The 144179-nt window shown below is 38.4% G+C and overlaps 1 protein-coding gene and 2 long non-coding RNA genes across 5 annotated transcripts; 2 read left to right on the top strand and 1 right to left on the bottom strand.

Annotated features, from left to right (window-relative positions):
* Positions 1 to 29532: 29532 nt before the first annotated feature.
* Positions 29533 to 60315, bottom strand: LYPLAL1 (lysophospholipase like 1). Its single transcript, XM_027976276.3, has 5 exons — positions 60200 to 60315; positions 55279 to 55378; positions 41040 to 41209; positions 32399 to 32514; positions 29533 to 31606 (listed from the first exon to the last, which is right to left on the bottom strand). The coding sequence occupies exons 1-5, from the start codon at positions 60291 to 60293 to the stop codon at positions 31388 to 31390; spliced, it is 699 nt and encodes a 232-aa protein (XP_027832077.2). The 5' UTR covers positions 60294 to 60315; the 3' UTR covers positions 29533 to 31387.
* Positions 60316 to 60379: 64 nt separating this feature from the next.
* LOC132657500 (uncharacterized) lies at positions 60380 to 118465 on the top strand. 2 transcript variants are annotated; one of them, XR_009595801.1, is made up of 4 exons: positions 60380 to 60498; positions 61580 to 61669; positions 77362 to 77483; positions 109441 to 118465. It is a non-coding gene; the product is annotated as an uncharacterized LOC132657500 (long non-coding RNA). The 2 variants fall into 2 exon arrangements; XR_009595800.1 differs by lacking the exon at positions 61580 to 61669.
* Positions 118466 to 124871: 6406 nt separating this feature from the next.
* On the top strand, positions 124872 to 141059 carry LOC132657501 (uncharacterized). Of its 2 annotated transcripts, XR_009595804.1 has the most exons (4): positions 124872 to 125650; positions 126544 to 126635; positions 128470 to 128554; positions 139650 to 141059. It is a non-coding gene; the product is annotated as an uncharacterized LOC132657501 (long non-coding RNA). The 2 variants fall into 2 exon arrangements; XR_009595802.1 differs by having other exon boundaries at positions 124872 to 126635; positions 128475 to 128554.
* The last annotated feature ends 3120 nt before the right edge of the window (positions 141060 to 144179 follow it).

The raw sequence follows: 144179 nt of genomic DNA, 5'->3' as shown, positions 1-144179 counted from the left end.
AATTTCACTTGACAGATGTTTCTTTATAAGATTTTTACATTGCACTTTTCTATGTAAAAATAAACCAATACTTCTTTAGTTTGGAATCTATTCCTCATTCTTCAGGGGCAAAGCCTGAACTAAAAGGAATTAATACTAACCACCCAGACAGAAGAAGAGAGATACTGTAAGATATCACTTATAGGTAGAATCTAAGAAGTACAACAAACCAGTGAATATAACAAAAAAGAAGCAGATTCACAGATACAGAGAACAAACTTCAGAAGTTACCAGTGGAGAGAGGGAAGAGGGCAGAGCAATATAGGGCAGTAAGAGGCACACACAATTGTCCACTGATAAAGGAGCACAATTTGAGTTAAGTTTTATTGGGGGCAAATGATGGCAGCCTTTCAGATAGCTCTGAGAACCTACTCCCAGGAGATGGAGGGTTGGTCAGTATATATGTGATTTTGGTGAAGGGGGAGTACATGAAATCTAGCACTTATTTTTTGCAGAGGTCTCTGCGAATCTCGTGACGTGTTCTGCCAGTCATGAGGAGCAGATGTCTATGAAGGATTTTAGTGCTTTTTTGAGATGTGAAGAGATACAAAAATTGGGCTCATAAAGTCTTCTCCTGAAAATATCTAATGATTTGAAAACCTGCACTGCCCGTTTTTCCCAGAATACAGGGTGCCTCATTCTTGACCTCCATCCTGAGCTTCTTTCAGGGGGTGTTGAAGGTCAGCAGCTGCAGCAGCACATGATTTAATCTTTATAGAGGTAGATGGCAAGTGGCGATATGTCACTGACACTGTTAGGTATAAAATAAGCTCCAAGGATATGTTGTACAACAGGGGGAATATAGCCACTATTTTATAGTAACTATAAAAAGAATATGGGCTGTCCGGGTGGCTCAGTAGTAAAGAATCTGCCTGTCAGTGCAGGAGACCCAGGTTCAATCCCTGAGTCAGGAAGATCCCCTGGAGAAGGAAATGGCAACACACTCCAGTTTTCTTCCTGGGAAACTCATGGACAGAGGAGCCCAGCGGGCTACTGTCCCTGGGGTCACAAAGAGACAGACACAACTTAGCAACTAAAACAACATAAATGGAATATAACCTTTAAAAACTGTGAATAACTATATCTTACACCTGCTGCTGCCGCTGCTTGGTCACTTCGGTTGTGCTCGACTCTGTGTGACCCTACGGACTGCAGCCTGCCAGGCTTCTCTGTCCATGGGGTTCTCTAGGCAAGGGTACTAGAGTGGGTTACCATGCCCTCCTCCAGGAGATCTTCTCAACCCAGGGATCGAATTCAGGTCTCCTGCATTGCAGGCAGATTCTTTACCACTAGCCACCAGGGGAGTCCACATAATACAGCTATCACTTATATAATGTACAGTAACTGTATTTTAATAAAAATATTCACTGACTTTCATGTGACATGTTATCTCAAAAATCTGCTTTTCCTTAACAAGCCATTACCAATATTAGCAAAAACAATTATTGAATATCAATCTTATACCTGACATAGTTTTAGGTGTTTTTTTAAATATGTCTCATTTAATACACAGGGTAGTCCTGCCAGAGAAAAAGCAGGCTCAGAGAAAATGATTTCCTGTGCTGACACTCAGGACATGATGGACCTAGGGTTCTAAACTTAAGTTTTTGGATTTTCTATTAACCCTAAACACTAATCCTTTATTTTTATGGAAAATTAAATATACTGATAAACTAGGCATTTGTTTGTCATAAAGGGAGGGAGTTCTAGAGTCTGGCAATCCAAGCTGTGGCAACCACACAGGATGCATTGGTGTAAAGAGTTCTCTGCAGGAGAATCCTTTTGTTCTTGTCACTTTAGCAAAGTTATATTCTACCTCCAGCTCACACCTTTCAAATCTTTGGATCACACAAAGCCTTGCCTAACCTACTGATTCTTTCCTTAGATTACTTTACCAAAGAAATAGAAATGGAGAATAAGTAATTAACAGTTGATCAGATCTCTCCCCAAGCTTTAGCTTCAGGAATCTTGTCTGCAAACAGTGTGAACAAGGGATCTAAAGAAAGATCCCTCCAAACTGGGGTAACAATGCAGGATGCGTGGGGAGATGTGCTGATGTTCAGGAAGCAGTAAATAATATCCTTTGCCTCCCTTTTCATGTTCAGATACATTTGAGAAATCAGACCCAGATGGAGATGAAAAGGTCAACTGTATTGTTGATAAAGACAATTGGGTAACATGACTTTAGGTCAATTGATGAAAGGGTCTTCCTTATTCATTTCAAGTCTGAACCTTGGGCCAGCCTACAGGAACATTTGGACCTAGAGAATAGGATTCCTGCCTCTCATTCACTTCTCATTGCAGCCTTTGGATAGTTCTACTTAATTGAGAGTAGGGACCACAGGCTCTATCTGCCAATTCTCTCTCAAGGATAAGTAAGAGATGAGGCAAGCAGCCAGGCCTGCTATTGTAGTGGAAGTTTTAGAGAATGGGTTGCTGGTAATCAGTTGTGTCTAACTCTTTGCCACTCCATGAACTGAAGGAGATCAGCCCTGGGATTTCTTTGGAAGCAATGATGCTAAAGCTGAAACTCCAGTACTTTGGCCACCTCATGTGAAGAGTTGACTCATTGGAAAAGACTCTGATGCTGGGAGGGATTGGGGGCAGGAGGAGAAGGGGACGACAGAGGATGAGATGGCTGGATGGCATCACTGGCTCGATGGACGTGAGTCTGAGTGAACTCCGGGAGCTGGTGATGGACAGGGAGGCCTGGTGTGCTGCGAGTCATGGGGTCACAAAGAGTCGGACACGACTGAGCGACTGAACTGAACTGAACTGAACTATAGCCTGTTAGGCTCCTCTGTTCATGGGATTTCCCAGGCAAGAATACTGGAGTGGGTTGCCTTTCCCTCCTCCAGGGGGTCTTCCTGACCCAGGGATCAAACTCAAGTCTGGCATCTCCTGCAACAGCAGGTTGATTCTTCACCACTGCACCACGTGGGGAGCCTAAAGAACAAGGATGCAGGGGGGAAAACAGTTTTCTACTAACATTCTTCAGCAGCTTCACTTCTTACCCATCAAACCTAAAATAAACCAGAGGTATGGCTTGCTGCTCACCCTCACCCCCAGTTGCCTGGAACTCCACACCGTGCACACACAGAGGAGAGTCCCTCATGGTAGTCCAGTTTCTACCCTCATCAAGCCCTAATTCCTCTTTTGTTTATCCACCTCAGCCCAGAGTGTGCAGTTTAGATTCTGTCATGGTAAGGTGCTGAAATGGGTCAAACATTATGCTAATCAAATCAACTCTAAGCCTGGTTCTATCCTAGGACACAAATTCCTTACTCTTTTTCCTATTTCACATTGACACAGGTAGCTCAACACAGCTTACAAGAACAAAGGCACAATCCAGAAACTCCAGTTATAAGTAATGATTCACCATAGAGATGCCTCCAATTTGATTAAAATCATTGTCAAATTCAGTGAAAAATTAAGGCAAAAATTCCCTTGCTCTGAGTTAAAATGCAATAAAATGCGAGTTCACAGTCATCAAAATCTGAAAACCGTCCTTCCCAAATTTATCATTGTCTACTCCATGCCTCAGTAGAGCTGTGATTCTTTCAACTGTGGCTCTGAATGGCTGAAGTTCCTTTAGGACTCCAGAAGCTGAGCAGCCTAAAATATCCTGAGATGCTGATTTTCTCTACCGGATGTCTTCAAATGCTTCCAAGTTGTAACTTGATCTGTCCTTTTCACCCTGTAATTCTGCAACTGTAATGTGATATTAAAGATCAGCTCTCTTTAAACATCTGAATCTAAATGAATGAATGAATGAAATGAAGTTCTATTTTTTAGTCTATTTCTAAAGTACAATTCACTCATTTAATCATGTTGCTGATCTTATGGTCCAGAAAGACATATAAGATATACATCTGTGTGTAAATGTCTTCCAGCAGTGATTCTTTCACAACTGCATCATGAAAACCACACAAACATATAACTGCCAGTGTAGTATGCTACAGAATCTAGTTTTTATTTTTCCATATATTTTTTAACTAGGACCTCCATATTTCAGATTATATTAATTGTCTTTTCCCCTTTGGAGTCATTGTTTGACAAATATCTAATAGTGGAAATGTTGTGGTCCTTTTTTTGTCCCAGTTAATGGGTCATTTTCAAATCCATTGTTCAGTGTCTGATGAGTAGGGAAAATTCCAGTAGTCACTTCAAAGTGAGCAAATAAACAGACTCAATTATAAAGACTGGATTAAATGTCTGTAGAGAAAATGCTGTAACTTAACTTCATTCCAGGCCTAAATATGAAGAGTTAAAATATTATGATGCATTCTAGAGGCATACTTGAGGAACTGCCAAGATTTCCATTATAATCCTTCCTTGTCAGGAGTTTATATTCTGTCACATTATAGTATGGCTATAAATTGGAATATAATGCCTAAATCTCACTTTTAAGTTTAGACCTTATCATTTTAAAAGTATTATATATGCTAACACAAGTAAACACACATCCACATACACACACACATATTGTGAATCACACATATATTTTGGGGACAAAATTCTTTCTCTGTATCCCAGGATAGTGCTTTTCTTTTTTCCTTTTTTTTTGACACACCTCAGGGCACGTGGAACTTCCCTGACCATGGATCACACCCATGCCCCCTAGTGTAAAGCACAGAGTCTTCACCATTGGACCTCCAGGGAAGCCCCAGTGCTCCTTTAATAAAGGGAATTCCACTGCCATCGTGACCAACTCCCCAAGTTAGCTTCACATTCTGATTTCCCCAGATACTTCTGGACCTCTATCTATTCAATCTTTTACTCACATTAATTCAGCAAACATAAACTGAGCAATTACTATGTGCCAGGAAGTAGGTTCTATGCTGGAAATATCAGCAGACCAAGCAGGTCACAGAGACAATACATAGTAACAACATGTTTGGTCTTCATTCCTGTAGCCCATATTCAAATCTCAGTACTCCCATTTATTTTCTAATTACTTAACCTGTAAACATTTTTACCTAGTCTATTACCTGGACCTAACCTGTGCACTATCACAGTGCCTACACATAGCAAACTCTGAATGAGTGCTAGCTATTATTATCTGACAGTCTCTTTGGCTGGGCCAAGCCCAGAGAAGTTAAGACAGAAAAATAAAAAAGATCATTAAAGAAATTTCTCTTGATGTACAGATTTCCTGGGACAATCCTTGTCTGTATATCATCTACAGAGATTTGAACATCTCCAGGTCATTCACTCTCCCCAACATAATGTCTGCCATGTTCTTCTCTTCTTTCTCTTCTCTGGCTAGTTTCTGGTTGAATTCATACAGAAAATAGTCAAAACATTTATCTAAATAGTGGTAGCAAGATTATATGTTTATTTTCATACTTTGTCTTATTTCATATTAAGCTTATTGTTTAAATGGCTAAATGAAAAATTTAAAGACTATAAGCTTTATATTGTTCCTTGTGCTGATGTAGGTAAAATAAGGCCTTATTTTACTTTTATGGTCTCCCATTTGATTTTCTATGATAGTCTGAACGCTATATAACAGATGGTATGTACAAAGTCTGTGACAATTCAAGATTTTCTCAAAGGCTAAACAAATGCTCTGTATTTAGGTTATTACAATTTGCTCATGGAAGCAATTCTTCCTTAGCATGGCTTATGAAGTATTTTTGGGTTTTACTCAGGCAAATGAAATGGTACTCTGAGGAAATGATTATTATGAAGGGTTCATCATAGAACCATATACACTGAGATCCATAAGGTTTTTAGAAGTCATCTCGCCCACACCTACATCTCTCATTCTGACCTTGTGGAAAGTAAGACAGAGAGATGTGATTGCTCTGCCCTAAACTGTACAGTTAATGGCAAGCTCAGAAGCCAGGTCTTCAAATTATTATTCATCTACTTATTCATTGATTTTTCATTCACTCATTATTTCATTTATTCAATACATATATGTTGGACAATTGTTATTTGCCAGGGACTCTGCTAGATGCTGGGGCACACACACATACGTAGTTGCTCAGTTGTATCCGACTCTTTGCAACCTTGTAGACTGTAGCACACCAGACCCCTCTGTCCATGGAATTCTCCAGGCAACAGTACTAGAGTGGGTGGCCATTTCTTGCATCACAGGGAGATTCTTTACCACTGAGCCACAAGGGAAGCACAGATGCTGAGGATAAGGTGGTAAATGAGATAGCTCTGTCCTAGTAGCGTATACACTGGGAAGGGAGTGGCCAAGCAGGTGGGCAGACTATTATACAAGGAGTTATAATACAGGGGAAACCAAAGAGCCGTAATATAGGGAGTCAGGAGGAAAACCAGGGGAGGTCCAGCTCAGCCCTGATGCTCCCAGAAAGCTTCCTGGAGAAAGAGAAGTCTAAATTGAAAACTGAAGAAAAGAACAGACAAAAACCAGACAGAAGAGAGAAAACCGAGATAAGAATAGTAGAAAGTATGATCAAACTGGACCCAGCAGTAAGATAACTGATATAACTCTTTATTCAAAATGAAGACATCGCTGCTGCTCTGACATAATGCCACATGTTGTAATTACTAATACTGCCTCTGTCATGAGGCTTAATATCATATTACCCAATAAAATGTGTTGACAAAATCTTTGTTAACCATTGGAAATGTCTCCCTACCACTTTTATCCTCCCACACAGAGGTTCTGAACCTTTGTTAAGGGCCATTGGTTAGTCAACGTGAAAGTGAAAAATGAAAGTTTTAGTCGCTTAGTCATGTCTGACTCTGCGACCCCATGGATTGTAGCCTGCCAGGCTCCTCTGTCCATGGAATTCTCTGGGCAAGATACTGGAGTGGATTGCCATTTCCTTCTCCCAACCCAGGGATCGAACCCTGGTCTCCTGCTTTGCAGGTGGATTCTTTACTGTCTGAGCCACCAGGGAAGCCCAGTTTGGTCAATATGATCCAGCAAATAATGTTACCTGAAAAAAAAGGTAATTTTCTGTTGTACTGAAAAGAAAGTAGAAAACATTTAAACAATGAAATTTGAAGAATATGGAATCCATATTTTATTCTGCTGATGACTGAGTTAGTGCAATAGTGTACTCAAAGATTTCTCAATCTCAGTATGTAGTAGGAAATTTTCAACAAGTGTGCATATTCGTTTGTGCTGATCTGACTTTTTATGTTGTTCTAGGCTTTAATTTCCTTGATTATCAAAGTACTTAGTTAACAGCTTTAGTTTCTTGTTGGCATTTTCTCTGAACCCATACAGTCTTAAGGTGTTAAAATTTAAAATTTTTTTCTCTTACATTCAACTGGCATTTAACTGACCTTAAAATTCATAAAAAGTTCGAATGGATTATTTGACTGAAATAAAGTTCATTATTTTAGTACTTTACACTTTCACAGAAGATTAGGGATGCTCTGGGGTACAGAAAAAAAGGATCTTTACTAGGATTATATGAAAGAATGGACTGTTTTAATAGAGATACATAAAGTGATACATTTTTGTTTATTAGCAGACTTTTATTGATGGGTGTTTGATAGAGGTTTTAGGTGAATGAATGAAATTATATGTGAATGTATGACATTAACATGAAGTCTGATGCCGACAACTAAAACCATGAAGGTTTTTGTATGATAACTTCATACCTAATAGAGGCACCTTTTGAGTTACTTTGAGATAACTGAATGCTATAATTGCTAATACTGTCTATTCCATGAATCTTAGTATGCCATTATCCAATAAAATGTGTTAAACAAAATTGTTGTAACTGCTGAAATCTTTGTCCCACCCTTTTTGTTCCCCACAGGAAACTATATCTTCTCACTTGTAACACCCCCAGACAGTAAGAGCTGTCCCCTGCCTGAAAGGATCTTATGCTCCTAAATGGATGGAATCCAGACATGTTAGTGGATGACTTCAATCATCCCACATGGGACTCATATCATGCACATTTTCCTTTTTTAATTTTTAATGTCCATATGTTTGTTTGGCTGGAAATCACATTTTATTACATGCTCCTATTATTCCACTGTATAACAATTTTATTTATAGGCCATTCACATGAGGACTAATTTCTTTGATAGAAAGACCGCTAATACTTAGTTAAGCTAACTGTAATGAAAACAATATTGTTGGAACTCTGAACATATGTCAAATCTTGCCCTTGGTCTTTTCCCTAAAAATGGAACTTCACAATGTCAACCTATTTTCTTGGCTCCCTACACAAATGTGCCCAAGGTAGACAAGAACTTTATGAAATGATGGTGATTTGTATACAATTCATATAAAACAAGCACGGTGTACTTAATCTTCATACTGGCTTTGAGAAGTCTTCCTGATGCCAAGACTATGCTAGAATTCAGAGGCTCACATACATAATGAATATGTCTTAGAAAACCATGTGGGAAGTAGCAATTTTATTTTTGAATACACCCTGTATGTATACACATACTTCGTAGAAGGGGCAAGCTCGATTTCTGTGCTACTCTGCAAAAACATTTTTGGTCAAGTCATACACTTGAAGGCTGAATGTAAAAGAGATTGTCTGAAATACTAAAAGAGCATTGATGTCAAGTCAGTTTCTGGCCTATTTTCCCACCCTGATCCTTAGGTAATTAGATTATGCTCTGTAAACAAAGGCTTGGTTTGACAACCTCACTTTCTCCTGCAACATGGTCTGGTAGTAATCAAAGATGCCTCAGTATTAACCTTAGAAAATGTATGTTCTCCGTGAAAGAAGTTTTCTGTTTCAAGAATGTCACCTTTATGTTTCAGATGTTTACATTTTTGCTTACAGATGTGGCCGTGAGCAAGTACACCAGTTACTCAGTGATTTAAAGGTGTGGCTGTTTCAACCTCTGTAAAGTGTCTTGTCATCTTGTCAGCCATCTAAAACCATATGTTCAGCATTCAAAGCCAAATAACATGTTAATTAAATTAATTTTTTTTTTTTTTGCTCAAGGCATCTTGGTCAAAATGAATTATGATGTACACAGAGGAGAGATCTTATATGATATAAGCACTACATAGAAAGCCAGTGTGGGAAAAGTAATATTTTTAAATAGTATTGCTTTTAAATCATTTTGAGTGATTTTGATCTTTTTCACATTCTTATTTTCATCAGTTAGAAGGATAAAGAAATGAGCAATCTTTGACATTTAAAGGAAAGATATAACCCTTATCCTACTTCCAACCTAGAGGATGCATGTACATTACCCATTATCTGTTTGCAGATACAACTTGTCTTAGGGACTCCACAGTGTAGAACCAATAAATATTTCTAAGTGATAAAAATACCATATCAGCAGTAATTAAATACTATGTTTTATAAGAGAACCAAATAAAAGCTATTCCAAAAATTAGTGAGAATTCTACAGGAAGAGGATGACTGCTGTTCCCAGTTGTTTTACAGCAGTAGGGAGGAAAGAAAGCCCAAGGAGATATGAACATTTGCTAACATGGAAGCAACTTTTTTTTCTTGTTCAATGTGTAGATTATCATTACCATTTTTATAATTTAAAATATGCTTTAGCTTTACACTTATAACATTTCCAATTATCTTTAGTTAATTCTTTGTGCATAACTAAATGTGAAACTCTTTACACTTTGAATTCTACAAGTCTTGTTGATTTGATTATAGAGAAAGAAACTCTTATTTAAGGAAGTTATCTAATACTTTAGACCATTTGAGACTCATTAGTAATTTATCAGTTTAATAACTTAGCCTTAAAATTCTATCTATTAAATATAAGCTCTGGCATGTTAACTATTTTCCAAAGTTCAAAATAATTTTGACTTGAAGCAAAAGCATTTCTATTTGAAGAACAGTGATAATGATAGTTAAACAACAATATATTAGTATTTTCTTTGTTCCAGACTGGAACAAACACACATATATCAACTGATCTTCAAAAAATCATATAAAGCTTGTTATATTTGTCATATACATATAAGAGAACTCAGGACCAGGACACTTAACGATCTTGGCCCAACATAATAATACTTAACATGGTCAAACTCTAGTTTGACTAACCTTAGGTGTGACAGTCTTTCCCCACAAATATGTCATACCTCTTCTTCAAAATGCCTAGCACAGCTTGTCCCCTTTCTATACGGCAGTGATTATAGCCAGAGGTTATCACTGGCTTGGAAAGCATTTTGCATCGGTATATCTGATTGTGTTTTGTTATTCCGTGTATTTTCTTTTAAGATGATGGTAAAATAACAGAATGACTACCATCTTATCTATTTTTATAGTTCAGTTGCTGCTGCTGCTGCTAAGTCGCTTCAGTCGTGTCTGACTCTGTGTGACCCTATAGACGGCAGCCCACCAGGCTCCTCTGTCTCTGGGATTCTCCAGGCAAGAATACTGGAGTGGGTTGCCATTTTATAGTTCAGTAGAGTTAACTATATTCATTCTTGTGAAACATATTTCCAAAACTTCTTCATCTTGCAAAAGTGAAAATATATATCCTTTAAACAACAACTCCTCTATCCCCTCTCTCATTCTTGGTTAAACCACCATCCTATTTTCTGTTTGGGTCGGACACGACTGAGCGACTTCCCCTTCACTTTTCACTTTCATGCACTGGAGAAGGAAATGGCAACCCACTCCAGTGTTCTTGCCTGGAGAATCCCAGGGACAGGAGAGCCTGGTGGGCTGCCGTCTGTGGGGTCACACAGAGTCGGACACGACTGAAGCGACTTAGCAGCAGCAGCAGGAGTTTGACTGCCCTAGGTTCTTCACTTAAGAGGAATCCTACAGTATTGACTGCTTTGTGACTGACGTTTCCTTAGTATAATGTCTTCAAGGTTCATTCATGTTGTAGCATATGTTAGAATTTCCTTCCTTTCCAATGATGAATAATATTCCATTGTACATATACATACCATATTTTATTCATCCATCAGTGGACAACTGATTGCTTCACCTTTTTGGCTATTGTGAATAACGCTGCTATGAACATGAACACACAAATACCTCTTTGAGATTCTGCTTTTAGTTCTTTTGGCTAAATACCCAGAAGGGAAATTGCTGGATCATAAAGTAATTCTATTTTTTATTTTCAGAGGAACTGTCATACTGTTTTCCATAGCAGCTGTACCATTTTACATTTACACCAAGAGTACAACAGCTTCCAGTTTCTTCACATCCTTCCCAACACTTGCCTCCCTTTTGTGTTTGTGTCTGTGATAGCAGCCATTCTAATGGGTGTGAGGTGATCTCTCATTATGGTTTTGATTTGCATTTTCCTAACGACTGACAATGTTGAGCATCTTTCATATGCTTGTTGGACATTTCTATATCTTCCCTGGAGAAATGTCTACTTAAGTAAGTCCTTTACCCATTATTAAATCATTTTATTATTGTTGTTGAGTTGTTGCTCTTTATATATAATCTGAATATTAACCCCTTATCAGATATATAATTTGCAAATATTTTCGCCCATTCTATACATTGCATTTTCAGTCTGTTGATTGTGTCCTTTAGTGTACAGAAGATTTTAATTTTGATACAGTCCAATTTTCTAAATTTACTTTTCCCCTCTGCCTTTGGTGTCATATTCAAGAAATCGCTGCCACATGGAATGTCATGAAGCTTTCCTCCATGTTTCCTTCCAAGAATTTTATAGTTCAGCTCTTCGATCCATTTTGAGTTAATTTTTGTATATGACATAAGATAAAAGTTCAACTTTATGCTATACTTTTTTTTTAAGTGTGTGTATATGTGTAAATGAATTGTAGTCAGGTTATCTGAGCTTGGGCATTCCTATTAAGTTAGTGAAGAGCTAACTCATCTGAAGTAAAAAATACCACTCTATTCCAAATCAATGTAATAAATATTTCCTTAAAAACCTCACACAGATTTTAGGTGATATTTCTAAAAGGGAAAGTTTCATTTCTGAATAAAAAGGTATCATTACAGAAGAAATGAAATTTCACGAGAAAACTTGTCTCCTGAAAGCTGACAGCCAGTTTTATGAAAATAACTGTGGTAGAGACATATAGAATTTCAATTATGTATATGGACAAATTCTACAGTGCCATGAAAAGTCTATATTAAGTATTCTCTATGCATGGGGCATCAAAAGAATCTGTATTTCTGAGACAGCTTAGTATTTAGTGAAAATAAGGCAGCTGGTATATAGCACATAGAAATAATTACATACACATATTTATTGGCGATTGTTTGACATAGCCTTTACCCTTATGAGAATATATATGCAGTTGCCCATAGATATTGATGTTCAACAAGTAAGGGAAGTGTGCCAAGCTTGTCAAGGAATGCCAGATAGTCTGCAGAGAAGTTGATGCAGACAAAACATCAGTCTGGCTGCACTTCCCCAGAGAGTGTTTTTCCCATCTGTTTTAAAAATGAAGATCCTTTTTAATTTTATATTTTCTCACTTTGGTGTTGTTGTTAAGAAAATAAGAAAATAAAGTGTGATAATGAACATTTTCCATCAATTACCAGTGCCATACATCCTCTAAAAAACCTACATACATATGAATACATACAAGCACATATATATACACATATATATGACATATGATACATGTAACACATTGCATAAAATTTTATGTGTATTAACATACGTTTGTCTGAATATACTTATATATTCAAGCTTAACCTCTTCTTGAAAGAAAACACAAATATTTTTAGATCAGGGAAAGAATGAATGAAGACGCCACAGGTTTTGATAGCTTCGTATTCCTGCATTATTTCAGACAGCATTAGGACAGTTATTTCCATTGCTTATAATCACACTGCTTGATGTTTTCAGTGTTCTCTCCTAAAATGTATTAAACAACCCTTTCTACATTCTCGTCATCTGGATCTCATCCCCATGCATGCAAGATATTCACCCACGTGGCCCTCCATCTGTACAAAATTGTTAAGGGAACTTAAGGATGATTTACTTAAAATTCCAAGCATTTCAATATACTGGCAAGAGGGACTAATTTAAAAGTAGAATTATATTTCTTTCAAAATGCCTTTCTACAAGTTAGCTGTCATTGTTAGTAGTTTTATGAGCTATTTTCAGGGATTTATATAAGTAAATTTTGACAAGTAAATTTTTTTTAAAGGACCTTTAAAGTGACTTCTGAATCAGAATAATATCTGTTTGGGTGGGTGGCCAAGTGGGATTCTGCGACTCTGCCATGAAGATTGGACAGACTTGCCTTGGCACAGTTTGCCCACAAATTAAGCTTTTCCTCTAGAGCTGCCTGAGTGAAAACAACCTCCCACCAGCACCCTAGAAAGCTTCTTTGCACCGATTAGGGGGGATTTAAACTGGACAAATGTGGATGTCAGCTGAACATTTAGAGAACACTTCAGGCATTAAAACCAACAGATGTAATAGAATAAGGTGAAAGGAGCCACAGATGGAGACAGAGTATTACATTTGGGGATTAGAGGTTGTCTGCTAAACTTTAATTACAACGGCACCTAAGATTTTTTAATGATATGAGATTAACTTCATACATGTTTCACTTGTATGTTGCTTTTAGACACTATTGAAAACATCTAGTCAGGACAATAAAATCCTATCTAAACTAATTTTCTTTTGACCAATGTATTGATGCTGCTAAACTGGGCAAATAGCAAAAATCTACTTGTGGGTGCACGTTCAGTCAAGTTTAACTCTTTGCAACCCCATGGACTGTAGCCCACCAGGCTTCTCTGTCCATGAGATTCTCTAGGCAAGAATACTGGAGTATATTGCCATGCCCTCCTTCATGGATCTTCCTGATCCAGGGACGGAACCCATGTTTCCTGTGGCTGCTTCAATGCAGGCGGATTCTTTACTGCTGAGCCACCGGGAAAGCCCGTAAGAACCTACTTGGCAGTTATTTAGTGGTTGCTTCTTCAGCATCCATTTCCTCTCCTTCCAGCTTCTTCTTTCCTAGCAGAATCCAACTGAGTTTAGATATCTGCTTTCCATACAGCGTATCATGAGAAAGTGCTCCTATCCGCAGCTCTACAGAATGGACCTTGACTTAAGCAAATCCTGACAACCCCACTTCTCTTCTCTTGCCAGCAACTGGTTTAGAAATGGGCACGTGACCCAAATCTAGTCAGTAACACATGAAAGAGAGCCTTCCGGCATGGGGGGAGGGGAGGACCTTTAGGAAGGTTTCGCACTCAAGAAAAAAAGATGGCTTTTCTTCTTCCACTTGATGACGTTGTGTCTGAATGGAATGCCTGGCACTTCTGAGGCCGATACTCAGTCAGAGTGGAGTTGGCCTGAGGGCACAGTCAGCCCTTTTAGGGTAGTAGGGCCATGGGTTGGAATGAGCCTGAGTCCGTAACAGCTTAGCTGTGTGGTGGAGGAGCCAGTGCAACCTCTGGACTTCTTATTATGTGAGATCACACGTGTATTTATTTACTCAGTTTGTAAGTCTACATGTATGGGGGCTTCCCTGGCGGTCCAGTGGTTAAGAATCCACCTTGCAATGCAGGGGACTTGTGTTCAATCCCTGGATGGGGAACTAAAATCCCACATGCTGCAGGGCAACTAAGTCAGAGCACCATAACTTAAAGAGTTCTTGCGCCTTAAGGAGACTTCGCATGATGCACCAAAGATCCCATGTGCTGCAACTAAGACTCTACACAGCCACTGAAAGAAAATTTTAAAACATCTTCTTAAAAAAGTCTATGTACATCAGGCTAAATGTTTGCACTAACCCCACCCCCAGCCACAAACAAACTCCTAATGCCCTGTGTGATGCTATGAAGAAACCGGGCCTTTGGGGGTGATTAGGTCATGAGGGAGGAACCTTCATGAATGGGAATGACGACCTTATAAAAGGCCCTAGAGAGCTCCCTTGACCTTTCTGTCATGTGAGGACATAGTGAAAAGTCATCACAACGCAGAAGAGGACCTCCACCAAAAGGCTGGCCCCTTGATCTTGGACTTCTAGGCTTTAGAACTATGAAAAATAAATTTCTGTTCTTTATAAGCCACCCAGTCTGTGGTGTTTTGTTATAACAGCCCAAGTGGACAAAGACAGAGTCAGTATTTTCTATTACATGCTGTTCCAAAGCATCTAAACTGATAAAATGTCCTCTTAAAATAGACATCAAGCAGTAAGTTATTATTTAGTTAAATATACACTGTTCCTTTGTAAAAAAAGCATATCATAGAGAAAGAGTGATATAATAACATTCCCTCTTTTCTTCTCCAAGGTGTCAAAATCCAAGGATTATTTTTTAATGTACTTCTTTAACCAATTATTTTCATTGCCAAGTCCTATACAATCAAAAAACATTCCTGTGGCGATTTCCCAAAGCCATATCGTACAGCCAAAGTTTCCATTTAAAGTATAAGTTCCGTCCCCAGTGGGACATACTAAATTTGAGGAAGGGTGGCTGTTCAAAGTGCAAGACTACACAATTCTCAACAAACACCCTAAATGACCAAAAGGAAGAAAAAGATGCAAAAATAGCACTGCAAATGTTAGTACTTAAAAGTAGGAAGAAGCCCAAATTCACTTCACAAACTAAGAAATATTAGCCAGGAAAAACATAATTTCGGTCAGAGTCAAATATACAAATTTAGGTCAGAGCTGACTTCTGGTTTTGAAAGAGTAAAGTTGAGTGATAGGAAGTAAGAAAAGGAAATTCTGAGAAATCTTCTAATCTACTATCATCTGGGTTCAGATTTCCTCTATTGAAGCACAGATTGGTCACTAGAATGCAAGCTCCTTCAGGGCAGGAATTTTTGTCTGCAATGTTAACCACCATATCCTAGCATTTACAATAATATACAATGAATGCTCTTTGAACTAATAAACACGTATTCTGTCATCTTGGTGGAACTGGACCCCTGCAATAGATGGAGAAACAGTGGAAACAGTGTCAGACTTTATTTTTGGGGGCTCAAAAATCACTGCAGATGGTGACTGCAGCCATGAAATTAAAAGATGCTTACTCCTTGGAAGAAAAGTTATGACCAACCTAGATAGCATATTCAGAAGCAGAGACATTACTTTGCCGACTAAGGTCCGTCTAGTCAAAGCTATGGTTTTCCCAGTAGTCATGTATGGATGTGAGAGTTGGACTGTGAAGAAGGCTGAGCGCTGAAGAATTAATGCTTTTGAACTGTGGTGTTGGAGAAGACTCTTGAGAGTCCCTTGGACTGCAAGTAGATCCAACCAGTCCATTCTGAAGATCAACCCTGGGATTTCTTTGGAAGGAATGATGCTAAAGCTGAAACTCCAGTACTTTGGCCACCTCATGAGAAGAGTTGACTCATTGGAAAAGACTTTGATGCTGGGAGGGATTGGGGGCAGGAGGAGAAGGGGACGACCAAGGATGAGATGGCTGGATGGCATCACTGACTCGATGGACACGAGTCTGAGTGAACTCTGGGGGTTGGTGATGGACAGGGAGGCCTGGTGTGCTGCGATTCATGGGGTCGCAAAGAGTCAGACACGACTGAGCGACTGAATTGAACTGAACTGAACTGAAAAGGGTGTCAACAAGTTTAGAAAAAACAGATGTGGTTTTCTCTACATATTTACCCAACAGAAAGAGTTGCTGTAAACTTCAAATTAAAAGTATATATATTGTTAACAAAGTCAGAGAACTTTGACTAAGTATGACTTTATTTCTAAGGGAGCTGGGTCCATGTAGCATAGTTGTGAAAACTCCTATGGAAGGAGGAGACTGTTGGGAGACTTCTGGGAGAGATTACATTGATTGTAAAAAGACAAGTGATGAAGTCTTTCTTGTGCTGTGCCTTCTCTTTCTTCTTGCACATATTGCTGTGGTGTGAGGATGAACTATGTTGTTCTCTGGCAGTCACTTTGTGACTATAGGGTGACAAGTGTCAGGAAAAAGGCCAACATTCCTAGCGGAATGACAGAGTGAACAAATAGAGAAGGCTAGATCCTTAATGACAGCATTGGACAGCTATACCAAACCAGCGAGCACTTTTCCAACTTTTCTTTGTGAGATTTATAACTGTTTTAAAAGTCATAGTTGATCAGGATTTCTGCAGCTAAAGTCACTCTGTACTGATAATTCTAAACTTTAACACATTTCAGAAAAAAGTCAGAGGGTATTCCATTATCATACATTATCTCTCATTCAAGGTAACAAGTTTATGAATTCAGCTGACCATGCAAGAAAAAAGCAAAGACCCAAAATAACGCTGTGCTTATGATGACAGGGGCTAATAAAGAGGGACATATAAGAAATGTTTCAGAGATGGACTCAACAGAATTTGAGGACTAGATTTAAGAAGGTTTAGATTAAGAAGTGAATGAAAATGATTCTATTGTTTCTTGTTTATGGGGTTGGGAGAAAGCTGTCTTCTTAGCTATAAGGTGAACATCAGGAGTAGAAGCAGAATTGGGGGGAAAGGATGATTAGACTTCTAAACCTGGAGTTGATGCTCACGAGAGGAAGTCAATGAACTGATAGATATCTGGCAAGGAAATTTTGGTCTGGTGTTCAGAAGCAAGATGGGTGTTTCAGTCACAAATTATAAATCAGACACATAGAGGGGAGTGTTTGACAGCTTCCATGGTGTAAAGACTCCAACCATGACCAATGTCAAACTATCAGCTTGCAAAATTTCAGTAAAATTCACAGTTGGGAGATGGTAAAATTTGGCTCTAATACAACTCAGGAGTAGAATAATCACTTTTATTGGAATTAGAGGTACATGTATGAACTCATCCCATATATGCATATATGTATTTATCTAATGTAAATATATGCAAATATATGTATTAATATATTGTATAATACTTATATGTATATATAGATAATATAGAATATACATAAGTATATATACATATACTTAAATACAGTCATTAATGTGTGTATGTATATCCATAAATTCATCCACAGTTCTTTCCACTAGGTCCTGGAAACAAATATCCTAAAGAATGAGTCTCCTCAGTGTCCAGATGGTTTCTGAATTTTATGTTACACTAAATTAGAACCAGGAATCTTTGGAGAAATAATTGATTTGGTGGCTTGGGCAAGAAAAATACAGGATGTGCCTGATACATCTTTTGTGAGCTGTAAAATAACACAATGTTCAAAGAAGGAAAGGAACTTGTGAAAAGAACATTGAATTCAACTCAAAAAGGCATTCACTGGCCAATTCTGGGAAAATTTTCAGTATCCAAAGGAAATGACAGCATCGTATTACAACCCACTGAATAATATAGGAAGCCATGAGTTGATTTTGATATAAGCAAATAAACAAATTAAAACTTTGATGAAGAATAATACATTGCCATGGTTTCATATTACTTCTTCCACAAAATACTTATTAATTGCAAAATGTACAGAAGTAACCTTACAGTGAATAATACTTAAGTCACCCTATGGATAAAATGATCAAAGTAAACATATCTAAATATGGGCTATATTGAAACCATGAGCCATTTGATAAGATACAATGAGGAGTAAACATTGTCAATTGTATATTTCTGCAGAAGAGTAATTAGCCCAAATGTTATTGTGAGGAAACATCAGAATAACTCAATTTAGAAGAATGACTGGCCTATGGCAACCCAGCAGGAAATGGTAATTATGTTATCAGCCATTCATTGCTTTCCTATTGTCTGTTCTTTTTCTACTGCCAGTCACTTTACTAGGTGTGAAAGTCACTCAGTTGTGTCTGACTCATTGCGACCCCACAGACTGCAGCCCATCAGGCTCCTCTGTCCCATGGGATTTCCCAGGTGAGAATACTAGAATGGCTTGCCATTTCCTTCTCCAAGGGCTCTTCCTGACCTAGGGATTAAACTTAGGTCTACTGCACTGTAGGCAGATTCTTTACTCTGAGCCACCAGGGAAGTACTGAAGAGGAAAAAAAAAAAAAATACCCCTTGCCTTTGAGTTCAAAATTCACAGTTGGTGGGACCAACATATAACAAATAAATACAGAAACATGGAGAACACAACACATTCTTCTGTCAAAGACAACTGGGCAAGGATTGGGTCACTCAAAATCTGTGTCTTAAGTGTTAAGAGTTTGTCAGTTGAAGGAGGAGAGAGTATTCCAAGGGGAGGTAAGAATATGCTGAAGGAAAATATGTGTTAAGGTAATAGGTAAAGGCAAAGTTGAGCTGTGGTGCTGGAGAAGACTCCTGAGAGTCCCTTGGACAGTAAGGAGATCCAACCAGTCCATCCTAAAGGAAACCAGTCCTGAATATTCATTGAAGGACTGATGCTGAAGCTGAAGCTCCAATACTTTGGCCACCTGATGTGAAGAACTGACTTATTTGAAAAGACCCTGATGCTGGGAAAGACTGAAGACAGGAGGAGAAGGGGATGACAGAAGATAAGATGGTTGGATGGCATCGCCGACTCAATGGACATGAGTTTGACTAAACTCCGGGAGTTGGTGACAAACAGGGAGCCTTGGCATGCTGCAGTCCATGGGGTCACAAAGAGTCGAACACGACTGAGCGAATGAACTGAACCGAAAATTGTGAAAATGTTTGGTGTGTTTAAGGAAAATCGTGTGTGTGTGTGTGTGTGTGTGTGTCTGTGTCTGTGTCTGTGTATTCACATGCACTGTGACTTGGGAGAAAGGAAGGGCAGGAGATAACACTGAAATAGTAGCTAGGTACTATGTTGTAAAGGGATTTACTGCTTAGATAAAAAAAAAAACTTTAATTTTTCTCTAAAGACAGTGGGAAGCCTGCCCAAACAGCAGGGTTGTTAGGTAGAAGAGGTGGCCATTAACTCTGACGGCATGCTGGAGAATGAACAGACCAAAGAGACCAGAGGCAGACTGATCACCAGAACTAAGGCAGAGATGATGATGAGGCTGGTTTAGAGGCCAAAACGGAAACATCTCTCATTGATATAACATCAGAAGGCTTTGTTAACTGACTTGATGAAAAGATGAGAGAGGGGGAAGAGTAGGGTATGACACAAAGATATTATTATGCAGAAGGAAGGTCATGGAAACCAGATCACAACAGAAGTAGGTTCTGGAGTGGACAACAAAGTAATAATTCTCCACTTGCCTTGCTGGGCTCTTTACATATAATCTCCTAACAAATCTATTTACAGATGAGGGAACAGAAACTTGGAGAGATTTTTTTTTTTTTAATTCAAATCACATTTGGGAAGTGTGAACATTTTGCAATGTTTTGAAAATACAAGATGTATCTTGGCTGTCTGACAACCAGGTGGGAAACTCGAGCAGGAAGTGAAAAACACAGATGTGGAGTGACAGTGAGAGCCTGGGACCAGCAGTGTAGCTCTGGAGCCAGCTTTTCAAAGCCATGAAAGTAGAAGATCACCCAGAGAGAGGCTACAGTCTTCAGGCTGGAAGACTTGAGCCACCAGAATCAGGGGTTGATCAAGGCGTCACGTTCTATAAAGGTATCAAATAAGATAAAGACTGGAATAGGTTATGGGATTCAGAAATTAGAACTCGGATAGCAATGGTTCTGATGTAAACATAGAAGTCATTACGAAGTCCTAAATCTGTGCCAGTACTTAAAAATGAGGCTGGGTCTGCCACTATGCTGAGGCAGAGACCACTGCATTCATTTGGCAAAATGGTAGAAATGGGGCCAAAAGGAGCCTGGATAGGAAATGTCTACAAAGGAAGCGAAATGACTCTGAACCTAAAATGGGAATATTCAGCTCTACCTTCTGGATATAATGTGGCATAATGAAAGTTTTGGTCCTGCTTATCCAGGACTATGCATACATCACTGACTGTCTCTGGATCTCAGTTTCAGTATGTGTAAAACCATCATCTCTGAATTCCCTCCAGCAGTAAAAACTCTTTGATTCTATGGCAGAACTAAGACAACGTTAACTGGCTACCTTAAAACTCACTTGGTGTTTCACAGGATAATTAAGAAATGTTTTTTTTAAAAAAAGAATTCTAGCTACTATTTGAAATCAGTATATTTTTTCATTTGCCATTTAAACATTCTGGTTTGAAATTTAACTAGAGGTTTATTGCTGTTGAAGTGAAATTTTTAAAGAGAACCGTTTATTTGCTTCTGCCAATTGCATGCTGTGAACTTAGGTTTTAAAACTTCTTTCTTGCTATATGATAGAGAAAATGGCTTAATACTTAATGCCCAAGGGAAAGACTTCCGTTGCTCAGAAACACCCCCACCCAATTTTTAAATAATTTCATTGGCAAAAGAAAGCATACCAGAAGTGGCCAAAATTAATATGTCAAGTAACTAATATGTCAAATGTTTCTATAATTTCTATTGGACAAACCATCAACTGACTAGAAAAAAATTCAGGTGGGAAGAAAGAAACAGAAAATGAAAACAGAGTGAATTTTTAGTAAAAATAATTCTATGGCCTTAAGAGTAGGTAGTGAAATGCCAAAATAAAACAAACAAATAAGCATGAGTTTTTTATAATAACAAAAACTGAAATAACAAGCTGTTTTGAAATCAGCTCTAAAGTGAATTCAAAATAGAATAAAAAAGCGTCAAACTTTCTCATCACTTCTTAAAAAAAAAAAAAAAAAGGAAAGAAAGATCCCAGAGGCTCTGAACTAAACTATTGGCAAAAACATGTCTCTTATGGGCATTTTGCCCAAAATATGATTTCTTCAAAACAGGATGTCCACTATTCATCATAGACCCATTAATTCTATTCCCAATATAAAAATCACATATGGCTTTTGCAACCAATCCAGGACCAAAAGGTCGAAATAATATCACAAAGGTAATGTATATAAGTACAAAGAAAGTGCATTGTAAAATAATATTTTACATTTTAGTAAAATATCCTCCCAATCTTTCAAATTAAATTTCACACTCATTTTCTAGAAAGGAAAGAACAAAGCTTTGCAGGGTGGTGAGCAGAATTTGAGGGAAGTCCAAGGGAAATGGCAGCAAACACACTGAACAAATTGTATGGTCAAATGGTCTTCCAGTTTAGTTGCTCCTCACAAGGAGAAATTATGTAATAGAGAGGAACAAATCTGACTCCATATTAGATCTAGTCTTCTTCCTGTGCTGAGTCATGCGGGCTCTGTACCACTGTTGCCTATACCCTGAACTATAGAGGACAGTCTATTCTCTCAGGGCTCTGACCTCCATTTACATAGAGATAAAAAAAAGTTGCAGAGCAGAGAAAAACAGTTGTCTTGTTGGAGATTTATAGGAACATATTGACCTGACCTACATGGGCAGCTGCAAGAACAGAGGATTCCTACACCAAGAAGTTTGCCACAACTAACCACACCCCTCCCTCACCTTGCCTTTAAAAGTGTTTTGCTGAAACCCTTCAAGGAGTTCAGAGTTCTTTGGCGACGAGCCACCTGTCTCCTTGCATGGCTCTGCAATAAACCTTTCTCTGCTCCAGACTCTGAGTTTTTGTTTAGTTTGGCCTCACTGTGCATCGGGCATACACACTTGTGTTCAGTTACAATCAGGGAGGGCTAACGAATGGGATCCAGACAACTATCCAATTGGTACCCTGTTCATCACTAATTCTCCTCCAGTAGAAGGACCTTGGTCAATCTCAGTCGTGGGCCCACCCCTTTAGAATAACTGATACTAACATTCATTCTGGATGAGCAGAAGGGTCTTTTCTCTTGCAGACAACAGTTACAGAGACAAGTACCTGCCTTGAATAGGAAAGGAGTGAAATTCACAGTTCCTTTGAGGAAATTTCAGGCAAGTCTTTGGAATATTCTCTGGTTCCTCTGGTAGATGGGGAGGATCCTGTACAGATGCTCCCTAGGGAGGAACAGAACAGCTGGGCTGGCTTATGGCTCAGAACCTCTTGCCGTCTCTTAGGCCAAACTTACATCTATTTGAAGAAAGAAGTAAAAGGCCTTGGAGCTTTGTTTTACTTTTTTGCAGTGGGCCCTGCCTGCTTTCGGGGAGCTTTGGCCCTCTGGGAAAATTTCTCTGAGACAATTTCCCATGGGAAACCACAGACAGGCCACTGACTGCTATTCAGGCTTCTATTGTCTTACATTTGGTTGACAGTGCTGATGAGGTTGATCCCCTAAAGACCGAGAAATTGACTCCAAGAATCTAAATAAATTATTGCACCCTCCCAAAACTGAAACGTGACTTCTTGACTGCTACTGCGTGGTCACTCTCCCTCATCATGCCCCTGTGACCCTCCTGTCTCTTTTCACTCAGCTGGTTTAAGGAGCAAGACCACTAGGGGCTAGGTAATATTGCTGTGTTCCCAAAAGGGATGAGAAGTCACAATCTATCAAATAGGTTAGGGAGTGTCGGGAAGAGAAGTGATTCAAACTTTTGTGGCTCTAGTAGATACTGGCAACTACGTTACCATCCAACTGGGTCCCACTAGTGAGTGAATAGCCAAATTCAACTGCTGGGATTTGGACAGAGTTCACAGTAACAAAGGAAAAGTTAATATGACCCATAGAGTGGAGTCCTCTGTGTTGATTCAGTGTATTATTCTTCTGGCTTCCACTGCTGAATGTGTAACTGATATTTATGTTTTACGTGCTTTATATTGTAAATGCCGATAAGATCCAGAAGGGATTCTTCCTGTTTGGGAAGAGCTGCATGTAGAGAAGTGCTGATACTTCTAGGGCCCTACATCTTCAATGATCCCTTTGAGCTACAAGTCTCTGTGACTGATGATGCTGCTAACAGGAGCTTCCAGCAAAGGGAGGTGGCCTCCACTTGGAGGTGCCCCTTAGGGTTTAGACTCATTGCCTCCTCGACACAACTACCAGTTTTATCTCTTCTGAAAGCAACTGTCAGCTTACTATTGAGCTCTTATTGAAACTGAGTGCCTGACCCCTGGAGGAACTGTGATTCTCTGTCCTGGTATTTCCATTTTGGGATAGATCGACAGACTCGGTGACTAACAAAGGGAAAAGGATCCAGTAATGGAAATGGTACCTTCGAACATGCAGCCAGCCTGGCCCCAGAAGCATCTTGGCACTACATGAAAAAATGGCAGCTATTCCACTGCCCACCTGTAGCAAAGCTGCTGGCTCAACGGCGCCCTTGATTCACAGAGGTTCCCCATAATGTCTGGGCCTGCTTCACTGATGGTTTGGCTAAGCTGACATCTGGTGATGTCCACTGGGCAGCTGCAAACAGTCAGGCTCAGGGCCAGCTTATTCAGAATTCAAAGTGGACAGGGTCATTCTGCTCAAGAAACTCAAGGTCATTATTATAGCTCTGGTAAGTATGACACTTGATAAATCTCATTATATTTTTACTGATTCTTGGGTTGTGGCCATGGCCTGATTATTTGGACTGTCACTTGGAAAAACCACAGACTGGAAGATTCAAGACAACCCCCTTTGGCACTGCTAACCTAGGAAACAAATAGTGCCTGCTGATTGAACCGTCTGAGTCATGCATGTAAGGGGACCCATTTGCTGCTGAAACTGACTGGAATCAAGCTGCTGGTTGAGCCTGTCCTGCCAGACTGTCAGCGTTGCTTACTTGAACCGTCATTAGACTAGACAGGTGACACATCAACCATTATGCTGGACACAAAGTAAAAGAACTTATGGTTTTGATCCACAGGCTACCCTTGCATGCCAAACTTCTGAGTCCTGACTAAAGCTGACCTAGTTGTCTGACAGCAAAGGCAACCACATGGCTGGGGCATTGCCCAAACTTGGTCCTGACGCATTGATTACAGCTGACCTTTGACCTCTTCTTGGGGTTATCGGTAGTGCCTCACTGCTTATTAATACTTGTTTAGCCTATGTGTTGCCGTTTCAGTGGATCATGAAACTAATCTGTTTTATTTTTGGCTTGTATTTCTGGATGACTTTCAGTCTGGCAATGGGGTGCCTTTTGTTGCAAAACAATTCAACAATGGGCTGGTAGTCAGGTATTCGGCAGGCTTTGAACACTCCTTGCAGTTTACTGGGATTTGGTATTGTTGAGAATTCAGGGATTCTTTCTTGTCAAAAACTGACTCAAAAGATGTCTGGCTCTGCCTCCTTCACTTTCTTCTGCTCCACACACCTTGGTAAGGCAGTCTGGTCAAGGAACATAGCTGTCCTCAAAAAGGGACCACCTCCTCTCAGCTGTTTCCTGGGTAAAGAATAAAGGGTCAGAAGTGCTGGGGGATCACACAAAGCTCTTTCGAGATTCTGAAGTTCTCGACCTCTGAATGTGGTGCTTCCTCTTTTCCCTATTGGCAATCGGGCAAGCCTGGTCGGTAAGCCTCCTGGAGGCAGCATGTAAAAGCAGACAGAGGATTCAAATTACTCTGGTTTACAAATACGGGTTTATTTTGATGACATAATCTTAGATAAATATGACTAATTGGCTGAGCACAGGGTTTGCTGAGTCCGTCTGTAGTGGGGAGCCAATGTGGGGGGCATGACGGGTCTCCATAGGTTTTATAAAAATACCTTTGTCCTGCTTGTACCCAACCTGCCTAGATGAAAGGTCTGGGTTCAAGTAATGGTCAACTAGAGAAAAGATGAAGTTACAGTGGCTGGAATAGGATATATATTATGAATAAATGGAGAGACAGCAACAGGAAAGAGCATGTTTAACTCTAGGAACTTATGGGGATAAGAGGGACATTGATTGTTGTCTTTCAGGACTACCCCTGGAGCTTTCCTCAAGCTTAAAAACACCCTGGTGAGGTTTCCCAAACTGTTATAAGCATCTTAAATTTAATTGGCTGCTGGGCCTGCCACCTGTCTACCTCCTGCCACCTTCTTGAACCTCACAGAAGATTCAAGACTTGCTTACCAGTCTTCTTTGCCAGTTAATGCTAACGGAAATCAACCCTGAATATTCACTGGAAGGACTGATGTTCAAACTCCAATACTTTGGGCACCTGATGCAAAGAGCCAATTCATTAAAAAAGACCCTGATACTGGGTAAGCCTGAAGGCAAAAGGAGAAAGGGGCAGCAGAGGATTAGATGGTTAGACAGCATCACTGACTCAGTGGTCATGAATCTGAGCAAACTCTGGGAGACAGTGAAGGAGAGAGAGGCCTGGCATGCTGCAGTCCATGGGGTCACAAAGAGCTGGACATGACTCAGCGACTGAACAACTTCTTAACCTTACCAAGTCTGTGGAAACAGCAAAGGATGGCTCCAAGCTCCTGAAGAAACCCTTCCCTAACAAAAAACACCTGTCAGCATACCCCACTCTTCGAGTTCTCTCTCCTACACCCCTTCTCCTAACTGTCCCTTTTTCATTCTGTGGTATGGACAAATGCCACACACCTGGTGGTGTGGATAAAGGGCACAGGCCGGGTGACTTCCCTCGGGGCATTTTCTGCAAAAACAAGGACTAAACTCAATTGTTAAACTGAACTGAGAACTCAGGCTTCTCAGCTGGCCAGAAGGTCATGCTGGAGACACTGTTCAATCTGTGCCCTTGGCTGATGGAGGTCCCATTTGAAGGGCCTGATAATTGTAATGTAGGTATTAACCTGTATCACTGGAAAACAGAGTGACTTTCACCTACCATAACAGACTTTCAAGTGTGGTAGGAAATACCACAAATAGCTCATGGAGGTCTAGGATGATTGGAGATTGCTCCAAGATGAAGCTACCGTGATTATTTGGGTGAGCTTACTAGAGAGATGATAACCAATTTGTTATTTACATACAGCCTAAGGGATGTGATCTTACCATGGAAACCATCCATTTGTGCCTATCTTGAGCTAAAATGATCAATGATACTATTTCTTTCCTGGAAGTGTTCAGGTCCACTTAAATTCATGGCTGTGGTTGTTGTGGAGGACACACTGTCCAAGACTGTGGCCTCACAGGCCAAGGTGGAGTCTGTGCAATTGCTCCTGCAATGCCTGGGTGAATGCTTCGGTCTGGGTAGGAGGGTTAATGCAGAGCCATTAGGACAGCTGGCCTCCTGAGGCACATCCTTTCTAGGTCACATGATTTGTCTGGCTGGACTGGACCACAGCCCTGGGATCCACAGCTGAAAGCAGCGCTGCAGGTTGACTTCATTCTGGCATTTGGAATCCTGTTTACAGTAGTCTGAATGCAATGCTGTATGAAACCCACTGAGCTGATCTGGTTGCAGCTAAGTGGCAGAATTTAACAAATATGACACAGATAACACATGTGGAGGTGTGCATCTTATCCTCAGTGTAGGAATATGCTGAGGCTACATTTCCCTTCAGAAGACTATACCTGTGTATACCCACAGAAACTATTTCTAAAGGGTAAATTATAAAGTAGAACCAAAATATATATTACAGTACATTTGTTCTCTGTAAATAGAATTCTAGCTTTTCTCGTGTTAAAATTATATACAAAATTTTGTGAAGCAGCTGTCTTTGTGTATCATATACACTGAGTTTTCTTGAAATGTTTGGATGGCTATGGTAATTCTGTTCTCTTATTGTGTATCAAGAAATTCCTTTTATATGATAAAGACTTATGGTTTACGCATATTCTGGCTGAGTGATATCTGGATATTTTATTTTACATATCAAAGTACCATAAATTGTCAACAGCCAAATTGCTGGTATGCTTCATGCTTCATATTTTGTTCTTAGTACATTTGCCATATTTTAACTGAAGTAATCAACTTCCTATAAAGAAAATATTTAATTTTCTAACCACTGATGGCGAGCCTTCCTGTTCAGTCTTTAGTTGAGGAAAAATGCCATTAATAAACATTTCACTTCACTTTAAGGGTACAAAACCAATAAAGCCCATTATAAAAATTCAAACATTAGAAGTATAAAGTGAATGTCTTCCTTCACTTATATACTAGCTTTCTCTCTCTTTTGCAAAATTCCAATCTCTCCAACAGATAAACACATATAATTTACTGTGATACTGATTTATGCTTTCCTCTTGTTGCCATTCTTCCTCTCCCAGGTAAGAAAGTATCAAGACTATTTCAACTCTCCTGCCTTAGGAAATGTTCATGTGGGTGAAGCAACAGAGCAGGAAGGAAATGGCAGGGTGGTTTTAAGAGACCACTTGGCTTTAAGAGACCACCATATGGGTAATAGTTATCTCAAGGTGAGTGAGCACTGGATATTGGAGGGACTCCCCTGAAGATACTGCTCTGTGCAAAGGGGCCCCAGACTGGCATAATTTGGGATGAGGTAAAACAGTAAAAGATAACTAAGGCTGAATATCCTATCAGCCTAATGGGTAGGGGACTAGAACTGGACGGAAGATTATCTATATAAAATATTTAAATATATCTTCTATGTGTAGATCAAACTGTGAAGACAGACCCATAACCATTACATGCACACACCCCTCTACCTCTGGTAAAACAAGTCTAGCAATACCTTCTTTCTGTAACTCTATTTTAAAGGTTTTTACATATGCTGTAAAACTTGATCCTCAAACACTTTTACAAAGGAGTATACTGTGGCAGAGGCTGAGATTTATTCCAGAATACATAATTATTAAGGGCTTCCCAGATGGTGCTAGAGGTAAAGAATTCGCCTGCCAATGCAGGAGACGTAAAGATACGTGGGCTCAGTACCTGAGTCAGGAAGATCCTCTGGAGGCGGGCACAGCAACCCACTCCAGTATTCTTGCCTGAAGAATCCCTTGGACAGAAGAACCTGGTGGGCTATATAGTTCATAGGGTTGCAAAGAGTCAACACAACTGAAGCCACTAAGTATACATGCACATAATTAAGTTCTAGAATAAACATTCACCAAAAAAAAAATCTAGATTCCTTTCTTTTATACTGTATTTGGTATGTATATACTCAACATACATAAGCCTGACACCCTTATCTATGACATGTACATATGTTACTCTTAGGGCAAACTGCAGCCATAAGGGCTTTCAACATGAGAACATGAGTGACACCATGTATATTCAAGGCAGAGCATTTAAAATTTCAAGAAGTTGAAGTTCATTAAAGGCTTAAGATAATTAAACCACTGCAGAGTCTCCTCTGAGGGAATTTTGGACTTCTCAGTCTCAGTCTTTCTCCCTCCTTCCGTTTCTTCCTCAATCCCCCCCTCTTCAAATTTACAGTTTATAGTTTCAAATAAAAGGAGAATAAGGGACTTCTGCTTATAATTGATAGCCAAGATGGAATAAGAGGGACCAGGTTTAGTTTTTGACCTGAAACAACTAAGAAGCTGGGCCACATTTGTATTTTCAGATACTGGGCACTGGTACTACAGGACAGTCATCTTTTAGGAAGGATTAAGTGCCCAGCTTATTGTGTGAAGAGTTTTTTAGGCCACAGCGTGGAGAGGAGACTCAGAGGGAGCTGAGGGAGTCCAGAAGATTGAGAGGCTTAGAGTTACAGGACAGAGTATTAGAGAGTTGCAAGATTGCCAGGGCTCTGCAGAAGGCCCTCTCAAATCTTCAGCAGAGTGTTCACCATCAGATATGTGTAGGGAAAGTAAGAGCCACCTAAAAGGAACAATCACTGAGGCTCAGAGAGGGCTGGGAAAAGTCTGAGTTCCCACTAGTCAGTGTGTACAACCTCACAATCCAGTATCAGCTAGGGTCTAAAGGAAGCTAGAGGGGCTATAACAGTATCACACAATAAATATTTCAGAGCCCCCTCCCCCTCAAAAAAATCTACCAGGGATAAAGATTATCATTTCACAAAGAAAAAGAGGCCAATTCATCAGAGGAACATAAACATTACATGTTTATGCATTTAATAACACAGTCTCAAAATACATAGAGCAAAACCTGAAGCAACTGCCAAGTGAAACAAATTCACAGTTACAGTAGGAACTTTCAACCCTCCTCTCTCAATAATTTATAAAATAAAGAGGCAGAAAATAGGTAAGGATACAGTATATTTGAACAAAAATATCAACCAACTTGACCTGACTGACAGGTATAGAACATGCCACCTAACCTGAGCAGCATGTACTGCTTTCAGGGGTACACAAAACATTACCAAGGCAGACCACATTCTCGGCTATAAAAAAAGGCACAATGAATTTAAAAGGTTTCAATTCATATAAAGAATACTTTCTTAACCATACATTAGAAATGAACAGCAAAGATCTTTAGAAAATTCCCAGTATATTGAGACAAAATAACACAATATTAAACAACCCAAAGGTCAAAGAAGAAATCAAAAGGGAATTTAGAAAGATTTGACCTGAATGAAAGTGAAAACACAAAATATAAAAATTGTGGGATGCTTCTAATATTAAACTTGGAAGATTTATAGCACTAAAGGAGTGTTTTAGTTGAAGAAAATAAGAGAAAATTTTAGTGACCTTGGCTTTCCTAAGATTGCTTAAATATGACTTCAAAAGCACAGAGTATAAATTTTAAAAAATGAATAAACTGGACTTCATCAAATTAAAAACTTCTGCTCTTTGAATTACACTCTAAATAAGGCAAGCCATGAATTAAGAAAATATTGGTAAAACATCTATCTAACAAAGGATTTTTATCCAGCATATATAAACAGCTCTTACAATGCAATAAGAAAAACAGCCTAATAGAACTCACATGAAATATTTGAACAAAGATATCATCACACAATTTATATAGATTGCAAATGAGCATATAAAAATTGCTTTAAGAAAAAGCAAATTAGAAACACAAAGTGTTATACTATATACCCACTAGAATGGACAAAATCTTTGAAAAGGACTGGCCATACTGAGTGCTGACTAGGATCTGGAGAGCGACTGGAACCCTAGGCCTGGAGCAGAGCAGCAGTCTGGGTTCACAGAAGGGGAGCTCTGCTGAGACCAGACAGCCTGGATTTTAGTCTTCGCTCTTGAGACTTTGGGAAAGTCTGTATTCCTTCTATCACTATTATCAAATACCAGTAACAACTGGTTCTGTTTACTTCATCAAGTTCTAGCGATGATCAGGTGAGATAATGGCAAACCACTTTGTAAACATGGGGTACAATGTTATTTGGGCTTCCCTGTTGGCTCAGTGGTAAAAAATCTGCCTACCAATGCAGGAGCTACGGGTTCGATCCCTGGGTTGGGAAGATCCCCTGGAGGAAAAAATGGCAACTCGCTTCAGTATTCTTGCCTGGAGAATCCCATAAGCATGACAAAGAGCTGGACACAACTGATCGACTGAGCGCACACACACTGTTAATTCTTTCAAAAATAAAATTAATGTGAATACATACATAAATATATTTTTAAAAAGGCAATTTAAAGAAAATGATGAAAATAATATCATGCTAAAATCTTTTCGTGATTTCGCATTGCTGTTAAGCTAGTTTAATTATTGTAAAACTTCAATATTCAATTACTTACAAGGCCTCCAAATATTTACAAAGAATTTGACAAATAATACACAGATGTTTGCCTAAATTAATATTGACCATTAATAAGATCGCACTCTATCTATGGTACTCAGTATGTCAAAAACAAGTAAGTAAACTGTTGATATTTCTTAATATTTTAATAATTATTCATCAAATCAGAATTAGACAGTAAAAAACACTTTTCATAAAGACATTACTTGTATATTAACACACCAATCTTGATTTAGTCCGGTAGCTTTGTAAGAATCCATGACTTCAGTTTCTCTAGCTCCTCTTTGCTTAACTCATGGTAAACACCTGGGAAGCTATGAAACTTTGTGCTCACTCCTAGAGATTTTAACATTGAATTTGTCTCTTCACCCCAAGAATGCAGAACTAACTCATCTGCAGTACCATGACACTGAAATAACTCAGGAAGAACACCGTCACTTTTCTGAAGAGCCTAGAGAAGAGGATATAAACATGGAGAAGTTTAAGAAATTCATTTAAGGACAGTATATATTCTTGGAAGTCAGGGAGGGCAGAAAAATTTCAATTTAACCAAAGCTTCAATATTTAAAGGGAAAAAGCAGTAGTGGTGGTGATGTCCGAGGTATATATTGATGGACTAAGCTCAGGAGCTTGGCTGGTTGATAGCACTACAGGAACTGCAGTTGTGTGGGACCTGCATTTACGCCAAAGAGGGCTGTTCCAAAAACAGGCAAAGCATTTCCTGAAGAAACCTTGTGTCTTGGCAAGACAACCCTTTTCACATAAGAGTGGAGAGAGGGAGGAACACAAGGGAAAAACGGCATTCTTATTCTCGTTTCTGTACCTGCTGGTTCTCCTCCTGGTAATGAGGCTTATCACTATTACCTTCCATTCATAAATTAATTGGGAATAATGCTGCAAAATAGGTGTCAGCCATGTAACTTATTCTTTGGTTTAAGTCATAATTAGCAAACCTAGCTAAAATCATCTCTGTTTTTAATATGTATACAGGATGCATATATATTATAAACATACTTTTTATCCTTTCCCCTTTGAGACTTTGATTAACAATATTCTTTGTACAAGGCATTTCTTACACAAGAATGACCAGCTGGAATTAATCAATACAGCTAATTTGCCCATGAATTCCCAGGAATGCTCTGTGAAGCAACCGTTACTGTGTAATTATCAATGTTGTTTTAGTTTCAGTGTGTGAATGTCTCATGTTTTTTCTTCTGTTTTGCCTTTAAAATCTGAAACTTACCTGGTAAACAGCAGATGTTTTATTCAGAAAACTAGAAAGAGCAAATACTCCTGCCACATCTTGATGATTTCTATATGCTAAATGCATTGCCATGCACCCTCCCATAGAAAATCCTCCTAAAAGAAGCAAAAATTCACTTGTCAGTAACATCAGAATAACGGTAATTTGGAACAAGATATAGCTATGCCAATCTTCCATAAATATCTGGAGACCTAAAAGGGATACAATGCAAAAGAAAAATTTAGTCTACTTTAGATCTTACGGAAAAAGACCTACCATGAGTAAATAACACTATTCCATCTACATCATCACTAGTAAAATAATTTGTTATAAAAGGAACCAGAATTGCACAAAGAAATAAATCTTGGTCATCAAGTAAAAATATTTATCGTAATTCAAAATATATGAGACTTAACACGAGTGTTATTTACTTAAACGTCTAATGTCTACTTATATTTTGTTTATACTTATAGGAGTACTCACACTACAATTAATAACATGCACCTTTTTGTCTTAGTTGCCAAACTATAAACTAGAGTTTTTCATATATGCTTAGTGATCTTTGAATTAGGAAGGATGATCAAAAATTTGGTGAGCTAGTTAAAATATCTTTGTATTATCATATTATTTTGCAAACTAACTTGTGATGGTACAATTAAAACATATACGTACTTTTTAAAAAGCTTGGAAAAAATTTATTCACTTAACAAAATTATATTGTCTTTTATGAGCCAATCACTGTCACTGGAGTGACACTCGTCACTGGAGACATACAAATTAAAACACATGGATCCTTCTTTTCGAGGAGAAAAGACACATCACAAAATGTGGAGATGGGGACAGGACATGACACAGCAGAGACAGTGGCCTGACTTAGAGAGGTAGTGTGATATTCCCTAGCTTGACTGAGAATTAAAAGACATCTCATGATTTAAAAGAAATCCACATGTTATAGAAAGTAAGCCTGTAGGAACACAGTTTTTATTTTTGGGGAAATTCAAGAGCGTAAATAATACTTTTGCCAAATGCACCTAAGCAAAATACTGAATGTGACTAGTGTGACTGAGGAACTAAATGTTAATTTAATTTTACCTAGTTAGATTTGGAGTTTCAATACTCACATGTGGCTAGGGGCTATGCTATTGGACAATGACGTTCTAGATAACCTAAGCTGCATACCAATGATTAGGAAAAAAGCTTCAAAATTCATAAATTGAGCAACAATGAAACTAATGTTTCATTAAGAAAATAATGTAGCTAAGATAATTAAATTTGATATTTAAATCTAAAGTGGTAAAGATCTTAAAAAAGTCATACAAAGACAAAATGTGAACAAAAATAGGTTGGTAAGCAAAAGTATATTTAAAAATTATTATAAAAGCACACCTACTGAGAAAATTTTATACCTTAAATGCAATCAGCCCATCACTTCAGTTTTATTAACTAATCACTTTATGTGATTTCAGAGTTCCTTGATGGGTCCAATCTAACAGCAGTAACAACAAAAACTAAAAAGAAAACACTTTCTCACATATGAAATGTCACTTTCAACAAAGGCATCCAAAGACATTTAACCTCAAGTTCAATTCTCATAATTTATAATGAAGAAAAATGTACTCACTGAAAATTTATTATTTTAAGATTCAATCTAAGTCCCTTATCCATTTATAATCTTGTGAGGCAGTCTGCAATTCCTCACCAGGGACCTCTGACAACAGTCACCTTTAACATTGTGGACACCAGTACGAAAAAGGACTTTATACATTTTTTCCTTCTGATAGAAGAAAATTTAACACAAAGGACTAGTTATTTGAATTCATTTTCCATCTAAGTGTCTAAAATGCAATATAAAATATATTGTTCAATGAGTAAATACCAAATAGAAAACTCATTGTAGGTAAGACTTATAATGTATATTTATAGTTGCTGGCAAAGTATTAAAATGTCAAGAGTTAACATTTCAACATACATTTAAGATTAACAGGCTGAATAAAACATGTTAAAAAATAATAAACCTAGCTTTTATGAACTCTTTAAATGAAATAAAACAGTAACAATATATAAAAACTACACTGGGAAAACCAAGCTAATCTATCTGAAAACAAAGTTGGGGGAAAGGGGATGGGGAACTTACAATTCACGTTTATCATCAGTTGCATAGGATTTTTAAAATGCAATAAAATCCACCCTACATTCAAATTTCAACAATCTTCCCATTTGATTTATATATAATTATTCTTCAGACTGAATTGTGATAAAGTTTCAAAAATTTGGGAACATATAAATTATGCCAACCATATTTGTATATTTTCTCTTATATAAAGTTTATAGGATAGAGTATTTATCATCTTCTATGGAAAGCTATTAAAACAGCAATCCAAAGTTTTAAAAGTTGTGGTGATTGTTGTTGAAGAAACGCAAGTTATTTAAGACATATATATGTTGAAAGAAGGTAGAAAGATGCTATCACTTTCCAGTTTTATCTCTAAGATCTTCAGAAGAAACATATATAATGTCAGGAAAGTGAGCCTGGAAACTGTAGAGCTAGGTTTCATCTTGGTAACTGCAACCATCCCTTCATTTTCATTTTAATTTTTTTAAATTAATATGCTAATACACGTCCACTGAATAAAGTGTTTCCGTCTTACAAAAATAAAAAAAGTGGGTTACCCAAAATATCACTACTCATATGTAACTCTGACATGTTTTTAAAATTTATTTTAGCAGTTAAACTCACTCTATATGTACAATTTTATACCTTACTTTCTTGTAATACTGATTTGAATGTCTTTAAACAGTTATGAAATTCTATAATTATTTTCTTTTATTCATTGAGCACATACTAAATATACCAAGTGCCTTCTAGATGTGTATATACAGTATATATCAGTTACATAACATTCAGTTGTATTAACTAACCATATTCCCTTAACCACTTTCCTCATGATGGGTATTTACAGCATCCATGTAAAGTATTTAGGTGTAATTCCAGAAGCACATGATTATCCATGCTTCAATTCTGCTAATACACTCATATTATTAAAATTTTTATAATCTGGTCATTATCATTTGTCAGATTCTATACATCCCAGATCAAAATTAGACCTAAATTATGTCAATTTTCTCTTAACAACAAATTATCACCACCTAGTGGCTAAAAAAGGAATCTCATTATGGGACAAAGTTTCTGACTAAGTCAATAGATCTGGGTTCTAGTCCCAACACCATTTTAGCCAGTAATCTCTTTGAATTTTACTTTCTTCTTATCTGAAGGGTGAGTAATCTTTTTCTATCTTACCTATTAGAAGGATCAAGAAAGATAATATATAAAAATGTGTATAATTTAAATACTTTTTAGTGTTAAACTGTATTTTAATAATTTTCTCAGAATGCAGGATCTGAATCCAGGTTTCCTAAATCCAGGAACAGCTATGATACCAAATTCAGAAAGTAGTTTAAAAGTCACTAATTACTGCTTGTGTTTCCCCTAATTTTTACCACACACTCTGAAGAATTATGTGTGGTATAAATATATAAAAATACACTTTCTTATATCTGATATTCTTAATGTACAGGCTGAGGATTCATGAGTGTCTCTAAGGAGCACATTTAAAGACTTGGCCCAGATCCTCCTATCAAACCAAAGTTTATTCTTTCCATTAAGAAAGAAATATATTCCCATTGATGAAAATAAGCAAACAAAGAATTTCTTTTCTCAGCTAAAACCTACAGTTGAGTGCAGGGTCCTTAAGTGTAACCTTACAGCCTTGTCTTTCCAAAGTCTTGAAACACTGTATGTGTTGGTCCCTCATTCTACTGGATCCACTGCCTCTTCCCCTGGCCTTCAGCCTCCACAGTGTTGTCAGTGTATTCCTTTTAAAACGCTCATCCGACTGACTCATTCTCTGTATGTAATTCAATAATCCTAGCAGTTGAACTGTACACCAAACCAGTAGTTCCTGAGACATTTTAGTGTGTCCCTTGTTTTCTTTCAGGAATGTTTCCCTTCTTGTCTACCAGCCATATTCTCATTCATTCTTTAAAACTCAGTTGGAAATTATCTCTTCTAGAAAGCAGTTTTCAGCTGCCCACCCTCCCGGAAAATCTGTTATGTTCATTCTTCACTGTTCACACTATATACCTTGTAAATACTTTTATAATAATACTTGGAAAGTATAAAACACTTTGCTATCACCCTCATTATAATGTAAAGCTTTTGATAAGTTTTTTTTTGGGTACTCCAGCACTTAAAAGTTCTATGAATAATTTGGAAATTAAATTTAGTATGAGAAGCATCATTTTTGACCTGACTAAGCTGTGTAACGGAGAAGGCAATGGCACCCCACTCCAGTACTCTTGGCTGGAAAATCCCATGGACGGAGGAGCCTGGTGGGCTGCAGTCCATGGGGTCGCTAAGAGTCGGACACGACTGAGCAACTTCACTTTCACTTTTCACTTTCATGCACTGGAGAAGGAAATGGCAACCTACTCCGGTGTTCTTGCCTGGAGAATCCCAGGGACGGGGGAGCCTGGTGGGCTGCCGTCTATGGAGTTGCACAGAATCGGACACGACTGAAGTGATTTAGCAGCAGCAGCAAGCTGTGTAAACTACTGGAAAAGGGGTATATCATATACCATAAAAACATTTTTTAAACTAAGTTTAATATAATAAAATATCACTAATTAAAATAAAACCAGAAAAAAAAGAATGGGCTGCCAATTATTCAAATATAGAGAATAGTTTTGTTTACAAAACTATACTGGTTGAAACCACAGTCTCAGAGACAAGGGTTCCATGAGGACACAGTATATGATATTAAATCTGAAATTTTATCACATACTAAACAAAATTAATAAGAGTAATAATTTTGTACTTATTATCTCATGTTTTCCTTTTTAATCCTTTAATTTTCAAGTTTTTTCTCTTAGAATTCATTAAAAATGTGTTTCCTGTATCTCAAATGCATTGTTCTTTTAATAAAAATGACTCAGCATCTCAAATGCACTTTTCTTTGACTTCTCATTGAATACCTCGATTAAAATGTTAAAAACAGCATTTAAAAATCTTAAACAATCTATGAGCAATGAAAATCAGCATGTATACCATTAGGGAAAGAAAACAGCTGGTAGGGAAGGGACACGGAGCTCCTTGAGAGTCTCCCAAGGGCAGCAGCGGCCCAGGACAGGCTTCCTGCTGCGTGGACAGACAGCAGGGCAGGTGGGATAGAGAGTGGCTAACAGCATCATCATCACACGCCAGGCATGTTTCTAAGCCCTTCACCGGAATTGAATAATTGAATTATCACAACTCTCTAAGTTCTATTATTATTGCCCAAGCCCAGAGGTTAAGGACACTCACATACCCACTAGGATTAGAAACTTGCAGTCTGAGTGCACGGCCCAAGTTCTTAACCGTGTTAAACTGCTGTCAGCTCCGTTAGTGTGTTTGCAATTATGCTATTTATAACTTGGGAAACGCATGTACAAACATTCAAATACATAACGATATTGCCTCATGTACCACATTTTGAAGTGAATTGAGAGTTTAGCCAGATCAATAAGACAAAAAGAAAAATAATAATAACTACAAGGGAAATCTGATAGGACTAGAATGCCATTTCTCTAAGCATCAACAGCCAACCCATGTGAAGAATCCAGCATACGAAAAGGAGGCAGTAACAGGTGTTTTGTTTTATAAAGAAGGTTAAGCATCACATATATTTTGACACACATGCTTAACTTTATAGAAATGCCTCAAAGATGTATTTTCATTGAATGGTTAAATAACTAACAGTACAGGTAACAAAGACAAACAACCTTGAATCTACACTTCTGTGTCTCTTTCATATCTCAAGCTATGAAAGAGGCTTTGTAGGAGTTGATAGGTTCACCTCACAAATTCTAAGAAATTTTTCTCTTTCCCAATTATTTTATAATCATGTAAGTGCATATAAATTTCCTATTACATATATTTTGTAATAAATTTCAAATTTCATACTTTAGTCATTTATAACTCTTCTAAAATGAAATTTGTTGTTAAAAATTCAATGGAGCTATGATAAAATATCGATCAAACTGTGGACTGCTTAATAAATAAGATCATCTTTTAACAAGGTTTTCTTGGAACCTCAGAAAATAACTAAAACCTTTCATGATATAGTAGAAAGAAACTAAAATAAATTCTAGATGAATCAAAGAATTACAAATTTAAAAAACATTATGGAAAAGTCAGTAGAAAATCTACTTGAATATTCTAGAAGAATATTCTACTCCAATTCTAGAAGAATAACTTCTTAATCTGAGATGTTATTTGGAAAAACCAGATAACTAAAAACAGCTTTCTCATGTCAGAACATAACAAACAGAATTAAAAGGAAAATAAATTAAGTGTAAATTAATTGCCACTTTTTACTTATTTTTAGCAAAGACTTTTCAAGACAGTGTCATTCAGCAAGGTATAATAAGACGGATATTCTAATAAAGGTGGGAGAAGTACCAATAGGTACAGTGTTTTCATGAAAAGAATTTGACAGCATGTATTAAGAGTTTTACAAATATTCAGTTAAACAAAAGAATCATGGGCTTTAAAATGAAGTAAACCTAGATTCAAAATTCTTATCAACTCTCTGACCCTATAACAATCCGTACATAGTCTCTTTTCAAAAATGGATAAGATGAAATAACTGATGGATATGGGGAAGGGCAAGGAATAGGGATGGGGGAAAAGACAAGCAGATAAGTATCAACAGTTACAATTCAATCTGATATACGCTTTAACAAATGCGCATTAAGAGTACTAAGTGTATTTTCTACTTATTCACACTGTCATCGCATTACTTCAGGATCCTACTAGCCTATAGAATACAGGATAAAAGGGGACTCAGAAAGAATGTATTTTATTGTAAAACGAGCCAAGTATTTGACAGACATCATCTTCCAGTAAGGGACTTCCCTGGTGGCTCAGGCGGTAAGGAGTCTGCCTGCAATCAATGCAGGAGACCCGGCTTTGATTCCTGGGTTGGGAAGATCTCCGGGAGAAGCAAATGGCAACCCACTCCAGTATTCTTGCCTGGAAAATCCCATGGATTGAGGAGCCTGGCAGGCTACAGTACATAGGGTCACTCGCAAAAAGTCAGACACCACTGAGCAACTTCACACTCACTCAGTCTCCCAGTAAAATAGATACTGTATCATTATTCCCACTTTACAGATGAGGCAACAGAAAATCAGTGCAGGTTATTAAGTGATGAACCAGCTGGGCAATGGTGGACTTCAGATTTGAACTATTTTTGTCACTATGCCACCATGCTCTTCTAGCTGTTAGTCGAACTATGAGATCAACAGGCATTGCTCAGTCACACAATAAACTTTCTGCTAAAACTATCTAACGTCCAGTCAGACAACAAGCACTACTTTTTTTACTTCTATTTACCATTCATATCACTCTCTATATCTAGATATCCATACTACAATAGTTAAAATTTTATTTGCACATCTTAAAATCTCATATATCTTGGACACTTTTTTCTTAAATTGTTCCCTAATAGCTCCAAATACTTATGACTTCTTCATCTAAATTCGAATTACTTAAATCATCAGTTTACTGATCAGATCATGCCACTGATTATAAATATTCAGTTCTGTGCTGGGCATTGCAATGGGTACTGAGAAATAAAAATAAATATACATGATCATTCTATTTGAAGAGCGGCCAGTTATACAGCCTTAGGGTGCTTGTCGAGGCTAGTTTGCAGGACAGTTTTACACGTACCTCATGGTCTCTTCTTGGTTGTAAGCAATTGGGGCACATAGATCCTGCTGTATTTACCTGTGTCTCTTTGAGCATTCGACTTATTACCTGACACACAGTACTTAGAAAATGTTTGCTAAATGATCAAATGACAGAATCCGTTATACACTCATGTATCTTGAGTTCTAGCTTGTAACTGTTTCATGATGCCCTAGATGAGTTGGTATCCTTTACTAGGTTCTTCACAGTACTCCTATAATGTTCTATATTCATCTCTGTGACATGGTGTTAAACACAGAAACACAGTTAAACACTGATGAGGAAACAAAGGCCCAGCAAGGTGATGTTACTGGGCTGGCAGGCCAGTTGCTTTTAACTAACAAAGTGAATACTGAAGCCAAGACAGAAAAGAATGGATTCCATCCATTATATCACATTGCTTCTTAACTCAATGAATAGCTTAGTACTCCGATAAACACAAAGGCAGTTTATTAATGGGCTCAAATCCTGTCTACACAGGATTTCAAAGTGCATTCTAAACTTACTTACAACACGACGGTGGTGGTTTAGTCACTAAGTTGCGCCGGCTCTTGCAAGCCCGCAGACTCTAGCCCACCAGGCTCCCCTGTCCATGGCATTTCCCAGGCAACAATACTGGAGTGGGCTGTCATGTCCTCCTTTAGGAACTTTCCCGACCCAGAAACAAAACCCACATCTCTTGCATCTCCTGCAGTGGCAGGTAGATTTTAACCACTGCGCTATCTGGGAAACTATGAATAGGTCTTATATGATATATAAAGTGCTCCCAAATAATGTTCCAAGTAAAATTCAAAGTAGAGAATTAAACAAGTGAATCAGAATATTTAAATTGCCAACATCTAAAAATCTTACCTACTAGTATTCTGTTCTTCTTGATGCCAGTTTTTACTTCATCATCAATCAAATCTGTAAGCACCTGGCACATTACATCAATTGATTCAAGGTGCTCTGGGCAGTCATTTGATATTTTAAGTCTGTCAAACCATACATTGGAGATTCCTCCTTTCAAAGGAGTATATGGCCTGTTTAAAACCAAAAAAGAAAAAAGAAAAAAAAAATTAAGACCTTTTTAATTTCTAAAATATTAGTGCCTTGAATTAATTACAATTTCTTTAATGTTTTAAAAGCTAAAGAATTCATACTAAAGACATTCCCATGTGTGTCTTAACTCTCCTATACTTACATCGGTTCTACTAACACTTATTAATGCCAGTTCACCATAGTTTCTCCATCTTTTGAGTTTCATACTCTCCAGAAAGTCCCAATGAAAAAAGGATAATTATATTTGGTATATTGTGTGTGCATGGTATTTTTTTCCACTCAATTTAAATGATTAATTAATCAGCTACTATTCCTTTAAACTTCTGCCTTGATACACTTTAAAAGTGTAAGGATCAATATTTAAGAATTCACAGCTAAATAAATAACGGCTGTCCATGCAAAAAGTCAGGCTTCAAGAGCAGAAAATATGATTCACCAAAGTGCTTTTAAATGATGGTTAGTTTGTAGCACAGAAGTTTGAAAGCTGAGTTAATAATTTAAAGGTTTCTTGATTACATCCAGGCAGACTGTCTTTAGAATAGGGGTCTTCAGGTTGTTTTTTTAATCAGGAGTTGGAGCTATTTTATTTTTAAATCTTCTCAGGAACCTTGAAATGAAAGAATTTAACGGGATATAAATATTCATTGGAAGTGCTCTTCATACAGATATCCCAACACTGTCTCCAACACTCAATTTAGGTCTCAAATTGAGTGCTTTGTTGGACTTACAAAACATTCTATGTGATAAGATTCCCTGAGCTGGGTGTCTTGTTGAGTAAGATTGATCTTATAAGATGCTTTACATTTAAATATCAAGTAGGCTGGCTACAGTATTAGTGAATCTTGCTTTGGATTCTTTTAAGTATATGTGTGTGTGTGTATGTGTGTGTGTGTGTGTGTGTGTGTGCACATGCATGTGTATCCCAAGCTATTCAAAATAATGTCTTAATCAATTATAAAGGGGTTAAGCAGTCTGGTGACAAGTCCTATGTTGGTAAAGGTAAATGAAGGGAACTGAAACACTCTTTCAGTCTCTTGTAGCAAACACAGAGAGGTTTATGGGGAGATATATATATATGACACACACATGGAGAACCAAAGGTTTCTCAAAGATGAGGAATAGGACAGTTCAACAAAAGATACAGATCTTCATTTAGCAAATCTTGCTTTCTATTTATGAGACAGTGAAAGATGGGTTTTATGTTCTAAGTAAGAAGGCCACAGAAAACTCAAATAGTGACAGAAGTATACACTATAATTTGAAAGAAATCTAAAGCAATGCTGACCACAGATGCAGGGTTTCTTCTAGATCAACACTTCTATTGCTTTCAGTTCAGTTCAGTTCAGTTGCTCAGTCGTGTCCGACTCTTTGCGACCCCGTGAATCGCAGCACGTCAGGCCCCCTGTCCATCACCAACTCCCGGAGTCCACCCAAATTCATGTCCACTGAGTCGGTGATGCCATCCAGCCATCTCATCCTTGGTCATCCCCTTCTCCTCCTGCCCCCAATCCCTCCCAGCATCAGGGACTTTTTCCAATGAGTCAATTCTCCACATCAAGTGGCTGAAGTATTGGATTTTCAGCTTCAGCATCAATCCTTCCAATGAATACTCAGGACTGATGTCCTTTAGGACAGACTGGTTGGATCTCCTTGCAGTGCAAAGGACTCTCAAGAGTCTTCTCCAACACCACAGTTCAAAAGCATCAATTCTTCGGCACTCAGCTTTCTTCACAGTCCAACTCTCACATCCATACATGACTACTGGAAAACCATAGCCTTGACTAGACGGACCTTTGTTGGCAAAGTAATGTCTCTGCTTTTGCATATGCTATATAGATTGGTCATAACTTTCCTTCCACGGAGTAAGTGTCTTTTAATTTCATGGCTGCAGTCACCATCTACAGTGATTTTGGAGCCCCCCAAAATAAAGTCTGACACTGTTTCCACTGTTTCCCCATCTATTTCCATGAAGTGATGGGACCAGATGCCATGATCTTTGTTTTCTGAATGTTGAGCTTAAAGCAAATTTTTTCACCCTCCTCTTTCCCTTTCATCAAGAGACTTCTTAGTTCCTCTTCACTTTCTGACATAAGGGTTAGCCCCATCTCAAATTAGCTATATATTCTCAACCTCCAGAGTTAGTGAAATAAAAGCATAAAATTTATAGCCAGAACAAAAAAATGGACGGCTAAAAGACACCAGCTGAGATCTGACTGCGCTTCCTTGCATATTCTTTAGTGAAAAGCCAAGTGGAATCCCTGCAAACCCAAGGAGCTAGAGCTATTCAACTTTCATTCTGTCATCCACGGTAGCAAAAGAACTCTGCAGTCTACGCAGATCTGACTGTGGGAAACATCCAGTTAATACTATCGAGGTGTGGTGTAGAAGGAAACAGGAGAACTATACAACTGTTGTTCTGTTTTAGTCTTAACTCTCCAAAATAAAAGGATATCCACTTGAGGAACTTAAAAGCCAAGAGAAATATTCTGGAAACTTTCTCAGAGAAAGTGAAAGAAGTCTAGAAACAAGAAAGTTGCTCTGACTCAGATTTAACAAGAACTCATCTGAAGAGATTCTTTCACTTACTAAAATATAACTGTTATAAACTTTACTCTGTAACACACTTTCTAAAATTTGAATGTATATTACCAGTATCTATATGCCAGTACATAAAACCCTAGCATCCTCTCCTAGTTTATGCTGTGCTGTGCTCAATCGCTTAAGTGCTGTCCAGCTCTTTGCAGCCCCGTGGACTATAGCCCACCAGGCTCTTCTGTCCATGGGATTTTTCAGGCAAGAATACAGGAGTGGGTTGCCATTTCCTTTCCAGGGATCAAACCCACACCTCCTGTGTCTCTGGCATTGCGGGTGGATTCTTCACCCACTGAGCCATGGAGGCCTAATTTACGCACACATGTGAAATGCCGCAAATATGGAATACTTTATCTGCATGTGTACTTCTTCAATGTTGACTGTCCTACTTTTTTTTGGTTGTTTTTGCTTCTCTCTCCATTCCTCTTCCCCTCTCCTACCCCCTCACATCTTGCCCTTCACACTAGGTAAACGACGTCAACCTTCTTGAATATATCCTTCAGTGTTTTTCCTACACATATATTAAAAGATGTTTCTTTACATTATATTTAACAGCACTATATGCTTTTCAAAAATGAAATAAGCCTATTTGGTTTTCTTATGTGCATTATACTTTTCTCCTTTAACAATACCTCATGGAAACCCTTTCAGGTGATGTAGTTCTTATCCATTTTTTTAAATAGCTATATAGTATCTTGTAATTAAGATGCTCCATAATTTAACCGGCCATTTGCTTACAAATGGGCATTTATTTGGTACCTAAGTTTTAGCCACTAAGGGCAGTTCTGCATTAAACATATTTGCATACATGTTTTTACATACTTAGACTTTTATTCTATGGAACAGAGTTTGTGGAACAGGCCTACTGGACTGAAAGGTATGATCTGATAATTTTATCTTAATAGAGGTTTCAGAGTTGCTTCCATGAAGGCTGTAAAAATTCACCTATCTACAAGAAAAGTCAGAGAACATCTTTTGGCCCAACAGCTTTAATTACGATAGTAACATACTTTAAAACATTACCACTGAAAGGCAGTAACTACAGCTTTAAAATCAACTTTACTGAGATATAATTTACATACATAAGTGTACAGCTTTTAGATACACAGTTCAAAGACTTTTGACAAAGTATTTCCATAGTGATACAGAATATTTTCTTTACTTTAGAAAATTCCATCCTGTCCACTTGCAAGCAAACCCCATTCACTTCCAACACAGCCACTATAGATTAGTGCTGCCTTTTCACAACTCTACGTGAAGGAATTACTTATTCGTATCATTGGCTATTTTTCCCTATTGGAATTTTGATTTTTTCTCACTAGTTTCAAAGTGTTTCTGTATACTATTCATCTAAATATTGTTCATTTGTATTCCAAGTATTTTTTCCAAATAGATTTCTGCATATTGACATATGTATATAAAGTGTCTTTTTGTAAGCCAAATCAAAGACTTTACAGTTGATGTACTCTGAGAGGTATAATTTTAAATTAAACTAAATTAGTTTAAATTAAATTTGGGGGTATTCTGATTTATTTTATTTGCCATTCAGACATTATTACAGGTAGAATCCAAGATTATCTTCTAAGATTTTTGCTTTCATTTTTACATCTAAGTTTTGAATTTCTCTGGAATTTATTTCCTGCATGATGTGACCTAAGGGTTGAAATTCATTTTCTCCCCTATGTGCCAACTGTGCCTGCACTGCTACAAAAACAAAACACCTTTTCTCATAAAGTGAAGTTCACCTTTACAAGAATTTACCTCTGCCGCATTCCAGTTCTGAAGAACCTAGTATCTCTCGCTGTAGGTTCTATAAGAGAACTAAACCATAATGCCTAATACATTTACTACATATAATGAATGGACTTCTCTCCAAAGCATCTAGAATGCTACTAGTTCTATCCTTGGCAAAAACTGAGAAAATGACTGTTTTGTGACTCACTGGAAGAATTCTGGTTGAGAAAGGCTCTATTTTGTTCCACTGATTTATTGGTCTACTCCTGTGTTAGGATCACCCTGACTACATCACAATGGTTTTAGAGTAAATTCTGAGGTTGAGTCAGGTGGTCCCCTCTCCCTACCATCACCACCACATGTCTCTCAAGACCTGTCCTGCCTATTCTTAGGTATCTAATCCTCTTTACCTAAGAAATAGTAATCCAATATTCAGTAAATTTTAAAATAATTTCAAATAATCCCCTTTAAAAGTCCTTTGTGGGATTTTAACTAATAATGCATTATTGCCTGGGAATTAACATTTTATGACATGAATCTGGGAGGAATGAAGATTTTTGCAGACTGTACTCTTTCTAGATCTGCCACATTCTGGCCCTTACCTAAGGCTTCTCCTGCATCATCCCCTGGGCTCTCAGTGGGTGAGATAAAATCCTGCCTCAGCTCTGTATGGGGACTCCTTCAGAGCCTAAATTCTCCCTCATTCCTGTAGGCCTTCTGACTTCAGAAGCTGCTTGGCTCAAGACAGGGAGATAAATTGGAATCAGAAGGGGAGAAAACATTTCATCCACCCCTCCTCCCAGAACCCTCTCTCAGGATTAACTTTCTTAACAGGACTCAGAAAATGAAAGCAGGTGCTTTCCATATAGCATTAATGCCACTGTTAGACAAAATTAAATCCCAAACCAATGAAATTGCCACTAAAACCACAATGATCTTCTGAATGAAAACAACATACAACACTCAGGCTAAAGCCTGAATTAGACTGGTACTCTTGTGACTTATTTCTACTTCCCTTTTCATTTTATTCTATTTCTCTTAAGTGTTTACTTGTCTGTCTAAGCACTTAAAAAAGGATGATATCATAGGCTAAAATATGAATCATTCTGGGAACCCAGCCATTAGTAGAAAAAAATGACACTTACTGAACTTTTTGTCTTGGGCAGTGCCTTATTTAATTAGAGATAGATGCTCCATAGAATGTGAGTTTTACCAATTTAGCAGCTTTTTGTTCTCTCAGTTCTCTAACAAAACTAATTCTGTCCAAAGGAAGATAACAGGGAAAATGTGATGAGACAAAGAATAATTTAGATCTTTTTGTTAAGAAAACAATCAAGAATGCATAATTCTCCTAAGATGGTAGAATAGCCTTTCAGTAAAGCATGAAAGTAAGATTGTTTTTTAAAGCAGCTAAACAAACTGGCACATATGTTATACTCATTCGCCTTCTTCCTCAAATAAATCATTTCATTAGCTGGCATAAGACAGCTCAGACATTATTACCATAAATAAGTATATTTGGCATAGAACGTCTGGGTGGCTTCTCAATCAATCGATCAATCAAACCATTACACACTGGTAAAATATTAAGCAGGAATAAATGTTCAAGGTCTACGAAAAGAAAAGACGTTGCCATTCAGCTTGTCACCAAGTTTTGTTCCCTGAAAGTCATAAAATCAAAAGGTCATTCACAACCTTTCAGACGCTGTCACTAGGTTCCAGGCTTCCTCTCTGTCCTCATTTCACTGTTCCTCCCCCAGGATTCCCTAGGTTCCAGTCACACCTCCCTCGGTTTTCTTCAGAACCGCCTCACTACTGATCCAAGGACTTAGCACCTGACATTTCCTCTCGCTGGAATGCCCCTTTCCACAGTGATTACCCCCAGTGCCAAGAACAATTATTTGTTGAATGATGCATGTCAATAAGTATTTGTGATTTGGGAATAATTTTTGTCAGTTAGAAATAATAAGGATACCTAAGCAGAGACATTACTTTGCCAACAAAGGTCCATCTAGTCAAGGCTATGGTTTTTCCAGTGGTCATGTACGGATGTGAGAGTTGGACTGTGAAGAAGTCTGAGTGCCTAAGAATTAATGCTTTTGAACTGTGGTGTTGGAGAAGACTCTTGAGAGTCCCTTGCACTGCAAGGAGATCCAACCAGTTCATCCTAAAGGAGATCAGCCCTGGGATTTCTCTGGAGGGAATGATGCTAAAGCTGAAGCTCCAGTACTTTGGCCACCTCATGCAAAGAGTTGACTCACTGGAAAAGATTCTGATGCTGGGAAGGATTGGGGGCAGGAGGAGAAGGGGATGACAGAGGATGAGATAGCTGGATGGCATCACCGACCCGATGGACATGAGTTTGAGTGAACTCTGGAAGTTGGTGATGGACAGGGAGACCTGGCGAGCTGCAATTCATGGGGTCGCAAAGAGTCGGACATGACTGAGAGACTGAACTGAACTGAAAATTATTTAGCTTTGCTCTGAATATCTTTTGACTTTAATTCTTGTAAAAATCCATTCTGTGATTTCTAGAAAAAGGTCAAAGTTTTCTTTTGTTGATGTTTTAAAAGGATGTATTTCTAAGGAATAACATACTTAGAACATGTGTCTAACTCTTATGATCCCATGGACTGTAGCCTGCCAGGCTCCTCTGTCCATGGGATTCTCCAGGCAAGAATACTAGAATGGGTTGCCATTTCCTTCTCCAGGGGATCCTCCCAACCCAGGAATGGAACCCAGGTTTCCTGCATTGAAGGAAGATTCTTTATCAACTGAGCTATGAGGGAAGCCTAATAACATACTAATAGATACTTAATACTTAAAATACTTACAAAGAAGTAAACTACTTCTTCAAAATAGCATTCTTTTAGGACAGTTCCTTGCCAGTGAAGTGTACTTGCAGTACAGATCCACTGTTATCAGGAGACAGATCACCTAATATCACGTTTCAGGTATGAATCCTAAGTGATGGAGTAAAGATGAACCTATTACTACTAAACCTAAATCAAAAGCGCGTAACCTTGTTTCAGAATATAAGTTTACTGAAAAATATAAACATGCACTTCACGTGGAAAAATAGTAGAGGCACTACCGATAAACACTAAGAAACTATATCATAAAAATTATTAATAGCTTATTAAAAATTATTATTTTTAAAATGGAAATTCTACTAGTAAACTCAAACCAACAGAACCTCTCATTACAAATATAGCTAAAGTATGTCACAGAAATAAAAATCTTTATTGAGCACTTCAATTAAATATAGTCTAAGTTAACATAATAAAACAATGAAGCATTATTTTCCATTTAAATCAACACAGCAGCTAAATGCTGACTTTTACTGAATATGCTCTAACTCAGCTGATTAAAAACATCTATTAAATAGGGCTGAGAAAAAGAATACCTTATAGCCAAAGTGGCAATTCACAGTTTAATCGAAACATACTGATTTGCTGTAATAGGCCACAACTGGGTATAAGCAAAATAGACTACTGTTCTCTTAAGTTCTTTAAAGCATGTATGACTGTTAGAAGCAAAAATTATAACCTTGTTTGATAGAGTTTTCAATGTATGTTGATAAAACACATACAATAAGCAGCATGTATAACATTAAGGAGGGGAAGATAAAGAAATCTATATGGTTACAAGGCTTCTACATTTTGTATAAAGTGGTAAAAAACTAACTCAAAGTAGGTAAAAGATGTGATATACATGCTATAGTCTTTAGAACAATCAGAAAAAAAACAATAAATAATAATGAAGTATTAATTTTCTTAAATCCAAAAAAAGATGGAAAAGGGAAAAAGAGAAATAAAAAACAAATTTAAATGCAAACATAGCAATAGTTACAATAAACACAAATGGTCTAAATAACTCACTTAAAAGACAGAAACTGCTAGACTGATTAGGAAAAAAACAAAGCCCAAATTATGTTATATATAAGAAATACATCTTAAAAATAATGGCATAGATGTTAAAAGTAAAAAAATTTTAAAAAGATATGCTATACAAACAGTAAACATAGGAAAGCTGATAAATCCTATATGATTATTAAGTACAGTTCAAGGAATTACCAGAGATTGAAAAATGAGCATTTTATAAGATAAAAGTAGCTTTTAATGAGGAAGACAGCAAACCTGCCTGGGAATGTACCTCAGACAGCTTAAAAACCATGAGAGGAAACCTGGCAGAACTAAAGGGAGAGAGAGAACAATTAAAGTCACAGTTGGAGGTAACAACACCCATTCTGCGGTAACTAATAAAATGACTTGGGATCACTAAGAAAACATAACAATTTAAAATAAAAATATAAAATTCAGTATAGTCACCTTGAACTACTGACATCTGTAGAACTCTATACACAGTAAGAGGCACCAAGAGACCACACACACAAGCATAATACAAGCCATCGAGGAGCAAAAGAATCAAACTGTACAGGACTCCGGCAGCAACAGAAACGACATCAGGGATCAACAGCAATAAAACACCCAGAAAGACCCCAACGACTGGGCCACTGACAACATATTTCTAAATAATCTATGGGTTAAAGAAGCTTATAGAACTGTTGTTTTCCATATCTGCCCAGAAAAGTATCTTTCATCCCACATGCTCTTCTTAGAATGTGACTCAGATACTCCCATCAAGAGGTAGAGGCAATGTCTCTCTCCTTGACTCTGAGTGGTCCTCTGACTAGACAGGAAACAGCACTATGCAACTTCTAGGACTAGGTCTTAAAAGGCAATACAGCTTCCTTCTGGCTCTCCTTAGTGTATCTGCTCTTGGACATCAGCTTCCATGCTGCCAGGATGTCCAAGACATCAGACAGTAAAAACTCATGTAGTTGTTATGGTAACAAGACCAAAAGATCAAAGGAAGATCCCAGCTGTTATCGAGTATTAAGTGCCAGATACGAGTGAATCTTCAGACGATTCTAGTCATGCCCAGACTTCAAGTTTTCCCAGCAGAGGCCCCAGTTATCACAGAACGGAATCAAGACATTAGCACTGTGTCTTTTCTGAATTTCTAACCCACGGATGGATGACCACACTAAAACTGTTGTTTGGGGTGCTTTAAGATTCCCCTGGAGGAGGGCATGGCAACCGACTCCAGTATTATTTCAGAGAAGGAAATGGCACCCCACTCTAGTATTCTTGCCTAGAGACTTCCATGGACAGAGGAACCTGATGGGCTACAGACAATGGGGTTGCAGAGTCAGACTCTATTGAGCAACTAACACTTTTGCTTTCACGGGAGCTTAGAAAAGATTTCAATATATTAAAAATACAAAAGAGAAAATTAGTGGGAATTATCTAAGACAGTGATTAGTGAGAAATTTAGAGCTTTAATGGAAGGAAATAACAAATGTAAAAGCAAATATAAATAACAGAAAAAGAGCACAAAATAACCAAGCCAAAACTGTCCCTATGAAAAGATTAACAAAATTAATAACCCTTCAACAAGATAAAGCAACAAAAAAAGATATAAATTATTGATATTGGTAATAAAATAAAAAATATCAGCACAAATTCTAAAGGCATTAAAAAAGTATCGTGAACAACTTTATATCAATAAATCTGGTAAATTAGATAAAAGATACAAACTATGAGAAACACAAATGATCAAAACTGATACAGAAAGAAACAGAAAATCTGAATATTCTCATTATATGAAAGAAACTGAATTTATTATCAAAACCTTCACAGAAGAAAACTTCAGGTCCAAATAATTTCACTAGTGAATTTTACTAAACACTGAAGGAAAAAAAAAAAAAAAATACAAACTCGGAAAACGGGAAGGTAACATTTTCTAACACATTTTAAGAGATGTAGGGAATTCCCTGGCTGTCCAGCAGTTGGGACTCAGTGCTTTCACTGTTGAGGGCCTGGGTTCCATCTCTGGTTGGGAAACTTAAGATCCTGCAAGTTATATGGCATGGCCAAAAAAATAAATAAAATAAAAAGAGACAGTATAATCTAGATGACAAAACTTTATAAGAGAAAACTACAGATCAATATCCCTCATGAATGCAGATTAAAATTTCTCAACAAAATCCTAGCAAATCGAATTCAGCTATACATAAAACAAATAATACATTATGACCAAGGGGGGTTTAAGCTAGGAATGAAAGGGTGGTTTAACATTTGAATGTGTAGACAATGTAACAAAATGAAAGATAAAAACCATGATTATCTCAAAAAATACAGTAAAGTGATTTAACCAATTCAGAAAAAAAAAAAACTCAGCTAATTAGGCAAAGAAATAAATTTCCTTAATAAAAAGTGCACAGAAAAAAACCTGTAACAACATCATAACAGTGAAATACTGAATTCTTCCCTTCTAAGATTATACAAGAAAACATTCCTTGATTCTATTAAACACTTTATCAGATGTTTAAATAAGCACAATAAAGCAAGACAATAAAGTAAAAGGAAGATTGGGAAGGAAAAAGGAACACTGCCTTTATTTACAGACAGTGTTATCATTTACACAAAAAACACAGAGAATCTACTAGATAACTACTACAAATAAGTGAATTTAGGAAGACAGCAAGATGTAAGAGTAAGATCCAAAAATGTGTTTCTTATGTAGAGTACACAGAACTGTATTCAATATCATGAGATAAACCATAATGGAAAAAATTATAGAAAAAGAATGTATTTATGTATATAACTGAGTCACCATGCTGTGCAGCAGATACTGTTAGAACACTGTAAATCAACTATACTTTAATAAAAGAAAATTTAAAAGGTGTTTCTATGTACGTGTAACAATCAAATTAGAAGTCTAAACTTTTTAAGAATTCTATTCACGATACAATGAAAAAACATGAAATATTTGTGACTAAACTTAGCAAAAGATCTCTCTACGGAAAATTCTATACCACTGCTGAAAAAAATGAACAAAGATCTAAAATGGTGACATACTACGTTAATTTCCTGTAAATAAACCTCCTATGGATTACATGCAATTCTAATAAAAATCCAAACAGGTGTTCTGTAAAACTGGTAAGTGGATTCTAAAATTTACATATAAATGCAAAGAACCTAGAATGAAAGAATGCTGAAAATGAACTTATATCACTTGATTTCAACATTTGCTATAAAGCTGTATTAATCAAAACAGTTTTGTATTGGCATAAAACTAGATAAACAAACCAATGAAACAGAACATTCTAGATAAGAAGTCATTAAAATATGTTCACAAAACGTTACACAAAAGAGCTTATAGCAATGATAATCATTGTTTTTAAAAACTGGAAATAATCCAAATGTCTATCAACAGTAGAATGAATAAATAAATGTATGGAATATTCACACATCTACTCAAAAATTTTTAAATGAACTACTGATAGGCACATAAACACTATGTTGAGTGAAAGAAGACAGACACAGAAGATTAAATTATTCCATTTAGTTGAAATTCAACAACTGGGAAAACTATCCTACAGTGATGGAAATCAGAACAATGGAAACCTATGCGTGCTAGGAATGGACTGGAAGGAGGCACAAGAAAACTTTCTGGGGTGATGGAAACGTTCTTGTAATTGAAGCAATTAAACAAGAGCATATATTCATAAAAACTGATCTTCCTGTATGCTTAAGGCATTTGCATTTCACTGTAAATTTTACTTGTAAAAAACATACTAGGACTTCTGGTCGTAAGATGTCATTACGAGAGTGAAAACGCAAACCAGACAGGCACAAGATGTTCGAATCTGTGTTTTTAAAAAATAGAAGCTTTAATAAATTAATAAGTAAAAGACAAATAAAAACTGGGCAAACGATATGAGCGGATGTTTCTTTGGAGGACATACAAGCGCTCCATAAATATAAGAAATAATACTCAGTACCATTAGCATTAGAGAGCTACCAATGAAAAGCAGAAGCTACTACTACACAGCTACTAGACTGGCTCAAGCTAAAAAGACTGACAGTGGGAATTGTTTGTGTGGATGTGAGATGAATGGAACTGTCAAGCATTGCTGGTAACAGTGTAAACTGCTCTAACCTCTGTGGAAATATGTTTGGCATTCCGAACCAGGGCCAACACAGCTAAACCTGCTTCAACATTTCATTCTTACTCATTTCCATAAATATCTAGCTTGGGTGAAGTTACATAACAGGAAGCATCATTTCAAAGGTGGGAGCGTAGATCCATTCTAGGACAAAACTGTGGTGAACAGGTCATTTAACCCTGCATACCAATTAGGTGGCATCAGTGGAAAGATTTACAAAGCCAGATCATATTTTCAGCATATTCTGGTAAGAATAACTTAGTCAACAAAATACTACAGTAGAGAAAAACTTACAGGTTTGCAGGTGATGGAAGGGAAAACAGGAGAGAAAATAAATACTACAAAATTTGGACAATGTCAGAAAGTGTGAAGGAAAATGTTGAAGCATGAAAATTTGCTGCAGTTTTAGAGTTTATTAAAATGCAGTTTTAGAGTTTATTAAAACTTTTATCAAGTACAAATTACATTAAAAAAGAGAGTTAAGAAAGGCATGCATCTACCACTGCCTCCTGAGGCTATTTAAAAGATAGTAAACAAAGGAGATGATACAAGACTTTCTATGGGCAGTGCAAGAAAAGTGTTCCAATAGATGTAAAGCAGCAGCTACTTTGTACTACCAAATGAAGCCATATTATGCTACAAAAGCAAGGTCAATAAATCTGTGCCCAAACTCCCTGCCTAAACAGAGTAGACTGTTTGGAGTATCAGTCAGAGACCTTGAAACAGCAGAGTACGCTATAAACGTCAGATTATTCTAATAACATACAGTCAAACAGCCTTCTAAGGTGTGGAATCCGAACTGAAAACTACACACTTAGTGGCACTGTAGGCTTCCTCAATTTGGGACTTGCTGGTGAAAAGTGGTCCATGAGGTTTTACAGACAGCAAGTCACTGGCCTCATGCTCACTCTAGATTAATCCTATCACTGGACAGGTCCTAGAAGGAATAACTGAAAACTCTTAGGAACTACACTTCTTACGTCATTTACTGCAACAAAACATACTTTAAAAAAAACTCATGTCAGCAGTTAAGTCATTACACAGTGAAAATATCAGTACTGATATACATATCCATAGTTACACACTCCTAGAACAGTATCCTTAATTATATCAAATTCTGTAAAGTCCTTCTAATTGATGCTACTTCATAAACATCGTGCCAGTGTGCTAAATTAAAAATGCCTCATATAAAACACTGCATAACCAATCACTGTATGTACAATCTTCTTTTTAGGTTTCCTATCTCAACATCACCACCTTCCCATTCCCCCTAATTTTCAGTTTCTCCCAGTACCTGCTCTATATACCTACACTGAATTGACTGCATGTCTTACATTTTCACAAATGTCCTGGATCAGGCTTTCATGATGGCTAGACTATCAGATCTCACTTTTGGCTCTGTACTAGAACTCATACTAGAATGAAGCTTTGAAAATATAAAAAAGTCTTTCTGTTGTGGCCACATCCAAAACTAACTGAGTCAAACCCTGGGGGTAACAAGTAGGTGGAATTGCAGATAAAATATAGGGTATCAGTTAAATTTTCATTTCAGATAAAGGATTTCAGAATTAAAAAATTGTTCTGGAAAAAGAGGACCTCAATTTAAAATATTATAAATATAGAATTAAGCTGAAAAACTATCCAGCTGCTGTGTGTGTGTGTTACGCCACAGAGTTATACTGAGTAATGATTTAAATGACTGCATACCTGGGAGGAGCTGTTGGATAGATAACCTTTATGTGCTGGAATGTTAAATCTTGGTTTAAAACTTGCTTGATCCACGTTCTCAATCCTTGTCCAGAATCACCTGATGAATCACAAAATCTAGATTAAGTTAAAACGTTTTGCCAGCACAGTGTTTTGACAGAACAGTGTATTTAAAAGTAGTCTATAATTTTCAGGTCACATAAGGTGGAACAAGAAATAAAAAAACTCTTCATAAATAAACTGTACAGAAACCAATTTATCAATGTGGACTAAGTGATCAAGCATCAATAGTTAGAAATAATTCTAATTATTTCACTCCTGATTCCACCCATTGATCACTTTAAAGCCCTCTTTAAGCCTGAGTTTTTAAGTTTCCCCATGTGTTTACAGGATATAATAGGAATAAATAGATTAAATTGATTTTTCTAAAAAAAAAATCCATATCTGATTTTAAAGTCATTTCTTATTTTATTCTTAAAAATAGTAAATTTCTAAAGTGCTTATAAACTTTTGTAATTGGAACAGTTTAAACAATTTTCTTCGTTAAACCAATAAATTTCTTCAAAAGACGTATTCAGCATACTTTTATGTTTGAATTTGAAGAAATGAAAATTTAATTCTGATAATACGTTTACAATAGTCTAAAATAATGATTGTACATCCCATGGCTGAAAAATAACCAAGCTTCATGCAAGAATGGACATACATGTATTTCCATAAAAAATTAAACTATAGGTTCATTTTGTGTAGTCTTAAAGAGAAAAATTTAAGTTAAAAACTCTTAGTTTGTAATCAATCAATTCATTAAGACAGCAATTTAAAAAGTATCTACTGAATACTTATTAATGTGTGAGACACTACGCTTACTGCTAGAGAGGCAGTGACAGAAAGGTGATGGGGAGAAAGTTCTTGCGCTCACGGAGTGTAGAGTTTATTGTGAGAAGCAGATACCAGTCCAATAACCATATACAGAAATGTGAAAGAAAGTGGCTGCAGATGTAACCACTGCAAAAGAAAGATACTTGGTGCTTAAAGGATTTCTTATATTCAGAATTACCCCCAACAAGATTCAGAGATAACTTCACTAGAATATAAGCTCCGCAAGGAAAGGTTCATTTTGTGTTTAGCCCGTGAGTTATTTGTTCATCTGATGCCTAGAACAGGACTGACACAAACTAGGCATCCAGTAGATAGTTGTGGAATTGAACTGGGATCTATGGGATGGTGAAGAGTCAAGTGCAGAAGGAAAAGCAGCTCAGACAGCATAAGGCAGATGCTGAAACCCTGCACAGGAAGGAGCAGTATGGCATCGAAGAACTGAAAGGCAGCAATGAGAGGAAGAGCAGTGAGAACATGCAGAAGCCAAGAAGGTAATTTTTTGCAGAAAGGGGGCACACTTCTAAGCATTATTCTGGAATCCTTATTCTGCAAGTTGTGTGGAGAGGCCTGAAGGAGGACAGAGATGTGGAAGGATCAGTCAGGTGGCTGCTGTTCAGATGACAGTTGCTTAGACTATGGAGTAAATAGAAATAGATACCAGACATAATAAGGAGACGAAATTAACATCTCCTGCATTGGCAGGTGGATTTTACCACTGAGTCACCAGGGAAGTCGATGAAATTAACAGAAACTGGAAACAGATTAGTTAGGAGGGGTCAATTGTGACAGGTTTCGAGGGGGATAGCAAAAGTGTTTGGCCAGAGAGGAAACACAGGAAGCAGCAGGTCTGTAGACGCCGAGTATGAGGTACCAAGGGTTCAGCAAACTACAGCCAGCTGGAGGACAAAATCCAGGTCCCTAAGGACTGAGAGCTAAGGGTTTTTAAAGAATTTAAAAAAAAAAAAGAAAGAAAATGGAGAAAACAGAAGAGACAAAAATACGTGAAGGAGAATTTGCGCAACCTACAAAACTTAAAATGGTTACTACCTGACCCACACTATCTGCCACCAGAATCCTCCTCAGGTATCTTTTCCTGCTCCTGTCACTCTAGGCATCCTAGCCTTACTGCCATTCTTTGACTGTTCTGGTCTTTCCCTTGTCTGCACAGTCTAACCCAATATTCACATAATTCACACACGTCTAGCAGCTAAAATATCATCTATATGGTGAAATCTGCTCTGATCACCTTATTTAAAACGGTAATCCCATCATACATCTCATTCTCCTAATCCTGGTTTCTTTCTTTCCGAAGAATGTACTATCGTTTACCATTAATACGTCTTCCAGTAGAATGAAAGGCCCTTGAGAGCAAGGGTTTCTGTTGTTTTGTTCATTGTTGTACGCCCAGAGTCAGGAACAGTGCTTTGCACAGTGACCACATAATAGGGATTTCTTCAGTGAATGAGTTCATGCATGCATGACTATTAGGCAATTGGATAAACAGGTCTAGCGCTCAAAGGAGATCTAAAATGAAGACGCATATTTGTTTCACATGAATGGAGATAAAAATAGAATCTGTGGGCTTGCATGGAATTTAGCCTGGGGAGAAATATGTAGAGGGAATAACAGAAGAGGAGCGAGGACTGAATTTTGAGGAAGTCAACATCAATGGCCAGGGAGAGGAAAATGAACATGCAAAATAAGCCACAAAGAGCAAACAGCAGCAGAAAGAACCAGGAGGGTTTCAAGAAGAAAGCTGAATGCTGCTGACAGTTCAAATAGAAGGATGACTTGAAAAATGCCCATTATATTTAGCAAAACAGAGGTTACTGGGGACTTCAGTAAGAGCCAACTCAGTCAATTCACTAAGACTTACTATATGGGGAGAAAGCAGGTCATATAGGGTTTGGGCCTATGTGAATCTTAGCTCTCAGTGTGAAATACAGACATCAAATTAGGTGAAGCATATAACAGTGTGAATTAATCTAACCTGAGAAGTGAATGAAGCTAATTAAGTTATCATGCTTTCATCATCTTAAAAGAATGTATTGGTATTATAGTAACTGAAAATGCTCAAATTAAGTTGGCTATATATAGCACATTTACACATGATGCTCTACGGTTGTCATACCCTATAAGAGAACCTCAAGTTTTTAAGATTAAAAAAAAAACAAAATCTGCCTCTAAACCCTTTTCTACCTTGAAAAGCAAAACTAAATGCTACAAAAGAGCATGGATCCATCTATTCACAAAGGCCAATCCTTAAAAAGCCAGCACCTGATTCTAAGAGTAGAGAAATTGTTAACACTGGTTTGCCACATTTGTATCAATCAGAAGTCAAGCATATACTGTAACACAACCACATATATCATTGTCTAATGTAAAATCATATTCTCAGTAACTTGGAGCACAAAATACATAGGAATTGCATTATACTTGCATAAGCGGCAGGATTCTTTGGATAAACTCTTTGTTGAAAGTACAAAGGGGAAAAAAAAAAAACTGCAGGTATAAGTCTGGGTTTCAGATACATACAGTCACAAATTTAGACATGTCAGTAATTTGAACCTGAAAGGAGTAAGGAAAGTAACTTTAAGCACAGTGGCCCAGGCGGAAACAAAGAAAAGTCTCAGAGTTTTTCCTAAAGACATTGTGGAATATTATTTATTAAAAGGGCTGTAGCACTGGGGAACTTCTGGGTGTTTATAAACACCCTTGCAGCCCCACATAGTATTAGTATTAGTCTCTGAGTTATAAGCATTGCGGTCATCTTAGGCCTCTCATCTTCTAAGTATATTTCATCAGCCAAGAATTTCCCTTTAAATATCTTTGGCCTTTTTCTTCTCTATTTCCAAAATGATATACACTAGATTAAAATTTTTTCATTTTACCTCTCCAGAGCACTGATTTTGGACTCAGAGATCTGGGTTCAAATTCCAGTTCTACCACCACTGATAGTAATAGCCAAGTAACCTTGGGCAAACTATTCAATCTACCAAGACTCATTTTTAAAATGAGAGTATTTCCAGGTTTCCATCCTGTACCTTTGCAATCCCCTCCCCCATCCAATCACTGTCCTCTCTCAGCCTACACAAGTCTTGGCTCAAAGACCATTCCTCTGTCAAACCTAACAAGCTCTTCATCTTCCAAAAGCTTTGATAACGCCTAACCATTTTTTTCCCCCCTTAAAATTCACTTGGCAGTAAATCATGCCATGTTGGGCTCTCTCCACTGCTGAGTCAAACTAAATGAAATGTTTTTACCTTTCGGTGGGCCCCCTGAGGACACAGGCTGCGTTTCATTTCTTTAAAAAACATTCCCCAAGAACTTACCCCAGGCAGCAATAGGGATGCAAAAATTCAAACAAGAGTTGTTTGAAAGAAAAAGAAGGGAAGCGGGGAAGGCAGGAGTAACTACAGGTAAGTGTAAGAAACACTATACAGAATTGAGTACCTTTATGAAAGGCAGGTAGTGGAGGCAGAACCTGCCCCTGGGGCTCCGCTTTATTTTGCGGGCTGAATGACAAGAGGGGTAAAGAGAAGGAAGGAAGAGGAAGGAGAAATGGTGGGGGTGGGGGGCACTTTAGCCCTGGCACAGTGCCTCACAGAAAGGAGTACTAATCCACTGCGGCTAAAACTCAAATCACTAATAGCTGACTCTGAAAAGTACTAGATAATGTATTTGTCTCTAGGAGAAAACGTATCTAACTTGCTCTGCTTAAACTTGGGGGAAGGGAAGGGGCGGGGGATGGCAGGTAGGGATGTGTGTGGCCAAGCGTTGCAATGGAGAATGTGAACAGAGGGCTGGCCAAGTGACGGGGCACAAAGGCCAGAAGCGACGACCGCGGGGCAGCGGCCGCAAGACAAGAGAAAGGAAGACAAGGGGATACGGGTGTGGACAGGTTACCAGCTCCTGTGTCCACATCCGCGGGGGTTAACCAGGAGGCAAGGTCATGTGTGCCTCCACGAGGGCAACACTGGGGGAACCGAAGAGGGGGGCGTTTCCCATGCTGCAGTAACCTGGACGGAAAACTGTAATCCACCTGAGCCATGCAGAAAGATCAGCGAGGCGCTGTGCCTCCCAGCCGGCGAAACCATGCAGCGTCGCAGGTGCGCTGAGCCCGACGGGGCCGCCATGACTGCGGCCTGGACCAGAACTGCGCGGGCCCCGCCCCTACGCCGTCCTGCGGGACCGCGCACGTAGGCGCGCAAGGGGCGCGCCTGGAGACGCGCTTGCGCAGCGGGGTTGCGCAGCCCTGCCTCTGGGTGAAGTCTGAGGCCGGTTAGGCTGTACTGAGGGTTTGGATTTGCTAAGACTGGTGTCATAGAGGTGACTCCTTTGGTAAGGCTAATGGATATACTTATTTGCTGTAGGATTTTCCAACTGCAGTCCTAAAACTCAAGGTTGCTTTTTCATTTGGAGACATATAGGTGTCATGATTTAGCACTGGGCCACTTGGGAAGCCCTATGTGAGTATCTGAAATAGGCAGATTCATCAAGACGAGTAGAGTAGTGGTTACCAAGGGCTCAGGGGAGCAGGGAATGAGAAGATATTGTTTAATGGGTACAGAGTTTTTGTTTGGAATGATGAAAAAATTCTGGAAATAGTGGTGATAGTTATACTACATGTGAATGTATTGTATTTAATGCCACTGAAACATCACTTAAAATGGTAAATATTTTGTTGTGTAGATTTTATCACAGTTTTTAAAATACAAAAAAAAAAAAAAAAAAAGCTTAAAAGCTTTCTATATCAAGGCCTAACAGTAGAGATCTTTTAATACTGATGGCTACAGCCCCAGAAGGGGCTTCCCAGGAGGTGCCAGGGGTAAGGAATCTGCCTGCAATGCAGGAGACTCAAGAGACCTAGGTTCAATCCCTGTGTCGGGAAGATCCCCTGAAGTAGGAAATGGCAACCCACTTCAGTATTCTTGCCTGGGAAATCCCATGGACAGAGGATCCTGGCGGGCTACGGTCCAGGACCCACACAGTCAAACGTGGCTGAGCAGGTTCGTATGCAGCCCTGGCAGGTGGCTCCTGCCTCCTGTAAAATTCAACAAGAAACTGTAGAACTTTTAGGTGCTCTTAAACGCTAGCCTTCCATTCATTGTAGACTGTACCATATTTAAGCAATTGCCATTTTTATTTGCTCAAGGTAATTTTGTAACTCCCAGTTGACTAAACTGCTTATCTTCATGGATCAGATGCCAAGATAAGCTCTAAGCTATCACAGTGTTATACCAATGCTGTCCATGGGAATGGCCCTAAATGCCAGTAGTTAAGAAGATCGAAAAGAAGCTGAGTCATTTATCAAGTCTCTAGATCTTCAGCAGAGAATACTGAGAACAAAGTAATTAAGGAGGACAGGCTGGGATGGACAGAGCTCTGACAGCCAATTCTCAGAAATTGCTTCTGTCTCTAGAACTGCCTTCCCACTTGAATTCTGAATAACTTTCAAGAGCCAGGTGAGAAAAGGGTGGTGTTATAGGAGAGACCACTGGATATATGCCAGGTAAGGCTTTGAGTTCTACTCTTAGAACTCCATTTACTGCCTGAAAAACTTTGCTGTGCCCTACCCCCATGCTTTTGAAATGACAAGAAAAATCAGAAACATAATTATGATGATTATTGTTGCTAATAATAGTAATAAACTCCTGAAATTCATTGGGACTTACTAAGTGTGAAGCACTGTCATAAGTAAATTCCTGTAAAACTGAGACAAGCTGGAACCTGGGGCCTGGGACCCTTTGCTGCAGTGCTTACACCTGGATAGATATCTCCTCCAGCAGCAAAATATTAATACAAAGAAACTATAAGGGACTAAAAATAACTGCACGTGCAGTTGGGAAAAATTATGGAAAACAAGATACAGAAAGACCAACTGCCACTTATGAAGAGCTAGGAGCTAAAGCAGGGGACTGCTACTCTTGCCTGGAAAATCCCATGGATGGAGGAGCCTGGTAGGCTGCAGTCCATGGGGTCGCGAAGAGTCGGACACGACTGAGCAACTTCACTTTCACTTTTCACTTTTCATGCATTGGAGAAGGAAAGGGCAACCCACTCCAGTACTCTTGCCTAGAGAATCCCAGGGATGGGGGAGCCTGTTGGGCTGCCGTCTATGGAGCCTGTTGGTCGCACAGAGTCGGACATGATTGAAGCGACTTAGCAGCAGCAGCAGCAGCAGCAGCAGATGCTTCCTGCATGTACCACCATCAAAGCAGTAGGCTAACCAGTTAAGCCACTCCTCCAGCCCAACCCATGGGCACACCCCTACCCTCTCCATATTTAAAGAGCTAGTTCACCACCACCAACCCTCACCCTACCCCCAGGTGAGCAAGGGAGTAAGGAAACCTGTTGCTTGTTCTTCCTCCCCTCTGCTGCAGCAGGGACTCCAGTAAAGCCTTGTCTGAATTTTTTTCCAGCCTCTTATCAGTTCGTATTGATTAAGGAGCCCATTAAAACCTGGTCGGTAACAAAATTGCGTGTTATTGCTATCTGTTTTGGCCAGTGAGGCTCAGAGGGCTAAAGAATTTGGCTCAAGGTCACACTGCTAGTCATTTGTAGAGCCTGGATTCATATATTGTTTCTAGATAGATAGTGAAGTCGCTCAGCTGTGTCCAACTCTTTGTGACCCCGTGGACTGTAGCCCAGCAGGCTCCTCTGTCCATGGGATTCTCCAGGCAAGAATACCGGAGTAGGTTGCCATTTCCTTCTCCAGGAGATCTTCCCGACCCGACTCCAAAGTCCAGGACTTCAACTGTTACACACATTTTATACATGAGTTCACAAAAATTAGTGTATGTTCCAACTATTTTATTTTAGAAAAACAAAAAAAGTGCTTCTGGAATTTACACTATGGCTCTTCAGAGTCTTAATCGATTAGGAGTTCTGTGTTTCTTCAGATATCCCTAAATCTCCTGGTTTTAATTCCTGATTTGCTCATATACCTTGAATGAGAATCAGTTCACCTTGAAGGATCATTAGTTTAAGCAGGTACCTAAATGCTGGGATTCTGAGTTTCACCTAAAACTTGAGCCTTCCCAGATTTAGGATCATTATTGGAATAAGCCAGATTTTTCCAAACCTAATCAAAATACCCCTTTGTTTTCAGTGATTTCAATGCTTAGCTATTGTTGCTATTCCTTTCATCTTTATTTATAGAACAAACAGAAGGTTTTAGATTACTGTATTTAGAAATGCCATCTGGTAGGCAACTATTGAAAAAAAAAAGTTTCGTTCCTTTCATGTAACTTTGTTTTGTAACTTTCATGGTCTTTTCATCCTTTACTTTGAAATGTAATGAAGTTTCAGGATGGTTGTTTGCTTCTTTTTATGGGGGATCTTTTGCCCTTTTGAACTTGGGGGAAGAGTTATCCTTGGGAGACTTTTGTTCACTCTTTTACTCTTTGTGTATCTCTTCTTTTGGTTGTTGTTGTTACTCATTTCCTCTCAGCTAGTCTATATGCCATTTACTGATACCCTTTTGGTAACTTCATTGTTTAAACTCAGAAGAACAGGTAAATAAAAGCAAAAACCAAGTAAAAACAAAAAAAAACAATAACCAACCCTCCCTTTTTGCGGGGTTTTAAGCCCCATTTGGATCTAAAGATATAAATGGTAGTGTTGGAATTTAGTTTGCTGCTATAGATTTAGAAATCCTTAAGGACATGTTTATTAGTTTTTAAAAAAAGATTGAAATATTAGCCATTTAGAGTGGTATATTTGGTACTTTCAAATGATCGCAGTTAAATGGAATCACTTTAGTCATGAAGACAAGACAGTTTTTATATTTGCTTTCATCATTCTAGAGCATCAAATCTTACCCTCTCCATTGGTTGGTTTTTATCTGTTGCATTATTCCAAGGGACAGAGAAACACACACACAAACACACACACACACATAACTGATACATAGTGGATAGAATGTCTCAGCATTAGGTAACTTTGTACATTTTGTAAGTCAGCAAAGTAAATGTTTTATGAAAGAAAAACTAGAAAATACTTAAAGGTCCTGAATTCTTATTAAACAATAAAACTGAACTTTTTAGAAATGAATGGTTATATGAGATTATAAACTTTAGTAAAATTATCTTCTCAATTCTAGGGACCTTAAATTTTTTCAGTTCGGTGCTTCTGGATACAGATGTGAGGAGTCCTCCTACTTTACCCCACTATTCCTACTGGATATACATGGCATGTATACATGGGGTCTTTGTAGACCAGGAGGTCAGCAGGGGCATTGTCTTCTAGGCTGAGGCAGCATGGTGGGGATGACACATGACTTACTCAAATGTGGACTAAATACAGTCCTGGAGTATGGGCGCTTATCACTCCTGCTATATTATTGACAGTCAGAGTGATTCACATCAAAGCAGTGTCCAGGCCTTGGGTGAGGACAGTGGAAGTTTCTGCCTCAAACATAGGCTGGGTATCAGTCTATGTGACTGGACACTGGAACAGTGTTCTCTGCATTGCCATATGACTCTTCTTTAGGAAAGGGATCATCTCCCTTTTGAGCACTTTTTCCGTGATGAGTTTCCATATTTCTAAGCTACTTTCTGGAAACACCTCCTAGTCAACTTCCTCTGAGTCCTTATACTCCTCTTGGGAATCCCTCTATTGATCTTCATAATGTCTGTGGACTCTCCCATCCATTCTTTACTCTTGCATGACAGATCTTGATGGCTCTTCAATTTCAGAGAAAGAGTTATTAGCAACGCCTAACCAGATCCTACTCCCTTGAGGGTGGGGAAGGCTCAGTCTTCAGACTGTCCCCATGGGCTGGGGGGGAGATGATGCAAGCCATACACGTATATTTTTGGGAAAAAAAAAAAAAAAGGAAAGTAATAAGAGCAATTTCCCTATTAATACAGTCTGAACATTTATATCCTGCCACATTCATTTAAGAACAGATGAAATGTAGATGTGATCATAATAGCATGCAATGAGCAGAGTATTGAAGTGATATTCCACCGTCAGGAGTAACAAGCTATGTAACATTATTCAGGCCATTTAGTCTCTCTGGACCAGTTTTTCAACTGTGAAATCAAGGAGTAGGGCTTGGTAAGCTCTCAAGTTCTGTGATTCTACGATCATGAAGGAATTTAAATTTGTGACACATGGCACTTCTATAAATATATTTAATTATACTTTTAATGTTATGGCTCAAAACTCTGTTATACTGCACACACTTTTGTTTAGTAGTATCAGAAATATCAGCAAATATAATTTTCCTTCCTCCTTGTGTGGCTGATTTTAGAACCTTTAGTCTCTAAGGGTTCTTCCTGATGGTTTCTAAAAACCAGGAAAAAGAGGGTTTAAAGGGTCTTTTAAAAACACAATCAGATCATACCAATCCATCTTTGTAATTTATAAAGTAAGTGCAATGTATTCTGAAGTGAACTACTTTCTAGTTATCTATCTATCTCCATCAGTGATCAATGGAAAATATGTAAAAGTATGACAATGGATTTTCTGTTGTCATATCTATATTTCATTAGAATATACAGAAACTGTAAAATCCTCTTTAATTCATATTCTAAAGGCAAATACCATTCCTTTGTCTAATTATGCTTTCAGAGAATTTTTAACAAAATGCTGGCAAAATGTGAGCCTTTAAGGGAAAATTTTTCTTTGTATAGGTTAAAAATGGATACAAGTAAATATATTAAAAATAACTGAAAGCAGGGTCTTGAAGAGATAGTTGTACTCCTGTGTTTATAGTAGTACTATTCAAAATGGTCAAGAGGTGGAAGCAGCCCAAATGTCCATCAAGAGATGAGCGAAGACAAAGTAATGCATATAACACAATGGAATATTATTCAGCCTTAAAAAGGAAAGAAACCCTGTTACATGCTATAACACGAGAGAACCCAACCCAGGGATTGAACCTGGGTCTCCTGTATCGCAGGCAGACGCTTTACCATCTGAGCCACCAGGGAAGTCTTGAGGACATTACGGTGAGTGAAATAAGCCAGTTACACAGAGATACATACTCTATGATTTCACATATGAAGTACCTATAGTGGTCAAATTCATAGAAACAGAAATTAGAATGATGGTTACCAGGGGCCAGGGCAAGTGAGAACAGAAGCGTTGCTGTTTTAATGTGTGTGTGCTGTGCTGTGCTAAGTCGCTTCAGTCGTGTCCGACTCTTTGTGACCCCATGGACAGTAGCCTACCAGGCTTCTCTAACCATGGATTTCTCCAGGCAAGACTACTGGTGTGGGGTGTCATTTCGTTCTCCAGGGGATCTTCCCAACCCAGGGATGGAACTTGCAGTTCTTATGTCTCCTGCGTGGGCAGGCAGGTTCTTTACCAGTAGCGCCACCTGGGAACCCTTAATGTGTATAGAATTTCACATTTAAAAGATGAGAAAGCTTTGGAGATTTATTTCACAGCAATGTGACTATACTTAGCACTTCTGAACTGTACACTTAAAAATGGTTAAGAGGGTAAATTTTATGTTATGTGCTACTGTCATTATTTAGGTAAATAGATGCAAGGGACAAAGCAGGAGTTTAAGGCAGCGATTATTCAGAAAGTTAATATGGCACCCATTACGTATTTTCATTTGTATGCATTTTGTTTCATTTGCCTTCACAGAGTTTAAGAGAATATATGTGAAAAGATACATTTTTATTAAACAGTGTTGAAAATCTACAAACCCACACACAATTTCAACTAATTTAGACCAAATTGTCAGTGTTGTGTGGTGAAAGGTGCATTTGGTTTGAGGTACAAAACCTAAATTTAAATACTTTTCCTCTCAACCCTGTTGCCTTCTAAACCATAATTTCCTTAGGTGCAAGACCTGTTTTCCTTGCAAGACCTATTTTACTTATCTTCCTGAGATGCCTAGAGTGGAATCCTAAATATTACTCGTTGGAATTGAATTATACTTTTAATTGAGTTATATTTTGAAGAAAAGGTATGAAAGAAGGGTAAAACTCTACAACCCAGTAGAAATATACCTGACGTTGGTCATGTTGGCAGTAGCCAGGAAGAGCCATAAATGTGGACAACCAGACAAGGCCAAAGCCAGGATCACAATATTAAGACCGGTTTCCAGCTTACTTGGAAAGCAGAACTTGTTGAAAAATCACAAAATGCCTTGTCAAGAAATTCAGTAGTGAGAATAAAGCAAACCTAGGATATGAACCTGAGTGAAAAGAAGAACTAGGTCATAAGGACAAGGAAAAGGATGAGCCATAATCCAGGAAGGGTGGTTGCTTAAAATGTGGCATATGTGATTGGAGCACACAGGTCAACCAGCCTGTGAAGACAGGACGTGGTCCTGTGACAAGGCTGTTACGGTGATGGTCATACTGGAGAAGGGATGGTCCTGGTCTCTTTTAGGAGATTGTGATTCAGCTTAAAGTTATGGGCCACCTCAAGTAAAAGGGAGACACACACACCCCAGTGCACTTTGGGGGTTTTCTGAATCCACCAAACGACTCCCTAGAAAAGTGTGGCCCTCAGGTGCTCCATGCTCTTCTGTGTTTACTTATGAGATTAATGTTGATAATATCAATCCTGTTCGCAACAAGCAGGGCTTATGAGAAGCCTCTGCTTAAATCCTCAGCTAAACCTTAGCACTGTCTGCCTTGCGCTAGCTACCATATCATCCAGCTTCATTGGTGGGAGAAACATGATTGACTTCTATAGAGATTGTCTCCAGAATTTTTTTCATTATATGTACTCTATCACTAAAAAGATTTTAGCATATCTCTTATATTTATGTATGTTATATAATGTATTGTTTAGTAATTCATTATATGCATATGCAACATAAATAAAAGTAGAAATCTGAAAGCTTGGGATGAAACTAAGATATAAACAAGTTTGAATATCTTCTTTCTGCAGTCCAAAGGACTACCCTGTAAACTATTAAGATCAAGTTACCCTATTTAGAAAACTCTTTTTCTGGAAGATGATACTTGCATATCTGAGCATGGCAAGAACAAGGAAATGAGGTCATTTTTATGGGAATGCTTCATTTTAAGAAAGCATGACATACATCTCCAAGTCTATATATATCAGACCAATTAAATATGGTATAATTTGTATTTCAATGAGTATCTATTTCTTTGACCTTTTGGACGACACATTGGGTTTTTTCCATCTTTCTATTCCCAGTGGCTTGATAGTAAAAAGATTCCTCACAGTTCTTTTTTTCAAAGGTACTTTTACATCTAATATAAAGTTTGCTTTTACAAAAGCAGTTTTCAAAACACTCTTCAGGAACACCCTCTATTTATTTCCCTGTTGATTCCTGGAGACAACCAGTATGTCCTCCTCTTTTCATCGTGTAGAACAGCAAGAGTTTTCCCAATGTGCTGTACCCACTCTGGGCCCCTTTCCCTTTTCACCTTCTGATCTCTCAGCCAGGGATAACTCTCCCCTCGTTTACTTGCTCATTCATTCTTCAAATTTCAAATCTATCTTCTCTTCCTTTGTCTGATCGTTATGGAGCCCAAATGCCCCACCTACCTGCTCCCCTGGTAGGCACGGCCACCACAAACCCCGCATTTGCACATTTGACCATTTACTTTCCTGTCTCCCACTTCCCAGTCCCCCACAATGGCCCTAAAATACCAGGAAAAATAAAGATCTTGTCTAGCCTGGTTGCTGTGTGATCACAGGAGCCTTTGAAAACAGACAAGGAAGGCAAAAGACCCGGTGGAGGGATGATGCAGAAGGGATGATGCAAAGCTTGAGAATGACTTGACTCCCCATTGCTGGCTTTCGAGCTGGAGGCTGGGGACTATAAGCCAGAGAAAGCAGGCAGCCTCCAGAATGTGAAAATAGCGGATGAGAAACTGGGAAACTCAGTGCTACAACCACGTGGAACTGAACTCTGCCCCACAGCCTGAATGAGTTTCAAAGCAGGTTTATCCTCAGAACCTTGAGAAAACCTTGATGTCTGAATCATAGAGCAAAGAGCCAGCTGAGCCATGCTGTGCCTAGACTTCTGACTTAATAAACAGCTGTAATTTCAAGTCAAAAAATAAAGAGCTTCCATTTAATGTTGCCACTGTGCTAAAACCTGTGCAATGATTCTCTCACTTGAAGGCAGGCTGCAGTTGTGTATTTGTGTGTGTGTGTGGGCATGTGCACACACGTCCGCACATGTGGAGATAGAACTGTTGTTTAAGTTTTTCTCCTATTCTCCCCATTAGTTTATATTTACGCAATTATTATAGAATGTGTAATAGACAAAGGATGTTCACAAATATCATTCACTACAGCTGTGTCATTAGGAAAAGCACAAGAGAGAAATAAGCAATCTACTTAATAATTTCCATTTTTAAAAACACTGAACACTAGCTTTTGGAACTTTCACTGGCAAAAATCACAACTTCTTGCTTCAATTTGCAACAGTGATGGTCTTTGAAAAACTGTTTATCCGGGTAGTTTATTTCTTTCTTCTAACAATTTGTATATTCTTCTTACTAGCATGGAAGTCTAAATGGAAAAACATTAATAATATTTTGTTTATGAACACAAGTGGGTTGACTCTAATAAAAATATTGATTCATGTCTTCCTTCTCTGTGAGAAATGCCACCCATAAAGTTAGCTGGCACTTGCTTCTAGTAATAATATAATTTCATGAAAGCCAGAAAAAGTACATACCTTCCACTTACAAAAGTGTGAATTATTTATTTTTCTTAACAAAAAAATATAAAGCACATCAGTGTTCAATGTTAGCTGAAAACAATTTAGCAGCAAATTTTAACTAGACTATGTAAGACATCAAAAAGGCTTGTCATAACATAGACTGTAAGAATGTATGCCCCTTTCTATAGAGCACAAACATAAAATTTTAGCTCTAAAAAAGTTTAAAAGATAAGGAATAACCAGCTTTCATTGTTAGTTTATTTCCTGTTTTTAAAAAAGAAAGATTCACATATGCTATATAGATTTAAATCTTCCTCTTCTCCACGAAAAGTATCCCATTTATGTAGGTTTTTTACATCGTGCAGGTGGAGTTGATAGACAAAAAAATGTGCTTCATGGTTATGAAAATCATCACATATACTAACAATTCCCATCACTTACCTCTCTAGTCAGAGAACATTTCTGCTCAGTCACATGGTTAACATCTGGAAACCACTTGGGGTAATAGCTACCACCAATTTGTCCCTTATTCAGGGAAAACTTGGTAGAATGGGGCTAGAGAAAGTAAATTTCGTGTTTCCTTCAACACACACACACACACAGACTCAAATCTCATCATTGTCTTTAAGCCATTCGTTAGACCAGAGAAAAAACTGAACTATCAATAAATATATTCCTTGTCTTAAAGCAAACTTCCAGAAAACATAAAAACATACTGCAAATGAAATGTCTTGATTATTTCAGTTCACACAGGTCATGATTTCTCATTTTGACCCATGGCCCTGGTCATAAACGCAAGGCACATGCAGTTTTTCTTATAAGCTGTGCATTGTGCAAAGCACCAAGTTTCCCTCATCACATCATTCAGGGGCTTGTTCATTTCTGAGTAAGGAAAAGAAGAAAACCAGGGAGTGTGGCATTAAAACATCAGCCAGACTCTTTGTACCTAATGGCAGCCATTTCTTAACTGCATCCCACTGATCTCCAGGGCGTTTTCAATAGGATCAATTCAAGAAGCCTCTCTAGGGATTTCATTTCAAAGATTCACATGATCTAAAGAAGAAAGAAAGACAAGACATACAAGTACTGTAAAGAAACAAGTAATTTTTTCCCCCTTTTCTATAGTGGTCCATGTCACAAGTTAGAAAAATGGTTTCTCTTTATATTCAAGGGTTATGCTAATCATGCCAATAATGTGGGGATCTGAACCTTAAAATGAAGTCCTTTGAAGAGAGAACTTTAATTTTTGGCTATGGCTGTTGTTCTCTAAGGCTGTCATTGTTTATAATTATTTTCTTTCTTAACCTGTGGTTGACTAAATCCAGTCCTCAAAAGATGTCACCACATGCCACATGGCTACAGCCCAGGCTGCTCTGCTCAGCTGTCTTGACTACCTCCTACATTGTTTGAAAAAAGTGCTTTATTTTATCCCTAAGAGGGTTTTTGCCAGGCCTGGCTGTTTTGCTGTTGATTCACTTAAGCTCACTTAAGCCTTTTGGTTATTTTGTGCCTAGTCCAGTGAAGTTGCATTGTGATGGCCGTCATTTGAACTCAAGTAGAGGAAAAAAATCTCATACTAAGTGATACAAAATCAGGGATTACTCACATATCCATGTGTTTCATTAATTTAAAATTATCTAGTATTCACCACTTCTCAAAATAAAGTCAGTCTTTTAAATATATATATATACACACACATGCATATATTATTATAATATATATGATATATTTAATATTTAATATATAATAATAATATATATATAATCTTCTCTTCCAAAGTTTAGCCAAGTTAGGTGGCAATGGTTTAGTTGCTGTTTCGTCTTACTCTTGTGACCCCATGGACTGTAGCCTGCCAGGCTCCACTATCCATGAGATTTCCCAGGCAAGAATACTTGGGTGGGTTGCCATTTCCTTCTCCAGGGGATCTTCCCAACCCAGAGACCAAACCTGTGTTTCTTGCATCTCCTCCATGGGCAGGTGGATTCTTTATCACTAGCACCACCTGGGAATAACTTCTCCAGAACATCGGCAGGCAGTCATTTTTAGATTATGTCTTATACCTCATCTCCAATTCCAGTGGGTAACCCAGTCCTAACCTATTACGCTTTCCCAATCTGCCCTCACCTCCATCCTTAAAATCACTACCTAAATTCAGGTAGTCTTTGTCTATCCCTAGTCTACTAAGAAGGACCTAATGAGTCTCTCCCTATAGCCTCTTTCAGTCTACCCAATTAGTGTCCTTTAAGTTATTTCTGTGTTGCCAGAGCTACCCTGTTACATACATGACCATGCCACTCCTCTATTTAGAAAGAAGAATCAACTCTGATCTGAGGTGTTTCTAAAAGTTAGCTTGTCCTTTGTGTCTTCCCAAGTTAAAATATGGTCTATGTATAAAGGCTGGTTGGGATGACCAGTGCATAACTTTTGGCCGTGTGGTTTTTACTTGAGAGATTGTTTTTATTTTCTTCTGTTGTTCAAAGTTCCAAGTGATGTATGTAAAACCATTTCTTCCTCTTTCCAGATGCAGTTCCCTCTGCTCTAAAACGGGTTTCTCAATGTAACTGGTCGCATCCTAGACCCATTTGCCTGCTGTTGCAGTTTCCTTGTATCCCAAGAAAGCCATGTTAAATGATGGAATTTGGGTTTCAGTGAGTTCTCTTAAAGATGCCTCATTTATTTCTATAGAATAATCTTTTCACTTGGCATAAAAGTTAATGTCACTTTTATAAGTGCTTGCTGAAACTGAAATGTCCAGTGTGCTGGCTTTCCACCTGGAATAAAATTAGGATTAGGATTAAAAGGACTCACTACATTGAAGAAAGCCCTAGATTTTAAAAATTATTTTAGAAGATTCCCCATTGTTATTTTGCATTAAACATGCGCAAACTAAGCTGTGAAGCCAATTAAAGTTGTTTCTGATTTACTCTGACTGCACATAAGCATTCTTATTCACTATCAGTGCCAGCTTGAGCATTATCCAAATCTTAACGCATGGATCTCCCCACTCCAGCCACCACCAATCATAGCTAGGAGAATATGACCATATTTTTTCAAGCCTTGTGTAAGATTTGTAAAGGCTCTTCTACTCTACCGCTCAGTGTAAAGTATTATTTCATAGAAGACTGAAAGCTTGATTTTGTGTTGATTTTTAAGCCTTTCACACAACATAAATATAAAAAGCTTTATCTGAGTTTACTTGTACTGTCTCACTCAAGATGGATCTTAAAAATGCTTTAAGAATCTCCCCCTTGTTTGTCATGTGTTAGGGTGTGTGTGAGAGCCGGGGAAAAAAAAGCCAAGGATTAAGTTTGTTTATCTTAAAATTTTTAGCTTGTCGTCAATCATTTCATTTTAATGTGCTACATCATACTACAGTAATTGTTTTAACCCATTTTCTGCTGACCATACCAACCTTCTGTGAAATCAGTTTAAAGTTGTTCCTTTTGAAATTCCTCTCCAAAAAACAAGGAAAATATAGATTTGAAGTGATTATAGGAATAATCACAGTAAAATCCAACTATTTAAGTACAGTTTGAACTTATATTTTTCTCTACTGGCTCACAATTTCTAGCATATTTGTCATGCAAGGCACTAGGTTATATATATATTTTGCAGGATATAAAAACACCCAGATTAAATGGGTCAATCAGTTCATTAACTAGTTAACTAACTTCCTACCTCACTTTTTCTCTATTTACATAGCTGTTTATATTTGTTTAGGGGAGCCAAACATGATATCCTGAAAATCATTCTCATAAGCTATTTACTCCACATAATAGAAGTTTTGTGATACAAAATCACACAATTATAATGTTCTTAAAAACACACACACACACACACACACACACACAACCCTTCCCCCATCTAAAAGAAAAGTTATAAATTTAGGCCAATATAAACTTGTCAGAGTTCTCGCTCTCAATTTCACACCAGGGCGTGGTGCTGCACAGCTGGGGAGCTGAGCTAATAAGTGTTGAAAAATGAAAAATGCTGCTTTATGGCATCACATAAACTGGCAAAAAGAATACTTTTACCTCCACCCCATTTTTGACAAACAAATGGCAAAATGTAGATGCTGTAAGAATGAAATTTTATGGTATTAGGCCCCTGGGACAAACAGAACAGTCTTGTGGGATTTTCTTTTTATTGAATACTATATGTAATAAGAAGTGGCATAACATTTATAAAATCTAATCACTTTTGTTCCATTTTTGAACCCCAAAGGGGTCATTTCTAGGAAAGCTGTTGGAAACACTGAATAATGATCTATTTATCCAGTAGTGAAACAGGATTATCCCTTTTACAAGGAGACTGAGTTTTCCCTAACAATGTAAATGCTATAATATGAATGCACACATTGAGGTTTTTGAGGAACACCAGGTACAACAAACATTTATCAAACACCTATAATGGCATTCAGAAAGTAAGGCTGAGTCCTCTTAGGTAATTTACATTCAATACTGAAATCAGGATGCAATTGATCTTCTTGGGTTGATTTTGTTTCCTGTCTGATGGCCATTCACTCATTCTCACTCATCAGCCATTCCTTCAGCACTCAATCTGCAAACATCTAGTGCAGGCTTACCATGTCCAAGTGCATAAGCCTACTTGAATGTCTGAAGTCACAAGAATGACATCATTAAAGCAAGATGACCCACATTTATCATGAGGGGAAATCCCTTAATGCAGGGGCTAAGAACCCACCTGCCAGAGCCAGAACAAGGTTAGCAAGGAAAGAGCCAAGAGCATGCGCAGTCAGGGTACATTCCATCCCCATAGAGAAACTCTGGACTTCACTGAAGGGAGGCGACAGAGCAACTCAGGACCCTCCTCTAAGGCGTCTAGATATTGCTGGGCTCCAGTAGCTGGGAATTCCCAATTACATTTAAGTAACTATGATTATCTATTTTATATTTACCTTCCCTGATTTTCCATAGCTAGAAATATAATGTCTCTCCTCTAAACTTGCTAAAATGGTATCTGAAACCTTCTTAAAGAAGTTACTAGTATTTACCTTACATTATAGATATGTATACTTCTTGACTCCCTACAAAATGTAAACTCCTAAGGGTAGGGCTAAAGTTTGATATATCCTTTACTCACCCACAGTATTTAGTACAGTGCATTCTGAATATTCTATCATTTGGTTGAATAAGTATCTTCAATGGAGTCAAGCATACATAATCTAATATAGCGTCAGATAATACTACAGTAGTAAATAAAGACAAAAATACAAATACTAACTGAGAAAACTAAAAAGCATGACTACTATTGAGAGAAGTACCATTCAGGCAGTCTAAATCATGTGCTAACTATTAAGTAATAGGACAAATGAGGGAACTCTGACTATAGTTTTTAAAATGTGGAATTATATGAATAAGTCACTGAAAAGTGACTTTCCCCAAATTTCCCAAAGATTTTGAATATACTTTATAGGACACAACCAAAGACTACAGTTACATGTGCAGTCATATTATCATTTTTATATTTCATAATTTAATAAAATCCATCACTGGAGTATTTCCTCACAAACAAAAGCAAATTCTGCAAATGCAGATGATTTCCAGGAACGAACCCATTTCCCCATCACTGTTATTAATCTCAGTGTTTGTTAGTTACTACTATAAGCTATTACTGAATCTACAATTACATACACTGAAATGGTAAAAACAAGAAGGATTGTAGTCAGTTGTAGTAGGTTCTAACTATTAAGTAGGTGGCATTGAAATGTATTTTTTTCTCATCACCCTGCTTAATACTCTAAGCTATAGAGAGGAACCATAAGTTCTTTAAGAATATAGACTTGTCAATTATCTTTGTTTTAGTGCTCAGAATATAGCTGGCAGCCTACCAGTGCTATTGACATTTTGTCTTCCCTGGTGGCTCAGCCATAAAGTATCTGCCTGCAGTCCAGGAGATGCTAGTTTGATCTCTGGGTTGGGAAGCCCTGGAGAAGGAAGTGGCAACTATTCCAGTATTCTTGCCTAGAAAATTCCATGGACAGAGGAGCCTGGTGGGCTACATACAGTCCATGGGGCCATAGAGAGTTGGACACAACTGATCGATTAAACACAGCAATAACAAGCACAAAAAACATAGAAGGACCGAGAGTAAAGAGAATGAGTCCCCCTTTGCCCAGGTTATTTGAGGTGTCAACAGAAGTTGGTGACTGTTGGAAATAACGTGTCTAAAGCTTAGACTGAGGGTGGAAGTAAACTTTGGGAGTCATCAATATCAAGGAATCAGATAAGACCATGGGAATTGAAGAAATTACTGTTAGAGAAAATTGGTAGTAGGAGGGAAGAGAAACTAGGGAAAAACACTTTTTAAAGACCCATATTAAAAGACTAGGCCAGGGAAGAGAAATTGGTGAAAAGTTCTCATGAGGAATCATGAAGGTAGAAGGAAACGTGGAGCAATGTCATGAAAGCAAAGAAGGCAGTTATTTTGAGACAGTTATTTGGGTAAACATCTGTGGGTGCTATTGAATGAAAATGAGGCCATTGGATTTAATAGTTAGGAGGCAGGTGACCAGGAACATTTTTTTTTTTCCTTGTTTTATTGTGATATAGTTGACATACAGCACCATATAAGTTTAGGGTATACAGCCTAATGACCTGACTTACATGTACTGTAAAATAATTATCACAATAAGTTTAGTTAACATACATCATCTCATATAGATACTAAAGTTTTTCCCTTATGGTAAGAACTTTTAGGATTTACTCTCTCAGCAACTTTTAAATATAGTCCACAGCAGTGTTAACTATAGTCATCATGTTGTACATTACATCCCCAGTACTTATTCACAGCTCAAAGTTGGTATCTTTTTGACCACCTTCACTCAGTTCCCTCACTGCTCATAACTCTGATAACCAAAAGTCTAATCTCTGTTCCTGTGTGTGTGTTTGTTTTTAGATTCCACACATAAGTGAGATAATACAGTGTTTGTCTTTCTCTATCTGACTTATTTCACTTCATATCATGTCTTGAAGGTCCACAAATGGCAGGCTGTCCTTCCTTTTAATGGTTGAATAGTATTCTAATGTACACTTACACATTTTTGACAGCATTTTCCATGAAGCAGTGAGGCTAGGCATCAGGTTGCTCAGATTGGGAATCTGGACTGGAAAAGTGAACACAGCCAGTGTAGTCTTTGAAAAGTTTACTTGTCATGTCCAGAGGGAAACAAAGCTTTAAAAAGGGATATTTGAAAATATGGGGGTGATTTGAACATATTATACAAGTTGACAAGGGATGCCAGGAGAGGGAGAACAATGGCTTGGACAAGAACTCAAAGAAGATGGAAGAGGATGGGAAGAGCCTCACAGAGTAGGAATGCTCTTCCCTGTAAGACTGGAAAGGAGCATAGGCACTTTGGACCGTGGGGATTGTGAAACTGTGCATGCCTGTACCATATAATGGTCATTTTCTAAGAATGAAAAGAATAGAACTTAAGAAAATCTGTAAAAGAAAGGAAAAGGCAGCTGTATAAGAATGGGGAAGAATTACTAAGTAGTCATAAATGCATATAGAAAATTTAAAGGAGCTGATATACATTGTCATCAAATTTGTACCTGTAGCTACTGAAAAGAAACCGAAGAAATGGAACGGTTTATTAATCTTGTGTTGGAGTTGGCAAGGCAGAGGGTCAAGGGAAGATGGGACCGTCAGTTGAACTGATGAGACTGTCATACTGCACAAGGTAAGTAGGGACAGCATCAAGCTGAGAAAGGGCAGCTAGACGGGGAAGATAATGAGAGGATAAAGCCCACAGATCCCAGCAAGGTCTCTGAGCCAGTTTAGTGAGAATGAGGGACTGAGAAAGATGGAAGGACAGGCAGTTACATATAATTAAGGACTTTGAGAGTTAATTATTTCAGAGGTGGAATATTACTAGGTGGAGTAAAGTAGTGTGAGAAGACTCCCTGAGGAAGTTAAGACTGAGCAGGATCTGTAAGAATGAGTAGAGTTTTTTTGTTTGTTTGTTTTTTGACGCAACAGTGGGGAAGAGGGAGGACATTCTGTGCTCAAAATCCAAGAATAACTGGGGGCAGGCTGAGAGAGTCATCATGCTTCCCCCAGCTAGAAAGGCCCACTGCTGCCCTGGAGTTTACAAGAACAAGCCAGACTGAGAGATACACTGAATTACATTATAGAAGAGTTTGAAAACCCGTTAGGGGATTAGCACTTTTATCTAGTGAACAGTTGGGAGCCATAACAAAATATTCAGCAAAGAAATGCCGTGAAGCGAGTAATTTAGGCACATTTGTCTGGATGGAGGCTGTGGAAGGGATCTCAGAGGGGAGGTGTATGTGCCCAAGGGTGTCCTTGAGCAGGCTCAGGAGACAGAAGCTGGAACCATGACATGAAAGGGGGTGGCTTCAGTCAAGAAGTGAAAGGATTTGGTGACAGACTAGAGGCAGGGAACATATGGAAGAAAGAGTTCAAGTGGTCCTCAAGTTCCTGGGCCAGGACACCAGAAAATAGCCCTACAGCTGAGGGATCTCAGGAAACTGGAAAGGAGGGCGGCGTGGAGATGCAGAGAGGGGGGCATGTGTGCATAGGAGAGTTTTCCATCCAGGAAGACCTGCCCCAGTGCTTCTTGTTTGTGCTGTGAAAAAATAAGGTCCTTCTGAAGCCACTGGATGTCAAAGGCTCATAAACATAGCTATCATCATGTTATTTGCTTTATTAAAACTGACGTGTGATGGAGCAGTGCCCTGTTGAGAGGTGGCAGTAGCAGGCATCAGCCTGGCATGAAGGAGTCAGAAGTTGGGTGGCTCCTTTCGTCACTTGGAGCAAAGACTTCTGGTGAACAGGCTCTGTTAATGATGGCCACGTTCCAATTAAAAAACCTTTAAGGGAGGATTATATGAAAAAGACTGTTTAATCACACCTTGAGTTTTTTCAGTTACAGCTGCACATGGATAGTGAGCACCATGCTGGGAGCACTACCTTTGATTGAAAAGCATAAAATTTTTACAGGTTTTTTTTTTTTTTTCCTACTAAGTTAAAATTTGAGGGTCTCTTCTGTGTTACACTTGGGTAATAATCTAGGACAAAATAGTCAAAAATGCATAAATGAGCCCAGTTAAAAATATGTTTTAAAATATCATCTTTGATGGTTCCTAGTTATTTAGGTTGTGGAAAAATGTGGATTAATGAATATTTTAAATAAACTTTACCATGTAATAAGTGCAAAACTGGGCTAGATAGATCAGTAGTAACTGAGAGTAATGAAAATATTTCTGGAAATGGCTGTTTAATGGAAGAAATATGACAGTATTTTATTATATTTTTGAAATTCATTTTTTCTAATATATTTCCTTTAAGTTCTTTTTTTTTTAATAGACTGTGTCTTTTAATAGCATGCTGTTTTATAATTACAGGGAAGTATGCTACACAAGGGAAAAAAAGTCCCTCAACTCTTAACTAGATTTTGTTCTCATTATTGAACCATCAAGAGTGAAAATAAATGTTGCCCGGTAGTGACTTCTGTTTTTTCCATGTGGAATGTGATTAGTAGAATTTTCTCCCCATATAGAGTGCAATTTATAAATTTTTAAATTTAGTTCCAGATTTAGAATCTGATTCTTCAATAAATTCTAAAGCCACTGAGACACGTTTTCTAATTCTTTATGGAATAAGCAGTGAGTGGTGGATTAGTTCTCTAGGGCTATTCTAAGAAATTATCATAAACTGAATTGCATAAGAAGGCTCAAGTTTATTCCCTCACAGTTCTGAAGGCCTGAAGTCTGACACTGAAGTGTCAGTAGGGTCACCCTCACTCCTAAGACTCTCGGGAGTCATTCTTTCTTGATTCTTCCAGCATCTGGTAGCTCCTACCGTCCTTGGTGAGTCATGGCCTTCATTTCTGTTTCTTTGTCTCTGGGTCTGAATCTCTCTTTCCTTTCTTTTGTAAGGACCTCAGTTATTGGATTCCAAAATCTAGGATTTTATCTTAAGACCCTTAACTAGTTATATCTGTAAGACCTTTTTTCCAAATAAACTAATATTCTGAAGTTTTGGATAGACATTAATTTGGGGGGGGATAATATTCAACCCATGATAAGTGGTAATAGTCATGTCTCAGGCTTGCATTATTTCATGTCTTAAACGTGGTCAGCCAGACCACCTGTAGTGGGGAGGGCCTGCTGGGATGAGTGGCCAAAAATGTGGAGGCCTCAGGATATAGCCTGGGAAGTGATCTGGCAGTCAAGCCATCCCTTGGGCCTTGCATGTTCTATGATGGAATTTGGATGGGCTGCAGCAAGATCCTTGGCCTTGTGAAAGTCTTCCAAGGTCTCCTCACTCTTCCCTACATGGGCACGTAGTCAGCAGCTTCTGCTCTGATGTCTAAACCTAATTCACGACATACTGGGTTAGACCAAGAAGAAAATAATGGAGCAGACCAGTCTAGCTATCTAGGCAAGGCTATCATTTCTTTCTTAACGAATATTGCTAGTAGCATCTTGCATGCGTAGTCGATTAATTGTGTCCAACTCTTTGTGATTCTTTGGACTGTAGTCCGCCAAGCTCCTCTGTTCATGGAATTTTTCAGGCAAGAATACTGGAGTGGGTTGCTATTGCCTCCTCCAGGGGGTCTTCCTGACCCAGGGATCAAACCTGCATCTCCTGTGTTTCCTGCATTGCAGGCAGATTCTTTACCTGCTGAGCCATCAGGTAGCCTCTTAACACTTGTATGAAATGTGTTTTCTCTTTGAAACTCACACAGGTCACTGAGGTAGGTGGCTAAAGCAGGAGACACAGACTTGTGAAAGACCATGTTGCTCAAGTGAGTTCAGCAAGTGTTTTATTAAGCATGTGTTTGGTTCTAAGCTCCGGCTAGGACGTCCCTAAAGTAGAATAGGGATAAGTGCAGGTTTGCTGGTCACTGGTCCAGTGCTGTACATTTTGTCAAACATGCTGTGCATTAGTGGCCATGAAATAGAGATTCTGGGCCTGGAGTCTCAGTTCCTCCACTTACCTCTCTGAGCCTCAGATATTATACGTGCAGAATGAGAAGAAAAAGAACTCCTTCGTAGGCTTGTGGTAAAGAGTCCATCAGTTTATATGAGTAAAGTATTTAGAGCAGTGCCTGACACATAGCAAGTGTTTAATAATGTTCCATTACTCTTACTACTCTATGCAAGGTACTTAAATTGAACAAGTGTTTACATAATCCTCAACTTCAGGGAGATTATTGTTATTAATACAAACATACTTACATGGTACTTGGCAGAATCTTCTTCCAATTCTTTCAAAACCCCTTCAATTTAGTCGATATAGTTATAGGCTAGAAAAATGGACTTGCGTGAAGTTAGCTGACTTGTTTAGTACAGCAAGTTAATGGCAGAGGTGTGCACTCAAATCTATATGACCTATTGGCCACACCTTAAATATTAAAAAGAGGGGGAAAACGTTGGTGGATATTCAGTAACTCTATTCCAGGCTTTAGTGATACGGAAAATTGAACTGAGAGGCATCCTGTGGAATGGAAAATACACTGGTTTAAAAGTCAGAAAACTTGCATTTTAGCCTCTTCTCTGCCTTTTGAGCCTGAAAATGATGTTCATGCTTTTGCAAAGTATCCTGACTATCCATGAGATAAATTCTTACCCCTCAAGTCCATGTAATGTATTTCAAGTAGTAGAGCTTTGAGTTGTACCAGGCAAATCCCTTTTTTATTTGCTTGGTTTGCATTTCCTGGAAAATGACAGAGTCTAGCTCATGAAGCAACTGTGTTTGTATAACATGTTGGTTGCCATGCATTCTGGAGATGATCCCATGCACTGCTGTTGATGCAACAAGGAGGAGGCTTTTAAGTATTGGTGCTATGAAAATGTAATGCCACTGGACTTGGACAGGTGCCTGAACCAGACCACCCATCATATTTATTTTGCTGTTCAACAGTTCAAACAAATTCATCTGAAGGGCTTTGAACTTTCTTGATAGTGAATAACTCACATTTCATTTTATATATGTGATGATATTCCTGCTGAAAGCTACTTTTGTTGCATATTTTTTGAGAGATCTTTTGTCAATTTTATGTTTAGGATTTGCTTTGAAAGGTTATCCTATCTTGTTGAGGGAGAGAAAAATCCTTTTATTCTTTTCTTAACCTTATCATGGGATTTTAATCAATGTTCAAGGAGATCCTTCAGAAGAATGATCTACTTTGTTTTTTTCTTGAATTTGTTTACCAGATCTAGAGACTAGGATCTGTCTTATTCCCATGACTCTTTGCCATATGACAGACCCTTCCATATGACCTGCAGGAAATTCTCCCATGAGAGACTAGCATTATGCCCAGCATGTAGTGGGCATTCAGAATGTGCTTGATAAACACTTGATGTGTGTCCATCTCACTAACACAGGTAGCTCTGGGTCTCGGCTTCCTTTTAAACTAACCCGTTCCCCTTACTGCTGAGATCATGTTTCCCATGTCTTTTGGGGAACAAGCAGAGCATTAGGAAGCTGTCTCAGAAAGACATATCTAACATTATATTCCTCTTGTTGATGACAACTTGGTGTCGCAACTAGCTCTGTCTTGTCTTAATCTGTGAAGAAAGTGAGTGGACCGCATCCTTCCTCTTCCGAAAGGACTGAAATATAAAGTAGGGCTTCCCTGTAGCTCAAATGGTAAAGAATCTGCCTGCAGTACAGGAGACCTGGATTCAACCCCTGGTTCAGGAAGATCCTCTGGAGAAGGGAATGGCAATCTACTCCAGTATTCTTTCCTGGAGAAGCCCATGGACAGAGAATCTCAGCAGGCTGCAGTCTGTGGGGTTGCAAAGAGTCAGAGATGACTCAGTGACTAACACACACAAATGTAAAGTGCTTGTCATCACCTACTCTGACTGTACAATTATTCTAAACCTAAGGGAGTGACTTTTCCAAACCCCAAGGAAACCATATTCTCTAAGACAATGATTTCAGGCTGGTGAGAATGACTTGGTCTGGAGTCTGTACTTCCATATTCCTTTGATTCTGAGAAGTCTCATATATCCTGGGCTGGCATCAAGGCATGTAAGAAATTCCTTGCTTCCACTTTCTAGTGTGTCCACAAAGAATATGTTAATTTATGCTCCCTTAAATTTTTATTTTTATTTATGTCCTATATGGAATCTTCGGTTCCACTTGGATATCTACTCCATTATCTAAACTTCCCTATAACTCTGAGACTTCCCCCACACTGAGAATGCAAGTCTCCTGGGTGATAGCTCATACTAAGATCAACCAGAGCCACCAGCTCCAAGAATGACATCTGTGGCTGGGCTGTGGTGGGTTTGAGAGCAGCTAAACTTCCGTTGTTGTTTAATCACTAAGTTGTGTCCGACTCTTGCAACTCCATGGACTGCCAGGCTCCTCTGTCCATGGGATTTCCCAGGCAAGCATACTGGAGTGGATTGCAGTTTCCTTCTCTAAGGGATCTTCCCAACCCAGGTTTCCTGCATTGTAGGCAAATTCTTTACTCATTGTGCCACCAGGGAAGCTTGTAGCTAAGCTACTATTGTTCAGGAAAAGACTATCAAATTAAATCTTCACAATGGCTTTAATAACTGAGAGTCAGAGAAACACAGCATTCATATTTTCTCAGTTAGAAGTCTTCTTTTTATGGCAATACAATCATCCCTTTCTTTGAACTCCTTAGAACCTTGTTCGTTATCACTTGTTCTTGTCAAGCAGTTTAGCCTAGTGGCTAAGTGTGAAGACTTTAGAACTACGTTGCCTGGATTTGAACCCAAGCTCTACCATTTACTAATTGTGTGACCATAGGGAAGTTACTTATTTGTTTATGTGTATCAGTTTTCTTATCTGTAAAATGTACCTAATAAGAATACCTAATCAATAGGATTTGAAATAGCTCAACTGGAATTCCATCACCTCCGCTAGCTTAGTTCGTAGTGATGCTTTCTAAGGCCCACTTGACTTCACATTCCAGGATGTCTGGCTCTAGATGAGTGATCACACCATCATGAATATGGAAGTACACCAAAGAAATATGGAAGTACAGACTCCAGACCAAGTCATTCTTACCAGCCTGAAGTCATTGTCTTAGAGAATATGGTTTCCTTGGGTCGTGAAGATCTTTTTTGTACAGTTATTCTGTGTATTCTTGCCACCTCTTCTTAATAGCCTCTGCTTCTGTTAGGTCCATACCATTTCTGTCCTTTATCGAGCCCATCTTTGCATGAAATGTTCCCTTGGTATCGCTAATTTTCTTGAAGAGATCTCTAGTCTTTCCCATTCTGTTGTTTTCCTCTATTTCTTTGCATTGATCACCGAAGAAGGCTTTCTTATCTCTTGGAAAAGGTCAGTTTTCATTCCAATCCCAAAGAAAGGCAATGCCAAAGAGTGCTCAAACTACCACACAATTGCACTCATCTCACACACTAGTAAACTGATGATCAAAATTCTCCAAGCCAGGCTTCAACAACACACGAACCGTGAACTTCCAGATGTTCAAGCTGATTTTAGAAAAGGCAGAGGAACCAGAGATCAAATTGCCAACATCCGCTGGATCATGGAAAAAGCAAGAGAGTTCCAGAAAAACATCTATTTCTGCTTTATTGACTATGCCAAAGCCTTTGACTGTGTGGATCACAATAAACTGTGGAAAATTCTGGAAGAGATGGGAATACCAGACCACCTAGCCTGCCTCTTGAGAAACCTATATGCAGGTCAGGAAGCAGCAGTTATAACTAGACATGGAACAACAGACTGGTTCCAAATAGGAAAAGGAGTATGTCAAGGCTGTATATTGTCACCCTGCTTATTTAACTTATATGCAGAGTACATCATGAGAAACACTGGACTGGAAGAAGCATAAGCTGGAATCAAGATTGCCGGGAGAAATATCAATGACCTCATATATGCAGATGACACCACCCTTATGGCAGAAAGTGAAGAGGAACTAAAAAGCCTTTGGATGAAAGTGAAAGAAGAGAGTGAAAAAGTTGGCTTGAAGCTCAACATTCAGATTATGGCATCTGGTCCCATCACTTCATGAGAAATAGATGGGGAAACAGTGGAAACAGTGTCAGACTTTATTTTCTTGGGCTCCAAAATCACTGCAGATGGTGACTGCAGCCATGAAATGAAAAGACGCTTACTCCTTGGAAGAAAAGTTATGACCAACCTAGATAGCATATTCAAAAGCAGAGACATTACTTTGCCGACTGAGGTCAAGTCAAGGCTATGGTTTTTCCTGTGGTCATGTATAGATGTGAGAGTTGGACTGTGAAGAAGGCTGAGCGCCGAAGAATTGATGCGTTTGAACTGTGGTGTTGGAGAAGACTCTTGAGAGTCCCTTGGCCTGCAAGGAGATCCAACCAGTCCATTCTGAAGGAGATCAGCCCTGGGATTTCTTTGGAAGGAATGATGCTAAAGCTGAATCTCCAGTACTTTGGCCACCTCATGCGAAGAGTTGACTCATTGGAAAAGACTCTGATGCTGGGAGGGAGTGGGGGCAGGAGGAGAAGGGGACGACCGAGGATGAGATGGCTGGATGGCATCACTGACTCGATGGATGTGAGTTTGAGTGAACTCCGGGAGTTGGTGATGGACAGCGAGGCCTGGCGTGCTGGGATTCATGGGGTTGCAAAGAGTCGGACACGACTGAGCAATTGAACTGAACTGAACTGAATCAATAGGAGCTGATAAGAGTATTAAATAAAGAAATCTATATAAAACATGCTCAAAACAAACCCTGGCATTTTTTCAAGTGCTCAATACATTGTAGTCATTATTAGTCATGGTCCCCCTACCCCTTACCTCTACAGTAAGATCCCTACTGTCAAATTGTGACAAATATGCAGTCTTGGGATTCAGAATGGATTCGAAACAAAACAAACTAAGAAGCCAGAGGAAAGGTTAGGTCTCAAAAATTTCAAAATAGAAACTATCCTTCCTGCCCCTGATAGTTACCAGAAATTGGAAAGAGCGAGGAATTGACGTTCCTCTTGGACGGTGGTTCTCAAACTTTGCAAGCCCAAAATCTCTTGATGAGCTTATGAAAATATGGGAGATTCAATAGGTTTTTAGTGGAGCCCAATACAGTGTGTTTAAACAAAGCCTCGAAAGAGTGAATGATGTAAACATTCTACCAATTGCATTTTGGAAAACTCTTCTTGATTTTGGTAAGTTACTACCACCTTTCTCTCTCACGTACCTTCATTCATTCAATATATGTTTTGAGCACTTGCTCTGTGGAAAAAAAATCGTGCTTGGTGCTTTGAGGGATCCAAGATGAGTTAAACACTATTTCTGTTTTTTTTTTTTTTTTCAAGAAACCAAAACTATACTAAGGAAGGTATGTCCCATAAAGATATTTTAATTTTGAAAGGAAAATTAATAAAAATACTCTATATTGTTTGCAGCTGAGCAGTGTGATTAGCTGGTTGAACAAGGTAGTTGGATGAACAGAAAAACTGACTCTCTAAACTCCAAAGGGACACATCCAAGAATCTTAAGACTATGAATCATAATATATTAAGAAAATGGGCCTTGAATAAACCATACAAGCCAGGAAGTTCTCTGTGGTAGAAATATGAAGATATAACTATGGAAGGTTTAGAGGAATACTTACAAAAGCTGACCCTAAATTGTTCATTATTTTCTTTCTTTCTTCAGTGTTGACCTTGAGCCTTTATTTGCTCTCAGTTTGAAGGCACTTTATTCAACTGTGTCTTGAAACTCAAAAACTTCTCTTGAAAAGGAGACACTGCCATGTCCAACGTGTCCCTGTCTAGGAAGTACACAAGCTGTTTTGGTACCCTCATGATAAAGATTGCAGCAGAATCGGAAACTTTATTAAGCTTTTAAGGTTTCTTCTGCTCTTAGACTCCCAGCTCTTTGATGACAGTCTTATTCACCTGTTCAGTGGCAAGTCACTGTGAATTTCAAGTCCCTGGTTCTAATGCGTACAGTGTACAGTTGGCATTTTGCCAGTAGGGACCACAGGCAGTACCTAATTTAATTTTGGACCTTTAAATGGAAATTCAGAGGCCTATGTAAGTTGTCCAAGGGAAAGCAGCTGAACAGTCACAGGTCAGAAACTGTGCCTCAGGTCCAGAATTACCAGCCTGGTATTTGATTTGATGGATTGATTGATAGGCTAAGTATAGTTGCTGTACAATGTTATCAAAGTCACAGGTATACAATATAGTGTCACAATTTTTATAGGTTATACTGCATTTATAGTTATAAAATATTTGTTATATTCTCCATGTTGTATAACGTATCCTTGTAGCTTATTATACCTAATAATTTGTACCTTTTACTCCCCTACCCCTAAATTGCCCCTCCCCCCTCCCTCTCTTCACTGGTAGCCTTGCGTTTGGTCTCTGTGACTCTGCTTCTTTTTTGTTATATTCACTAGTTTATTGTATTTTTAAGATTCCATATATAAGTGATATCTTACAGTATTTATTCTTCTCTGTCAGATAGGATTTATTTTCATAAGTTGGTAGACCCCAAACCTATTTTTGATTTTGCATCTCTGTTAGTAAAACAAAACAAAGGGCATTTGGAGCCTCTTCTTTTAAAACCAGTGTATCTGTGAAACATATACATGTACTATTCAACTAGTATATTCACATTGTACACTGTATTTTTAAAAGGACATTTCAGTTCACTTCAGTTCAGTTCAGTCACTCAGTCATGTCCAACTCTTTGCGACCCCATGAATCGCAGCACACCAGGCCTCCCTGTCCATCACCAACTCCCGGAGCTCACTCAGACTCATGTCCATCGAGTCAGTGATGCCATCCAGTCATCTCATCCTCTGTCGTCCCCTTCTCCTCCTGCCCCCAATCCCTCCCAGCATCATGGTCTTTTCCAATGAGTTAACTCTTTGCATCAGGTCGCCAAAGTATTGGAGTTTCAGCTTCAGCATTAGTCTTTCCAATGAACACCCAGGACTAATCTCCTTTATGGTGGACTGGTTGGATCTACTTGCAGTCCAAGGGACTCTCAAGAGTCTTCTCCAACACCACAGTTCAAAAGCATCAATTCTTCGGCACTCAGCTTTCTTCACAGTCCAACTCTCACATCCATACAGGACCACAGGAAAAACCATAGCCTTGACTAGACGGACCTTTGTTGGCAAAGTAATGTCTCTGTTTTTGAATACGCTATCTAGGTTGGTCATAACTTTTCTTCCAAGGAGTAAGCATCTTTTAATTTCATGGCTGCAGTCACCATCTGCAGTGATTTTGGAGCCCAAGAAAATAAAGTCTGACACTGTTTCCACTGTTTCCCCATCTATTTCCCGTGAAGTGATGGGACCAGATGCCATGATCTTAGTTTTATGAATGTTGAGCTTCAAGCCAACTTTTCACTCTCTTCTTTCACTTTCATCAAAAGGCTTTTTAGTTCCTCTTCACTTTCTGCCATAATGGTGGTGTCATCTGCATATCTAAGGTTATTGATATTTCTCCTGGCAATCTTGATTCCAGCTTGTGCTTCTTCCAGCCTAGCGTTTCTCATGAGGTACTCTGCATATAAGTTAAATAAGCAGGGAGACAATATACAGCCTTGACATACTCCTTTTCCTATTTGGAACCAATTCTGTTGTTCCATGTCTAGTTCTAACTGTTGCTTCCTGACCTGCATATATGTTTCTCCAGAGGCAGGTCAGGTAGTCTGGGATTCCCATCTCTTTCAGAATAAAGGAGGTTAAAAAAATAAAATATTTAGAAGTTCTAGGAATTTCTTCTCTCTATTTTGGACTTTGATCTTAATAAGGCAGACTTTGATCTTAATAAGGCAGAATGATTTATGTAAATGGTGAAATAAAAAGTTCTTAATGATTATAAATGAAGGGCAACACACTTCCATCCCTAGTGCCTTATTTTTCACAACACCTTGGTCCAGGAATGTTTTATTAAATGAGTGACTTAAGACCCATTGTGCATGATTTTCTTTCACTGTATTTTTTTCCTGATAAAATTTTTTTCCACTCTTTCATTTGATAAAAGAAAAGCTCAGGACCTTCATTTATGAAACTCAGGAGGTACATTTTATGCTCTGTATTGAAAAGAACACTTTTTCCCCCCCCTACAAATACCACACATATCTCTTTCATCTCTCTCTAATTCCAGAGAAAGTTGATGAAAGAGAGCTGTTTTCTCCCTAGGAATTTCCTTCAGATTATTCTTATTTCAGTATGCTAATCCTTTGTTTTTAAGTTTCTTCTACAGAAATTACATATATCTCATAGCCAGAGGACTTTTATTTCTGTTTTTCAATGAGGTGCAGAAGAAAGGAATGCCTCTAGACCAAGATTTTGTCTCCAAAAGAGTCCTTAGATGGAATAGGGAAAAAGGGGGTTTGGTGAAGAAGGACATAGCAGGGGTAGGTGGAGGGAAAAGTAGATATCAGTATAAGCAGATTATCTCTAATATATTACAGAGCCTTAAGGGTTTTTATAAACACAAACCACAGGGAAACTGGGATCTGACAAGCTGTTGGAGGAATGCCCATGAAGGAGGAGGAGGAGCAGGAGGTATGGTTGCTAATTTCCTAAACCCAGATGTCAGCCATTTTAATGAGAAAAATAAAATCCCATGTGATGGTAGGCTAAGAGACATACTAGCCAATGGGGGAGCAAAATATCTCTCATTAATTACTCAGACATAGACCTTTAGTGTATGTTTTTCCAAGTTGGTAAAGAAAGGAAATGTATGTGTCCCCATGCTTTATCTAATATACTGGGATTAGATGAGAAAAACCAAGGAATTATCAGCTTGATGAAGTCATTAAATAGATAATTTTGTATTTGTTCACTCATATCCTATAAAGAATCAGGTAAAAATTTGCCTCTCTCTATATAGATAAGCAAACTGTAATAACTGTAGTGGTTGGGTCATGAGAGATTATAAGATCATACTGCTTGATCCTTTTAATTTACTACTGGTAGAGGAAAGCCGCCTTTTCAGACTCTGTGGATGAACAGACTTCCCTGGCGGTTGGAGCCTCATCCTGCGTAAACAAACAGAGCTGATTGGGTGTCAGCTGTCCCAACTCCAACAAGTTTTGCACCATCAAAGGCTTATAGTCTCTAAAATAAAAGTGACAAAAAATAGAGCCAGCTATCAAAATAATTCCTCCCAGCTGCAAGATTTGGAGCGAGGTGCCGTCAAAGGCAAAGTGTGCCTGATCCAGTTAAGAACTCTCTCAGTCTTTATGGAATCTGAGTATTAAATGAGGCCCCAAGATTTCTGGGTTCAGATTCTCATTGTTTACTAAGTAAAGTGAAAGAGCCCACAGAAACTGTTCATGAGGCTTTGTGCTTCAAATCATTCTTACTAAACATGTTGATGAGTTAAGTATAAATGAATCAGAAACATACGGTTCACATTTCTGTGGAAATCCACAGGGTATATTAAGGGAATTAAAGGGAAATGTGTTAGGCCAAACATATTTAAGAATTTGACAAAACCAAAATCCACCAAAATAGTTTAACATTTTCTGGTGAGTCTGTTCCAGTTTATTCTCTTCTTTAATAGTGGATTTTCTCAATTGCCTTAAACTCACATTCTCATGTGAAGTGATAAATCTGTAAATAAATATCTTACAGTGAATTTACCCATCTACTTCCTTATATTAATCCCATGTAATGAAATTTATCTCAGCTAATGATGTGGTAGTTGGACATAATTCAAGTATATTGAAAACTCTGGGGAATTTGGGTCAATTGCAAAGAGGCTACATTGTGCAATGGTAAAGTCAAAGTAATTTAATATATTGAACTTAAATCATTTCAAGTACCTTTACTATTTTAATTCAACATCAGTATTTAGTAGTGTTTAAGGCACTGTCCCTAGGTATTTTGGGACCAGGAAAATTTTAAAAAGTAAATAAATCAAACATGGATCATGCTCTCAAGGAGTATACAAGACTTAGTCTGTGCTGTATATGGTATTCCTACTACACAGCTAAAGCAATATTGTAGGATTTCTTTGTAAAGTGATTCTTCTAAAGTGACGAAGAATCTTATCCAGAAGAAGTTTGTGCAGAAGTGACAAGCTTTCATATAATTAATATTTTTGTAATCTAGCATATTCTAAAAGGTATCTTTTCTCATTTTAAACATAAGTGGAAATTATCCTCTATATAAAATTCTTAAAGATGGTTTGAATTTTTAAGTAATAGTCATCTGAGTGAAAGGGAAGATTGGATCAATTACATTTTATTTTTGTCACTGGCATTTTAGAGTAATCCTAAATGAAAGTCTCTAATTCCACTAAAGCATTTAATAATGCAGAAATGAATACATGGTAAGGAGAGGGCAACTTAATTTCTTACCTATTTTCTAATACTAATGTAAAATCGTTCCAATTTTAGTATATGTGCTGCCGAAGTGAGCTTCCCTTGTAGCTCAGTCGGTAAAGAATCCGACTGCAGTGCAGGAGACCCGGGTTCGATCCCTGGGTTGGGAAGATCCCCTGGAGAAGGAAAGGGCAACCCACTCCAGTATCCTTGCCTGGAAAATCTCATGGACAGAGGAGCTTGATGGACTGCAGTCCATGGGATTGCAAAGAGTTGGGCACGACTGAGCGACTGACACACACACAATGTAAAATCACTCAGAACCATGTTTTATCCAAACCGTAAAAAGAAAAGGAAATCTTCATTTAGATATCAGAAATTAATTCAAGATACTTCTAAAAAAGCATCTCATCAAGCTATATTTTTTATTTAAATTTTATGTAGGTGTATCCATTGAGGGGCTTCAGTTCAGTTCAGTTGCAGTCACGTCAGACTCTTTGCGACCCCATGAACCGCAGCACACCAGGCCTCCCTGTCCATCACCAACTCCCAGAGTCCACCCAAACCCATGTCCATTGAGTCGGTGATGCCATCTAACCATCTCATCCTCTGTCGTCCCCTTCTCCTCCTGTCCTCAATCTTTCCCAGCATCAGGGTCTTTTCAAATGAGTCAGCTCTTCGCATCAGGTGGCCAAAGTATTGGAGTTTCAGCCTCAACATCAGTCCTACCAATGAACACCCAGGACTGATCTCCTTTAGGATGGACTGGTTGGATCTCCTTGCAGTGCAAGGGACTCTCAAGAGTCTTCTCCAACACCACAGTTCAAAAGCATCAATTCTTTGGCATTCAGCTTTCTTTATAGTCCAGCTTTCACATCCATACATGACCACTGGAAAAACCATAGCCTTGATTAGATGGACCTTTATTGACAAAGTAATGTCTCTGCTTTTTAAGATGCTGTCTAGATTGGTCATAACTTTCCTTCCAAGAGGTAAGCATCTTTTAATTTCATGGCTGCAACTGAGGGACCTACCTCCACGTAAAAATACAGTTGTCATGGTGTTCATCATTTTCAGACTTTCCAGATGCCTTGGAGAGACCATTTTCCTTCTTCCTCATTTTTTTTTTTTTTTTTTGGAAAAGGCAACATCTTAGGCTGACAATATCCATCAGTCAATGTGTTACTGAACACAAATTTGTGTGCCCCATACACAGTGAGGCCAAATAAACCAAAACATCAGAGTTTGTAGCTGAGAAAGGTTTGTTTAAGTAGGGCCATGCAAGGAAACAGGTGGCTCGTGCCCCCAAAACCCTATACTCAGTTTTAAACCCCACACTGATTTCTAAAACCCCACTGCTGCTGCTGCTGCTATGTCACTCCAGTCGTGTCCGACTGTGCCACCCTATAGACGGCAGCCCACCAGGCTCCCCCGTCCCTGGGATTCTCCAGGCAAGAACACTGGAGTGGGTTGCCATTTCCTTCTCCGATGCATGAAAGTGAAAAGTGAAAGTGAAGTCGCTCAGTCGTGTCCGACTCTTCGCGACCCCATGGACTGCAGCCTACCAGGCTCCTCCATCCATAGGATTTTCCAGGCAAGAGTACTGGAGTGGGGTGCCATTGCCTTCTCCGTAAAACCCCACAAGCATTTTTAAATGCAAGGTGAAGGAGGGGTGTGGTGAGTTGTTGCAAACTTCTTGGTGTAGGCATCCTTTGTTCTTGCTTTGTAGGTCAGCTCACGATGTTCCTGTAAACCTTCAACATTAAACATTAAACATCTGTAAACCTTAAACATTATTTGTTCTGCAACTTTTCATCTCTATAGAACGGACTTTTAAAGGTTAGAGTCAGGAGAATAGACTATCCTGTATATTTCAGGCTATAGGCAACATTGTTTATAAAAGATACAGAGCCAGCATGAATAAGCACCAGCAACAGAGCAGAAAGATTAAAGCAAAAGAAACAGATCTAATATAGAGTTAGATTTGTTCTTCCCCATTACAAATGGTCCTTGATAGAGGCAACTCCCTCCATCTGAATTTATCCTGGAGCTATGGTAATTTAGGGTCCCTGCCATTAGGCAGTGGCTAGGTACTTAGGGTTCCTGAAATAGATGTTCTGATTAAGTTCAATCCCATTGGAGAGATGGACGTGTCAGGGAAATCTCAGTGTTTTGGCTGGCATCTGGGAGCATGTGTGTGCTAGGAAGTTAGCGAGCAACTTGTATTGCTGTGAGGAGACCTGAAGAGTAGAGGAGTGGAGTACCAGAACTCTCAGTCTGTGCTGGGAATCAGGCAGGGTGTTGGGTGTTTTTCATGATTAGTATGTTTTTAGCTACGAAGTGTGCCATTTGCAGGACTTATGAGAATGATGTTTAGGGGGAGTTGTGGGGAATGACGGAGAAGGCAATGGCAACCCACCCCAGTACTCTTGCCTGGAAAATCCACAGTGCAGCAGGAACTGTGGGCTCTTTAAAAAACATGACTAACTCTGATTCTGGCTTGTTGGGGATCAGTAGGCGATCTCAGCAGTAGGTATGAGTAAGTACAGGAGCTGAATCTTCATGGAGCTTTGGTTTTCAGCAGAAGTGCACAGCTGGGTGTTATCAATTAGGAAGAACTGTGTGAATCATTGAAAGTAAAAGAGTTGTGGTATGGCAGGATCGGGGGAGTGGGAGAAATAGTGATGGGAATGAAGCGGCCCAACCATAGTTTCAAAATTGAGGTCTAGTCTCATTCCAAGAAAATGGCAAGGAATTCAAATAGGATTAGAGTATCGGGACAGTAGTAAGAAGTGAACGTGAAATTTGGTCAGTTGCAAAATTGTCTAATTCTGTTTATTTAAGATGTGAATTACCCAATAAAATGTTAAACATTAACTCAGAGAAAATTCTAAAGAATTTTAAGAAACCTATTAATATTTCATTGAGAATACAATAAAAAAGACCCCAGTGATTTTAAGGATGGGAGGGACTAACAGAAAGATGTTTTAATTGTTAACAGGCTGGTCTGTCTTTATAATAGATGAAGCTGCTTCATTATAGCATTGTCTATATTTGTATTCTTACTCATTTCACTAAAGATTCTGTGAGAAAACAGACCATAGTGTGGCATTTAAAAATTTTCTCAACTTAAAAACAGGGATTGTAGAACCAGTTAATGCTAATAGAAACAAGGAGAGCTGTGTCCTGTAGGAAGACGAAACATTTCTAAGGTTGGATTCTACAGAAAAGGGTGTAAAACAATGATTTTTCTGAATTCTTTGTCTCCATACAGTTTAGACTTGCCAACAACTGAATCAAACATTTTATCTAGTTTCCTGTGACTTTTGTTCAGTAAAATCACAGTACTTGGAATTTATAATGATCAGGCAGTCACTTAAGCCATCCTGATGACATGAAATTTACCTCCAGTGTACCAAACAATTGCTTAGTTATCTCCTGACGTTGATATGGAGGTTTACTTTACTTCCATAAGGAAATACGTTTTTGGCTTCAGATTAAGAAAGATACATTTGGCCTATGAAGGCTTGCTTTGCAGTGAAGTTGCAAAAAGAAATTAATCAGCATTAGTGAATGTACATGCTTCTGTTTTGTGTGCCACTGACGTTTACCTGTTAGTTATCTCACCCTTCCTCAGATGAGTGTTTTCTCACACCATATATTTACGTCTCTGTAAGAGATGGCCTCCAATTTATCAATACTGCTTAAGTGAATTCCTGCTTACCTCTCAAGGAATTTCCTAAACCTGCTTCCCACCAGAGTTAGATACGCCTTCCTTTGCTCTCACACCATGTTTTTCATACTTTTAACAGCTCAGCTTCATAAGGCTATGCCCTTCCCTGTTTATTTGATGGCTACATAACATAGTGGCTGAGAGACCATGGCCTCAGGTAGCTTAAATTCAAATCAGAGTGACTGGGTCTGTGATCTTGGGCAGGTCACTCAAATCTTAGAGCCTTTGTGTTTTCAACTTATAAGATGGGGATGATAAGAAATCTACTTACAGGCTTTTTGTAAGGAATAACTGAGTCTATATATATATATATATATATATATATATATATATATACATAAAGGATATAGATCTGAATGTATTTTCTCAGATTCATCATTGTATGAATTTAATACATATATTTGTACAGTTTATTTCATAACTTATTGGTATATAAATATTGCTGAAAAATCTTAATCAAATACCTGTACTTCTTGTGTGCTTCAGAAAGCACAAAGAGGAACCTGGTATTACACAGTTAATACTATAGAAAGATAATTTTAATAGTACAAGTTAAAAAAAAAAAAAAAGGACTTGGAAGCTACCCACATTAAACAAATTAATTACCAGAAAATTACCAGATCTTTGGTACACACTGCCTGGGCGCCTCCTTTGATTTTAGATTCTCTTTGGAAAAATAGTGTTTACTTCTGGTTTGAATTTTTACTAATCTAATCTGGCATAAGATACCTAAACAAGCTTACATCTAAACTAATTTTTTCTTCATTTCCTCTAAAACACATGGAATATGTTTACTTTATTGTTTTAAAGGGTTGTTTTATTGATCCTTTTATATGACCCCTTTGCTCCAAAAGGTGTTGACATAGTAGAACAGTATGCTATCGATCTAGTGATAATAAGGGTATCGTATTAAGACCTGGTGTCTATTTTGCCTTATCTATTTCTGGCCTTTTCACTGCTGTTTTAATTTCCATCATCTCACTTTAAAACATTTTTCCAGTTATTCCAGGAAATGGGCTCCCAGTGCTGGCCAACTCCCTTTTTCCTTGATCCTCCTCCTCAAGGAAGTAACAATCACTGGAATTGGTATTCATGTTATTTTTTTTCTCCCATCTCTAATTTCTCATTAATATTTTGTCAGGAAAACAGCTTTTACCTTTACTCCTTTATTCTGAAAATTTATTTCAAGAGCCCATTATTTTTCACTGAAATATTTTCCTGTGGTTTGGCATATAATCCTTTCACTCACTGCTAAAGAAAAATCTTTTGCCTTGCTTCTACTTATTTTTACATATGGCACCTCCAAACCCTTGTACTAGCTTTGTATACATTTTTTGAAGGCTTTCTGCATATAAAAATTTTATATCCCTTTCCCCACTTTACTGTAGTGCCCTGTATTATTCTTACTCTGGTTAGTTTTAGCTTGAAACATTTTCAAATGCTGGATCTTTAACAGTTTCTTAAATGTATTTCATCTTTATATAGTAGGCTTTCCAGGAACCCTCAGAAAACCAGATCAGGGTCTTCTGTCTTTCTTTAAAAGTCAGTTCTCTAAATATTCCCAACATATTTGGAACTGGCTATTGGATACATACTTAGTTATCTTATGAATATTTTCCTATAAGTTGGATAAAATATATTTATGTTTCTCTTCTCTTGTGGTTTCTTGACCTCAAATACTTTTTAACATAATGTAAAATTGGGCCTCTGAAGCTTGCATTTTCTCAGTCTAGCTGTTACCATGGCTTTTTGAAATGCTTTTTCTAGTGAGCAGAAATATGTGGGCTCATCATGAGTTTGAGTAAGCTCCAGGAGTTGGTGCTGGACAGGGAAGCCTGGAGTGCTGCAGTCCATGGGGTTGCAAAGAGTCAGACATGACTGAGTGACTGAACTGAACTGAAATGAGCTGATTCTTACCCAGGGATACTTTAAAATGAAAAAAATTACTACATGCTAAAAGTAAGTGCTATATTCCTGTGAGGGAATTGAGAGGCCAATTGAAACCGTTTACTTCAGATTTGGACTTGAACCCACGTGCTGAAACTCAAACCCAGCTAAAACCCAGTTTGGGACTCAAACCCACGTGGCTAGGACTCAAACCCAGCCAAAATCCTGCTTGGGACTTAAAACCCACATGGCTGGGACTCGAACCCAGCCCAAACCCACAGTACCTGGTTTCAAGGCCTAATGAAGCTTGGGTTCTTGATGTCTCATAACAGAAAGAATTCAAAGACAAAGTGATAGATAAGATATGGATTTATTCAGATTCAGAGAGAAGTACACTCAATAGACAGAATGTGGGCCACCACAGAGGGCGAGTGTGGTCTCAAAATGTGCTGTGGTCAGTTTTTATAGGCAGGGTAATTTCATACGCTAATGAGTGAGAGGATTCAGTTCAGTTCAGTTCAATTGCTCAGTCCTGTCCAACTCTTTGCGACCCCATGGACTGCAGCACTCCAGGCCTCCCTGTCCATCACCAACTTCTAGAGTTCACTCAAACTCATGTCCATTGAGTCGGTGATGCCATCCAACCATCTCATCCTCTGTCTTCCCCTTCTCCTCTCACCTTCAGTCTTTCCCAGCATCAGGGTCTTTTCCAATGAGTCAGTTCTTCACATCAGGTGGCCAAAGTATTGGAGTTTCAGTCCTTCAAATGAACACCAAGGACTAATCTCCTTTAGGATGAACTGGTTGGATCTCCTTGCAGTGCAAGGGACTGTCAAGAGTCTTCTCCAACACCACAGTTCAAAAGCATCAATTCTTTGGCACTCAGCTTTCTTTATGGTCCAATTCTCACATCCATACATGACTACTGGAAAAACCATAGCCTTGATTAGATGGACCTTTGTTGACAAGTATTGTCTCTGCTTTTTAATATGCTATCTAGGTTGGTCATAACTTTTCTTCCAAGGAATACACATCTTCTTATTTCATGGCTGCAGTCACCATCTGCAGTGATTTTGGAGCCCAAAAATAAAATCTGCCACTCTTTCCATTGTTTCTCCATCTATTTCCCATGAAGTGATGGGACCAGATGCCATGAGCTTAGTTTTATGAATGTTGAGCTTTAGGTCAACTTTTTCACTCTCCACTTTCACTTTCATCAAGAGGCTTTTTAGTTCTTCACTTTCTGCCATAAGGGTGGTGTCATCTGCATATCTGAGGTTATTGATATTTCTCCCGGCAATCTTGATTCCAGCTTGTGCTTCTTCCAGCCCAGCGTTTCTCATGATGTACTCTGCATATAAGTTAAATAAGCAGGGAGACAATATATAGCCTTTACATACTCCTTTTCCTATCTGGAACCAATGTGTTGTTCCATGTCCAGTTCTAACTGTTGCTTCTTGAACTGTATACAGATTTCTCAAGAGGCAGGTCAGGTGGTCTGGTATTCCCATCTCTTTCAGAATTTTCCACAGTTTATTGTCATCCACACAGTCAAAGGCTTTGGCATAGTCAATAAAGCAGAAATAGATGTTTTTCTGGAACTCTCTTGCTTTTTCGATGATCCAGCAGATGTTGGCAATTTGATCTCTGGTTCCTCTGCCTTTTCTAAAACCAGCTTGAACATCTGGAAGTTCACGGTTCATGTGTTGTTGAAGCCTGGCTTGGAGAATTTTGATCATCAGTTTACTAGCGTGTGAGATAAGTGCAATTGTGCGGTAGTTTGAGCATTCTTTGGCATTGCCTTTCTTTGGGGTTGGAATGAAAGCTGCCCTTTTCCAGTCCTGTGGCCACTGCTGAGTTTTCCAAATTTGCTGGCATATTGAGTGTAGCACTTTGACAGCATCATCTTTTAAGATTTGAAATAGCTCAACTGGAATTCCATGACCTCCACTAGCATGGCACTTCCATGCTCCACAAGCATCACTTGTAGTGATGCTTCCAAACTGTTTTTGGGAAGGGGTGCGGATTTCCAGAATTTGGGCCGCCACCCACTTCTTGGTCTTTTGACAGTGCCTTGGAACTGTCATTGCATCTCTGGGTATGTCATTTCACTTGTTGACTGAAGATCAAGTTCTAGTCTTGTCTGCCATCTTGGTCCCATTTGATTCTAATCTGTTTTCGTTGTATCCTTGGGCTATGTCATTCTTTCAAAGTTGTGCCCTGCCCCTTTCCCTCCTGTTACACAATGACTACAGAAAATTTCCCAAATAATAGGGAGGGGGATCAGATTTAGGCTAAAAGAAGATAGAAAGCCAAGAAAGAGTTTAACTAAAGAACTTAAAAATATAATCAAGATTCTTATACTTCATTAAAAAGACCTCTGAAGTAAACAAACCAAAAATAAAACAAAGATAAAAAACTTTATTTCTTTAAGTAAGGCATCATCCTGGTACTTTATTTTTCAAAGAGCTTACTCTCTACTATTATTTTACTCCTACAAAAATCACATGGCATAAACTGTGCTTCCTTCCTTCTTTCGCTCCTCTTCTCCCACTGCCTTTTCAGTATCTATTCCATACAGGCCGTGATGCACACTATTCCATTTAAACTTCACTACAGTCTTCAAATTAGACATCATTACACCATTTTTCAAATGAGGAAATTGCAGCTTGAAAGGTTAGTTTCTCAAACTAATTCCACAAGATACTGGTTTGGGATAAGCATTAAAACATATATATACACAGATATTCTTTCTTCTCTGTTTTGCTTCAGTAACGATAAAATTATTTTATTTTAAAAATTTATTTATTTTTTACTTAAGGATAGTTGCTTTACAATATTGTGTTTGTTGGGTTCTGTCATATATCAACATGAATCGGCCATAGGTATACATATGTCCCCTCCCTCCTGAACCTCCATCCCATCTCCCACCCTGTCCCACCCCTCTAGGTTGTCTCAGAGCGCCAGATTTGAACTCCCTGCATCATGCAGCAAATTCCCTCCAGCTCTCTATTTTACTTATGGTAATGCATATGTTTCAGTTCCACTCTCAGTTCGTCCCACCCTCTCCTTCCCCAACTGTGTCTACAAGTCTGTGCTTTATGTCTGCGTCTCCATTGCTGCCCTGCAGATAAGTTCAGTAAGTTTAAATGGAGAGTTCTGCAAAATGTCAGAGAGGTGAAAGCACCCAAGTGATAAATCATATAAGCCTTGGCTATAGTTTAGTATTAAAAGGGCTTCTTAATGTTTAAAGCTTTTTTATTCAGGAAGTTACTCTTTTTTTTTTTTTTTGAGGCTGTATGAACAAAGACACATACATTGTCATAAAAAAGGATATTGAGTACAGTGAGAAGCATCATGCAATGATTCCTCAGTTGACATGAGCAACTGCAGCCTAGAGATTATATTTCAACTTCATATCTTCCAACTTAGAAACTTACCTGATGCTATCCAATAGGTGTTTAATGACAGTCAAATGAATTATTGAGTCAATAACACAAGAGGAATGAAAGAAGAACTAAAGATTGTCATGGAATGAAACATACAAGCCTGCTGAACGCCAACAGCCAGTCTAGTACCTGGCACATTAGTCAGTGCTATGAATGAATTCAGCAGCTCTGTGAGCCTCCTTTGAGCTAGACCTCTGAATCTATACTGCACATCAACCACTAACTTTTTTGGCCACTAGAATGGGGATTTGACAACTTACAACTGCTCTTCTAGTTCCTCTGATGCTTCCACAGTGTTTGAGGACAGAGGGAGAGAGGAATTTAGGGGAAGCAAGGGCTCAGCAGTATCAATGCTGGTTCTAATTCTGCAGTCACAGCTCCAAGAGGGGCCGTACTTGTGACCTTGCCTCCCTCCTGGTCTCGGGAAGAGAGGAAACCACCACATTTCCTCCATGCAGCGGATGAGAGCTAGTCTATCATTAAAGGAAAACCAGCAGAGAAAACCCCTCAACTGTTGGCAGTCCAGGAGACATATACATATACATTAAAGGAAAACCAGCAGAGAAAACCCCTCAACTGTTGGCAGTCCAGGAGACATATACATTGCTATAGCAGGCTCTGCTGAGAGGCAGGTTGGGGGAAGGCCCTTATGAGCCTGGGGACTGCCTGGCCTTGAGTTCCTACTTGTGAACTGTGTGAGACCAGGCAAGTTACTTAATGGTTTTTGTGCTCCTTTGTCTATAAAAGGTGGCCAATAAGTGTCTATTGCACAATGCTTGCATGAAGAGCAAATGAGCCAGTATATGTGTGTGTACATGTGTGTATGTAGCCACTTTGTTTATATACTCACAGTGGCTAAAAGAGTGCCTGGCGCTTATTAGGCACTGGTGTGTTTGCTGTTATCATTATTACCTTAAGGCAACTATTATATAATGGGGAAGAGCAATGAAATGGGGTTTAGGATGTAAGCCCCCTATGAAGTAAAAAAGAGCTGGTAATGGGGAAGAGGGCAATGCAGTTTTGTAGGTGCACCGTGGTTCTCAGTGGCACTTTGCATGGCCTTAATGGTGCAGACTGGTGTTAAGCCAGATGGCTGCCATGGGGAGGATGGCACAGCATGTGCTGGGGCCGGGGAAAGGGAGAAATGCAAGAACAGGGAGAAGGGTGGTTCCTCACAATTGCTGCTTGATGCTGACTTTCTAAATAGGCCCAGTCAGCGGTTGGATAGGAAAAAGGCTGGTGAGTTTCCAGATGTGTGACAGGAAGAGGAGGAAGGAAAGTAATGACCCAGCAACCTGATGTTAGGATCATGACAGGGACATGAACTGCGATAAAAAAGCTGAAAGAGCCCACAAAATAATAATAAACAGTCCAGCACCATGTGTCCTCAATCCTGGATCACAAACCACATTTCTGTTCAAACAAGTCTTTAGGAGAAGATGCTGAGAATTAAGACATGGAAAACTCCACGGCCAACATGATCCCCTTAGAATTTTTTTAAAGCTGCCTTTCTTCAATTGAACTGTATCTACACAGCACAAATAAGGGAGAAATGTTGCAATTACCTGGTTTGCATGATCAATTCAGACAGCCATACTGGATTACTCATTTTTGTATGATTACTTGATCCAAAAAATCCACTCAGAGGGTTGAATGTTCTATTTGAGCTGACTAACTTGATCAGATAAATCCAGTCCAGTGAAATTTTTGTTGGTATTTCATCCAGTCCTGATTTTTATAATCAATGATTTTCTACATCTTGAGTTGAAAATAGCAGTACAATCAAAGGCAATTAAAACACTCTGAGATGCGTTAGTGATAATATAAAGTATCTTCATCTTTGTATAATGATTGTAATAATCTGCTATTATATTTGAAATATGCCAGACATCCTGTCCTCTACATGCATGTGCGTGCCTGTGAGTATGCATGCTCACTAGTGTCTGACTTTTGCCACTGCATGGACTCTAGCCTGCCAGGCTCCTCTGTCCGTGGAATTCTCCAGGCAAGACTATTGTAGTGGGTTGCCATTTCCTCCTTCAAGGGGTCTTCGTGACCCAGAGATCAAACCCGCGTCTCTTCCTTCTCCGGTATTGGCAGATGGATCCTTTACACACTGCACCACCTGAGCTGACCCTACATGCACGAACTTCATCAGATCCATCTAGAAAGAAATCTTTCCTCCTCGGTCAGTCGTTTTCTGGCATGCCCTTGATCTGGTCTGCTGATGGGACCACGAGTGTTGCGGAACAGCGGCCAGGGCAATGGCTTGTAACCTATTAAAGTATTTTCTGTACTCCCTTTTTTTTTTCTTCTTGAACATCTTCCTTTCTCTCTCTTCTTTTCCTTTTCTCTGTACTTCTCTCTGTTTCCCTGATTTACCTACAGCTCTTATGAACCTAGTTATGGTTGTCCAGAGGCTGTAAGTTGGGGCTGAGTTGGGCTCTGTGTGTGTGTGTGTGTGTGTGTGTGTGTGTGTGTGTGCACGCTCAGTTGTGTCTGACTTTGTGACCCCATGGGCTTGTAGCCCTCCAGGCTCCTCTGTCCATGGAATTTTCCAGGCAAGAATACTGGAGTGGGTTGCCATTTCCTACTCCAGGGGATCTTCCCAACCCAGGGATCAAACTCGTGTCTCCTGTGTTTCCTGCATTGGCAGGCAGATTCTTTACCACTGAGCCACCTGGGCTGACATTCAAAGACAGTGGAAAAATCCAGTGGCCTAACAGGTATGGCTTACACACAGGCTCTAGGAAAAACTACACAGGGGCCAACTTATCTCTGAAGCACTGCCACCTCTTCATATCCTTCCCCTTCTAGGATACCTCATTTTTGGTTTTCTAGGTAGCCTAAGATTTTATTTTGCCCTGTTTCCACATTTCCTCCTAACTTTAGCCCATCCAAACCCATCCTTTTCCTGAAGTACATTGCTTAGATCATTTCTTCTTTTCTGTTACTTCATAAAAACAGCTCTCGCCTCAGTGTAAATATTTTATCTAAGAGGAAAGCAAACTGATTTTTAAAAAATCAGTATACTTTCAAAATACATCCACTTCACTGCACATCTTTTTTCCCAGACAGCATCCTCTTCTTTGTGGGCTATTTCAGTAACCTTCTGACTGGTCTCTCTGCTCCTGGTTTTGTTTCCCTGTGATCTTTTTGCCACCACCAGAGTGATTTTTTTTGTTGAGTGGTCATTCTTTTACTTAGAGTCCTTCTTGGCTCTTCATTTTATTCAGAATAAAAGCCAACATCCTTATCTGAAATGGCCACAGCTCTGATCAGCCTCCTTGCTGACTTCTAAGTTGAACCTTCTGATCCAGGTACACTGCCCTCTGCCCTCTGAAGATGCACCAGGCAGGTCCTGGGTGTTCCCTGCTTCCCTATCCTGACTTTCTTCCTCAGCTCTCCCCATGGCGCATCCCCTCCCATCCTTTATGTCCTTTCTCAAATTTCTTTACCATCAGCAGTATATTGTATTTTCTATTTAGTTATGTTGTTCAGTGTCTTATCTGTCACTACTAGAATGTAAGTTTTGGAGGGCAGGAATTCTATCTTCATCAGTTTTCTCCCTACCATATCCCTGGTGCACAGAAAAGTATTTGACACTTCCTAAGTACTTACTAAATATTTGTTGAATGAGCAATTATATAATCGATTTACAAATGCCTCAGCATGTAAATAGCTGAGGATATGGGAATTTTTAGAGGTGTTTATTGATATTTTGAGGATATATTTTTCTAGACATGTTGAGAAATAATCACCTTCTTAATCTAATAGCAAGGCATCAAATGAAAGAATGAATGGCTGTGTCTTTTAAAAAAATTATTGAAGTACAATTGATTTACCATGTTGTGTTAATTTCATCTGCACAGCAAAGTGATTCCGTTTTTTATGTATGTGCATATATATGTATTCTTTTCTATATTCTTCTTTATTATGGTTTATCACAGGATATTGAACATAGTTCCCTGTACCATACAGTAGGATCTTGTTGTTTATCCATAGCATATATACTGGTTTGCATCTGCTAATCTCAAACTCCCAATCCTTCCCTCCTCTCCCCTCCCTCCTTGGCAACTACAAGTCTGTTCTCTGTGTCTGTGAGTCTATTCCTGTTTTGTAGATATGTTCATTTGTATCATATTTTAGATTCTATGTATAAATGATCTTTTTCTGAATTTCAACTCATTTTTTTTTTTCTCCCCTGCCGAGGCTGCAAGAGTAAAGAATAGCGGTTTGCTCTGTTAGTTTTAAATGACTACCCAATCTGAAGTCAATTTGATTACTGTCTGTATTTTATAGTTATATCCTCATATCTTGAATCTCTTATAGACATATACCATAGACATAATCCATAGACATGGATTAATGTTGATTTTTACATGAAAATTAAAATGAATGAATATATAATTTATAGACCTGATAACACCTATGTATGTAACTGAGGCAACTGCGTACACCCCTCAATTAAAGCTTTGCCTGTGTTCATGATCTTCACTTCTGCCCATTTGAAGAAACACATGCTTGCACAGCTTGAAGCATTTAACAGCTTTCAAGTTAAGCTTTGGCACTTCATAGAGTGTAAGCCGTGCCTAGTTAATCATAGGAACTGAAATTCTTACTTTCTGCCCTTTAAAGCCAAAATCTATTTAAGATTATCTTTTCTTTTTTCGCATTGTCTCATCAAAGCAAAACTTGCAGAGCATGAAACAATGTGGTTAGGGCAGTGGATTAAAACACACACACACACACACACACACACACACACACACACACCAAAATCTAGAAAACGGCAACATTTTCCTGTGGCTGTGTAATGGCAAAGTCAAACCAAGCTGCCATCTGTCTGGATTCCTGTGTGAGAATTCAAAAGGAGGATCTGAACAGCTGGGAAGCCTGCTTGATCAGGGACCAGCCCTGAAAAGGGAAACAGCTGGGGTCCTCACCATTGGCCTATTTTTTTTCCCCAGTGTGAACAGACCAACAGGAGGAGCTGTGTATTTTGGATATTGGGTTGTTTGTTACCTGGGAACCCAGGAGGAATTTCTCAGGCCTCCCCAAACTTCCTGCCTCCATTTATAGGCTCTGTAGTCTGATTCTCTTCATCAGCTCTCCAAACTTATTTGATACTAATTCTATTCCAAGGCCTCAGTTCTGTCTCCAGCTCTACCCAGTTCACTCCTGCTTCTGCGCAGGGGAAGTTGTTCCCCCTTGCCTATATCCACCCTTTGCTCCTCCTCTTCCCCCAGCTTTAGCCATTTTTAAAATAAATTTTTAATTTTAACCTTCTCTGAGATCCCTTCTCTGGAGAAGCCAATCCACATGACCTCTGTCTTCTAATTTATCAGTCATTCACACAGAAATTGAGAGCTTCCCCTATATCAGATCCCGCTGGAAGTGATAGGGAGACAAAGGTGAATGAGAATTCAGCAACCTACAATCAATGATGAATGAGGATGGAAACTAACAGATTGTTCTGGGAATGCTTAAGAGATGTCCCGATTCTGCCTGGTAGCTCTTATTAGCTTTATCCAGATTCACCACTTTCAACATTGTGTTACGTTTGCTTTCCTCCTCTCTTTCTCTCTTTCTTGTTGCTTTTTCTGAACCACTTGCAGTCATTCAGTTGCTACCTCCTGTCTCCACCTTTGCCACCCCATGGAGTGCAGCAGGCTTCCCTGTCCTTCACTGTCTCCTGGAGTTTGCTCAAACTAATATCCATTGAGTTGATGATACCATCCAACCACTTGTAAGTAGGTTGACATATCATTGCCTTGTACTCTTTAGTACTCTGTGTGTTTCCTAAGAACAAAGATATTTCCCATATAGCCACATTAAAATAATCAGATTTAGGAAATGTAAAACCGAGGTATACTCCTATGCTTTGCTCTTTTCACTTCATATGTTCTGGGATTTAATCTCCTGTTGCTTCACTGAAGTTTCCTGGATTCTCTTTTGCAGCTATACATTCCTATGTCACTGCATCGTGTGCTGGTAACAGTATATTCAACCACCCTCCTATGTTTGAACTTTGAGGTTGTTTCCAATATTTTGCAATTATAAATAATGAGGCAATGAATAATCTCTTGCATATATCTTCATATTGTTCAGGGAAAATACCAGGAAGTGGGAATACTGCATCAAAAGACAAATACATACACAGTTTTGTTAAGTATTGCCAAATCCATACCCCTTCAGAAGTGTTGTGACATTTTTTCTTCCCATCAGCAACTTCTGGGTGGATCTTACTGACACAGTATTATAAGCTTTTGAAGTTATGCCAATGCAATAGATGAGAAAAGTTATCTCACTCAATTTTAATGTGCATGTCTCTTCCTATGAATAAAATGAAACATCTATCGTACATTTAAGGGCCACGTTTTGGCTTATCATATTTTTATGTCTTTGCCCTTTTCCATGGCATTTATAAAATATTTTTTCCTCAGTTTTCTTTTTATATATGAATAGTATTAGCATTTTTCTGATATTTGTTGCAGTTTTTTCCTATTTTCATTTGTCTTTGGTTTATTTAAGATTTTTTTCCTATTCACAATTTTTTAAAAATACATGGTTAAATTTATCAATCTTTTATTCTATCTGGACTTTGAGTCATATAAAGTTTTCCTCTATACCAAGGTTAATAATGAGGAACTCACCCATGTTTTCTTCTTGAACATTTATGGTTTCATTTATCACATTTAAATCACTGATTTGGAGTTTATTCTTGATTGTAGTATGAGAACTAAATGTAGTTTTATCTTTTTCTAAATGACTATTCACTTGTTCCAGCACAATTTTTTAAAAGGTCATCTTTGCTCCATTGATTGGACATAGTACCCCTCACATAACAAATTTTCATACATACATGATAAAAGAGCAAGAGAGAATCTATTTCTAGACATTACCGTCTACTTGACTGGTCTGTTATTCATGCACTAGTACCCTACTCAACTGATTATAAAGCTATTTTATTTAATTCATGGTTATTAGTCGCATGTAGCATTTAATTTTAAATTTACTATAATTAAATAAGATTAAAAATCTAGTTCTTGGGTTGCACTAGCTACATTTTTGAGTATTTAGCCATACACAACTAGTGGCTACTATGTTGGACACTGCAGATGCAGAAAATTTCCATCATCACAGAAAATTCTACTGGACAGCTGTTGTTAAAGAAGCTTTGTAGTATGTTGTAACATTTGGTATGGCTAGTTCTCACTCATCTCTTCTCGTTTTAAATATTTTCCTGGCTATTTTTATGTGCTGCTTTCTCTCATATGAATTTTGTTGTCATCTTACCTAGCTTAAGTAAAAAGCCCAGGGATATTATTTCAGGATAACATTTAATTTATAAATTGACTTTGGAAGAACTTGATACAATTGATGATATTGAGATGTACTGTGTAAGAACAAAAGAGAGCCTTCCATTTGTTCATGTCTGTTTTGGTCCTTTACAAGTGCCTTTTTCTTAAATTTATTTTTTTAATTTTTTTTTCTTTACAAGTGTTTTATCATTTTCCTCACATCAGTTTTACATATAACTTGTAAGTTCATTTTTTAATATTTCATTCATTTTTATGTGAATATTCTAAATGGAACTTTTCTATTGTATCCTTTAGTTATCTGTGTACAAGAAGAATTTTGCTGTCTGCATGTTTATTTTATATTGTTATGTGACTAATTCTTTCATTGTTTTAGTTAGTTTTATTATCCATCTTACCACTACACCCATGTTATTATTCATTTGCCCCAATTTTTATGTCTCTCGCTATTTCCTCTTATCTAATTGCATTAGCTAATACTTCTAGTACCATTGTTAAATAGTGTAGAAATAGTGAGAACTCTTACCTTTTTCTTTTCCTTGATAGCAGTACTTATAGTTTTTGCTTTTTTTTTTTTTGTTTTTTTGTTTTGCTTTTTTTGCTTTTCCTTTTAAGCAGTATATTGGGTTTAGGAAAGAGGCACATACATTCTTTCATGTTAAGGAAATAGCCAATCCTGTTTTATTAGGAATGGATATTGAATATTATTAGAGGCTTTTTCAGCATCTATGAAGAAAAACAATATGTTTTTCTCCTTAGATCTATTAATTTGGTAAATTAAATTACTTTATTTCTTAATTTTGAACAGTTGTAACACTTCTGATATAAATACCGTAGATTGGTTATGGTGGACTGTTTTCTTTTTTTTTCTTTTTTAAAATTTTTTTAATTTTAAAATCTTTAATTCTTACATGTGTTCCCAAACATGAACGCCCCTTCCACCTCCCTCCCCATAACATCTCTCTGGGTCATCCCCATGCACCAGCCCCAAGCATGCTGTATCCTGTGTCAGACATAGACTGGTGATTCGATTCTTACATGATAGTATACATGTTAGAATGCCATTCTCCCAAATCATCCCACCCTCTCCCTCTCCCTCTGAGTCCAAAAGTCCGTTATACACATCTGTGTCTTTTTTGCTGTCTTGCATACAGGGTCGTCATTGCCATCTTTCTAAATTCCATATATATGTGTTAGTATACTGTATTGGTGTTTTTCTTTCTGGCTTACTTCACTCTGTATAATCGGCTCCAGTTTCATCCATCTCATCAGAACTGATTCAAATGAATTCTTTTTAAAGGCTGAGTAATACTCCATTGTGTATATGTACCACAGCTTTCTTATCCATTCATCTGCTGATGGACATCTAGGTTGTTTCCATGTCCTGGCTATTATAAACAGTGCTGCGATGAACATTGGGGTACATGTGTCTCTTTCAATTCTGGTTTCCTCGGTGTGTATGCCCAGCAGTGGGATTGCTGGGTCATAAGGCAGTTCTATTTGCAATTTTTTAAGGAATCTCCACACTGTTCTCCATAGTGGCTGTACTAGTTTGCATTCCCACCAACAGTGTAGGAGGGTTCCCTTTTCTCCACACCCTCTCCAGCATTTATTGCTTGCAGATTTTTGGATCGCAGCCATTCTGACTGGTGTGAAGTGGTACCTCATTGTGGTTTTGATTTGCATTTCTCTAATAATGAGTGATGTTGAGCATCTTTTCATGTGTTTGTTAGCCATCCATATGTCTTCTTTGGAGAAATGTCTATTTAGTTCTTTGGCCCATTTTTTGATTGGGTCGTTTATTTTTCTGGAATTGAGCTGCATAAGTTGCTTGTATATTTTTGAGATTAGTTGTTTGTCAGTTGCTTCATTTGCTATTATTCTCTCCCATTCAGAAGGCTGTCTTTTCACCTTGCTTATATTTTCCTTTGTTGTGCAGAAGCTTTTAATTTTAATTAGATACCATTTGTTTATTTTTGCTTTTATTTCCAGAATTCTGGGAGGTGGATCATAGAACACTGATGAAAGAAATCAAAGAGGACACTAATAAATGGAGAAATATACCATGTTCATGGATCGGAAGAATCAATATAGTGAAAATGAGTATACTACCCAAAGCAATTTACAAATTCAATGCAATCCCTATCAAGCTACCAGCCATATTTTTCACAGAACTAGAAGAAATAATTTCAAGATTTGTATGGAAATACAAAAAACCTCGAATTGCCAAAGCAATCTTGAAAAAGAAGAATGGAACTGGAGGAATCAACTTGCCTGACTTCAGGCTCTACTACAAAGCCACAGTCATCAAAACAGTATGGTACTGGCACAAAGACAGACATATAGATCAATGGAACAAAATAGAAAGCCCAGAGATAAATCCACACACATATGGACACCTTATCTTTGACAAAGGAGGCAAGAATATACAATGGAGTAAAGACAATCTCTTTAACAAGTGGTGCTGGGAAAACTGGTCAACCACTTGTAAAAGAATGAAACTAGATCACTTTCTAACACTGCACACAAAAATAAACTCAAAATGGATTAAAGATCTAAATGTAAGGCCAGAAACTATAAAACTCCTAGAGGAGAACGTAGGCAAAACACTCTCCGACATAAATGGATTGTTTTCTTAATATGGTGTTGGAGGCAGCAAAATTTTCATTTATTATTTTTGCTTCAATATTGATAAATGTATTGGTCTGTGATTTTCATTTTTGCATTATTAGGTTTTGCTATTGGCATTACATTTATTTCATAAAAATAATTCAGAAGTTTTATTTTCCATGCTTTGAAATAATTTATGTAGTATTGAGACTTTCTGGTTGCCAACAATTATACAAGTCAAATTTTGCCACATTTTTAAGCTTATAAGTTATTAGCTTGCTATTGTCTCATGGATACTAGTAGAAGACATGAGATTCCTGGGTCAGAGACAAAGGTCTTAACTGGTAAAAGCAGATGCTAGAGTTTTATTTTTCCATCGATCTTACTTAAGTCCCCCAGGGCAATGCTGGTGGACCCAGATGGATGCCTGCCAACACAGTAGGTTGCATTGTAGGAGACAAACACTTTCAGTAGATCCAGGTTTTCTCTTATTTGTAGAAAGATTTTTTTTTTTTTTTGGTATTATTAAATGCTGGTATGGTCCATGGATTTGTTACTCTCAGTTGCTATTTTCCATTTCAGACACTTTTCCCTGGGCTGTTTTTATGTTTTGTTTTATTTTCATTCTCTTGTACTTTTTTGTTTTGTTTTTCTTTAATGCTCCTTATTACATCTTCCTTCAAATTCCATTCAGATATCCCTTTGGTACCTTGCAATTTATTCTCAGTTTCTGAAATCATTTTATCTTTTACCTTGATATCATCTAGGAAACCAAGCAACTGACATTACATTTTTTCCTGATGTTTTTGTTGATTTTTCCATTAGTTTTTATATTTCTGACTTAAGTCTCTAAATGGTTATTTGAGTTTGTTTAACTCAGCTTGTGCTTCATGTTTGGTTGCTTGCTTTAGAAATTTTCATCCAGTAAAATAATTTGATTCAATTATTTGGGTTATTCCAACAGTAGCTTTGTATGCAGTTTGACTGCTTTTTTTTGTACTCATAGCAATGTTACAGATTGACATTCTAGTTCAGTAGCAACCTTTCTCTCAGAATAATGAAGCATAATTTCTTTAATGGATGACATTGTTGGTGGTAGGAACGGGTAGAGATTGGCATGTTTTGCGATTCTTTTTTGTTTCTATAGGCTCCTTGAAAACTGAAAGTTGGTAGCTCGGTTGTGTCCAGCTCTTTGCAACCCCATGGACTGTAGCCCACCAGGCTTCTCTGTCTATGGAATTGTCCAGGCAGGAATGCTGGAGAGAGTTGCCATTTCCTTCTCCAGGGGATCTTCCCAACCTAGGGATTGAACCCGGGTCTCCTGCATTGCAGGTAGATTCTTTACCATTTGAGCCACCAGGGAAGCTCTGTAATACTCCTCTTATTTCCCTCTTTTCCTCTTACAGCTACTTGTGTGAAGGTATCCTTCTGTTTTTGCCTCTTTATCCCCTACAAGCCCTCCATCTCCGGTACTGCCTTCTCTGGGCCTTGCTCACTTTCAAGAAGCCTTCCTATAGCTGTTGCTATAAACTGTCAAACCAGATCTGTGGTTTAGGGCATAGTGATAGTCTTTCTTTTTATAGCAATGATTTTTTTCTATGCTTTCCCTTTTTTTGTTGTTTTAATATAAATTTATTTATTTTAATTGGAGGGTAATTACAGTATTGTATTGGTTTTGCCATACATCAACATGAATCTGCCACGGGTGTACATATGGTCCCCATCCTGAACCCCACTCCCACCTCCCTCCCCGTACCGTCCCTCTGGGTCATCTCAGTGCACCAGCCGCGAGCATCCTGTATCATGCATCGAATTTGGACCGGAGATTCGTTTCACATATGATAATATACATGTTTCAGTGCCATTCTCCAAAATCATCCCACCCTCTCCCTCTCCCACAGAGTCCAAAAGACTGTTCTATACTTCTGTGTCTCTTTTGCTGTCTCGCATACAGGGTTATCATTACCATCTTTCTAAATTCCATATATATGCGTTAGTATACTGTATTGGTGTTTTTCTTTCTGGCTTACTTCACTCTGTATAATAGGCTCCAGTTTCATCTACCTCATTAGAACTGATTCTAATGTATTCTTTTTAATGGCTGAGTAATACTCCATTGTGTATATGTACCACAGCTTTCTTATCCATTCATCTGCTGATGGACATCTAGGTTGCGTCCATGTTCTGGCTATTATAAACAGTGCTGATCTTTCCATAGAAACTCTTCAGGCCAGGAGGGAATGGCAGGACATACTTAAAGTGTTGAAAGAAAATAACCTACAGCCCAGATTACTGTACCCAGTAAGGTTCTCATTCAAATATGAAGGAGATATCAAAAGCTATGCTTTACCTTTGCTACCAGCTGCTTCCGCTCTTCTTTGCTACAGCCTCTTAAAGCTCCCTGCTGCCAATGTTTGCATCCACAGCCTGGCAGCCATGGTGGGCATTCCAGGGGGAGTTCTGTTGGAAATTCAGTTTTATTTCTCTGTTTACAAGGATTTGAAATCATGGTCTTTATCATCTCCTGATATGGCTGAAAGCATGATTCATGTATGGTTTTATTTGTGCTCCTTATTTTGATCTTATGGATTTTGAGGAGAGTTTGTGCAAAGATTTGGATTTATGATGCTACCATTATCCTGTGAAATCTCTTTAAAGTGAGAAATGAGTTTTTGATAAATTTTGATTACCCCATACCAACTGCCATGTTGGAAGAAAAGGAAAACAACCAAATTGGCCATGGAAGATGTAGGAAAACATATGTCATTGCTTAATAAATATTGACTGAGTACCTGCAATGTATTAGGCGCTGAAGGCTAATTAGTTAAACAGGCAAGGTCTGTGCTCTCATTAGCTTACATTCTACTGGGAGAATGGTTACAAAATAAATACACAGTGTGATGTTAAGAAATGTTAAGGACTATAAAAATTATAGCATTATAAAGGATAAAGAGTGAAGTGAAGTCGCTCAGTCGTGTCTGACTTTTTGCGACCCCGTGGGGCTACAGTCCACACTCCTCTGTCCATGGGATTTTCCAGGCAAGAGTACTGGAGAGGGTTGCCATTTCCTTTTCCAGAGGATCTTCCCGACCCAGGGATCGAACCCAGGTCTCCCGCATTGTAAGCAAGACGCTTTACCATCTGAGCCACCAGGGAAATCTTATAGGGGATAAAGAGTAGGCAGTGGCATGATATTTAGTTTAGCAAGACTGTCTCTGAGGAGAGGACTCTTCTCTAAAGACTTGAAGGAGAGACATGAGCAAGTCGTGCAAATATTTTTAGGGAAAAGAATTTTAGAAAGACAGTATGTGTAAAGGCCCTGAGGCAGGAACAAAATGTGTTTGAGGAAGGGAGGAACATCAGGATGATTGGACCTGAGATTGTAAGAGGAAATATATTACAAAATAAAGTCAGAGGGGCAGGCAGGAGCTAGGTCATGTGTTATCTTGTAGGCTATAATAAGCTTTTGGACTTTGTTTATGATGGGAAGCCAATGTAGGCATTTAGGCAGAAAAGTAATGGGATCTGATATACATATTAAAGGGATAACTCAGGCTTCTGTGTCCAGCATATACTAAGGGAAAGAAGAAAAGCAGGAAGATGAGCTTCCGTGGTGTTGCCTCTGTACAGCACTAATGACTGGACCTCTTAACTTTCTCATGACACAAAATCACTATCTTTTGACACAGTTATTAAAACTGGAAATTTGCCTTTCTCCTTCCCATGCCTGTACACAAACTCTGCTAATGTTACACAAACTCTGCTGATGTGTGCAATATTCCAGTCTTTCTGTATGACATCTGTGGGCTTCCTATAGGATCATTAAAGTGTCCTGACGCTCTGTTCTTGTTAATGTGAACTTGCTGCTTTCCCAAAGATACCTCTAAAGTTAACACTTGTGAACACTTCCTGATCCAGGGTTCCTTATTACTGTGTTCCTGTCGACCAATATCTCGTGTTCTCTCAGCTGTGTCTTTTGATATCAGCAGTTTCTTCTGGCGGAGAAGGCAAGGGCAACCCACTCCAGTACTCTTGCCTGGAAAATCCCATGGATGGAGGAGCCTGGTGGGCTGCAGTCCATGGGGTCGCTAAGAGTTGGATACGACTGAGTGACTTCACTTTCACATTTCACTTTCATGCATTGGAGAAGGAAATGGCAACCCACTTCAGTGTTCTTGCCTGGAGAATCCCAGGGATGGAGGAGCCTGGTGGGCTGCCGTCTATGGGGTCGCACAGAGTCAGACACAACTGAAACGACTTAGCAGCAGCAGCAGCGGCAGCAGCAGCTTCTTCGGGCCCTGATGTTCTGTCACTCATCAGGCTCTGCTTAGTGACTTCACCAGATCAGTGGCCTTTGTCCTCCCCCACCTTCCCATCGTTCTTCTCGTCTCTTTTGGCTTTATCTGTGCACATGCCTTCTGGCCTCCTGTGACCAGCCATATCATGTATAGATAGTAAGGACTATCATCTAGTAATTCACTCAGTGAATACTTATTGAACATAAATTAAATGTACAACTTGTATTAGATCCTGCGATATCTAGACTCACAATCTCTGTCCTGAGTTTTAAAGTCTAGTGGGAGTTGCAAACAAAGACATGTCTTTTAAGGAGAGGAGTACTGTGTGCAATAATGAAGCCAAAAACGGATTCCAAGAGGAGAGGATATTTATCTGAAATCTGAAAGCTGAAAATGATGGTCAGAGAGGAAAAATAGATATAGAAGCAAGACCCTCTGAGGCAGTGTGTATAAGTGGCTCAGGAGCATAAGAAAACCATGATATGCTTGAGAAACTTAGAAAAGTCAGTGTGACGGGGTGAGAGGTGTAAAGGATGAAGTGATCAAGTATTTCCATGACTGGTTCTTACTGTTGTCATTGTTTTCATCGAATAAATCAATAGCCGAAACGATCTTTGTTTTTACCTTCTGTCACTTTGGGTTTCATCCGTGGAACCTCTAGAGCCCTTGGCTTGACTTGAAGTCATGGATTGCCATGCAGGTATCTCTCCAACCCTCTTTTCAAGACATAAATCAATAATTGCTCCTTGTGAAGAAAAATCTTTTGTTCTCTTTCGTTAGGAACTGCTTCATGAACCTCAGACATCTTAGTTTATTTTATCCAAACTCTCTCCTTGAACAGGCAGAACCTAAGTTAGAGTCCCTAGAGGCTGCACTTGACATTGGTTGGTGTATATGTGGCCAGTAGAGGTGCATGAGCAAGTTACTCAAGTAGCTTCAAGGATGGAACCAAAACTAAAAGCCAGGAAGATAGTCTAAGGGCTCAACCTTGGGAGGCAAAGCAGAGGGGCGGAACTCACCAGTTTAACCAAGAATAAGGCATTTAGATATGAGGCAAGTGAGTACTAGACTAGGATGAGGGATTTGGACAAAAGAGTGGGAGTAGATCCTGGACATAGTCCATGAAATGTTGGAGGCGCCCCAGGGACATTTTTATAGGGTACATATGGTCTCAGCTGTGAGTGAGGAAGGAGCTATTAAGGGCTAAGCTAGTCCTTAAGGAGGTCTCAGTCTTCTTGGGGTAAACATATGTGAGAACAAAAAAATTACAATGCAACCCGAGAAGTTGTATAATCAAAGCATGTGCCAAGTGGGAGCAAATTTTAGGGTTTTAATGAAGACTTCATAGGAGTGGCATTTGAAAGGTTGGCAGAGGTTGGATGATTGGACAAAGGTAAGGAAAGCCTAAGACGGGTGTATAACATGGGCCAGGGCTTATGTACAAAGGAGCATGGTAGTGCATTAGAGAATCAGCAGCTAGACAGTAGGACTATCACTGATGTGGAGTATGCCAAAAGCATATTAGGATCTCTTAGTTACAAACTGATACAGCTGGTGTAATCCTGGAGCAGGAGCAGCTAGGATTTAGGAAATTACCCTTACTGTTGTCTTCACAAGGCTCAGTTGGTGCTCTCTGAGTTAGAACCAATACACGAGAGAATCTGACCTAGAGAGAACACAGCAGAACCCCAGTCTTAGGGCAGCAGGACAAGTTCCAGACCCGAACAGTCCAGTCCTCCCAAAGGATAACTGGCTTGTGCAGGGTCAGTTCTAAACCCAAGCAGGGCTATATCTTTGCAGTGAAAAATCCTTAGGACCTACGGCTGAATAGGGCCTGAATAGACTGTTGCTATATTAATTAGAGTCTGCTGTTTCAGCATAAGAAATCTGGGCTTTATCCTTTGGGTAACTGGGAATCTTTAAAGAATTTTGAGAGGTGACCAAACATAATATTTATTTTTGGAAGATGACTCTGGTGGTGATATGGAAGGCCTGGAAACTTGGAGTCCCAGCTGGAGGCTTTCCTGTCTTACTATAAGCTATACAGTAATGGTTGGAATTGAGTTAGTGATGGTGGGGGGTGGAAATAGGGGGTTCCTTATGAATTATTTGTTCTTAAAAAATGTGGCTTAGGGCTTTTTGGAAAGGCAATCATATTCATATGTGTTCCTTTATAGATACATTCAGTTTCAGGTATAAATGGACAGATGTATTTCTTATATGTATATCTATCTTTCTTTTAACCATTATTAAATCTTCTGTTTATTGTGTGATACACTGGACTACCATTAGTGTCTTTTTGTTGTTGTTGTTGTTGTTTTTCAATGTAAGACTTGGCTCAGATATTTCCTGATATGATATTGAACCTTAAGCTATCAGTCCTTTTTTTTTTCCTTAGCTTGAATTAAATCAGATAATGTATTTGGAATGAGGGATAAGGTAGGTAACTGTATAAAGATCCTCGTCCCCTGGGTAAGAGCAAAGAGGCTAGTCATGCTCCCAGATAGGGAGACTAAGATTACTGAGAATAAAGATTTTTGACTACTTCAAAGTCTTGACCAAGTAGTACAATAAGGAAAAAAAAAAAAGTTTTCACTAGAAGCGAAGTGTAAGAAAACTGGGTTTCATGAGATGATTTGGAAAGTTTTCATTAAGTGCACATGCAGAGATTCCAATAGCAAGTGATAATGGACTCCTAGAAGCTCTTCACATGCATTGTATTTGTACTAGATAATTCACACGAGAGAGCGGCAATGAGCTAAGCCCAGTATTAATTTCAAGCCACCTCCCTTTTTGTTTAAAGGAAACTCATGCTGCTTTATAGAATTTTCAGATTCAACTGGATTTTGCCTGCTTCTTTAATTGGCATCCATCCCAAATGTCAGGTGGCTTTATCTAAACTAATATAAGTAGCCTTTTCTTTGTTTTCTTTCTTTCTCCCTCCATGCCTCCCTCCCTTCCTTCTCTCCCCACTTCCTCCCCTTTCTTTCTTTGTTTTTATTTATGGATCATACTTATATGCTGGTTAATATAGGATAATGTTGGTAATCTTGTCACTTTTGACATCTTTTTTCCCCTTTTTGCTATAGATACACATTATTAATTTTAACATTGGCTATTCTATTTCCAGCCTCTTCTCCTTCCTCCCAAGAATTAAAAATTTTAGTATACTCTCAAAATAAGAAAAAAAAAATCTGTATACTTTCAAAGATGAAGTGTCAGCCTAAACTGTATCTACATGGAGGCTCTGACTCAACTATTTCTATCAAAATTAAACTCATTGCCCATATAAAACCAGAAAATGCTGCTCTCTCAATTTGTCCCACCACAGGGAGCTCAACCCAGTGGCTCTGTGACAACCTAGAGGGGTGGGATGGGGTGGAAGATGGGAGGTAGGTTCAAGAGGGAGGGGACATATATATATACCTGTGACTGATTCTTGTTTATGTTTGGCAGAAACCAGCTCAATCTTGTAAAGCAATTAACCTCCAATAAAAAATTTAAAAAAAAGAAACCCATCTCTACAGGTGAAACAAATAGTCCAAGTGAAACTAAAATGTTCCAAACACTGATTTGAAGCAGCCAGGATGCTTAGAGGAGCACCTAGGGATTTTTATCAAGATAGGCAACAAAAAGCGAAAAATCACTTCAGAGTGTTTTGGGATGCAAAAAGTTAAGCACTGTTATGTCCTATCTGGTACAGGGGCATCAGCTACCCCAAAACTTTGGAACACCATGTCTACATGTGTGTAGTTCCCTGCAATGTAAACCCCACTTTCCAAGGGAGAATCCCTTCCTGCTGGGAACAAACGTGGAATTTGGTTTCTAGAAGTCAAAGGCACCTGGGGAAGATTTTGGTTTGGACCTGAGAGCCAGTGAGTGTGATGCCTCCATTTCTCAGAGTGGGCTGCGGCAGAGCTGTTAATAGCAGCCTCCTGCATCTCCAGCTTCCTTACATTGGCAGACACATCAGCTTCCTGGGTGGGCCGGTTGGGAGTGTGATTCTGGGAGTCATTCCTGGAACTTCGCCTAAAGTCTGTTTCCTTGGCCTCCCGATGATTCTGTGAGCCACCCAAAGCTCGTAATAAAACCCTTTCTGCTTCATGTAAGTAGAGTGGATTCTGTTATCACAACTAAGAATATTAGTGTATCTGATAATTGCTCTTGTAGGATTGACAACACTGGCAGCCAGTTTCAAATGGGAGCAAACCAAATTGTATAATAACAAGAGCACAGCCATGATGGGAAACGTTTTTAAAGGAGACTGAGCTAGCTAGTTTTGACTGTATTAATTTAATCTTATATGACCAACAATATTGTTTGAGGATGAATGATGATGCCTTTAATTAATTTCATGCAAAATAAGGCCCTTAATGTGGTTTAGAATACTGATCTTGGAAATCTTTTACTGTAGAGATATTCTAGCATTAGAATTTTGATAGAGGGTATTATTTTTTGATATGGTAATTTCTGATTGATATTTCTTCTTTAATATATTGATTAAAGCCTGAGGTCGTATAAATTTGTGTAGAGAATAAAATATTCTTTGGGCTTCATAAAACACCAAAACAACCCAAACAAATGTTTTGTTCCATCCTAGACCTCCTAAATCTGATATTCTGAGATTAATGCCAAGGACTTTGAACTTTTAACAAAGTTGCAAGTTCATTCTTAAGTATATAGTAGGGTACTGGGACCAATGTTTTAGAACATGGAGAGAAAATTCCTGTTAGAGAACTCTAATGAATCTTCATTAATTAAAATGGTTAAATTTTATTAATAAATTCACCACCTGGTTTTCAGTTCAGTAACTTTCACTCTTAAAAGTTAAATGCTGCATATCAAAAAGATGTTGTTCTTCTCTCAGAGATGAAATTGTAATAGCTTTTCCAACTATCTTTTAGAAGTCACAGCCAATAGCTTAAAAAAAATGTTTAAAACAAACAAAAGTTCAGCTTTTACGCAGTCATCTTTCCCTAACCTCTTTTTGAGCCTTTTCTTGGTCAATGTAATAGGAAAAATCATCCAAAGGGATCTAGACCAATTTATAATTCTCTTCCATTTAATTTAACATTTATTGAACACTTGGTGTGTAAAAGTCATGGTGCTAAGTTCTAGATATGAAAAGAAGTGACATAAATAAAATAAAGGAGGACGCTATTGTCGAGGAAGGCAGGTGGACACAAGGACACACAGATTTGATGCAGTGTGCTAAGGGCTGTGATGAGGTCTGCATATGATGTTAAAGAGCAAAGACTAATGACTCTCATGCTTGACCACACACTGAAATCACTTGAGTTGCTTAAAAAGAAAACATACCTGATGCCTGAATCCTACTTCCAGAATGTCTGCTGTGTTGCTCCAGGATGTGTGGCCTGGCCATCAAGATTTTTAAAATCTCCCTATGGATTCTAACCTGCAGCTCAGTTGAGAATCAAGGTTTACAGTAGGCTCCTGGAGACAAGTATATAAGGCAAGTGTCACAATTTATATCAGTCCGTATCACAGATCTAGCAAGATAAGCCATTCATTGAATTTATTGTTTACCAGATTAACAAGCTACATCAACTAAAGATTAAAGCTATAAAGAAGTTATCCATCCAAATGCCTTTACAGTGTACAAAGCAGTTTCACATACTGGATCTCATCTGACTTTCTTAACAACACCATGGGGAGTGAAAGAACATTGGAGGGGCTGTTTTCAGAACTATGATGGGGAAGTTGCTGTGCACGTGAGGGAGTGCTGCTACCTAGATTTCACAGTGCAAGATTGGGCTTTTGTCCAGCAGCATTGTTAGTCTTAGGATAAGTCAAGAAATTCAAGTTAAAATACTTTGGACTTGAATCAAATGAAAAGTAGAGACATCTGGAAAAGAGAGTGATGCAAGGCTATATACTTGGGTGGAGGTCAAAGGAAAGGCAAGGGGTTCAGTGGCCAAAAAGCAAGCAAAAGGGGTCGATGGGCCATGCTACCATGACTCCGCAGTAACAGTAAGCACTTGGGAGAATCAGCAGGTCATGTTGAAAACAACACATTCTGAGAAATGATGACAGATCCATTTATTTGCAACTTGGATTTAACTCATAAAAATGAACAGGGGAGGCTGCTGAAAGAAGTCATCCTACAGGAAGAACCCTCCGCAAATGCAAACTCAGACTGGACTTATCAAAGTGCATGCTCTTAAAGATAAATTTAAAAATCTAGAATCCAAGTGTCGGTACATGCACTTTATGTCACGTAACCTCACTGTTCATGGCTGGGAAGTATATATTTTCTTCAACAGAGTATGGATTAGCTTTGTTTAGTATAACTTGTTTGTGTCATAAAATAATCAGGCTCCTTTAAAAAATATTAGGCTGCAGAGTCATGCTAAGTCATTCACCCAGGGACAGCTGGAATTAAATAATTAGAAGCAGATGGTGCAAGGGTGGTGCCCAGTGCACTTTTTAGCTGCACACCCTTCCGAATTCATATGGAGAAGGATGGTTCATAAAAATTGGGACAATCCTATATGTCAGGAAAACAAAACAGTTTGGAGTAGAAAATAATTATTTTTTAAATAATTCTCCCGGCAGCCTATATGGAGAGAGAAAAATGGAAGCCATGACCCCCTTCCTTCTTCACTGCAGTAGCTTGTTTAAAATGGATTGCTTCTGTGAAATTTCTTCCCTGACTCCAGCCTGCCCTCCTGCCAATCACTCCATCTCCCGAGTCTTACAAAGGTTGGGTTTGGTGACTCCCCTGCTGCTGTAATGCCCTATGTTTAATACTCTCAGTGTTTAACACTTCAAATTGTGATTGTGTTTTTGTCTCCTCAGCAATTGAACTTATCCGATATGATAATTTATAAGAAATATAGTTTAGTAATTGTTGGATGAATAGTTCAGAGTTTGCTTCCCCTTTGTGTTAGTCGCTCAGACTCTTTGAGACCCCCCTTCCCCAGGGCGCATGGGGTCCTCTGTTCATAAATTTGCCAGGAAAGAATACTGGAGTGGGTTGCCATTTCCTCCTCCAGGGGATCTTTGTGATCCAGGAACTGGACCCAGTTCTCCTGTGTCTCCTGCATTGCAGGCAGATTCTCCCACCACTGTGCCACCTGCTTTTCCTAGTAGGAAACTAAATGTAACCCCCAGGAAGGCAGAGACTGTTTGTTTACCATCTAGCCCTGTGCCTCTTCTGATCCTGCATATAATAGGCCCTTGAAAAAAATCTGATGGGTAGAATGAGTGAATGAATGAACGGACCTGAATGAGCTCTCTGGGGATAGGGACTGGATCTTATTCCTCTCTGTTCCCAGCACGTAATGGTCTTCAGTGTCCGGTGCTAAGAAGGTACTATTTTCAAGGGCAAAGCAGTTAACATAAAGGTGAGGAATTACTCCCATCTGCTTGATTATAAAACGGTTTTACTGGATAATGCAGTTTTACTTGGAGAAATCATGACAAGGGCTTTGAAATAATACCTTGAATATGTCTGAGTCTCTTTCATAGCTTCTGTTCTTTCCCCACATTCTCTGTCAATTTTGTGTTTATTCTTTCTTTAAAAAAGTTTTATTGTGTTAGCCTGTATGCCTAAACTATCTTTTTAAAATATACACACACACACACAAACACAGGCTTCCCTGGTAGCTCAGCTGGTAAAGAATCTGCTTGCTATCTAGGAGACCCTGGTTGAATTCCTGAGTTGGAAAATCCCCTGGAGAAGGGAAAGGCTACCCACTCCAGTATTCTGGCCTGGAGAATTCCATGGACTGTATAGTCCATGGAGTCACAAAGAGTTGGACACGACTGAGCGACTTTCTTTCACTCATATATATATAAACAGTGGAAACAGTGGCAGACTTTAATTTTTGGAGCTCCAAAATCACTGCAGATGGTGACTGCAGCCATGAAATTAGAAGACGCTTACTCCTTGGAAGAAAAGTTATGACCAACCTAGACAGCATGTTAAAAAGCAGAGACATTACTTTGTCAACACAGGTATATCTAGTTAAGGCTGTGGTTTTTCCAGGAGTCACGTATGGATGTGAGGAAAGGAAAGGAAAGTGAAGTCACTCATTCATGTCCAACTCTTTGCGACCCCATGGACCGTAACCTACCAGGCTCCTCTGTCCATGGAATTTTCCAGGCAAGAGTATTGCAAGAGTATTGCAATGGGTTCCTTCTCCAGGGGATCTTTCTGACCCAGGGATTGAACCCAGGTCTCCCACATTGCAGGCAGACACTTTACCATCTGAGCCACCAGGGAAGCCAATGGATGTGAGAGTTGGACTTACAAAGAAAGCTAAGCGCTGAAGAATTGATGCTTTCGAACTGTGGTGTTGGAGGAGACTCTTGAGAGTCCCTTGGACTGCAAGGAGACTCAGCCAGTCCATCCTAAAGGAAATCAGTCCTGAATATTCATTGGAAGGACTGATGCTGAAGCTGAAACTCCAGTACTTTGGCCATCTGATGCAAAGCACTGACTCATTGGAAAGGACCCTGATGTTGGGAAGGATTGAAGGCGGGAGGAGAAGGGGACACACAGAGGATGAGATGGTTGGATGGCATCACCGACTCAATGGACATGAGTTTGAGTAAACTCTGGAAGTTGGTGATGGACAGGGAAGCCTGGCGTGGTGCAGCCCATGGGGTCACAGAGTCGCACACAACTGAGCGACTGAACTGAACTGACTGATACTTTATTAGCCGGTTTTACAGTTTACAGTGGTACTATATTGTATTGTATTCTGGGCCTTGTTTTTGTATCCAATATTATTCTTCTATAATTCATCTATGTTATTACATATAGTACTAGTTCTTTCAGAGGCTTCCCAGGTCGATCAGTGGTAGAGAATCCACCTGAGATGCAGGAGACATAGGTTCGATCCCTCTCAGGAATATCTCCTGAAGAAGGAAATGGCAGCCCAATTCAGTATTCTTGCCTGGGAAATCTCTTAGGCAGAGGAGCCTGGGGGGCTATAGTCTGTGGGATCTCAGAGAGTTGAAAATGACCGAGAGACTGAGCACACTTAGGTCTTCCATTTTCATTGGTATGTGATGTTCAAATATGTGACTACACTGTAATTTTATATCTATTTTTCTTTTGGACACTAGATTGTTTTCAGTTTTCAAATATTATGAAGAGTGCTTCTTAAACACTTTTTCAGTCACCTGGTATTTAAGAGCAGGAGATTCTAAGATATAAATCTAAGAGGAGAATCCTTGGGTTGTGGAGTATGCAGTGCTCAACTTTAGAAGATGATGCTAAACAAGTTACTGACTTACAATCCCCAGAGCAGTTTATATGACTATTCACCAACACTTGGTGTGATCACACTTGCTAATCTGTACACATTTACTGGATACGTGTGTGCATGTGCACTTAATTGCTCAGTTGTGTCCAACTCTTTGTGACCGCATAGACTGTAGCCCACTAGGCTTCTCTGTTCATGGGGATTCTCCATGTAAGAATACTGGAGTGGGTTGCCAAGTCCTCCTCCAGGGGATCTTCCAACCCAGGGATCAAACCTAGGTTTCTCACATTGCAGGCAGATTCTTTACTGTCTTAGCCACCAAAGATTTCTGATTCTGGTGTCAATAGTTATTTCCCTGATCCCTAATGAGGTTAAACACCTATACATATATTTAGCCATTTCTTATCTGTGAAACATATGTTCATATCAGTTTTTCTTTTGACTTTCTAGTTCTTTATTTTTATTATTAATTTATAGGAGTTCTTTATGAGTTTTGGATTCCAGTTCTTTGTTGAGAAAAGAGTATGTGTCGCAAATATTTTCTTTCAGTTTGTGACTTTTTTTTGTTATTCTGTGATATCTTTTGATAAACATGTTCATTGTTTTAATGTAGTTAATTTTATTATATTACTTTTAAGATTAGTGAATTTGTATTATGTATTAAAAGGCTGTCTTAACTAAATCATAAAAATATTATCCTATATTTTCAACCAAATGCTTTGCTTTTTAATTAAATTTTTCACCTACCAAGAGTTGTTTGTTTTTCTTTTTCTTCTTTGTAGATAATGATTTGTGATAGATTTCTTGGAAAGCCCCACCTTTCTCTGTTGACCTGCTGTATATGTATCTCTCATATATCAACGTTGCATAAATACTGAGGTCCCATCTTATTGTCAGATTTATCTCTCTCTGCCCATGTGTCCTAATTCACAGTTTTATAGAAATATTTCTAAATATCTAATGCAGAAATTTGCTTACTTTCTTCTTTTGTTTCAGAACATCTTGGTTATTCTACCACATAAACCTTAGACTTAGCTTGTCAAATTTCACTTGACTTCAGTCTATATTTGGCAAAAAGTAATATTTTTATAGTTTTAAATCTTCTTATCACCAAACTGGTGTTTCTCCAACATCTTTAAAATATGTCTTTAATAGATTTCTATCTTCTCCATACAGGTCTTACATATATTTTATTAGGTTATTCTCAGGTGTCTTATGGTTTTTATTGCTGTTATGAAAACTGTCGCCTTTTCAAATTATACTTCCTAACTCTTGAGAATATGTACAAATAAAATTGATTTTTTTGTTTATTGATTTCCTTCTTAGCTCTCTTCCTAAGTTCTCAAGATTTCTAATAATTTGTTTGTGGTTCTTTGAGATATTGAAAGATTACAATTATAGCATTTAAAAATCATGATAGTTTTTTTTTTTCTTGTTAATCAGTATGCATGTCTTTGAATTTTGTTTTTTTATCATGTGCTGGTAGGACTTCCAGGAAAATGTTGAATAAAAGTTGTGATATAGGAAAAAGGAAATTTTCCCAATGCTTTCTCACACTGAATGATCTCTTGTTTTGGGGAGACACATTTTCTAAGATAAAGGAGTCATTTTCCTTTTCCATTCTTGTTTGGTACGAGGCATTATAATGAATATGTGTTTTCATAAATAACTTTTTATAAGTTTTCTTCATGAAATAATATGCTAACTGTTCAGTCATATCTGACTCTTTTCAATCCTTTTGACTGTAGCCTGCCAGATTCCCCTGTCCATGGAATTCTTGAGGCAAGACTACTGGAATGAGTAGCCATTTGCTTCTCCAGGGGATCTTCCCGACCCAGGGATCGAACCTGGGTCTCCTGCATTGCAAGCAAATATTTTGCCATCTGAGGCACCAGGCAAGCTCGTAGAAGAAGACGATATGATATACCTACATAGAAGATATATCTTCATAGAAGATAAAATATATCATATTTCAATTTTTTATTTGATGAATGGCATGTATTGATTTCTGATACAAACTATTTTGCAAGTTTGCAGTAAAGCTCAGCTTGGTTACAGGTGATTGTCTGTGTATGCTGCTGAATTCAGTTTGGTAGTTTGTTTGTTTTTTTTTCCCAGAAGTTTAAAATCTCTTTGTGAGTGAGAAAAAAATCATAACTGTCTTGTCTATTGTATTTGCTGTGCTTTGGGTACCAAGGAAATTCTGGACTCATAGAATGAGTTGGACAGTAGTTCTTCTTTTCCTGTATTCTAAAGGAACTATGATACAGTGTAGGGACCTGCTTCTTAGAAGTCAGTTAAATCATCTGAATTTGGTACTTTTCTTTGTAGGAGGAATTTCAGCCCAATTCAGTTACTTTAATATGCACTGAACTTTATCCACTCTAGATTCATTTCTTGAATCCATTTGGTAAGGTATTAATTTTTAGGAATTAATTTCTTTTATCTAAAATTTTGAATTTATCAGCTTTTCAGTGTTGATTTTGTCTTCTTGTTTTTAAAGTCCCTGTTATTTTATATATATCCATGTTTTCATTCCTAAAAATTGTGTGAGTTTTCTTTCCTTAGTATCAGAAGTCTACTTTATTATTTCAAGTAATGATATTTTAGTTTATCCTACTGTTTTTTTCTTAATTGGACAATTAGGTCACTACTTTTTGACTTTATTTCTAAAATAAGCATTTTAAGGCTATAAATTTCCCTCAAAATGCCCATTTTATTGCATCTCATGTTTTGATATTTACATTCTTTTTAATTTCTAAATATTTCTTAATTTCTTCATGAATTCTGTTTTGAATGAATTATTTTTAAATGCACATCAAAAAATTACAGATACCTGGGATTTTTAAAATGTCTTTTATTTCCTGAGTTCTAATTTAATGGGACTGTGGTCACAGAATGCATTTCATTTGATATTAATGCCTTGAAACGTTTTGAATCTTGTTTTACAGGCCATTGGTGTGCCCCATATTCCATTCTATTCCTATTTGGAGGAGTTATAAGATGGGAGACAGGCCCACCTTCCACTCTAAAAACGCAAGGGGTCTGTATTAACTTTTTAGTCTGTAGATATGGATACATGCTTTTGGCTTAACTAGTAAGATTCTCTTGCCTGTGGCTTTGAATAATACAGGAGTAGGATCAATCAGAGACTTTTCCTAGCCAACATGAGTTGTTGAGAGGTCAGTGGTGTGGCATTAAGAATCTAGTAGCAATAGAATCTGGGGAAGGCAATGGCAACCCACTCCAGTACTCTTGCCTGGATAATCCCATGGATGGAAGAGCCTGGTAGGCTGACGTCCATGGGGTCCCTAAGAGTCAGACACAATTGAGCGACTTCACTCTCACTTTTCACTTTCCTGCATTGGAGAAGGAAATGGCAACCCACTCCAGCGTTCTTGCCTGGAGAATCCCAGGGATGGGGGAGCCTGGTGGGCTGCCGTCTATGGGGTGGCACAGAGTCGAACACGACTGAAGCAACTTAGCAGCAGCAGCAGCAATAGAATCAGTTTCTGTGTCCTAAACAGACTATGATGTATAAACAGCTTCCCTTGGTTTTCTGCCAGAGCTTTGCTTTCTACTCTTTCTGTTGGTTTTCTAAGTTATTTGTATCTTGCTGAATAATTTTATTTTCTATTTAATTTATCCAAAGTCAGTTTCTACTTACTTAAAACTGAAAACCCTGACAAATGTAAAAAGGTAATACTTCTGAGGGAATGACAGTATATTAATTTCTATTTTTGGTTTTCTTAATCTTACAACTCTTTCTTCAGTAGGCATTATTTATTTTCCTCATTTAACAGATAAAGAAACTGGGGCTTCAGGAGTTTAAATGTTATGTCCTAAAGCCACAGAGCTTGTTAATGGTAGAACCAGGATGCAAGCCAGCTTCTTGATCAGCTCCTCTCGACCATTATATGTAATCAACAGATAATTTTTAAGCCTTTTCACCCTGACTGTAATAGCCTATAAACTGAAAGAATCAATACAGATTGCCAAAGAATAAGTAAAGGTACTGGGAGGTCAGAGACTAGATTCTGCAAATATTCATACATTTTTAAATTTTAATTGAGGAAAAGCACTTCTCCTAGGCTTTTAAGAAATACATGGTATTTCTTTAAAAAAAAAAAAAACTTTTTAAAAACTGGCTTTCTCCTAGCCCCCTAGCCTACCCCCCCCCAACTCTGCAAATGTGCCACACGTGCCTTGGCAACATAAACAGGCACCACACACAGGGACCAGTGACAACATCCTTCATCATCTCCCTTGCCTAACAGAGGGGTCCTTTTAGGTCATGGACCACTTTTCTTCCTGTAGGTTTACTGAGAGTTTGTGTGTTCATGCTCATTAAGTAACTTCTAGCAATCTTGGCTAAATAAATTGGCAAAAGACTGAACTCATAGTCAGTCAGTATTGCTTCATAACACACACATGCAGACCTCATGATATATGTGACAGTTAACTCACTTAAATCACCCAATTAATTTTTTGTAGTCTTGTGTAAATATAATAAAGTAGCTATAGAAATGAAAGATGTTTTCAAGTTTAATTTGACTCCACTGAACTCATGGAATCAGAGTTAACTTATATTTCAGTTTAGGTGATTTTACAGAAAGTTATTTTAAAGACAAAATATTCTTAAAAGATTGAAGTTGTTTCTGCCTCCATTTTTCTTAATTGCTTTCATGAAAAGCCTGCTGATTTTATAATCTATTAACTTGCAGTGGAAACAAAAGCTGTACTCTTGTTGATGTAAAAAGTTTACTCTACCAATAATGCATATATATATAATATATGTATATTAACCTCATCTTTAATATGTTTGTTGCCGAATTACACATTACTGGCATTTTTAGTTATTTCTTGGCTTTTCCCAGAGTAGGACACTTCAGTGCTTTCAGTGGTCCATTCAAATTTACGTGAAATAAAGCAGTGAGGACATTTTGACAAGAAGCAATTTAGGTAAGTATTAGTTATTGGTATTCTTCTCCCTTGCTATCAATAGAGACATTGACCAAGCCATAGCAATTCAAGATCTATCAGAAGAACAACAAGGGTCCCACAAGTGGTATCCAGGTGCCAAAATCAAATTAAACTCTTACGTTTCAACAGGGATTCATTTTTTGAGAGTACGATGACAATAGAAAGTCGAGGGAGAAGTGCTAATTTCAGCTGCCCTGTACCAGTTGAATTATCTTGGTAAAAATACTCGTGTTTGCCACACGACACAAAGAGCCAGGAAAACTTGGCATACGAAGTATAAATCTGTATAAACAAAGTGAGAAATATCACAGGAGTGATCTAGGGAAATGCATTTTGAGATGAAAACCAAGAATTCCTCATTCTGACTGTTATTCCCTCAGAGACAGATGAGATTGCTCCCTGGATTTGTCTATATAGATAAGTATATAAAAGAGGGAGCTACAAGAATTTATTTATTTTTCCTTAAAAATGGCCTCTGAAGGCAATCTGATTTCTTGTTCATTGTTTCACTCTGGCTTAGACTCTGTGTTTTGAAGACAAATTAAATAATAGATTGGTTGTTCTCTGGCTCATGTCAACAACTAAATTTAATCAAGTGAGGGAAGAGTAGCAAAGATTGCTGATGTATTTATATGCAACTAACTGAATAAAAAAGGAGAGGTGCAGTTATCCACTGATTTTTCTTATCAAGTTCCAGCTTGATATGTTGACCTGATACATTGCATGATACATTCATAACTAGTCTCTGCTCTAGCAAGGGATGGACCTACCTCTCCAAGTTCCATGTTTTTCCATCATATGCCACTGATAATCCACCTGAGTTGGGGAATGTTGATTATCAAAAGATGCCTCTCCTTTCAGATTTAAAATTTTTTTCTCATTCAGAAACCAACCTTTGAGACTTCCCTGTTGGTCTGGTGGTTAAGACTTCATCTTCCAACACAGGGTATGCGGTTTCAATCTCTGGTTGGGGAGCTAAGATTCCACCTGCCTTGTGGCCAAAAGACAAAACACAGAGCAGAAGCAATACTGTAAATTCAATAAAGACTTTAAAAAATGGTCCACATCAAAAAATATCTGAAAAAACCTACCATTTATTTAAAAGTACTATTTTCTATTTAATGCTAAATAAAATGATGAGCTCTTAGCTAATCAGGGATTTAAACATTACTTTATTTCTACATTTTCTCCCTCCATCTGCTGCTATTTATTGTTATTTAAGTTTTAATGTTTTGACAGAAAGCTAATATTTCAATAGCATTATAGCTGAGAGATGTATTAAGGCATGGGAATGCCTATTTTCCTCAACCATCATCACTTCACATAAAAGCTTAAGAATATTTAACACCTAATATTCATTTTAATTCTTATTCTGACTCACAGATGGGATGGAACAGTTTCTCAGAGTATTCACAGCAGTAATACTTGCTTTCTGTAGATTCTCCTTCCTGGGGTTACACTGAGATCATTGTCCTAGAACATTCTCTTCTGTATTCTGAGAGGGTACTAGCAATGGCTTAGATAATAAGACTTTTTTTGAGGTTATTTTTGTTTCCCACATGTATGAGATGAAGATGAAAAGTTCTTTGAAGAAATTATTACAAAAAAGAGCACTTTTTCTCCATTATTATTTAGCTTAAGGATTCTAATCAGTTAAATTCATAAACCCATACTTTTGGATCAGTGTGTGTGTATTTTATATATAAATATATTGAATATAAAATGAAATAAACATATTGAAATATACATTAAAATTTTAATATAAATATGTATGTGTATATCTAGTAAATAGTCTTAATAAACAAATTTTGTTTTCATTCTTCTTTTTGTTTTTCAAAAGTGTATATTATAGTATTCCTTTATTAACTCTCAGATTAAACCTTTTAATGTGTTAAGCAATTTTCTGGGCCCTGGAGATTAAAGCCCCAGAAAAAGAAAAAGGATCCAAAAACCCAAATCTGTCATTCTGGATTGTATATTCTATGGGAAGAGAGCAAACAATAATCAAATAACCAAGTATATGGATACTGTGTCAGATGCTAACAAGTGCTGTGAAAGGAAAAAGTAGAATTGGGGAATGGGGTGTGTGTGTTGATTTCTACTTTATGTTCGACAGCCATGGAAAGGAACTTCCGATCAGAGGGCTAAGGAAAGTTAGGGAGTGGATGGCCTGTTCAGTCCATTCAAAGTAATGGGACTGAAGGAGTGAAAGTCTCTGAGATAGGATTTGCATAGCATGTTGAGGAAACCTAAGCAGGCTAATCCAGCTGCAGTGACATGAGCTAGGATAGTAGTAAGAGGTGAGAAGTATTAAGAGGCTAGATTTTCAGGCCTTTTCTGATTCATAGGGAGGGCTAGGTTCTATGTTTGATGAGATAGGAAACCAGTGAGAGAGACATGATCTGATTTAAATTTTAAGACAGGCATGCTGGGTGGCTACAGTGTAGAGTAAAGTAGTGAAATTGTTAATTCATTTTGAGAGACTACGTGTTGTGTGCTAAGTCACTTCAGTTGTGTTCCCATTCTTTGTGACACTAAGGACTGTGGCCCACTAGTCTCCTCTGTCCGTGGGATTCTCCAGGCAAGAATACTGAAGTGGGTTGCCATGCTGTCCTCAGGGGATCTTCCTGGCCAGGGACTGAACCTTTGTTTCTTACATCTCCTGCATTGGCAGGTGGGTTCTTTATGACTAGGGCCACCTGTGAAGCCCCTTGAGAGACTATGGCCCATAAAAATGCTCTTTGTGAGTGAAGTAAGTCAGAAAGAGACAAAACAAATATCATATATTAATGAATATATATGGAATCTAGAAAAATAGTACTGGTGAACCTATTTGTAGGGAAGGGATAAAGACACAGACATAGAGAACAGAATTCTGGACACAGCAGGGAAAGGAGAGGGTTGGATGAATTGAGAAAGTAACACTGACATATATACACTAAGTAAATAAGTGTTAGTCACTTAGTCAAGTCCAACTCTTTTGCGATTCCATGAACTGTAGCCTGCCAGGCTCCTTTGTCCAGGGGATTCTCCAGGCAAGAATACTGGAGTGGGTAGCCATTCCGTTCTCCAGGGGAATCTTCCTCACCCAGGGATCGAAATTGGGTCTCCTACATTGCAGACAGACTCTTTACTGTCTGAACTGCCAGGGAAGCCCATATATACACTGCTGCTGCTGCTAAGTCACTTTAGTTGTGTCCGACTCTGTGTGACCCCATAGACGGCAGCCCACCAGGCTCCCCTGTCCCTGGGACTCTCCAGGCAAGAACACTGGAGTGGGTTGCCATTTCCTTCTCCAATGCATGAAAGTGAAAAGTGAACGTGAAGTCGCTGCCATGTGTAAAATAGCTAGGGGAAAGGTGCTGTATAACACAGGGTGCTAAGTTCTGTGCTCTGTGATGACCTAAAGGAGTGGGATGAGAGGGGACTGGGAGGCTCTCAAGAGGGAGGGGATAGATGCATAATTATGGTTGATGTACACTGTTGTACAGCATAGACTAACACAGCATTGTAAAGCATTTATCCTCCAATTAAAAAAAATACTATTTGTGGTCTGCACCTCTTCTGTGCATATGAAAAAGCAACACCAAAAGTTTTGGACATAATATTGAAGTGAAGTTTTTTTTTTCCCTTATTTAGATACCTCTTGCAGATTTTTCACTATGTATGTGAAAAATCATTTTGAACTATCAGTTATTCATTCAAAAATGAGGCATGAATGTAGACTTAGTCACTTGGACAGCAAGAAGATCAAACCAGTCAATCCTAAAGGAAGTCAACCGTGAATATTCTTTAGAAGGACTGGTGCTAAAGCTAAAGCTCCAAACTTCGGCCATCTGATGGAAAGAGTCAACTCTTTGGAAAAGACCCTGATGCTGGGAAAGACTAAGGGAAAGAGGACAAGGGGTGACAGAGGATGAGATGGTTGGATGGCATCACCGACTCAAGGGACATGAGTTTGAGCAAACTCATGGAGATAGTGAAGGACAGGGAGGCCTAGCATGCTGCAGTTCATGGGGTCACAAAGAGTCAGACATGACTTAGTGACCGAAGAACAACAGCAAGAAGACTGAACAAAATCTATATTATCTCTGTATATTTTGCTACCGTAGCAAGTTATAAGCTCTAGAAAATGTACTTGAAAGTATAAAATCAGAGAGTGAAATAGTTTTCCAAGCCATTCTTCCCATTTAATACTCAAAATTTCTACTAAGCACAAATGGAATTTATTTTTGCATGAATTTGTTTTTGTGATCACTCTTCATCTGTAAACATGGAGCAGCACTAGATATAGTATCATGTAAACTAATTAAGCAAACACATAGCCAAACACATAGAAAAGGAAACGCCTAAGTCTAAATATGAGAAATTAATATAACTCAAATCCAAAATGAACCTTGGAGTGATGCCCAAAAGGACTATCAGGTACAGCCTTGAGTCTCTTTAGGATAGGGTGTTAGAAGAGAACACCCTAGGGTGTTAGAGTCTCTCCATAGAGAGACCCAGGCAAGTGCAAAGACGTGCTGCTGAATTCCCAGATGGAGAAGGCAATGGCAACCCACTCCGGTACTCTTGGCTGGAAAATCCCATGAATGGAGGAGCCTGGTAGGCTGCAGTCCATGGGGTCGCTAAGAGTCGAGCATGACTGAGTGACTTCACTTTCACTTTTCACTTTCATGCATTGGAGAAGGAAATGGCAACCCACTCCAGTATTCTTGGCTGGAGAATCCCAGGGACAGAGGAGCCTAGTGGGTTGCCATCTATGGGGTTGCACAGAGTCGGACACGACTGAAGCGACTTAGCAGTAGCAGCAGCAGCAGACAGAATTATAGGTAATATCATGAGAGAAAAATCGAGAACCCAAGTCTCCATCAAAAGCTAGTGTGTGGTCAAAACTTATAGTAACTACATGAAGCAGAAATAACACGTTTTGAAATTAAATAGAAAAATTTGTCAGAGACCAAAAGAATCCTTTGTGACTGATGCTTAAGGAAACAAGAAGGAAAAAAAAAATTCTAAGGATAATTCTGTACCCTGGATGCTTGGGACACACACACAAAAAATTACTCACTGAGGAAAATCTATTTATGTGTACCCTGTTGGTATATATTATGTATATACATATATATCTGTATTTATATTATATGTATATATTTGTATTACATATTATCTAAGAAAGATGTTTTTTACAAAGACACAATCTTGCTGTGAGTTAACAGAGGCAACAAGCAATCTCCCACTGAAGATGATATTTAAAATATGTTTATATATATGTATATTTTGGGGTAAAAAGAATTTTAAGGGAGAATTAACTGAGAAAAGCATAACTATACGGTAAAAAGAATTGATGCTTTTGAACTGTGGTGTTGGAGAAGACTCTTGAGAGTCCCTTGCACTGCAAGGAGATCCAACCAGTTCCATCCTAAAGGAGATTAGTCCTGGGTTCATTGGAAGGACTGATATTGAAGCTGAAACTCCAATACTTTGGCCACCTGATGCAAAGAGTTGACTCATTGGAAAAGACCCTGATGCTGGGAAAGATTGAGGGCAGGAGAAGGGGACAACAGAGGATGAGATGGTTGGATGGCATCACTGACTCAATGGACATGGGTTTGGGTGGACTCTGTTGGTGATGGACAGGGAGGCCTGGCGTGCTGCAGTTGATGGGGTCGCAAAGAGTCAGACAGCTGAGCGACTGAACTGAACTGAACTAAGAAACAGTGATAATAATAAGTATATTGTCACCCTGCTTATTTAACTTATACGCAGGGTACATCATGAGAAACGCTGGACTGGAAGAAACACAAGCTGGAATCAAGATTGCCGGGAGAAATATCAATAACCTCAGATACGCAGATGACACCACCCTTATGGCAGAAAGTGAAGAGGAGCTAAAAAGCCTCTTGATGAAAGTGAAAGACGAGAGCGAAAAAGTTGGCTTAAAGCTCAACATTCAGAAAATGAAGATCATGGCATCCGGTCCCATCACTTCATGGGAAATAGATGGGGAAACAGTAGAAACAGTGTCAGACTTTATATTTTGGGCTCCAAAATCACTGCAGATGGTGACTGCAGCCATGAAATTAAAAGACGCTTACTCTTTGGAAGAAAAGTTATGACCAACGTAGATAGTATATTCAAAAGCAGAGATATTACTTTGCCGACCAAGGTCCATCTAGTCAAGGCTATGGTTTTTCCAGTGGTCACGTATGGATGTGAGAGTTGCACTGTGAGGAAGTCTGAGTGCCGAAGAATTGTTGCTTTTGAACTGTGGTGTTGGAGAAGACTCTTGAGAGTCCCTTGGACTGCAAGGAGATCCAACCAGTCCATTCTGAAGGAGATCAGCCCTGGGCTTTCTTTGGAAGGAATGATGCTAAAGCTGAAGCTCCAGTACTTTGGCCACCTCATGCGAAGAGTTGACTCATTGGAAAAGACTCTGATGCTGGGAGGGACTGGGGGCAAGAGGAGAAGGGGACGACCGAGGATGAGATGGCTAGATGGCATCACTGACTTGATGGATGTGAGTCTAGGTGAACTCCGGGAGTTGGTGATGGACAGGGAGGCCTGGTGTGCTGAGATTCATGGGGTTCCAAAGAGTTGGACACGACTGAGTGACTGAACTGATGTTTATAGTTCTTCAGCTAAATATAAAATTATTAAATAGTTGAAGAAGAAATAATATAATGTAATGATAGGTTATAAATATTAATAAAGTCTTTTGAGAAGGAACAAAAACTACTAGAAATAAAATATAGCCATTGCAAAAACAAAACCCTCCATGGATATGTAAAGTTGAATATAAATGAAGAAAGAATTAATAGAATTGATGGACAATATTCAAGAAATATAGACAAAGGATTATCTAGAATTGAAAGACGACTTGACTTTTCAAATTGCAGAAGCAAATTATTTACCAAGTAGGACAAGTGAAACAAATCTACATAAAGCCATAGTACAGTTGAATTTGGTGTCATATGCCAACTTCAAAGGGAAAAATCTTGAAAATAGTAAAAAGGAAAATAAAGTTGCTGATAAAGAATGATAACAACTTACTTCTCATGAACAACAAGAGGAACAAGAAGACTGTGGATTGATATCGTTAAAATTATGAGGGCAATAAAATGTTAATCTATAGCTCTCAATTCAGTTCAGTTCAGTTCAGATGCTCAGTCATGTCCGACTCTTTGCGACCCCATGAATTGCAGCACGCCAGGTCTCTCTGTCCATCACCAACTCCCAGAGTTCACTCAAACTCATGTCCGAGTTGGTGATGCCATCCAGCCATCTCATCCTCTGTTGTCCCCTTCTCTTCCTGCTCCCAATCCCTCCCAGCATCAGAGTCTTTTCTAATGAGTGAACTCTTCGCCTGAGGTGGCCAAGTACTGGGAGTTTCAGCTTTAGCATCATTCCTTCCAAAGAAATCCCAGGGCTGATCTCCTTTAGAATGGACTGGTTGGATCTCCTTGCTGTCCAAGGGACTCTCAAGACTCTTCTCCAACACCACAGTTTAAAACCATCAATTCTTCGGCGCTCAGCTTTCTTCGCAGTCCAACTCTCACATCCATACATGACCACTGGAAAAACCATAGCCTTGACTAGACGGACCTTTGTTGGCAAAGTAATGTCTCTGCTTTTTAATATGCTATCTATAGCTCTATATCAAATTAAACAATTATTTAAGAATGAAAAGTGAAGAAAGACTTGAAAAATTTTCAAAGAATGAGCAGGCTTGCATTCATAAACTTTGTTGAAATATCTTACGTATTTGGATCAGCAAGATTAAATCCAAAGAGAAAGCATGTAATACAAAAGCAGTGTCTGCGTTTGAAAATTTGTAAGCAAGTCAGTGAATATAAATGTGCTTGACAGTAAAATACTTAGAATTATAGTGTTTATTTGAGAGGATTTTAAAAACAGATTAGAAAGGCAATAGAGAAAATACAACACCTTTCAGTAATAAAATAAAAAAAGAACAAAACTGCTCAAAAAACAAACGACCAGAAATGAATTTCCTCAACCTAATAAAGGCATCAACCATAAAACCCACAACTGACGTTGTTAGTGTTGAGGCTCTGAAAGCTTCTCCAGAGATTAGGAATAAGACAGGGATGTCCACTCTCAGCACTTTTATTCTGCACTGTATTGAAGTTTCTACCCATGGAAATTAGGAAAGAAAAGGACATACGAGGCATCCAGATGGAAAAAGAAGAAGAAAAAATGTTTGTATTTGCAGATGACATTTTCTTGTATATAAGAAACACCTCCAAGTCTAGAAAATAAACTTTTAGCACTAATAAAGAGGTTCAGTGAGGCTGTCAGATACAAACGTGGGTGTGTCTGCATGCTTAGTTGTGTCCAACTCTTTGTGACCCCATGGACTGTAGCCCACTGGGCTCCTCTGTCCATGGGATTTCCCAGGCAAGAATACTGGAGTGAGATGTCATTTCCTCCTCCAAGGGATCTTCCTGACCCAGGGATTGAACCCACATCTCTTGCATTGGCAAGAGAGTTCTTTACCACTTGAGTACCTGGGAAGCCCATCAGATACAATATCAGAATGCAAAAATCAATTATATTTCTATACAGTAGCAATGAACAAACCAAAAATGAAATTAATAAAAAAGTCTCATTTTCAATAGAATAAAAAACCACAAAATAGGAATAAAATTAACAGAAGAACTGTAAAACACATTTGAAAAACTATTCAACATTGCTAAAGTAAGAAACAAGTAAATGATAAGGCATCCCATGTTGTCATCTCACCCCCAAAGGATGTGTAACTAGAATTTACAAAGTTCTTACAACTCAATTATAGAAAGAAAAATAGCCCAATTAAAAATGGGCAAAGGATCTGAAGAGAGATTTCTTTGAAGAAGATATACAAGTGATTAGTACATGAAAAGATGCTCAAAATCATTAGTTATTTGGGAAATGCAAATCAAACTCAAAAATGAAAGGCTACTTCACACCCATTATGAAGTCTACAATCAAAAAGACAGTTTAAGTGTTAGAGAGGATGTCCTAAGAATGAACACTGTTGGCAGGAATGTAAAATGGCTTTTCTATTTTGAAAATCGTCTCAGTTCCTTAAAAAGCTAACCATACAGGTATATGTGACCAAGTAATTCTACTCCTATCTAGATTTATACCTAAAAGAATGAAAACCTATGTCAGTGCAAAAATATGTACACAAACCTTCATAATAGCATTTTTCATACTAACCAAAGGAGAAATGACCTATGTGTCCATCAACTGGTCGATGATAAATAAAATAGGGTATATCCATACAACGGAATATTATTCAGCAAAAAAAGAGAAATGAAATTCTAATACATGCTACAACCTGAAAAAATCTTGAAAAGTCATGTTAAAGTGAAAGATGCAAATGATCACGTATTGTAGGATTTCATTTATATGAAATGTACAGAGGGCTGAGCGACTGAACTGAACTGAACTGAACTGAGGCAAATCTACAGAAAGATAAATTAGATTAGTGGTTTCCTAGGACTGATGGTCCCATCACTTCATGGCAAATAGATGGGGAAACAATGGAAACAGTGACAGACTTTATTTTCCTGGGCTTCAAAATCACTGCAGATGATGACTGCATCCATGAAATTAAAAGAAAAATCTTGCTCCTTGGAAGAAAACTATGATCAAACTAGACAGCATATTAAAAAGCAGAGACATTACTTTGCCTACAAAGGTCTGTCTAGTCAAAGCTATGGTTTTTCCAGTAATCATATATGGATGTGAGAATTGGATTATAAAGAAAGCTGAGTGGCAAAGAATTGATGGTTTTAAACTGTGGTGTTGGAGAAGAGTCTTGAGAGTCCCTTTGACAGCAAGGAGATCAAACCAGTTAATCCTAAAGGAAATCAATCCTGAATATTCATTAGAAAGATTGATGCTGAAGCGGAAACTCCAATACTTTGGCCACCTGATGTGAAGAGCTGACTCATTAGAAAAGACCCTGATGCTGGGAAAGATTGAAGGCAGGAGGGGAAGGGGATGACAAAGGATAAGATGGTTGGATGCCATCATCGACTCAATGGGCATGAGTTTGAGCAAGCTCTGGGAGTTGTTGATGGACAGGGAAGCCTGGCGTGCTGTAGTCCATGGGTCGCAAAGAGTCGGACACGACTGAACGACTGAACTGAACTGAGGGCTGAGGGTTGGGGCATGTGGATTTCTGTTTAAGGAATGGAGAATATCTTTCGAAGATATTCCAAATGTATTCTAGAATGTATTGTGGTGATGGTTGCAGATCTCTGTAAGTATATAAATATATTACAAGCACTTTGAATTGTATCTGTTACATGGGCAATTGTATGATGTGGGAATCATATCAATAAATCTGTAAAAAAGTTAGTAATGAAATTATAGATGTGAACATGGAATATTTAGGGGATAGATTTTATAAAAGGAATTTTGTTCCCTATAGGAACAGGAGAGTTAATACTGATTAATTTTAAACTGTGAATTTAAGCATATAAGCTAAACTTTTGAGTGCAAAAACTAAAGGATAGAAACAGAATATTAAACATAAGCCAGTAACAAGAAAGAAAAAAGTGACTAGAAGTGAATTAATAGAAGGAAGAAGAGGGAAAAAAAGTAAAGAAAAACATCATAAATCTAAATATATGAGTAATTCACAAAAATGTATAAATCATCTTGTCTTCTAAAAATAGAAATTCTGATATTAAATAAATAACAAAAAATATTTTCTAAGGAACTTTTCGAAGTATAATGACCCAAAAAAGCTAAAGGCTAAAGCATGGAAAAAGTCTGTTAGTCAAATGCTAACTAAAAGAAAGCTTGTATAGCAATATTATTATCAAACAAGATAGATAGATTTTTAAGACTTATAGCATTCTTACAAATGCTTTCACATGTGATAAGCAATGTTTCACTAAGAAAATAGAATAATTTTAAATGTCCACAACCTAGAAAATAGGCTCAAAATATAAATAAATAATAGTAAAGGTAATTAAATAAAGCAGAAATAGATGTTTTTCTGGAACTCTCTTGCTTTTTCCATGATTGTCACCCTGCTTATTTAACTTATATGCAGAGTACATCATGAGAAATGCTGGACTGGAAGAAACACAAGCTGGAATCAAGATTGCCAGGAGAAATATCAATAACCTCAGATATGCAGATGACACCACCCTTGTGGCAGAAAGTGAAGAGGAACAAAAAAGCCTCTTGATGAAAGTGAAAGAGAAGAGTGAAAATGTTGGCTTAAAGCTCAACATTCAGAGAATGAAGATCGTGGCAGCTGGTCCCATTACTTCATGGGAAATAGATGGGGAAACAGTGGAAACAGTGTCAGACTTTACTTTTGGGGCCTCCAAAATCACTGCAGATGGTGACTGCAGCCATGAAATTAAAAGACACTTACCCCTTAGAAGGAAAGTTATGACCAACCTAGATAGCATATTCAAAAGCAGAGACATTTCTTTGCCGACTAAGGTCCATCTACTCAAGGCTATGGTTTTTCCAGTAGTCATGTATGGATGTGAGAGTTGCACTGTGAAGAAAGCTGAGCGCCGAAGAACTGATCCTTTTGAACTGTGGTGTTGGAGAAGACTCTTGAGAGTCCCTTGGACTGCAAGGAGATCAAACCAGTCCATTCTGAAGGGGATCAACCCTGGAATTTCTTTGGAAGGAATGATGCTAAAGCTGAAGCTCCAGTACTTTGGCCACCTCATGCGAAGAGTTGACTCATTGGAAAAGACTCTAATGCTGGGAGGGAGTGGGGGCAGGAGGAGAAGGGGACGACCGAGGATGAGATGGCTGGTTGGCATCACTGACTCGATGGATGTGAGTCTGAGTGAACTCCAGGAGTTGGTTATGGACAAGGAGGCCTGGCGTGCTGCGATTCATGGGGTCGCAGAGTCGGACATGACTGAGCGACTGAACTGAACTGAACTGAGCTGAAAGGTAATTAAAAGGAATGATAGTAGAAGATTTTAAGTTAACTCTCTCAAAAACTGATAGATCAGGCAAATAAAAGTTAGCAAAGTTGTAAGAGATTTGAACAATATACTTAAGCCCAATCTAATGTACATGTTTAGAATCACATATAATGTGGCAATACACAGTTTTTAAATGAATTCCCATGCTTTTACTTTTAAAATTTGTATTGGATTATAGTTTATTTATAATGATGTGTTAGTTTCAGGTGTATAACAAAGTAATTCAGTTGTACATATATTTGTTCTTTTTCAGATGCTTTTCTCGTATAGGTTATCTCAGAATATTGAGTAAAGTTCCTTGTGCTATACAGTAGGCCCTTGTTTTTTATCTATATTATATATAGTAGTGTGTGTATGTTAATCCCAAACTCCTAATTTGTATTTAAAATATATAGAACCTAAACCTCTATTGGAACACAAGGGAAGTCTCCAAAATAGCAGTTATTGTCTAGGTAGATGATTTTCACTGATCACACTGAAATAAAAATAGATATCAGTAAAAATATATAGCTTTATTTCCTTCCCTATGTTTAAACATCAGAAGACATGAGTCTAAATAATTTATGGGTGAAATAAATCATAATGGCAATCACTCAGTATTTAATTCAGAATGTCAATGAAAACACTACATACCAAAACTTGTGAAAATAATGCTAATGCAATGTATTGATTTATATTCTTAGGTATTAATATTAGAAAGAAAACTATACTGAGAAGAAGCTGATTAATTTTAAGTATCACTTCAGTTCACTCTCTCAGTCATGTCTGTCTCTTTGTGACCCCACGAACTGCAGCATACCAGGCCTCCCTGTCTATCACCAACCCCTGGACCTTGCTCAAAATCATGTCCATTGAGTCAGTGATGCCATCCAACCATCTTAACCTCTGTTGTTCCCTCCTTCTCCTGCCCTCAACCTTCCCAGCATCAGGATCTTTTTCAGTGAGTCAGTTCTTTGCATCAGGTGGCCAAAGTATTGGAGTTTCAGCTTTAGCATCAGCCCTTCCAATCAATATTCAGGATTGATTTCTAAACAACAAAAATTTAAACAGTAAATTCTTATGAAGTGGAAGGAAGGTGAAATAACTTCATTTGATTAGATAACTGACATCAATAGATCCTCACATAACCTAAGAAATGATCTTAGCGCAGGACATGCAAAGAGACCATGAGTATTCTCCACATCTACCATTTGTTTATCACACACAGGGAAAAATGAGATCACACTGTCTTGCTGATACTCACATGGCCAAGAAAGAGGCACCGAAAGACCAGATTATTACCCCAAATCAAGAAAGTAATACCAGAAATAGATCTAACCACTATCAATAGCATTGAATTACCCCAGTCTCTAAATTAAACTGGCCTTAATATGACTGCAGCCATGAAATTAAAAGGCGCTTACTCCTTGGAAGGAAAGTTATAACCAACCTAGATAGCATATTCAAAAGCAGAGACATTTCTTTGCCGACTAAGGTCCGTCTAGTCAAGGCTATGGTTTTTCCAGTAGTCATGTATGGATGTGAGAGTTGGACTGTGAAGAAAGCTGAGTGCCGAAGAATTGATGCTTTTGAACTGTGGTGTTGGAGAAGACTCTTGAGAGTCCCTTGGACTGCAAGGAGATCCAACCAGTCCATTCTGAAGATCAGCCCTGGGATTTCTTTGGAAGGAATGATGCTAAAGCTGAAGCTCCAGTACTTTGGCCACGTCATGTGAAGAGCTGACTCATTGGGAAAGACTCTGCTGCTGGGAGGGATTGGGGGCAGGAGGAGAAGGGGACGACCGAGGATGAGATGGCTGGATGGCATCACTGACTCGATGGACGTGAGTCTGAGTGAACTCCGGGAGATGATGATGGACAGGGAGGCCTGGCATGCTGAGATTCATGGGGTCGCAAAGAGTCGGACACGACTGAGCGACTGAACTGAACTGAATATTGCTAAATTGATATTTAAATTCAGATTCTGTAATGCCTTATAATGAACAATATTTGAAACAGTGTAAATAATTACTGAAAAAAATCAAACATCATATTGTGGGCCACAGAACACAACATATCCTATAATGAACTTTCTTTAGCATTATAAAAATCTATGACAACTTTTACATAGAATATATAAAATAGTTTGAATAATTATAATGTTAACTTTGGTGATTGTAAAGAAATAATGGCCTGGTGAAAATTATTGTTTCTCTTTTACTTATTGTTCATCTACTTTTCAGTTTATCATACAAACCATGCTGATCAGTCATAAAACTGCCTTTAGCATCAGTACCAGTTCAGTTGCTCAGTAGTGTCTGACTCTTTGTGACCCTGTGGATTGCAGCATGCCAGGCTTCCCTGTCCATCACCAACTCCTGGAGCTTGATCAAACTCATGTCCATCGAGTCAGTGATACCATCCAACCATCTCATCCCCTTCTCCTCCTGCTTTCAATCTTTCCCAGCATCACGGTCTTTTCCAGTGAGTCAGCTCTTCGCATCGGGTGGCCAAAGTATTTTGAACTTCAGCATCAGTCCTCCAATGAATATTCAGCACTGATTTCCTTACTGATTGACCAGTTGGATCTCCTTACAATCCAAAGGACTCTCAAGAGTCTTCTCCAACACCACAGTTCAAAAGCATCAATTCTTTGGTGCTTAATATAGTGTAATGCCTTAATATACAAAACTGTCTTTCAGTTCAGTTCAGTTAAGTCGCTCAGTCGTGTCTGACTCTTTACGACCCCATGGACTGCAGCACTCCCTTAATATGGTGTAATGTAGACTTTTTTTTTTCTTCATTGAACTGTGTTTTTCATAAGCACAGTTTGTGATATGTCAATGAGAATTTACTATGCTATAAATAGCTTAGTTCTGCAAATGAAGAATTACTTTGTTTATCTGTAAGATAACTGGTATGGTTTTTAATTATTTGGCTATTTCCTTATGTAACATTGTACTAAACTTCATGGGATTTACATTCAGTAGACTTTTTTTTTTTTAATTGGGGGAATACTTGCTTTACAATGTTGTGTATGTCTTTGCCATACAACACATGGAACCAGTTATGTATATATCCCTTCTCTCTGGAACCTCCCTCTCACCTCCCCCATCCCACCCCAGTTAGGTCTCACAGAGCACCTGGCTGAGCTTCCTGTGCTATGCGGCAGCTTCCCACTAACTATCCCTTTCTTGCTGCCCTGATAGTTCAGTTGGTAAAGAATCCACCTGCGATTCAGGAGATCCTAGTTTGATTCCTGGGTTGGGAAGATCCGCTGGAAAAGGGATAGGCTACCCACTGCAGTATTCTTGGACTTCCCTTGTGGCTCAGCTGGTAAGACTCTGCCTGCAATGTGGGGGACCTGGGTTTGATCCCTGGGTTGGGAAGATCCCTTGGAGAAGGAAAAGGCTACCCACTCCAGAATTCTGGCCTGGAGAATTCCATGGACTATATAATCCAAGGGGTTGCAAATGACATGACTGAGTGACTTTGACTTTCACTTTCAGTGTGTGTGTGGGCTTTTCCAAGGTGGCTTAGTGGTAAAGAATCCACCTGCCAGTGTAGGAGATGTGAGTTCAATCCCTGGGTCAGGAAGATGCCCTGGAGGAGGAAATGGCAATCCACTCTAGTATTACCTGAGAA

The sequence above is a fragment of the Ovis aries genome, chromosome 12, assembly GCF_016772045.2.
Source record: "Ovis aries strain OAR_USU_Benz2616 breed Rambouillet chromosome 12, ARS-UI_Ramb_v3.0, whole genome shotgun sequence".
NCBI classification, from domain to species: Eukaryota; Metazoa; Chordata; class Mammalia; order Artiodactyla; family Bovidae; genus Ovis; species Ovis aries.
Note: the sequence above shows the minus strand (reverse complement) of the source record. Positions and strands in the feature narration are given on the sequence as shown.

Bases quoted from the DNA above. Each gene is read 5' to 3' on its own strand.
- LYPLAL1 (XM_027976276.3), bottom strand. From the start codon at position 60,293: ATGGCGGCCCCGTCGGGCTCAGCGCACCTGCGACGCTGCATGGTTTCG. The intron at 32,515-41,039 runs GTAAGATTTTTA...TGCTTCTTTTAG, and splicing joins GAAGAACAGAATACTAGTAG to GAGGATTTTCTATGGGAGGG. The intron at 31,607-32,398 runs GTAAGTTTCAGA...CCTCTTCTCTAG, and splicing joins AAACATCTGCTGTTTACCAG to GCTCTTCAGAAAAGTGACGG.